Raw genomic sequence first — 123,478 nt, 5'->3', positions numbered from 1 at the left:
TTGAGACATGAAAGCATGAACAAGGCAGTTTAATTTCAGGGTTGTTCTGAGGTGGTATCTATCCACTAGTAAGAATGTAAATATAAACAAGTTTTTTTCTCACATGTGCCACCATCTCTCCTTTACTATAGTCTGTTAAGAGTTGACAGGCCCACCTATGGTCCCCAGAACCTCAACATTAAACAAATGTAAATCCCAAATATAAATCCCCTTAGAACCAGAAATTCTTAGTTATCATTTTGTGCCACATAGCCATTACTTGATTAGCAACTTTAACTCAACCCCTCATCCCACGTAAGACATTGCAAAGTTTTTTTGGTACATTAGGCAGTTAGCTAAAAAACCTGATACTCAAATAAATGTTGATGTTACTTCTTTTGCAAGTTTAAAAACGGCTCAACTAAAAAGGTCAACAATTATCTCATCTGTATGCAATACTGCAAAGATTCCTTTAAGTAGCACAAGAAGAAAACTGCAATATAAAAGACATCTTTATAGATTTGACAAATGCAACCATTTAAAAGAAACGTCACTCAGCAAAAACAGTGGTCTACAAATCTAAGCTCTTCAGAAAGGTTACCTATAAGTTCTAAAATGGCTTTCTATAAAGTGCAACATTTTCCATTAAATTGTTAAATTCTACAAGGGTTTTTCAAATAGAAGGATGAAGAAAAGTATCAGAAGGTGACAGTTTATAAGCACAAAACATAAATTCTATAAACTCACCTGGATTATGCTCTAATAAAAATACTGTTATCCACATCCAGATTTGAAGTTTGCACTAAATTATCAAATCAGATGAGAAAAAAACTTAAAAACCACTACTATTGTGTTACCATATATAATCTGCAAATCAAAAAGACTCACAAAATCCAACTTTAATTATCTTGTTTGCCCTAAAGGAAATTAAGAAATGTAATGTTAACCTTGTTCTGAATGTATTCCAGACTCAAGTCTCCCTACAGTAGGAAGCTCATTGCGGTCTATGTTACTGAAATGTAATTAGGGGGGCATGATGGTTCCAGAGAAAAATCATCAGTTTGGGAGGCAAATGCACTCCTTGCTACATGGATGACTTGGAAGCCTGTCATTTAACTGCTCTGATTCAGTTTCTTCCTCCTCTATTGTGCTGAGGACAATATCACCCAATCCGCAGCACAGATGTGAAAATTAACTTTTCTAACCTAAAGTGCAAATCATCTAACACTGTGGTAATGACACACTCATCCAAAGTCAAATTATTATTTTTGGATTATCGATCTCACTGGTCCCTAGCAATATCTGACAAAGTTGAGAACACTGGAATATACAAAGTAAAGCCCAACCTCACCACTAACACAAAAATACAGTTTAAGGCCCAAGATCTCTAATTATAAATCAATAGGTCTTAAAAAACTAAGACCCACTGAACCAAACAAATCTTATCTAGCTAAAATACTCATGAGGCCAGGTGCAATGGTGCACACCCGTAGTTCCGGCTACTTGGAAGGCAGGAGAACTGACCAGGCCAGGAGCTTGAGACCAGCCTGACAACATAGCAAGACCTTGCCTCTATAAAAATAAAAATTAAAAAAAAAAAAAAAAACCCCTCATGGGTCAAGAGTTCTAAGTTCAGTAGCTAATAACTATACATTGGGCCATTCCTATGGATGAAAATTTTCATTTTAAAATCTGAAAATGTTCAATGTGATGAGCTCCTACTGCTGCCACCTATAGAAAATGTTGCCCTAACATTATCATTTTCCAGCAGTGGAAATGTATACATCTCTGAGCTCTCATGTTTACATGCAATAATGTACATAATTGTACAAGGATTCTCAACAGTGCTGATCATGATGCTAATCCTATTTCTTAGGTCCAATACTATCATTCTAAACCTCACAATCATGCCAACTCTGATGACTGAAAGTACTGGGGAAGCCTTGTATTTTCTGAGATTGTGCAGTAATTCCCTGCAACAAATCACAAGCAGCATCAGCATAAATTGCTACCACCTCTCCACATTTACACACACATACACAACACACACATACATTTGGTACAGATAATAAAAAGTGAAATTACTAATTCCTTAGAGTAGACGTTACTGTAATTCTTGAAACAGATTTCCATTTCCTAGTTTATTTATCTGAGGCTGAGTTTCAAAAGAATGAGTCTTCATTCCAGTTCTTCTAATCCCACAGCTCCACCCACCCACAGGAATAGGGACTATCAGTATTCTCAGTGGAGTTGCTTCATATTTACACATTTGGTATCCTTAGACCCCACCCAATAAATGCCAGATGCATGTCTCTCCAATAAACCTTCCAAATTTCACACATTTCTAAATGTCCTCTAGGATGTGATAACGCCAAGCTGAGGACCGCTGCATCTAGTTAATGCCGTTAAGTCTCCAAGTAGGAAGAACTCGTTTTGAAATGTGTAATTTAGTATTCACCTGTGAAGGATAATTTCTAGGCTATCCATAATTTATTACCTTGAAGTTACCACAAAGTAATTTTTTTTTTCCAAACTAACTCAGACTAAACTTTTCTTTCCACCCACCACACGCTTAATATAAGCTACACAAGTATAAGTTGTATTTCTTCCTATTATCACTGATCTGGGCCAAAAGTGGTTACCAAAGTTACTTAAACTAACCCTACAAAAAACCCATGTGATTCAGTTACATTAAGTTTATGTAAAGGAGATGCTGCCAATTTTCAAATATTTGAGGAACTGGAACCAAACTGGTAATACCAACTTCAATGTGGTCTTAACCATCACAGCAAACCTAGAGTTTCTCAGTAACGCAAACCAAATATTCCTATGCTATCTTCGAACGACAGTCCTAAAGATGAATACTGTTAAGAAAATAAATACGCTGAATTTTACAACCTGGTTGCCCTTCAATTAGTAATGACAAATAATCAAACAAAATTTGTTTCACACGTGTAAACAAAACCTTCACCCATCTCACACACAGCACTCAACAAATAACACATATGTGAAACGAGTATTAGTCTATATTGCCAGATTAAATTTTCTTCCAGAAATATTTTAATAAAAATTGGCCATTTCCAAGTAACACCCACTGCATGCCCATCAATAAAAGAACCATAACAAAATAGAAAATTTACCATATGGCTATGATTTTAAGAAAAAAAATGCGGACACGAGCACATGAGCAAAGTCCAATATTAAAGTAACATTCCTTCTTACGGGCTATGATTAGGAATCTGATTAGATACCAGAATAAAAATACAAATGCTGAACTATTTAGGTCAAAGAACCTCTATAGAAGCATCTGTCTTCGAAGGCATTCCAGTTTGAGACTCAATTTTAGAATAAGGCATAACAAACACGTTAACAAAAGACATACACAAAGTGATGAAAGAGGGATTCTGTAATTCCCCACATACTCTGGACCTAATAAAACAAATCTAGATTTTTTTTTAATTATTTTTGTTTAAACAATTGCCAAGACTGAAATCAAAGATAAATAGAAGGCACAACAGTTTTGCTCTGGTTGTTATCTAAGTTTTGGGAATTTTTTTGCTTTTTGTTTTTTTACAAATACAAATTAAACATGAAAAAACTACTTTAAAAAACAACAGTTCAAGAAAAGCCTATCCGTTGCATTCTAGACATTTAAAACCTATTATCACAATTTAAATTTCAATGGTAAAAACAGGTTTTAGAATTGTTTTGTGATCCTTTATCAAAAGAAAATTTCTATTCCTTTTATTCAGTTTTTAAACATACCAGTGAGAATCAAAATTGTCAAATTTTCCAATGGCAATTTCTCCACACTAGAAGGTAGTCATGACTCTCAAAGAAGAAACAATTTGGGTTTTTCCTGCCTTCAAAATATTATCAAATCCTGTATTTCTTACAGGCTTTTGAAACACATAGAAAATAAGAAATATTCCAATGAAGGAAACATACCAAATGTCAGTAATACACAAGACATTCCTTTGGGGAAATGGCTGTTAAAAAAAAAATCCAGTCTGTATATGCAAAGTAAGCAAGGAAATTCAGTTTTTTTTTTCTTCTTTAAAAGTCCGTTATTCCTAAAATATCATTCCACAAAATTGGAAGTGAAAGACTAAAGGTCAGGAAAGGGAAGAGAGGGAAAGGGAGCACACACCATTAACACACAAAAAAAGTAAAATTATACAAACTTAAGCAGTTTATAACAGACTGGGGTCATACTCCAAGATACCAAAGGCTGGTCGAAGATTTCACCATTCTGTTGGAACTAGGGTTTGTATGACTGCGTGAAGATCCATGAAGATTCACTGCCGTGGCGCAAGCCCCCTTCCCACTCCAAATCCTGGTTTCTGCACCATGCCTCCACGGGGAGGGCCTCTCATTCCACCACCCAGCCCACCTCGAGGGCCTCCAGGTCCCCGAAGGCGATTATCTCGTCGGTCGCCTTCCCTGGCAGCTCGAGTCTTCTTCTCTTCGACATTCAGACGGACCTCACCTCTGAACATGATAGGCTGTAAGAATCAAGGTGACCAGACTTAAGAGTAGTGATGAGCTATCACTATCAAAGAAAGCTATAATAATGAACCAGCAGAGGCTGGGCAATGGCTCATGCCTGTAATCCCAGCACTTTGGGAGGCTGAGGCAAGTGGATCACGAGGTCAGGAGTTCAAGACCAGCCTGACCAACATGGTGAAATACCATCTCTACTAAAAAAATACAAAAATTAGCCAGGCATGATGGCACACGCCTGTAGTCCCAGCTACTCAGGAGGCTGAGGCAGGAGAATCACTTGAATCTGGGAGGCAGAGGTTGCAGTGAGCCAAGATCGCACCATTGCACTCCAGTCTGGGAAACAGAGCAAGACACCGTCTCAGAAAAAAAAAAGAACCAGCAGATTATAAATCAGCTAAATTCTCACAGTTCAGTTTTTTGTTTGTTTGTTTTTTTAATGCGACAGAGTTTCACTCGTCACCCAGACTGGAGTGTAATGGCACGATCTTGGCTCACCGCAACTTCTGCCTCCCAGGTTCAAGCGATTTTCCCTGCCCCAGCCTCCAGAGTAGCTGGGATTAGAGGCGCCCACCACCACACCTGGCTAATTTTTGTATTTTTAGTAGAGACAGGGCTTTGCCATGTTGGCTAGGCTGGTCTCAAACTCCTGACCTCAAGTGATCCGCCCGCCTCAGCCTCCCAAAGTGCTGGGATTACAACAGTTCAGTTTTTAACTGAGAACATACAATTTACCATTAACAAATACCTGGAAAGGTGATTAGGTAGGCAGGCCAGTTTTAAAAAGCCATTTTAAATAGCACAGCAGCACAAGTTAACTCTCATCGTACTTATTTTTTCTCATATAATTATGTAAATTGAATAAAGAATTGCCACCTTCTCCATAGATTTGGAGGCTTAGAATAAAACCTCATCACCGCCAATGCGAAAAGATGGTACTGTACATATTTATGCAAAGTACGTATATATTTAAAATAAAAACTTCATTAATCTGACATAAACTTTAACTTGTTCTTCACCTCCTGAGAAGTTTGGATAGTCTTGGGCTTCATTTGCTAACAGAGCCAAAGTTACCAAACATTTCAATATATTCAATTATGCTCTTCACCAGCAATATAATTTTCTAATTTCTTAAAATAAGCATCTAACAGTACTTACTATGTGTCAGGGAAGTGTTCTATTCAAATTTATTAACTCACTTAACCTTTACAACAACCCTCTGAAGGTAGATACTTACTTTAAGGACTAGCAAACTAAGGACTGGGGAGGTTAAGTAACTTGTCCCATGGGTCACAACACTAATGAGTGATGAAAGGAGAATGTAAATCAAGGCCTCCAAACTGGGAAAAATAAGCTTTGAACCACTAATGTACACTACAGTATGTCATACACCAGGGCAGTCAGTCTTACATAAGCTACTTCTGCTCACACAAAAAATTACTGAAGGAAGCATAGTAGACTTCTATCAATATCATGAAATGAAGGGTGGCCACTAGGCCTAACAATGTGCTGAATGATGGATTTATCTACAAAGCCTACTGGACATTTCTGAGTTCTTCAGTGGCTTTGGTGAGATGAACCACTGTTCTCTCATTTCTCAAACAGTATTTTGCAGGAGATGCTTCACAAAAATATGTGGTAAAATAATTTGAAAGATAATGTATATGTGCATACTCAGGTTGACATAATGTTAGGACCACAACACTAAACTATGCAGTATGGCCAGGTGCACTGGCTCACACCTATAATCCCAGCACTTTTAGGGAGGCCAAGGTCAGTGGATCACCTGAGGTCAGGAGTTCGAGACCAGCCTGGCCAACATGGGGAAACCCCGTGTCTACTAAAAATACAAAAAAATCAGCTGGGCATGGTGAGGGGCACCTGTAATCCCAGCTACTCAGGAGGCTGAGGCAGGAGAACTGCTTGAACCTGGGAGGTGGAGGTTGCAGTGAGCCGAGATCACACCATTGTACCCCAACCTGGGCAGCAGAGCGAGACTCTGTCTCAAACAAACAAAAAAACCCTTGCAGTATGCCCATTAGCATTCTAGAGAATATCACTGATCTGCAATATTTCTATTACATGGTTTAAAGTACACAATTTTAATCCACAGGGACAGAAAGCGGATTAGTGGCTGCAAGGGGTTGGGGAGACAGGTACAAGGAATGACTGCTTAGTGAGTAAAGAGCTTATGGCTTTTAGTAAAAAACTTTTGGAATTAAAGGTAATGGTTGCACAATATGTGTTCTAAATGCAATTAAGTTGTACATTTTTAAATGGTTAATAGTGTTATGTAAATTTCACCTCAATAAAAAAGTATAGCTTAGTAAATTAATATTATTTATACCCTTGTTCTTCTCCACTACTACAAAAAGCAGTTTTTTGCTAGGGGAGGGGAAGCTTTCTCTGGGGCTACCACAGTAAGATTTCCATTCTACAAATTCTTCTATTATTAGAATTTACAGGGTAAGAGTACTGTTAGTAAGGGTGGTTCCAAGTAGTCTGACTATATAATTTATCTTCCAAACCCAATTTATTGACTTATAGGAGAAGTTCTTAATAGTTAGTCTCTACAAAACAGCAGTACCCCAAAACAGCCCTGGGCAAACTGGCTCTTATCTAATAGTTAAAAGTAGGTTTGTATTTCACCTCCTGTACACCAAAAGCCAATACCAAGGAAAGGTAGTTACGTAAATCTCAGTGCACTGATAACTATTCATTTTCTCATTCTCACAATTCATGTTTTCAAAAACTAAGTTATTTAAACATAAGTTTCATTTTTCTAAACCCCCAGGCAGGTCTTTTAACAATAGTTGAAAATAATGGAATAAATTACCTGAATATGTTGGAATAAACTGCACTTTACATAAAGACCCAGCTGTAAAGATAAATATATTCTAAAGAACCAAAACCTTTAAAAAAAAAAAAAAAAAAAATCAAGATGAAAAGCTGCTTACCCTGTTGCTAAGGACCTTCTGAACAGGCTCAGAATCATCAAACACAACAAAACCAAAATTGGGTAATTTCCCACCACTGTTAATGCGCAACTCCACCACGTTCCCATAATCTGCAAGTGAAACAGATTCTCAGATAACTACTTAGACCATTCCCTTTAAACATTCCATGTACACAGTCCAATACAGTAGCCACTGGATGCATGTGACTACTGAGCACTTGAAATATAAATACAGCTGGTCTGAATTGAGATGTGCCTCTCATAAGTGTAAAATTATGGGAGGCACATTTGGATTTCAAAGATTTATTATGAAAAAGTGTAAAATATCTCTCACAATATTCTTACATGTTGAAATGACAATGCCTTAAGAGTTAAATGTTATTAAAATTATCCAGTTTCTTTTTACCTTTTTTTTTCTTTTTACCATGACTACTAAAAAATTTATAATTACGTATGTGGCTCATTTTCTATTTCTACTGTACAGTGCTAGAGAGACACTAGATGAATTTAGTGTTCAAAACTCAATAACCTACTTTGAAAGAAATCTTTAAGCTCTGATTTGTCCACTTCATGAGGCAGGTTGCCAATGAAGAGTTGGTGACTGTCAGGGTGTCTCACCATTCTTCGGGGTTCAATGTCACCTTGCTCACCAGCCTCACGGACTTAAAAGGAGACAAAAACATCAATTAAAGGTAAGAGAAAGAAGACATCTTTCAGTGACTGCTCACATTCAATAGTTTTCCCTCTACCGTAAAAACAGGCAATTCCATCAACCCTACAATATTTTTATTTTAAAGTATATAAATATCAACTGCCCTCCCAAAATAAGCTCTCACCTCAAAATCCCCCAAACGAGAAATCGCCCTTCTGAGCTCTTACTTGGTCTGGGTCCCCTTTGGGGAGGAATATTTATTCGCTGTTCTCGCACTCTTTGATCCCTTTGAGGTCTCTGTGGTGGAATCTGAGATTCAGGCTTAGACTCTGGACGGGGCTGAAAAATTTTAAGTTAACTTTTGTGTTAAAACAAAGCAGGCTTATCCTTTTTCTTAATGAAGTTTCTTAGCTAACAAGTTTTAAACTAGAAAATGGACAATTCCCTAACAAGAAAAATCATTAAAAACCACCTTATACCCTTCTCTTCTGTCTTATATATCAGTTTTGTTTCTACATTGATTTGGGTTGTTTTTTTTTTTTTTTTTTTTGAGCCAGAGTCTCACTGTGTTGCCCATGATGCAGTCCAGTGGCACAATCATGACTCACTGCAGCCTCAACCTCCTGAACTCAAGCAATCCTCCCACCTCAGCTTCCTAATTAACTAGGACTACAAATGCATGCCACAAGGCCCGGCTAATTTCTTATTTTTTGTAGAGACAGGGTCTCACTATGTTGCCTGAATTGGTTTCAAACTGGTAGGCTCCAGTGATCAGCTGGCTTCAGCCTCCTAAAGTGCTGGGATTGCAGGCATGAGCCACACTGCACCTGACCAGTTTTCACACTCTCTAAACCTCTGTTGAATCAAATTACCAAAATATAAGTACACTTGCCTAATGTACAAGTTTTATTAAGACCTTACCTGTGAAGCTGGTACTTTAACAACATGAGGTGGTATCCCAGTAACTGGAACAGCTCCACTGGGTGGAAGGTTCTTACTGGTCACAGATGCCCAAGAAAACGTCTAAGGGAGCAATACCAACATTACATAATTATACCATGTATCAAAACAATATAAAAGCTACTAACTCTTGATTTCCTGTACAAAACAAATGGTAACACATTCTCACAGGCAGGATGGAGTTTATACATATATTAAGATTCTTCTCTTCCAGCTATTCAAAATTTAGTATTGAAATTCCTTGGGACTGATGATCAGGCAAATCTGAGAGGCTTAGGTTCAAGAAACTACTCACTTTTTTTTTTTTTTTGGAATGCAGTGGCATGTACACAGCTCGCGGCAGCCTCCATCTCCTGTGCTCAAGTGATCCTCCCACCTGTTTCCCAAGCAGCTGAAACTACAGGCATGTGCCACCATATCCAGCTATTTTTTCTTTTTAGCAGAGATGAAGTCTCACTGTATTGACCAGGCTGGTCTTTAACTCCTGAACTCAAGCAATCCTCCTGGCCTCTGCCTCCCAAAGTGCTGGGATTAAATGCGTGAGCCACAACGCCTGGCCCAAGGAAAGCTACTTTCATTCAAATTTGTGAATCAAACAAAATTCCCTCTCCTCCAAAATCAGCTCAGCTCTTCCTGCTGTCATTCAATCCAATCCATGGTACAAACATTGACTCAATTATATCAACTGTAGAATCATCATGAACACCTTTCTCACACATTTAAAAATTGTCACAACCTGTTATTCTACCTAATTATTTCTTTTCCATTTCCACTGCCACAACTCTAATTCAAACCATCATCCTCTCTTACTAGGTTTACTATAATAACCAACTAAGTGGTCATCTGGTCCAGTCAAACTACTTTCCCACTTGCTTCTTATTGTTTTGTTCTTGTGACAAGGTCTTACTCTGTCTCCCAAGCTGGAATGCAGTGACATAATCACAGCTCACTGCAGCCTTGACTTCCCAGGCTAAGCAATCCTCCTCCCTCAGCCTCCCAAGCAGCTGGGATCACACATAGGCATCACCATGACCAGCTAATTTTTTCCACTTGCAAGCTAAAGTCATTTCAACATTGCTCTTTCCTACTCACCTATTAGCTGCCAGAGAGCAAGAACCCCTATCTGTTTTGCCAATACCTACACTTTGAACAATGCCTAACACACAGCAGGAATTTGAATTAATTGTTGAACAAACAAATGACATAACCCTGAGCCTATCAATACAGCACTAAAAATTATATTCCTTCTCAGAGTGCCAAATGTAAAGGTTTCATGAGTTCAGTTAACAACACCCTAATAAGACTCAGGAGGACAAACTGAAAACTTCCGAAATCAGGTATGCCAACTAGCAAAGAAATCTTACTTCAGCAGTTCATTCCTACTTCCACTATAAAGTTATCTTCAAAAAAATTTCATAGAAAAAGTATATTCTGCCATGTTGTTTTCCTTAAAAAGATGTTATAAATTTGTAGTAACAAGCATGTAATAATTTATAGTGTAAAAGCTTGAATATTAAAAAGATAAGGAATCACTGACACGGTGCTACAGTGGCACCTAAACTTTCTAGTCTAACAGGCATTCAAGTTACCTAGGGGAAGGGAGTGGTTTTTTTTGATGAAATAAACTAATACACATCTTACCTCTCTCTTATCAAAGGCATGGCTCAATATCTAAGAAATTTCCCTGAAATGAACCACCAATATGAAAATGTATCTACAAAAGTCAACCGAACAGCAATACAGAACAGAGATTTCTCTTTTTTAAAAAATAACTAGAAATAGAATAAAAATGAAGACATGTTTCATACCCTCAAGTCTTCCTGTACTGTCTGAGCTATGTCTGCAGGTGCTGGAGAAGAACTCTTCTGAGTATCCTCAGGAGCAGTTTCTTCTAATACTGGCTCAGGCTTTTCCTCTTGGATTTCAGATACAGGTTCTTGTTCTGGTTCTGGTTCAGGATCAGGCTCTGGTTCAGCAACAGGCTCCTCTAAATGTTCTTCCATGTCATTACTTTGATGGAAAAATTTGAGAAATATCATTCTGCCACCATTTATTTCGCAAAAAATTCCCCATCATTTATTAACCAGAAACCAGAACATAGAGTTAGCTCCCTCTATTCAAAAAAAAAAAAAAAAAAAGCTAAGAATTGTATATCTGAGTTTTTAAAAAGTAATTTTTAAAATGCCACTCAATAACTTCACTGGAATCCATTTGGGCAAATTCTGATAAGCAAATGAATCAGGACATCAAAATGAACCAAACCACTTTATGGCTGGAATCCCACAATCATTACAATTCATTTAGCATACAACATCAGAAAAACTCTCAAAATAGGCTGGGGGAGGGGGAAAAGAAAGTTGCCATTCAATGGGTACAGTCTGTTTGTAAGGTATATGAAGTTATCTTCAATAAGATTTGTAAGGTGAAAAGTCCTAGAGATCTGTCATACAACCGTATCTATACAGTTAACACTACTATACTTTATATTTAAAAATGGTTAAGATAAAAAAAAAGGTTAAGATGGCAAATTTTATGATATGTGGCTTTTAACACAAACACACAAAAACTTTCAAATACGTAAAGAATTTGGGGGAGAAAATATATTAGTTATGATTCAGAATACAATTCTTAAAATTCCACATAAATCAAACCAGGAATGCTGTTAAAACTGCAGAGGGGCTGGGCACACACCTGTAATCCTAGCACTTTGCGAGGCCAAGGTGGGCAGATCACCTGAGATTAGGAGTTCCAGACCAGCCTGGCTATGGCGAAACCTCATCTCTACAAAAATACAAAAATTAGCCAGGCATGCTGGTATGCGCCTGTAGTCTTAGCTACTCAGGAGGCTGAGGCAGGGGGATTGCTTGAACCCAGGAAGCAGAGGTTGCAGTCAGCCAAGATCATGCCACTGCACTCCAGCCTGGGTAAGAGAGCGAGACTGTCTCAAAAGAACAAAAACAAAACTGCAGATGTTTTGCCTCCTGAAAGTCTAATTCAGTAGGTTTGCAGTGGGACCATGAATCTTCATTTTCAACCAGCAATCCAAGTGAGTAACCTGATTAGTTCATCACACCTTGAAAAACACTTGAAAACACCCTTCAGGCACTGATATTAACATTCAGTGTCACATGGTAACAAGTAAATATGGATTTCTTTTGCTATCAAATACATTTCTGTTCCAATCACAAGGGGGGAAAAAACCCAAAGGTACAATGATGCACTTACAAAGGTAATGAAATTCTTTATTGCTACTTAACTCACATATTGGTATTTATATCAATTTATGCCCAATCTCTAATAGGTGTCTGTCCACTTCATATTCCGTCAAAGCATTTAATACCTCAATACATCCAACTCTTGATAAACAATATCCAAGTTTTCACTTAACACCAAGAAAAAATTGAACCAAAAAGAAACCGATATTATTTAAACTAAGCAATAGTAGATTGCCTTCACAGTACAATTTATTATTAACAATAAGCTACATATTTTTGTTTACTCAAAATTACCAGAAACAAAACCATTCTTCTAAGAAATTATTATTTTGAGGTAATTCTCAGAATATGTAAATGCCCTCCAACAAAGGGAAAGACTAGACAATGCAAGTTCTTATGCAGCCGCAGACATGTGAACAAAATTTTCTTACCTGACAACTGCCTGATCATAGAAAGTTCCAGAATCATCAGGTACCACCTCAGGTGTTTGCTGTCTTTCTTCAGGTTCCTCTACTTCTTCTTCAGATTCTAAGTGAGAAAAAGATATTTAAAGTAATTTGTACTTACTGAATTCACATATACATTCACTTTCACAATGTTCACAAAACAACAGTGAAGAAAAACACATATAAATAAAGTAGGGCAATTTGGTAAAAATCATGGCATTGACTTTAAGGACAGAACTAAGGCTTTTAAGGATAGACCTTTTTTTGGTTTGTTTTTTTTGTTTTTTTTTTTTTTTTGAGACGGAGTCTCGCTCTGTCGCCCAGGCTAGAGTGCAGTGGCGCAATCTCGGCTCACTGGAAGTTCCACCTCCCGGGTTCACACCATTCTCCTGCCTCAGTCTCCCAAGTAGCTAGGCGTCCGCCACCACGCCTGGCTAATTTTTTCTATTTTTAGTAGAGACAGGGTTTCACCATGTTAGCGAGGATGGTCTCGATCTCCTGACCTCGTGATCCGCCTGCCTTGGCCTCCCAAAGTGCTGGGATTACAGGCGTAAGCCACCACGCTCGGCCTTAAGGATAGACTTTAAGGCTACTGTAGTGTCTTGGTTTTTAAGAGCATGGAGCCTAATGCAGGCTTTCACATAACTGGCTACATTAGCCAAATTACATTAGGCAGTTATCTAATGCAGGCTCTACCACTTTACTAGCTAGGCAAATGACTGCTTATCTGTAAAACTATATTACAAATTAAATATACTCTCAGCCAAATAAACAACATGCAAATTCTATTATTTTGGAGAAAATTTTCCATGAGTCTCTGTGTCTACACATCTTCCATGCCTACCCTTTCTTCTAGACTGTCTTTCAAGAACATTTATAGAGCAAACAGCTTTGAAAGCGTATCTCCCCCCAGCACAAAGAGTAGGCATGTTTACTGCCTGTTGTAATAGATCTGTGTTCCCTAAACTCAGTGTCCCATGCCTTTAACACAACCCACTGCAGTAGAAGTATCATCTAGCCTTCTTCATGACATCCTGTTGGTAAATGTGGCAAAAATGCTACTACCGTTGCTGTGAGGTAACCTGTCTCCTTCTGACCTAAGAGTCTTTTATCTTCTACTAACATCCACGATATAAGCTAACCTGTTAGCAGCTTCAAGTAGGGTAAAACCTCAGATTCTTCATATGCCATGATAATTAGTTATTAATGAAGAACAGAGTGTAATGAAAACAGTAAAGAAACGCATGGTCTCTTAAGGGCAATCTGATGCCATTAAAAAAAATGTAGACAAGTAATTTAAAATATTTCACTACTTACCCTCCTGAGGCTCAGTGACAAACCCACCAAAGACCTCATCTTGGTATCTGAAGATATCATTGTGAACATAGAATTTATTTGCAACAGACCCCTGCAATGCCAACAGAAAGTTTTAATTTATTCAACAGACTTTTAGAAAGTCAAATCACTCCACACCATTGGTGACTGAGACAAGTCTGCTTCCATGAGACATCTGGCAATGTCTGGAGACATTTCAGTTTTTGTTGTTGTGGGGTTTTCAGACAGGGTCTTGCTGTCACCCAGGTGGGGGTGCAGTGGGCCATCACAGCTCACTGCAGCCTTGAAATCCCAGGCTCAAGGGATCTTCCTGCCTCAGCCTCCTAAGTAGCTAGGACTACAGTGGCGCGCCACCTTGAAAGGTTAATTTCTCTTTTTTCTTTTCTTTTTTGAGACAGGATCTTGTTAAACTGCCCTGATTGGTCTTTAATTCCTGGGCTCAAGTGGTCCTCCTGCCTCAGTCTCCCAAAGTTCTGAATTATGGGTATGAGCCAGCATGCCCTGCCGACATTTCAGTATTCACTACAGGGAATGCTACTGACAACTTATAAGGTTAGGGATGCTGCTAAATTCCTGCAATGCACAGGACAGGCTCCCACAACAAAGAATTAGTTGATCCAAAATGTCAACAGTGCCAAGACTGAAAATGCCCACTCGACAATAGCTGGTAACAAGACTACACTCACATATTTGCTCAAAACACTTTACCTCACCATAAGATAAATACGCAGAAACTGACAAAGTTCTAAGTATGTAAGATGCCACAGTTCACACCTCAAATCATTATAAGGCAATCATATTCTGGATGGGCGCAGTGGCTCATGCCTGTAATCCCAGCACTTTGGGAGGCCAAGGCGGGCAGATCACCTAAGGTCAGGAGTTCAAGACCACCCTGGCCAATATGGTGAAATCCCATCTCTACTAAAAATACAAAAATGAGATAGGCATAAAGGGCCACGCCTGTAGTCCCAGCTGCTAGGGAGGCTGAGGTGGGAGGATCACTTGAACCTGGGAGGTGGAGGGTGCAGTGAACCCAGACTGCACCTCTGCGCTCCAGCCTGGGCAACAGAGCGAGACCTTGTCTCAAAAAAAAAAAGGCAATCATAGTCCTAACTTCAGCAGGTATTCCCCCAAGTCTGTATCCAAAAATATTGATATAAACACTCGAGAGTAATGTAGCCTGAAAAAGATTGCTCGCACTAGGTATAAGACACACCTGAGTGCAGATCCAATTATATAATTTATGAGTTATTCAGTTCCTAAGGCTGTTACTCCTCTGTGAAAAGAGAGGTATCAGCTAGGCACAGTGGCTCGCTCAACTCCTGAAATCCCAACACTTTGGACGGCTGAGGTAGAACTGCTTAAGCCCAGGAGTTTGAGACTAGCCTGGGCAACATACTTTTTGTAGAGTGTGTCTCTACAAAAACAAAAACAAAAATTAGCCAGGAATGGTAGCCTGTGCTTGCGGTCCCTGCTACTTGGGAAGCTCAGGTGGGATTATCATTTCAGCCCAGGCAGTCAAGGTTGCAGTATGTCATGATCCTACCACTGCACTCCAGCCTGGCTAACACAGGGAGACTCTTATCTCAAAAAACAGAAAGGAAAGATATAAACGTATGCTTCAATACTCTGTGTACTAAATGAGACAGTTTACATAACAGTGTATTATACTAACGAGAAGTTAGATACTTCCTTTAAAAGAAAAAAAAAACTATAATTAAACCTATAATTGACAATCATACTCCATGTGATTCTTTGCATATTTAGAAGTCTACCACATCTTTACATTTTAATCTAAGCCTTCCTCTAAAAATTATGACAGTAATGGCTTCGTGTAATTTTGCACAGACAAAAAGTTATCTCATATTCAAAGGTTAAAAGATTTTAGGTGTTTTTAGGTTTGCTATCCTAAAAAGAAAATTTAAGATTAATGCTAGAAGAAACAATGATTTAATCAACAAGTTCATACTGTGCCATTTCTATATACATGCTTAAGCAGACTGGATTCCTAACCTTGTTCAGTCTAGACCAATCCGGAAGAAAACACAAATGCAATCATTCAACATAAACTTGTCATCCTTTCGTAAGTATAACTAAAAAGAACCAGGCCTCCTTGAAGGAACAGGTGATTCAAGAATAGGGGCTGGGCCAGGAACAGTGCAAGATGAACCTGAAACATCTTATGCCGTAAGTGTTCAAAAAAGATAAAAAGAGAATCTCCCATCCTTTATTTACAAATCAAAAGAGAAAAAATAAGGCTGTGCACAGTGGCTCACACCTGTAATCCCTGTACTTTGGGAAGCGGAGGCAGGTGGATCACTTGAGGTCAGGAGTTAGAGACCAGCCTGACAAACATGGTTTGTCATCTTCTACTAAAAATACCAAAATCAGTCAAGTGTGGTGGCACGCTCCTAGTCCCAGCTATTCGGGAGGCTGAGGCAGGAGAACAGCCTGAACCCAGGAGGCGGAGGTTGCAGTGAGCAGAGATGGAGCCACTGAACTCCAGCCTGGACGACAGAGTGAGACTCCGTCTCCAAAAAAAAGAGAGAGAGAGAGAGAAAACATATTTAACTTTACAGTGGCAAAACTTAACTAATCAAAATTCATATCACAACTTAATGACATAATGTGCCTCTCTAACGTGAGGCAATGAATGACACACATAAAGCATCCTACAAAAAAAAGTGATTATGCTCTTCAAAAATGTCAATGCAATAAAAAAAAAACCAAAAGATTAAGGAACAACTGCAGATTAGAAAAGACTAGAGACATGATAGCTAAATGCAATGTGCAATTATAGATTCCATGTTGGACAAGGAAAAAAAATAACTCTAAGACATTATTGGGATAATTTCCAAATTTTAAATATGGATTATAGAATAATTATACTGCATCAACATTTCCTGAATTTGATAACTGTACTATAGAATGGAAGAGAATTCTTTATTCTTAGGAAATGCCCACTGGAGTATTTTAGAGAAAGAATTACACACATGTGGGCAAGTGGTGACAGCTGCTCTAGGTAAGGTGTATAGGAGTTATTGTACCATTATTCCAAGTTTTCTGTAAGTCTGAAATTTCAAGTGTTATTAAAGATATGCACAACCGTTCATTGTTTTTTTTTTCCATGTTTCGATCATTACAAAATAATCATCCCTATACATACCTCAGGAGCAAGGACAAACGTTTGCATGAATCTCCTCAAAGCCTGGTTGTTGTTAGAGAGAAGCCCCATCACCTGGACTACCACACCATCATTTAGCGTGGCATGAGCATCAACATGGCGAATCTTGGTGTGGCAGTTGGTGAAATTTTGTGACATCACTTTCCTGTGGATTTCCTTAAAAAAAAAAAAAAAATCAACTGTGAATGCCTTAAAATTTAAATAACCTCCAACTAAAAAAAAACTTTCAACAAAACACAGGTAAAGAGAATGTACATATTTAAATTATAGGAAACGCAGACTGGATTTTGATGTTTCTTTGTATACCCTATTCCCAGTGACCACACTTGAGTTTTTTAAATAACTGTTCTGAATTAACACAAAGATGACCCCCATGCTAAAGCCAATTATCTTCCAACACACACAAGCTTTGTATCATGCAAAATTAACAAATCTGACATCACATAAATATTTCAACAAATATATTAATCAAATAGTAATAAAACACATCAACTTTTACTAAAAAGTTGAGAAATTTGATCCTCATCACCAAAACCTATTAAGTATGATCCACTTCAATTTTATGAGTTATTTTCTACCTGCTTAACAGCCTAAATAAGGCTTGAAATGCTTACTTTCTGTCCGTAGACTGCATCTGCTGGCTTTCCATTTGAATCCAATCCCCCATGGACATAAGAAGAGTTCTTTCCATAAAATCTGTAAAATGGGAAGATGATTTACTTGTCATCTTCAAGTATCTTAAGTTTTTTTTTTTTTTTTTCATGTTTGATACTGGCAAATTTCTTTTTTTGGAGATGGGGTCTCAATCTGTCACCCAGGCTGGATTGCAGTGATGCGATCATACCTCACTGCAGCTTCTATGTGCCACGGCCAAGTGATCCTCTAGCCTCAGCTTCCCAAAGTAGCTGGAACTACAGGCACATGCCACCATGCCTGGCTGATTATTTTTATTTAAGTAAAAATAAGGTCTCACTACGTTGCCCAGGCTGGTCTCGAACTCACAAACTCAAACAATCCTACCTGCCTTGGCTTCCCAAAGTGCTGGAATTATAGGCGTCAGTCACCGCGCCTGGCCCTGGCAGAAATGTGTTTTCTTTTTCATCTTTGTATGCAATCATCTCTCTATCCCCTACATGCCACTTGATCAACATCTGCTGAATGGGAATGGATTTGGTTCCAGGTTTCGGCGTAGGATGATACTGTTGGGAAGGATCTTGTAGTTGCATGTCAAGATGGCCACCAATACATAAGTTCCTATTTTCACTCAGGAAGAAAATATGCAGTAAGGCTGGAACAGCTATATTCTCCATAGACTTCAAGTGTCCTTTAATTAATGTATCTGAGAATAAATGTGAGCAGTTTCCCTTAAACACCTAGTTCATGCAAGTGGTTTTAAAAGCACTTTTTAATCATTTTTGCTGATGCAATTAAGAATGTCAAAGTCAATTCCTCATAGTTTTCACCCATCTATGTCCTTCTTTGATCCATTTTCATTAAAACAATATTCCATCAAGAAAGCAACACACCAAAATGCTCTAACCCAGGGACAACCACTATTAAGATTTGACATTTGTCTTCCATCTTCCAGGTAAACACCTTTTTTTTTTTTTTTTTTTTTTTTGAGACAGAGTCTCATGCTGTTGCTCATTCTGGAGTGCCGTGGCGCAGTCTCAGCTCACTGCAACCTCCGCCTTTTTTTGTATTTTTAGTACAGAGAGAGGGTTTCGCCATATTGGCCAGGCTGGTCTTGAACTCCTGACCTCAAGTGATCCACCCACCTCAGCCTCTCAGTCCACCTCAGCCTCTCAGCACACCTCAGCTTCTCAAAGTGCTGGGATTACAGGCATGAGCCACCATGCCTGGCCTATACTTCTTTCTTGTTGTCATGTTTTATGTCAGTTTTATTCTATGGGGTTGAAATAAATTAACCAAATATAAAAACACAAAAAAAGGCTGGACGCGATGGCTCACGCCTGTAATCCCAACACTTTGGGAGGCCAAGGTGGGCGGATCACCTGAAGTCAGAAGTTCGAGACCAGCCTGACCAACATAGGGAAACCCTGTCTCCACCAAAAATACAAAATTAGCCAGGCGTGGTGGCGCATGCCTGTAATCCCAGCTACTCGGGAGGCTAAGGCAGGAGTACCACTTAAACATGGGAGACACAGGTTGCGGTGAGCCAAGATAGCGCCATTGCACTCCAACCTGGGCAACAAGAACGAAACTCCATCTCGGGAAAAAAAAAAAAAAAAAAAGAGCCAGGCATGGTGGTGGTGTGCACCCGTAGTCCCAACTACTCAGGAGGCTGAGGCAGGAGGATCACTGGAACCCGGGAGGCAGAGGCTACAGTGAGCTGAGATCTCACCATGGCATTCCAGGCTGGGTGACAGAGCGAGACTCCACCAAAAAAAAAAAAAATATATACACACACACACACACACACACACACACACAAACTTAGCTGGGCATGGTAGTGCATGCCTGTAGTCCTAGCTATGTAGGAAACTGAGGCAAGAGGATCACTTGAGCCCAGGAGGTCAAGCTATGATCGCACCATTGCACTTCAGCCTGGGCAACAGAGTAAGACTGTCTCAAAAAAAAAAGAAAAAAGAAAAAAGAAAAGGAAGGAAGGGTAAAAACTGCTTAGAGACTTGTTCTACCACTTAACAGTCATGTGCATATGTACTAGCAAATTTTTAAACACTCTGAGTGTATCTGCAAAATGAAGTTAACTCTCTTACAATGCCTTACCCTTCACTAAAGATTTTTGTAATGATCAGGAGGAAATGAGAAAAAATGTTCTGGAAATTTTAAACCCTTAACAAAAAACCCAAGGGTGGTGGTTCACACCTGTAATCCCAGGATTTTGGAAGGCTGAAGCAAGCGAATTGCTTGAGTCCAGGAGTTCGAGATCAGCTTGGGCAAAATGGTAAAACCGTCTCTACAAAAAAAATTAGCTGAGTGTGGTGGATTGTACCTCAGTCCCAGCTACTCAGGAGGCTGAGGTGGGAGGACAGTCTGAGCCCAAGAGTTCAAGGCTGCAGTGAGCTGTGACCTTGCCACCTGCACTCCAGCCCAGGAGAGAGATGAGACTGACTCACTCTCACTCCCTCTCTCTCTCTCCCTCCCTCTCTCTCTCTCACACACACGACACACACACACTCTCACACACCTCACACACACACACGAGATACATTCCATTGTCAGAGCAATGTCAAAACCAGCATTGAAAACATTCGTAAATTTTATTTTATACCTGATAATCATGTGGTATCCAATATGTAAGCTGGTCAAGGTATAAGGGAAAAAATAGTTCTGGTCCAGCGAATACACATTTTGAAACTATGAAATTATTCTAACAAAGCCACATAAATAGACAGTTTTGTATAAAGTGACATTGTAAGAGAAAATAATAGAAGCAATCTATAGATCCATCACTAGGAGATTAAAGTACACCATATCTCCATAAAAAACTTTGTAGCCACTAAAATTAATGGGATACAAATATTACCCTGAAAACATGATTCCAGATTATCAAGTAAGAAAGTTAAGACAGTATATTAAAACATGTTTCTTTTTTGTTTGTTTGTTTGTTTTTTTTTGTTTTTTTTTTTTTGAGACGGAGTCTCGCTCTGTCGCCCAGGCTGGAGTGCAGTGGCCGGATCTCAGCTCACTGCAAGCTCCGCCTCCTGGGTTCACGCCATTCTCCTGCCTCAGCCTCCCGAGTAGCTGGGACTACAGGCGCCCGCCACCTCGCCCGGCTAGTTTTTTGTATTTTTTTTAGTAGAGACGGGGTTTCACCGTGTTAGTCAGGATGGTCTCGATCTCCTGACCTCGTGATCCGCCCGTCTCGGCCTCCCAAAGTGCTGGGATTACAGGCTTGAGCCACCGCGCCCGGCCACATGTTTCTATATATACAGAAAAACTGTTCCTGTGGTTTTACTGCTTTCATAATTTGTTTTAATTTTCAATAAGCATGCATCATTTTCTACTAAAGACACTGTAATTTTTTAAAGCACATCAACACAAAAGTATGGTATTACAGAAACAGTCACGGATTGTCTTCAATACATTCTTATTTTTTACATCCACCTCAGCTCCAGCAATCTTTATACTTTCTTAGCCAATAATGCATAACTATACCTTTACATTTCAACCGTTATTTTCCAATAATGTACAAGTTTGGGTAACTTAGTTTAACTTTTAAAAATTATTTTTTGGGGCTAGGAGCAGTGGCTCACGCCTGTAATCCCAGGACTTTCGGAGGCCGAGGCGGATCAATCACCTGAGGTTAGGAGTTCAAGACCAGCCTGGCCAACATGGTGAAACCCCATTGCTACTAACAAAAAAAAAAATACAAAAATTAGTCGGACATGGGTGTGGGCGCCTGCAGTCCCAGCTACTCAGGAGGCTGGGGCAGAAGAATCACTTAAACTAGGGAGGTGGAGGTTGCGGTCAGTCGAGATCGCACCACTGCACTCCAGTCTAGGCAACAGAGTGAGACTCTGTCTCAAAAAAAAAAAAAAAAATTGGGGGACATTTATATGCAAATAAGTATTATGCAACAACCCTACAAAGTATATGATGATGAGTGGGAGAATCTCAAAGATAAGTACCACATACTAAAAGACAGCATTAGATGATGCAGCAGAAAAATGTCTTACTTACCTATGCAGCATGTCTGGGGCCTGGTTCAGCAGTGTGTAATATTGTCTCACAAATTCCCGCCCGACCAGCAGGGGACTAGGCTTCTCCATCACCATTGCTTTGGTCAATTCAACCTGGGGGGAAAAGAGTCAAATATGTCCAAACCTGAAGGATCAAACACAGGGGAAAAGACCGAATCATTTAGCTGAAACCAACTCAGAGACAAGATCACTTCAGCAAGTCGTTTAAAACACTAACAAACATCATAAAAACAAACAGAACCCAGAGACCAGTTGAGATTTTATACAAAGGTATTGCAATCGTAAATACAAAAGGGGGAAATCATTATGAAAAATTCATCATTATCCCTAATATTCAATATATAAGAACCTCAAAGGTATGTATTTCCAACCTACATCCCACTATAATTTTCTTGTTTTGTTTTTGAGGCAGAGTCTCACTCTGTTGCCCAGGCTGGAGTGCAGTGGCATGATCTCAGCTCACCACAACCTCCACATCCCAGGGTCAAGCGATTCTCCTGCCTCGGCCTCCCGAGTAGCAGGGACTACAGGCGCACGCCACCATGCCCGGCTAATTTTTGTATTTTCCGTAGAGACAACGGGGTTTTAGTATGTTAGTCAGGCTGGTCTCAAACTCCTGACCTCATGATCTGCCCGCCTCGGCCTCCCAAAGTGCTGGGATTACAGATGTGAGCCACAGCACCCGGCAATTTTCTTAAGTTATTAAACCCAAATAACAGTGTTCCAGTTATAAAGTTATAAGCACATTCTTACTTGAGGCAATATTAGACTCAAAGGCAATAATCTTAAACAACACAGCTTTGACATCCAGAGACAAACGATCACATTTTCTGGCCCATCTAAATCAGATAAACTTTTAGAACAGCATCTTTTAAAAAGAAACTACAAAACTAAAAATTCTCAAATGCTTACTACTTCATTCTATAATGTAATAAAAAAAAATTTCAAAATAAAATGGGGAAGTTAGCAAACAAAAATGCTTACACTCAAAATAATTCCTACTGTATCAAAATTGTGATAATTTAAAGTTAACACCTTTGAGTGCCAAGAAAGGCACCTGTCCCATAAGAAGTCCAATTATTGTCAGCTCTTACCAAAAAACACTTTTTGAATTAAAACCCTGAAATGAGATCATTCCAGCTTTTCATTCATGGGAGAAGAGATAAAATTATCCCAAACTTAAACATAAAGGCAAACAGAGATAACGTACAGATTTAATTACCACAGAAAAGAAAAATTTTAGCTTTTTTTTTTTTAAACAGGGTAGACAAAATAGATTGATCCATTTCTAAACAAGCAATTTGTGAAGATATATTTACTCTCACCTAGTTCATCTTTGCATTATTCTTGAATATCTATTCCAATTAGTATTTGTTTCACCAATGCCTGTTATTGTCCCCAAAACTACAGCCACTAAGATCAATATGAAGGTTCCCAGTCATACTAGGAGTATTTCGCCTTCAGGCATGTGTATTGAGGATATCAGTAAGAAGAATCTGGATCCTAAGTCTTAGACTAATGTACTTTAAAAGTTAGCTGGCCACGGTGGCTCACGCCTGTAATCCCAGCACCTTGGGAGGCTGAGGCAGGCGGATCACTTTGTCATTAACTTAACATTTTAACAGTTTATATCATTCTGCAAACTAGGGTCTCAATTAGCATTTAATTTAATTGAGTTGAGACTGTCAACTTCAGAAACATGCAACATGTTAGTCAAACATGCAAACATGCAACAGCTGTTAGTCAAACCAAATTTTCAATACTCTCGTACTGAAGATTTGCCTCAAATACCCTTATAGTTTCCCATTTACACTGTAAACAGTTCCATTTGAGTGGCAGCTGGCTCCTAAAGTCACTCCTTTAATGTAAATAAATATATTATCTATTGATAATAAATATCCACCAAAGAGCTCAAGGGAAACAGCAGCAGTATTTTTTTTTAATTCCACATGACTAAATATGTATTTCCTTTTAGTAAAAAAATGAAACTATACTGCTTCACTGCTTTAAAAAAATATAAGTCCTAAATTAAAATAGTCAAAGGCTTCACAAACTCTACATTAGTCATGGTCAGATAAAACATACTGAATAAAGAATACAAACTTTTTCCCAAATATTAAGTTTTTTAAGAGCAGAGACCATTTCTTACCCAACCTTTTGGCCCCAAAACTTAATGTCTGACACATAATAGACACAATTTTTTTATTCAACCTTCTCATACAAAGAGGTTAGAATTTTATACTAGCAGAGCTTATTTCTGACCATCTAACTAACAAAACTGACTTACCAGATTTTCCAGCATTTAGATAACATAACACTGTTTCTTTTTTTTTTTTTTTTTTTTTTTTGAGACGGAGTCTCGCTCTGTCGCCCAGGCTGGAGTGCAGTGGCCTGATCTCAGCTTACTGCAAGCTCCGCCTCCCGGGTTCACGCCATTCTCCTGCCTCAGCCTCCCGAGTAGCTGGGACTACAGGCGCCCGCCACCTCGCCCGGCTAGTTTTTTTTGTAGTTTTAGTAGAGACGGGGTTTCACTGTGTTCACCAGGATGGTCTCCATCTCCTGACCTCGTGATCCACCCGTCTCGGCCTCCCAAAGTGCTGGGATTACAGGCTTGAGCCACCGCGCCCGGCCCAACACTGTTTCTTTAATTATTAAAAAATGTTTGAGATTAGTCTGGGCAACAACAAAGCAAGACCCTATCTCTGAAAAAATGAAGAAGAAAATATTAGTTAACTGTAGTGGCACATTCCTGTAAGTCTCAGCTACTCAGGTGGCTGGGGCAGGAGGAATGCTAGGGCCCAGAAGTTTGAGGCTGCAGTGAGCTATCATCATGCCACTGCACTTCGGCCTGGGTGCCAGAGCAAGACTCCATCTCAAAAAAATAAAGTATAAAAATAAACATAAATATAAGAACACTGGCCAGACACAGTGGCTCACGCCTGTAATTCCAGCACTTTCAGAGGCTGAGGTGAGCAGATCACAGAATCGAGAGATTGAGACCATCCTGGCCAACATGGTGAAGCACTATTTCTACTAAAAATACAAAAATTAGTCAACCGTGGTGGTATGCACCTATAATTCCAGCTATTCGGGTGGCTGAGGCAGGAAAACTGCTTGAACCCAGGAGGCGGAGGCTGCAGTGAGCCGAGATCACACTACTGCACTCCAACCTGGGCGACAGAGCATGACTCCGTATCAAAAAAAAAAAAGAATGTTTAGGTAAGTTCTTCACTGATCAAAGACCACACACTGAAAGTTTAGTGAATAATTTTGTTATTCTCCGTTAAAAAAAATCTGGGCTGGACTTAGTGGCTCACGCCTATAATCCCAGCACTATGGGAGGCCAACACAGACAGATCACTTGAGGCCAGGAGTTCGAGATGAGCCTGGCCAACATAGTGAAACCCTGTCTCTCCTAAAAATACAAAAATTAGCCAGGCATGGTGGCAAACTCAGGAGGCTGAAGCACAAGAATCACTTGAACCTGTGAGGCAGAGGTTGCAGTGAGCCAAGATCACACCACTGCACTCCAGCCTGGGTGACAGAGCAAGACTCCGCCTTTTAAAAAAATAAATAAATAAAATAAAATAAAATAAAATAAAAACCTGTTTCTTTGATCATTCACAGCAAAAAAAAAAAAAGAAGGAAAATGTAAATTTTGGCAATTTGAATCTATATAGTGTAATAAATCCTAAAAAATTGTAAACCATCTCTCTGAAATCTTCATCTTTTCTGGCCCAAAAATAAAATACAAGCTATGAGAAATGTGAACATAATACCTCTTGAGAAAGAATTCTCACTCTTGTTCATCAACTCTCAATTCTATCAAATCTAAAAATAATTAAGCAAATTTAAACAGATTAGTCACAGAAAGGCCGGGCGAGGTGGCTCACGCCTGTAACACCAGCACTTTGGGAGACCAAAGCAGGCAGATCACGAGGTCAGGAGTTCGAGACCAGCCTGACCAACATGGCAAAACCCTGCCTCCACTAAAATTACAAAAAAATTAGCCAAGCATGGTGGCGTGCGTCCATAATCTCAGCTACTTGGGAGGCTGAGGCAGGAGAATCACCTGAACCCAGCAGACGGAGGCTGCAGTGAGCCGAGATCACGCCACTACACTCCAGCCTGGGCAACAGAGCGAGACTCCATTAAAAAAAAAAAAAAGATTAGTCACAGAAAAGACAGTTTTGCCAGTGACTAATCTGCTGTTACAGACATTTTATGAAATCTATGAATTACCTCTAGGGGGGAATAATTTTTAAATAAAAATGTATCCATTATCAATGAAAACACATGCTAGTATCAGAAGGGGAAAAAAGAAAATATATGCTAAAAATGTCCAAGATTCTCCCTCATTTATAAATACTCTCAGCACATTAAGTCCTTTTCTACAGAGGTTTTGAAAATTTCTACAACTATGGACTTTGGCTGTTCCTAATGTAATGGCATACACCAATGCATGTTGAAATATAAATAATATTCTTAAGAATGATATACACTGATACCATTAAGATCTACAAAGATCATGACCTTGAGTTTACCAGTTCCAACTGAACCATCCAAATTTAAGACAAAGTTTAAGAGTTGTCAAAGGCTACCTTTAACATGAGTAAAATATGACAAAATAACTTTGAAATTGAGTGTTATTTTTAAATAGTGAATAAACATTTCAAAGACAACAAAAGGAAACCCCCAAAATTTATTTAACCAATTCTCACTAGGGAAAATTCTCCAACACCATTCACTTGCTGTGACCTTGAGCTAGTAACTTAATCTCTCTGCACCTCAATTCTAACGTCTGTAAAATTAAAATCAGAATTATAGCAATTAAGTGCCTGACAGTAAGCACGAAATGTTAGCTATTATTACTATCAGTATTAAAATTATTAACTATAATGAAGAAAACCATTTCTACATCCCACTCTCTTGTGTCACCTGGATGGGTATTTTCCTTATTCTCCTAGAGATTAAAATGGAAGAGTATTTCCTAAAGGAGTTAAAAAAAAAAATCCCAAGCATCTAACATAAAACTTTATCTACCTTTTGGGTGAACTACAGCTGATCCTTCAACAAGGTGAGAATTAGGGGCATGGAGAGCCCAGAATTGAAAATCTGTGTACGACCTGACTCCTCAAAATTTTAACTACTAATGGCACGTTGGTGACCAGAAGCCTTACCAATAACATAACGAGTCATTTAACTATTTGTAGGTTATATTATATACTGTATTCTTATAATGAAGCTAAAGAAAATAAGAAAATCATATGCAAAATACATTTACAGTACTGTATATGTTTATGCTGTCTGTTTAAAAGACAAATCACCTCTCTGAAATGGCAGGTAACCACAGCTGCAGACCTCAACCTATGGTACAAATCAAGCAATTTAATACTTCCTTGTAATGTCATAATTTTTCTGTTTCTTGGGAGTGCTTTCAGAATCATTAGTGATACGTCGTATGGGTCCCATGGTGTTATTCAAGGCTTTCAGTATTGTATTAAACATGATGAGATATACTCAACGAAAAGAAATCACTTTTTACTGCATTCAAATTTACCGGAGAAAAGAACTGCTCGCATAAAGATGATTAGCATCACACAGTGCTGTAAGCAAATTGCAGTATTTACAGGAGGTGGCTAGGGAAAAAAATTATAGTACAGTATATACTAAGGTTAATTTTATGCAGTTATAACTTAATACTGTATCTTTACATTTGTTGACATTTCTCTTGACTGCAAATGGTGCCCTGAATGGTCTCCAAGTGTTTGTGTGGGTTCATTTTGATACATTTTAACTCTGTAATAGATCTGTAATAGACTTGTGTATATTTATGGTAGTAAATAACAGCATCCACATATATTTTATGCATTCATGACAAACCTTTTTCTCAATTTTTTTTTATTATTTCTAGGCTATTCAGTTTGTGAGCTTTTTCAAATTGTTACAAATCTCCAAAAAACAATTTCCAAAATATTCATTGAAAAAAATCTGCTCAAGTGGACCTGAGCAGTTCATACCCATGTTTGTTCATGGTTCAACTGTACTACATGAACTTTCAAATTTTCCACTTGATCCCAAGTTTCCAGATTGCATAGTAACTTTAAAGAAACTCCCCATCAATAATTGTGCTGAAGTTAACATAAAAACGTTAAGGGTCTAAAGAACTATGAGCATTATCAGTCAGGCGCCATGGCTCACGCCTGTAATCCCATCACTTTGGGAGGCAGAGGCAGGCGATCACGAAGCCAGGAGATAGAGATCATCCTGGCTAACGCCCGTCTCTACTAAAAATACAAAAAAACTGGCTGGGCATGGTGGCGGGCACCTGTAGTACCAGCTACTCAGGAGGTTGAGGCGAGAGAATGGCGTGAACCTGGGAGGCGGAGCTTGCAGTGAGCCAAGACCGCGCCACTGCACTCCAGCCTGGGTTACAAAGAGCTGGGCAGGCAGGGGGAGAGGATTATCTATCTATGAGCATTATCTTCCAATTTTTAACAGACAGATGGGCAGGGAAACATGAAGGCAGACAATACTCCACCTGCATTTTTAATGGCAAAGCTCACTCTATCTATAAAGTAGCCAAATGCCTTCATAGCCCATTTTTAGTGCCAGTTTTATAAGAAAATATAATATATAATAAAAGATTAGTATCTAGAATGTATATAAAACTGCATACAAATCATTAAAAGAATAACCCAAGAGAAAAATAGGTAAATGAAATGGAGTTGCCAATTCTCAGGAAAGTACTAAATGGACAGCAAACAAAACAGAGTAAGTAACCAGGAAAATGCAATTAATAAATTCTCTCACTTCTCACAGGAGATACCTTACAAGACATGCGCCAAAGTATTAAAATCTCAGTCAACACCAAACATTGGCAACTAAGTAAAAAAAGAGCCTGCAGGACTGCTGAAGATGAAGTCTCAAATGGTACAACCACAGTGGAGAACAATTTTGCCGTTATTTAATAAAATCAAAAACACTCTGATGAAAATCTTGCAGTTCTCTTCTAGGTACGTATACAAAAGAAACTCACCCAAGACAAAACAAAGTCACACAAGACAAAAACAAGTAACTGTCACCTTATTTCTAAAGTACAACACTGGTAACAATCGACATGTCCATCAAATAAGGAATGGATATTAAGTTGTGGTTTACTGGCATTAGGGAAACCTCTATATCTAAGACAACCATATGAGAGCACTTTTAAGATTGAAAACAACTCCTATTAATTATGTCAGGTTAACTGAAGTGAATCAGGAGTGTCCCTGGCAAACTAAGACATATGTCACCCTATTTATGCCTGCCAGAAAGTGAGCACAGAACTCAAAAACATTATTAAAAAGAAAAATCAGTTCCCAAATATGTACTGTGTGATAACATTACATATATTTAAAAGTGTTTTTAGTATACGGAAATACCAGGTATCGTACACAGATACACAGGCTGGACATAAAAAGACAAATGGATCCATGAAACAGAATGGAGTTCACTAACATATCCACACGGACAACTGTATTTCAAAAATTGCAAAGACAACTCAGTGGAAAAAGTACACTCTTTTCAACAACTGGTATTGAAACAATTAGATATCATATGGAAAAAACAAAAACAAACACCAGAACCTCAATTCATGCCTCACACCACATACAAAATTTAACACAAAATGATTCAGTGTAATAAAAGTGAAACCCAAAACTAAATTTCTAGGGAAAACTTGCATGACACTAAGCAAAGATTTTAGACACACCAAAAGCAAATGAAGAAAGCAAAATGATCATGTAGACTGCCTCAAAATTAAAACCATCTGCTCTGCAAAGACCCCATTAAAAGAATGAAATGGCAAGCAGGCAAGCCACAAATTAGGAGTAAATATTTGCAAAGCATTTATCTGATTGATTGATTGATTGATTGATTTTAGAGGGACTCTTCCACTGTCACCCGGGCTGGAGTGCAGTGGTGCTCACCGTAACCTCCACCTCCCAGATTCAAGCAATTCTCATGCCTCAGCTTCTCAAGCAGCTGGGATTACAGGCACACACTACCACGCCCAACTAATTTTTGTATTTTTAGTAGAGATGAGGTTTCACCATGTTGCCCAGGCTGGTCTCGAACCCCTGGTCTCAAGAGATCCACCTGCCTCAGCCTCCCAAAGTGCTGGGATTACAGGTGTGAGCCACCACGCCCAACCCATATCTCTAATTTTTAAAAAACTCCTATCCAGAATATATAAAGTACTCTCATGACTGTAATCCCAGCACTTTGGGAGGCCAAGGCGGGCAGATCACCTGAAGTCAGCAGTTCGAGACTAGCCTGCCCAACATGGTGAAACCCCGTCTCTACTAAAAATACAAAACTTAGCCGGGTATGGTGGTGGATGCCTGTAATCCCAGCTAACTCAGGAGGCTGAGACAGAAGAATCACCTGAACCCAGGAGGCAGAGGATGCAGTGGGCAGAGATGGCACCATTGCACTCAAGCCCGAGCAACAAGAGCAAAAGTCTGTCTCAAAAAAAATTAGTTATTAAGTAACCAGTCCCATAAAATATGAGCAAAAGATTTAAAGATATTTCACCAAAGAAATTATATAAATGCCAAATGAAAAATGCTGATCACTAGCAATTACAGAAATGCAAATTAAAACCTGTGAGGTACCACTAAACACCTGTCACAATGACTAAAATTAAAAAGACTGACCATACACACTGTTAGCCAACATACTGGCAGAACCGGAACCCTCCAAACATCGCTGGCAGCAATGTAAAATGGTACAACCACTTTAGAAAACAGCGAGTTTCTTTAAAAGTTGGGCATACATCTACTACATGATCTAAACATTCCCCTATTAAGCATTTACCCAAGAGAAATAAAGGCATATACCCATACAAAGACTTGTACACAAAGTTCAGAAGCTTTATTCATAATAGTCAAAAAGCTGGAAATACAGCTTTTGTGTTTCAATGCCCACCAACAGGTAAACCAATAAATTGTGATATACCTACACAACAGACTAGCACTGAGCAATTAAAAAAAGAACATAAGGTATTTACACAAAAATTCTAAAAAATACAAAGTAATCTACAGTGATAGAAAGATCAAGGATTTCCTGCAGGGAGAAAGAAGGGTGGGAGCAACAAGCAAGAAAGAGGGAAAAGGAACATGAGAAAACTTTTGGGGGTAATGGATAGGTTCACAATCTTGATTGTGGTGATGGTTTCATGGGTATACGTTTTTTTAAGAGTCTGCTATGTCGCCCAGGCTGGAGTGCAGTGGCAAGACCATAGGTCACTGCAGCCTCAAACATCTGGGCTCAAGTAATCCTCTCTGCCGCCTCAGTCTTTCGAGAAGCTGTGATTACAAAAGGTGTCTGAAATTATCAGGCAGTACATTTTAAAAACATGCAGTTTATGTCAATTATACCTCAATAAAGCTATTTTTAAAAATTACCCCATCAATAAAACAGCCTGGAAAGATGTGAAGAAGATCCCTGGAAGGAAGGGAATGGAAACCCATGTAGAAAAAAAAGGAGTCTTAAAGGGCAATGCAAAATGTCAAATGTTAATTCTGAGTACAATAGTATTTAAGTGGTCTTTTTACTTTAATGAAGTTGTCAAAAACACCAAGGAAAACAGCAAGTGTTTGTGTGTACCACCTTGAGCATATATTAAATTTTTGTAAACTTTGTTTCAGGATTATGCTATGTATTCAAAAATTTGATATTTGGTTCTCTAAATCACAGGAATTTAGAAACAAAATATTTTCCCAGAACCAGAGTAATGTGAATACAGAAGCCAATGTCTGTGCTTAGAGTGAGAGAAGTATCAATATCACTGGGCCTACTGTCAATCTATTTTTCCAAACTCTTCGCATTTACCACCTGTCACCGTCCTTCAAAATTCTTCCTGACAGCTCCCTGGAGAAATGGTTAATTCTGGACCTGAGATAGGCAAAATACAAGATAAGCCTGAAATAACTGGTAATTAATGAAAGAAAAAACATGCTTTCAAAAAATAGAAAAGACAGGGAAGTGTCAAAAGGACAAAAGAGCCAAAAAAAAAAAAAGCTGGAACAACATGAACAACAAAATAATCTGTGGCCCGCACAATGGCTCACACCTGTAATCCCAGCACTTTAGAGGCCAAGACAAGAGGATTGTTTGAGCCCAAGAGTTCGAGACCAGCCTGGACGATATTTTATAAAAATATAAAATAAATAATCAAAAATAAGTAAATATCAGCAAGGATAATTGTGGATTACAACCCAAAGAATAAAATTAATACCGATGGTCTATAGTGATATAAATGAAAAAAAGAAAAAATATGAAGAATACACAAATCTTCCTTACAGGAAATTTATACTGTAGAAGGAATGAGGGAAATAAAAAAAAAAAATCACCATTAGAACTCAACAGTAATAATAGCAGTAATAATAATGGATCTTGTCTAAAATCCATTAAAATGGTAAAATTAATGAGGGGAACTTTATTTGCTTGGCTTCGAAGCATCTCCCCCAAAATACTAACAGTAGCTTCAATATATGTCCACAAATTCACATTCTCCTCCCTCTAGAAAGTAGAGCCTAATTCCCTTCTCTCCTTGAGAGTGAGCTGGACTTGGTGACTAGCATCTAAGGAATAGTATGTGAAGGGGAAAAAATACTAACCTGACAGATTAACCAAATCATCAGGTTAAATTCATTCAACCAGTTATATATTATGGACACCCAATATGTGATAAAAGTAATTTCTGTGGTATTCTTCCCCCAAAAATCCATAACTTCAGTCTAATCATAACATCAAATCCAAATGAGATCAAGTGTCATGGTCATGAAAGACAAGAGGCAAGACAAACTGACACAGATCAGGAGACTACATACAATGTGGCATCTTGAACTGGATCCTAGAACAGAAAAAGGACATTACTAGAAAAACTAAGGAAATCCAAATAAAGTCTTTCATTAACAGTATTTTATCTATGTCAATTTCTCAGTTCTGCTAAATGTACCTTGATTATGTAAGATGTTAACACTGGATAATGGGTATGTTAAGACCTCTCTATGACAACTCTTCCAGAAATCTTATTTTATCTCAAAAATACCATTTTCCTGAAAGAAAAAAAACTTCAGGAATCAGAATACTTAACAACTATCTTTTATCTCAGTGTATCCCTTTCCCACTCCGAAGTTAAAACCTACTCAGGTTCATAAAGAAAAACCTTCATTCTTTCTCATCAAGTGAAAATCTATGTTACAGTTAATACTAATGCTCATCGGCAAAATTCTTAAACCGATGATCAAGACAGGTGGATACACTCCAGGGAAATCTAGGCGACCTCAGAGTGCAGAAACAAGGGTGTACTTAAGGCACAGCCTATAGCTTTGCATAAACAGCATATGGGAGAAGCCTGCAAGAGCAGGTAGGTGTCACATTCATACATTCCAGATTCAAAATCCCTCTAAGTTTTTTAAATTAAGGAAATAAGCTGACTATAGTACCCTATTAGGTACCACATGCTTTTCAAAACAGTTTTGACAATTCGGTTTCAGAGCGTCAATTCACTTCTTAGTATAAGTATGGTAATACCACAGGTGTGAAAGCACTTTCAAAATACGCAAAGGGTTACACAAATACATAATGATGCTTTATATAGCCAATGAAGTTAATAGCCACCAAAGATTACACGCCGACAAAGTAGATGTGTATACCATCCAGGGAGCCAAATTTATCTCAATCATCTTTAATCTTTACTTTTTATTAAGTACCTAAGATACAACACACATACCAAAAACGTATTACATGACAGACTGGCCATCTGACAGAAGAGGGACTCTATCACAAAGTCGCCTGAAGACCTTATTTACTAAGCTACAGGCTGTGAGGGCAATTTTTTTGAAATTGCTTTCCACCTTGTAAGACAGAATATTAAGACACTATTCATGTGTTAAGACATTATTCATGTGGATGAATTATTCCTACTCTTAACCTTATCACCTGGTTTGCAATTTGGCCTTCCCAACTAAAGACAGACAGGATGTCCAAGAATACTCAAAAAAAAAAAAAAAAAAAAAAGTAAATAGCTGATTTCTGAGATGTAAAATTATAAACCTAGTTTGCCACCACATTGTGATCACCAACTACATGTAAGATAACAGTTGCTGAATCTAAATTTAACTCCAGGGCTTGGAAGGGCAGTACTGCACTACCAAAGGTTTTTCCCACTTGGTGTGGACAAATTACTGGGGGGGCGGACGAGGCTTCCTTTCTTTTTCTTTTTTTTTTTTTTTTTTTTGTGACCTACCTACTTCCACAATTATTCATTCTTCTTCCTAAAGTCAGTAATAGTTTTGTCCAAGGAAGCCAAAGCACAATATAATTAAACAAACAACATACAATGCCTATTTGAATTCTGAAACAAAAAAAAATCAATTTGCAAACTGTTAAAAGACCAAGTGGGTACTTTTATCAGACTGACAAAAATAAAAAATTGTAAAATTGGCTTTAGTCACAAATGTAAGCTTTATGTTAAATTTTGTCTTTTAACACTAACCCCATCAGTCCTAAGGACGATATAAAATTCACAAACTTTTACAAAAACTTAAAACTGCCTTCTGCCGTTCACTTTCTATGCAAAATACTAGAACGAGTGGGGAAAAAAAAGAAAAACCATAAGTTACAAAAGAAAAACTGCTCTAAGTAGGTCACAAACCAACATAACCAAAATCTCCTAATGTTCCCTGGTGGACTGTCAGCTGAGAACAGCAAACTGAGTTAAACAAAGAACTGTCTACTTTTCTACCTGTAAGAGGTACAAAAGCTAGACTTTTCTACCGGTAAGCAGCTCCAATGGTAGGGATGTAGGGCGGCCGTGCCAAGCCTTACATTACCACAATTTGCTTCAACTCACTAGTTCCTGATAAAGGAATGCACAAGTGATCAGCTGGAGCACCGGTCTGTGAAATAATCACGTAATTTGCATATTCCTGCCCAAGTGATAACCATTTGCCTGAGGCCAAGAACTGTATTTTTTTTTTAATATTTTAAGTAGAAACTAACAAAATTTTCCCTCAATAATGCGTAAGGTAATTTCATTCTATTTTGCCTCAAGCTGTAATAAAATTAGCTGGACTCAAGCTTTAACAGTTTAAATGCAGATCATTCTAGTGTTTTTCCATTTGACAACTTAAATTGCTCGTCTTTAAGTCTAAGTTAAAATGCTAATTCACAGACCGTAGCGACGCGGGAAGTCCGGACGCAGTAGCTGCCTGTAGCGGAGGCGAAAGGGAGGCTCAGCCCCGGCGGCGGCAATGGCGGAGAGGCCCGAGGACCTAAACCTGCCCAACGCCGTCATCACCAGGATCATCAAGGAGGCGCTCCCGGACGGTGTCAACATCTCCAAGGAGGCCCGGAGCGCCATCTCCCGCGCCGCCAGCGTCTTCGTGCTGTACGCCACATCCTGTGCCAACAATTTTGCTATGAAAGGAAAGCGCAAGACGCTGAATGCCAGTGATGTGCTCTCAGCCATGGAAGAGATGGAGTTTCAGCGGTTCGTTACCCCATTAAAGGAAGCTCTGGAAGCGTATAGGCGGGAGCAGAAAGGCAAGAAGGAGGCCTCAGAGCAAAAGAAGAAGGACAAAGACAAAAAAACAGACTCAGAAGAGCAAGACAAGAGCAGGGATGAGGACAATGACGAAGATGAAGAAAGGCTGGAAGAAGAAGAACAGAATGAAGAGGAAGAAGTAGACAATTGAATAGGGTGGGAGACTGTAGCAGCTTGGAAGGTACCACTTGAGATGAGACGTGCTACGTGTTTCTGTGAAGCTTTTCCATGCTGGGCAGAGTAGTCTCAGGCAAAAGTGCCTGAAAAGATCAGAATAAAAACTGACTAGAAATACCATCAAAACCAGCACTCACCAAACTGAAAGCATCTGAGTAGCAGAATCCTGTTTTCCTTCATCAATCTGAAGATTATGACTTTTTGACAAGAGGGATTCTGAGCGGCTAAATTAGTCAGTTGATCGCTTTTGGTTACTTAAATGTATGGTTAGATGGTTTTTGATCTGCAGTCTTCCCTATTCCCCCAAATAAGTAATAATAACTTCCATGCTGCCTGCTGTGTTCCAGATCACAGAAGCAGCCAGGGCTCAGGAAAAATTGGGGCTTTGCTTATGGTCGCCTATGTTTGATTGCACAGTCTTTGACAGTAGCTTACTAAGACTGCTCAGAATGAGTAAGCTTTAGGAAAGTACTAAAATGCTGTGGGAGAATAACAAAATCTGTCTCTTCACTTGACAGGAGCATTAACTGGGTTTTGTTTTTCATAGACCCGCTTGGCTCAAAACCTTTCTATATTGCCTGCAGATGATTGACCTGCTGGTGTACTGGTAATCTGATCACAGATACTCTTAAATCAGCAGTGTAGAATGGTATTAGTCAAGCAAGGGTGCTAGTGTCTTACTTTTACAGAAACAGATGGCATAGTGTCAGGTGTACCTTACTCTCTGCCACTATACAGCTTTAGGATTTGTCATCACCTCCTGGAAGGTGTAAAACCCCAGGCTTTCTCTTCTTGAAGTCCATCTCCCAGACTTGTGACTATAGCTTTTCATTCTTCAATTCATGAGTTCCGAACTTTATTTCCTGTAGGCACAGCTTTCTCCCTCTGTGCCTCCTGCTTCCTTTCCTCTGCCTCTCCTCTGTCCCCCATCCCACTTTCTCCTCTCCCTCCTTTTCTCACTTCTGTCAGTCTGGAAGCTTTGATTACCTGCTTAATACTCCAAAGTGTGAGTTTCTCTGATCTCTTGTTTCCTTAGTTCTAATCTCATGTTTTGTTTTGTTTTTAAGAAATGGGGTCTCTCTGTGGCCCAGGCTGGAGTGCAGTGGTATGATCATAGCTCATTGCATCCTTGAAATCCTGGACTCAAGTGATCCTCCCACCTGAGCCTTCTGAGTATCTGGAGCTACAGATGCTGCCACCAAGCCTGGCTAATTTTGTCTCATGTCTTCTAAAAATTATTTTGTGAAGCCCCTCTGAACCTTAAGGGAAATCTGATGGTGCTCAGGAATCTAACTGTCCCTAAACCATCCTCTTTAACTGCTTCTAAAATATCTCTGTTGGCCTTTCTTAGTTTTTTTCTGTTTCCATTCAGTGCTCCAAGCACTTTTTGTTTCTAAGTTGAGCGCTTGGGGTTTGACAGGTAGTGACGTAGTTTGACACTGTTAACTTGTTAAATACAGTGAAAAGTTTGTGAGTGAAGAATGCTGAGAAGATTGTAATGCTTTGTACAAATAAAAGTCTTGTTAAAAAAAAAAAAAAAAAAAAAAAAAAAAAAATGCTAATTCAATAGTTAACCAGTCCGTAAGGGCAGGTAACCGGAATTGCTACACCAGGAAAGTTCCAAGTAAATGTTACTTGGAACATTGTTACATTATAACGCATAACAGCTTCTCTAGAAAGAGTTTCTAGAACATGTTTATAGAAACGTTTATGTTTATAGAAGCGTTTCTATAACATAGGAAGATTTATTTCACTAAGCCAAGGAGTATGCTGGCTTTTAAATAACCTAAAATATGGTAACTCTACTAGAAAAATATAATCTCAAGTGTCTGAAGAAAAGCATCCTGTTTCTGCATATACACAGGAACCCAGCAGAGTAAATGCTAAATAAACGGAGTGTGTACACAAACTTTCATCCACTGATCTCGACTGTCACAGTTGTTTTTTCCAAGACATCTCCAACACCAGTAATTCGGCCAGGGTGACACGCGCCACAGAGATCAAATGTATATCGTAACTGGGCGCCATCCTTTCCATTCCAATTCCGTATTTTAACCCACAGATGCTAGTGAGATCTGAAACTCGTTGCTTTGCACCTCACTTCCTTCAACTATAAAGTTAATCTTCTCAAGGTCTTTCTCCAAAAGCCTCCTCCAATTAAAAAAAAAAAATAGAGAGAAAAAAAAAATCTACGTCTAAAACCGGAGCCTAACTTCCCGCTGGCGGGAATTTCCCATCACCAATCTGAGTTTCAAACCCGATGAGGAACACAGTCGATGTTCATTTGCACTTACTCATCGTTTTCCCTACTTTTTTCCAGAAGTTACTGTGGCGGCACATCTACCCACGGCCTGTACGAATACACGTAGAAAAGCAGCCCAAACCCTTTTCCTTTGTCACATTCCCACTACCAACCCTTGTCTCCCTGGAAGCCCAGAACTAGCCCAAGTACAAATGCCGCTGCAGCCTGCTCGGCAGGTGGCCTTTTGAGGCTGATGCTGTCCCGAGGGACAAGTGCTCTGGGGGCAAAGAATAAAACAGGCTTGGGAAGCGGGGGACTCGGAGTCAGAGGGCCCGGCGTCAGCAAATCCCCGCCCTTCCCGTGCGTGCCTGTGACCCCGCTCTCCAGACCCTTGCCTTGGGCCGCTACGGAAGGAGGACAGCCGTACCCACCTCGCCGGTTCACTGCGACAATCAAATCAAAGGCAGAAAAGCGGCTCCGCACAGTGCCGGGCACATAGCGAGAGCGTGGAAAGAACACTGGTTGTTACTATCACTCCGTGCACTCGCTGCTCCCTTTCCTCCCTGCAAAACTGAAGGCACTTCTGCGGCGCGCGGACCACAAGACTCTAGACTTTAGTGCTGCACCCACCCTTAAACGAAAGCTTCCCTCTGGTCCGAACCGACTGGATCTCTTGGCCAGGGGACGAAAAGACTCCGCAGGCGCGTGGCGGAGTGGGTGGCGGGCGGGAAACGCTGGGCGCAGAGCCCCTAGTCCTCGAGGCCGCCCTGGGGCCCGGGCGGCGGCCGCGACTCACTCCCGCCCCGCGTGGCCGTTGAACGCAGCACGCGCACGCGGCGGACACGGCCACGCGCCCCAGTCGGGAGGGGAGGGGGAGCGGGGAGCCGCCGCGCTCCCGTCCGTCCGCCGCGCGCGCCTGCGGCCGTTGGGGCTGGGGTGGGGGTGGGGGACGCGCCTGGCGCGGCCGCCGCGAGCGCCACTCAGACTTCTCCCTCTCACAATTGCCGCGGCTCAGCTTAGTCCTCTGGCTGCCCTGCCCCGCCCACACCCCTGCATACCTACCTGATTGAGCTGGAGAGGAACTAGCTCTGCTCCACAGCACCAAGGATAACAGAAACCCCTCACGCAACTGCGTCCGCACACACGCGTGCTCCGCCGCCGGTCTATATAGCTGCCACTCACCCTAACTTGTTGCGGCCAGGTCGGGCGACGGGATGACCAATCCCGACCGCGTCCTCCGGGCTCTTCGAACAGCAATTGGGCACTTACTGGGGATGAAGGCGTGGCTCTTGATTGGCTTTGACTCATGCCTATGAGACTGTGAGGATCTCGTTTCCCTAGTAACAGATCGGCACTAAGAGAGACCAATAACCGAAAAGTACAATAGAAAGGCGGGTGAGCAGTTCTTTGACTGATACCCAGAGTAGCCAATAAATATGCGGAGCTGCTCTTATTCGTTAACACGTCTTCCCCTGGGCGGAGATCCGTTTTCCATGCAGGAGCGGTTGCGCCACAAGGTGGGGCCCGTGTACTTTGGGGAAGTAAACCCCTAGCAACTAGGAGGCGGGCGCCCGAGAGGCCAAGACAGCCTGTGGCCAATCGCAATGCCGGAAGGAGTTGATAGACACGGAGGTTACGCTGCTCGGAAGAGACCGAGCCCCAGGGCGACCGTGCCCTCTGGGCGGTTGTGAGGTTATGCAGGCTGCGGCTTCTGCTCTCTTTCCTTTCTTTCTCTGACTTGCTGGGTCCCGGCTCTGAGGCGTGCACACCGCCTTTTCTGCACAGTTTGGTACCTGTGGGGAACTAAGTGGCAAAGTTTCCCGGGTGGTTTTGTTTTTATTACAACTTTTTTTTTTTTTACATACGACGGCCAAGGGCCTTGCTGCCCTCACCATTACTCAGCACTGCTGTGGGGCACGGGAAGGAAAGTCGCTCCTGCGCCGCCTGCGGGCTCCCGCCGGAAGGTAGCCAGTGGAAGCGCCTGGGAGCGCGCCCTTCCGCCAGGCGCTTCCGGGCGGGTGCTGCGAGGCGGCCGCGGGCGTGTGGCGAGGCTCCCTTTGTGGCGGCTGAGGCACGGTGGTCCGCGCGTGCTCCAGTGTAGTTTGGGCCCTCGCACCACGTCTCGAGCCGCGGCACTATTGTTCAGCCTCCAATTGCCGCGGATGGGGGCTTATTCTCGTCGCTACGCCTTTAAAGGGCAACTCATCCCCTCCTCCTGGCGTCTCAGGCACTGGCGGGGCTATAACTCATGGCTGGGCGGCCGTGCGTGGGTCGCCGTGGGCATTTTCTGTGGAAATAGCTTTGGTTCCCAGCCGTCAGGCACAGACACGACCCGGTTTGTTTTCGTTCGGGCATGTGACCAGGCGGGAGGGTCTCCCGCGGAGTGTCGCTGAAAATTTTGGAAATGAAGCACATGGAGCACCTATGTAGGGGTAGAGAGGCCGAGCTGAAAGGAGCACGGGCGCCGGCCTCAACCTGTGGGGAGCCGGGCCCGCTCGCCTGCCTGCGCCTGGCTAACCCGAGCCTGGAACTCGGGAAGCCCAGGAGCGAAGTGAAAGCCCCTTCTGGTCTTTCAGGGCTCCACTCCCGCAGCAGCCCAGCTCCGTCGGAGTCAGTGGAGCCCCAGGCCTGGGTCCGAGTTGAGCGAGACGCTGCCCTGGCTCGCGATTGCCCGGGCGCTCCCAAAACCAGGGAACAGTCCCCAGGAGAGAAGCCCCTGAAGTTTCCTGGAGCAGGGAATCTCCAAGATCCTGTTCTGCAAAGGAATCTGGACTTTATTCTGAGGGCCGTGGAGAACCCCTGCAAAGTTTTTTAAAAGGTGGACTAAGATTGGCATTTCACAACATGACTCTTCAAATTGAAACACTGGCCGGGCGCGGTGCCTCAAGCCTGTAATCCCAGCACTTTGGGAGGCCGAGACGGGCGGATCACGAGGTCAGGAGATCAAGACCATCCTGGTTAACACGGTGAAACCCCGTCTCTACTAAAAAATACAAAAAACTAGCCGGCCGAGGTGGCGGACGCCTGTAGTCCCAGCTACTCGGGAGGCGGAGGCAGGAGAATGGCGTGAACCCGGGAGGCGGAGCTTGCAGTGAGCTGAGATCCGGCCACTGCACTCCAGCCTGGGTGACAGCGCGAGACTCCGTCTCAAAAAAAAAAAAAATTGAAACACTAAGAAGATTGGCGAAACTTAACATTTACAGATTAGTAATTTCACCCAGGTGACCCGCGATGAGGGACATGGCTACCCTTCATTTTTGGAGGGAATTTTAAGTGATACAGATCTTTCTGCCAAGCAATTTTTTTTTTTTTTTTTTTTGAGATGGATTCTCACTCTGTCGCCCAGGCTGGAGTGCAATGATGTGGTCTCGGCTCTCTGCGACCTCCGCCTCCCGAGTTCAAGCGATTCTGCTGCCTCAGCCTCCCGAGTAGCTGGGATTAAGGGAGGAGACTACCCCTCATATCGTCTGATGCCCAATTTCTGCCTCCAAAGAAAGAAGTAAAAACTAAAAGGCAGAAAGAAATCCACAGGCAGCCAGCCCGGTGCAGCACCCTGAGCCTGGTAAAGATTGACCACTGACCTAATTGATTTTGTTATCTATAGATTACAGACATTGTATAGGAATACACTGTGAAAATCCCTATCTTGTTTTGTTCCCATTTAATTACCAGTGAATGCAGCCCCCAGTCACATACCCCCTGCTTGCTTAATCAATCACGACCCTCTCACGTGCACCCCCTTAGAGTTGTGAGCCCTTAAAAGGGACAGGAATTGCTCACTCCGAGAGCTTGGCTCTTGAGACAGAAGTCTTACTGATGCCCCTGGGCGAATAAACCCTTTCCTTTTTTAACTCGGTGTCTGAGGAGTTTTGTCTGCCGCTCGTCCTGTTACATTTCTCGGTTCCCTGACCGGGAAGCGAGGTGAATGGTGGATGGTCAAGGCAGCTCCTTAGGCGGCTTAAGCCTGCCCTGTGGAACATCCCTGCGGGGGGACTCCAACCAGCCGGAGAGCTGAGAGCGCTCCCGGGTAGGCATTTGCCCTGGTGGTACGCTTCGCCAGAGCAGTGTGTGGCAGGCTCCCGTGGAGGATCAACACAGTGGCTGAACACCAGAAAGGAACAGGCACTTGGAGTCTGGACATCTAAAATTTGGTGAGACTAGTCTTTGAAACTTGCCCACTCCCTTTGAGTGGAAGCGTGGCCTGATCACCCATGGCGTGCCTTTATTGGCACTTTGGTTTTGATTTTGATTTGGTTTGAGTTGCTTGACAGGACCGGTCTTGGGAACTTGTCCACTCTATTTGAGGGGAAGCGTGGGCTGATCACCCACGGTGTGCCTGTACCGGCACTTTGGTTTTTGTTTTTGAGTTGATATTTTGGTGTTCGTTTTGACCTGGCTTGGATTCCTGGATACTCTGATTTTGGTTTTTATTTTGGTTTGGTGTAAACTACAAAAGTGTGTGTGTGCCCTTTTTACCCGTTCTTTTGTGGTGTGCGTGTGGTGTTAGCATGGTGTTTTGTCTAGAGGAAACATGGGTAAGGCACAAAGTAAGCCCACTCCACTAGGAACTATGTTGAAAAATTTCAAAAAAAAAAAAAGGATTTAAGGGAGACTATAGAGTACTATGACACCAGGAACACTTAAAACTTTGTGTAAGATAGACTGGCCAGCATTAGAGGTAGGTTTGCCATTAGAAGGAAGCCTGGACAGGTCCCATGTTTCAAAGGTATAGCACAAGGTAACATGTAAGCCAGGGAACCCAGACCAGTTCTTGTACATAGACACTTGGTTACAGCTGGTTTTAGACCCCTGCCCCCAACGCACAGTGGTTGAGAGAACAGCAGCGTAAGCGGCTGGCAGAGGCAAGGAAAGACCAGCAGAGAGAGAGAAAGGAAAGAGTGGGAAAGAGGCAAAGACAGAGAGAGGAAGAGACAGACAAAGAGGGAGTCAAGGAGAGAGAGAGAGAGGGAGAGAGAAAGAGGCAAAAAGAGAGAGGAAGAGACAGAGGCAAAAGGAAAGTCAAAGAGAGAAAGAAGGAGAGAAGTAGTTAAGAAAAAAGAAAAAAAAAGTACCCTATTCCTTTAAAAGCCATCATACCAATTCTAATTTGGACAAAACAAGGTCTTATGAATAGCAAAGGATAATTAAAATCCCAAACTTACAAGGTTTTCAACAAAAGTAAAGTTTGCTAAAAGTTAACAATGTAACATGTATTATAGTAACTTATATTCTTGTGGCCTTAGACAGTCTAGTCCACAGACATAAAAAAAGGTTCACTTTGGAAAAGAATGGTTATCATCTTCGGGAAAAAAAGGGGAAAAAAGGGGGGGGGGGCGGAATTTATATAAAAGGAGTGTCTTATGGTAAATTCTTGTCCTGAAATAAATTAACTGGTTATTTAAAGAAATAAATGTTTGTAATAAGTCAGAAAGTTAAGGCATGTCGAAAAATTGCCTGTAAAAGTCGTGAAGGAGAAAAAAAAGTTATTTTAAAAAGTGTGTTAAAAAAGAATTTATGCAAAAAATGTTTTATAATTTAAAAGTAACTAGGCCTCCTGAATGTAAAACTATTGGGGAAAAAAAACAGTTTATGTGCAAGGTGTATAAGAAAAGCAAAATATACCTTTGGTAAAAGGATTATAAGGAGGCATAAGACTGTACATTTTTACCTACATTAAAAAGTTTAAAAAAAATTTTTTTTTTGTTTTGAAGGTTTAAGCAAGTTTGAAAACGTTAATTGTAAAGAACATTCTGTGTGTAAGCATATTAGCTAAAGTTAAAGAAGTATCATCCAGTTTTTCTGTGAACTGGACATTAAAGTAAAAGCATAACAGGTTTTTCTTAAAGCACCAACCTGTTCTTTAGGAAAAATTATAAAAGATTAAAAAGAGTCTATAAAATCTTACCTTATGGTCAAACATTAAAAATTAAATAAATATATCTACAAGGTTTTATTAAAATTAGGTTTAACATTAATGGCACACTAATATAAAGATAACCTTTAGCTTATCTGGTGTAAAAATCATACAAGAAGCATTGTTAAATGTAAAATGGTGTTTGGCTTTCTTTGGTTTAAAAACTAATAAAAATAGGTGCTAAAGGAAATTTCTCAGTAAAAAGGCACTAAGGACTATAAAGTCCACTCCCAAGGTCCCCACATTTAAAACAAAAGGTCAATTTCTCAAAAATTATATACTTGGTTTATCTTCCACTTTCCTTTCTTGCAAAAAAAACCCAAAAAAACAAAAAACTAAAAGTCTTTTAGCACATGTACCACCCCTAGAATTTCCAGTAAACCAGCACCAGCCTGAAGATCACATTCTCATCAAAAGGTGGAAAGAAGAAAAACTCGAGCCAGCCTGGGAAGGACCCTACCTTGTGCTGCTAACCACCAAGACTGCTGTTCGTACAGCAAAAAAAGGATGGACTCATCACACCCGAGTCAAGAAAGCGCCGCCCCCTCCAGAGTTGTGGGCCATAGTCCCAGGGGAAAACCCTACCAAACTAAAGCTAAGAAAAATTTAATTATTTTAGTGTATTCTATTACTCTTTCTTCTTTCCTCATTCTATTGCTGACCGTCTAGTTATTAATATAACCAAGTCAATTTCGCCACGAACTATTGCATTTAATGCTTGCCTTGTTATACCCTGCGAGGACTTGCCAAGTCAAAAACAGCTTTCTACTTCAGAAAAGTACTTCTGTCCCTCCTGACTCTCCCCAGACTAGGCATTAGTAAACTAGGACCATTTAATCTGAGGAGATTTTGATAAAGACCCCAGTGCCAACCATGAGTGTTGCCCCCTGATGTACAGCTTTCATGCCATAGTTGGTCCAACATTCTGTGGACCACTAAAGAGCAAGGATGGACTGCCCCGACTGGTTTTTGTAATTTCCCTAAAACCATACATTCATTTTACTAGAGGATCATAGAAGTTAAAGACTTAAACTTTAGCAATTAAGACAGGATACCAAGATGCAAATGCCTGGTTAAAATGGATCAAATATTCCATCTGCATGTTAAACAAAAGCAATTGTTATGCTTGTGCACATGGCAGGCCAGAGGCCCAGATTGTCCCCTTTCCACTAAGGTGGTCCTCCAGTCGACCAGGTGTGGGCTGCATGGTAGCTCTTTTCCAGGATTCTACAGCCTGGGGTAATAAGTCATGCCAAGCTCTCTCTCTGCTATATCTCAAAGTCCGGCACACAGCGTTTCAGCCCCTGAGGGCCATCCAACTTCCGTCTCCCAATATTAAGTTCACTTCGTGTCTCTCACGACAGGGAGGAAACAGCATTCCTTGGAGACCTGAAAGGATGCAGTGAGCTTAAGAATTTTCAAGAGCGGGGCCGGGCGCGGTGGCTCAAGCCTGTAATCCCAGCACTTTGGGAGGCCGAGACGGGTGGATCACGAGGTCAGGAGATCGAGACCATCCTGGCTAACACAGTGAAACCCCATCTCTACTAAAAAATACAAAAAAAACTAGCCGGGCAAGGTGGTGGGCGCCTGTAGTTCCCGCTACTCGGGAGGCTGAGGCGGGAGAATGGCGTGAACACGGGAGGCAGAGTTTGCAGTGAGCTGAGATCCGGCCACTGCACTCCAGCTTGGGCGACAGAGCCAGACTCCGTCTCAAAAAAAAAAAAAAAAAAAAAAAAGAATTTTCAAGAGCTTATCAATCAGTCAGCCCTTGTTCATCCCTGAGCAGATGTGTGGTGGTATTGTGGTGGACCTTTACTGGGCACTCTGCTGAATAACTGTAGTGGCACTGTGCTTTAGTCCAATTGGCTATCCCTTTCACCCTGGCATTTCATCAACCAGAAGAAAAAAATAATAATAAGACATCATAAAGCGAGGGAAGCCCCTTATGGGTCTTTCGACTCTCATGTCTATTTAGATGCAACTGGAGTCCCACGAGGAATACCAGATCAATTTAAAGCTTGAAATCAAATAGCTGCAGGATTTGAGTCAATATTTTAGTAGGTGACAGTTAATAAAAATGTAGATTAGATAAACTACATCTATTTACAACCAACAGCAATGAGCTTTTCATGAGTTAAAAGAAAAACTCATGTCGGCCCCAGCCCTGAGACTACCTGACCCGACAAAACTCTTTACACTCTGTGTGTCAGAAAGAGAAAAAATGGCAGTTGGAGTTTTAACCCAGACTGTGGGGTCCTGGCCAAGGCCAGTGGCCTATCTTTCAAAAACAACTAGACAAGGTTTCCAAAGGCTGGCCTAGCAGCAAAGGCCCTGTTAGCACAAGAAGCAGATAAACTAACCCTTAGGCAAAACCTGAATATAAAGACCTCCCTCCCATGCTGTGGTAACTTTAATAAACACCAAAGGACATCATTGGTTAACAAATGCTAGATTAACCAAGTACCAAAGCTTGCTATGTGAAAATTCCCACATAACCACTGAAGTTTGCAACACCCTAAACCCCGCCACCTTGCTCCCAGTATCAGAGAGCCCAGTTGAACATAACTGTGTAGAGGTGCTGGACTCAGTTTATTCTAGCAGGCCCAACCTCCGACACCATCCTTAAACATCAGTAGACTGTGAGCGGTATGTGGACGGGAGCAGCTTCGCCAACCCCTGCAAAGTGACTCTGAAGAAGACGACAAGCCCTGCTCCAGTCACACCCGGAAGCTGACTGGTCCATGCACGGCCGAAGCATGAGGAAACTCATCACAGGTCTCATTTTCCTTAAAATTTGGACTTGTACAGTAAGGACTTCAACTGACCTTCCTCAGACTGAGGGCTGTTCCCTGTGTATATACGTCAAGTCACTGAGGGTAGGACAAAAGGTTGCTATGGTCCTATTATTTTACGGTTATAAGTGTACTGGAACTCTAAAAAGAACTTGTTTGTATAATATTATTCTATACAAGGTATGTAACCCAGGAACTGACCAACCTGATGTGTGTTATGACCCATCTGAGCCTCCCATGACCACAGTTTTTAAAATAAGATTAAGAACTGAAGACTGGTAGGGGCTCATAAACGATATGAGTACAGTGTTAGCCAAAACAGGAAAAAAAAAAAAAAAGGGGGGGGTGCCCAAACAAGTCACCTGAAAATTTGATGCCTGTGCTGTCATTAATAGTAATAAGTTAGGAATAAGGTGTGGTTCTCTTAATTAGAAAAGAGGCTATATGGCAGAAAATAAGTACATCTGTCATAAATTAGGACTGTGTGGAAATAAATGTAAATACTGGTCTTGTGTCATTTAGGCCACTTGGATTAAAAAAAAAGATGAAAAGGATCCAGTCCACCTTCAGAAAGGAAAAAAATGACCCTTCCTGTACTAAGGGTCAATGTAACCCCTTAGAGCTAGTAATAACCAATCCCCTTGATCCTCACTGGAAAAAAAGAGGAGCGTGTGACCTTAGGAATTGATGGGGCCAGACAGGGTCCTCCAGTAAGTATCTTGGTTCAAGGAGAAGTTTACAAATGCTCTCCTGAGCCAGTGTTTCAAACTTTCTATGATGAACTAAATGTGCCAGTACCAGAAATTCCAGGAAAAACAAGAAATTTGTTTTTGCAATTAGCCAAGCATGTAGCACAGTCTCTCAATGTCGCTTCATGTTATGCATGTGGAGGAACTGTAATAAGAGATCAATGGCCATAGGAAGTCTGAGAATTACTACCTACAGACCCAGTTCCTGATGAATTCCCAGCTCAAAAGAATCACCCTGATAATTTCTGGGTCCTAAAATCCTCAATTATAGGACAATATTGCATAGCTAGAGAAGAAAAAGAATTAACTCACCCTGTAGGATGACTTAGTTGTCCAAGACAGAAACCGTATAATGGTACCACAAAAACAGTCACTTGGTGGAGTTAAAAATCACACAGAGAGAAGTCAATTTAGTAAATTCCCAAAGTTGCAAACCGTGTGGACCCACCCGGAGTCCCATCGGGACTGGATAGTCCCCACTGGATTGTACTGGGTATGTGGGCATAGAGCTCATGCCAAATTACCTGACCAGTGGGCAGGTAGTTGTGTTATTGGCACTATTAAACCATCTTTCTTCCTATTGCCCATAAAAACAGGTGAACTCCTGGGCTTCCCTGTCTAGCTTCCCACAAAAAGAGAAGCATAGCTATAAGAAATTGAAAAAAATAAATAAATAAATGGCCCCCTGAGAGAATCATACAATATTATAGGCCTGCTACTTAGGCACAAGATGGCTCGTGGGGATACTGGACCCGCATTTACATGATTAACTGAATCATACGGTTACAAGCTATCTTAAAAATAATCACTAATAAAACTGGCAGAACCTTGACTATTCTGGTCCAGCAAGAAACTCAGATGAGAAATGCTATCTATCAAAATAGATTAGCTCTCGACTACTTGCTAGCTGCTGAAGGAGAGATCTGTAGGAAATTTAACCTTACACATAGATAATCAAGGGCAAGTAGTTGAAAACATAGTTAGAGATATGACAAAACTGACACATGTGCCCATGCAAGTGTGGCATAGATTTGATCCTGAGGCCATGTTTAGAAAATGACTCCCAGCGCTAGGAGGATTTAAAACCCTTATAATAAGAGTTATAATAGTAATAGGAACCTACTTACTGCTCCCTTGTTTGCTACCTGTACTTCTTCGAATGATAAAAAGCTTCATCGCTACCTTAGTTCACTATAATGCACAAGTGTGCTATATGAATCACTATCAATCTGTCTTGCAAGAAGACATGGGTAGTGAAAATGAAAGTGAGAACTCCCACTAATAAAATGAATGAGAGTCTCAAAAGGGAGGATTAAGGGAAGAGACTACCCCTCATATCATCTTATGCCCAATTTCTGCCTCCAAAGAAAGAAGAAGTAAAAACCAAAAGGCAGAAATGAAATCCACAGGCAGACAGCCAGGCACTGCACCCTGGGCCTGGTAGTTAAAGATCGACCCCCTGACCTAATTGGTTCTGTTATCTATAGATTACAGACATTGTATAGGAATACACTGTGAAAATCCCTATCTTGTTTTGTTCCCATCTAATTACTGGTGCATGCAGCCCCTAGTCACATACCCCCTGCTAGCTCAATCACAACCCTCTCATGTGCACCCCCTTAGAGTTGTGAGCCCTTAAAAGGGACAGGAATTGCTCACTCGGGAAGCTCGGCTCTTGAGACAGAAGTCTTGCCAATGCCCTCAGCCAAATAAACCCCTTTTTTAACTTGGTGTCTGAGGAGTTTTGTCTGCTGCTCTTCTTGCTACAGGATTACAGGCACGCGCCACCCAGGCCCGGCTAATTTTTTTGTATTTTTAGTAGAGACGGGGTTTCACTATGTTGGCCAGGCTGGTCTTGAACTCCTGATCTCAGGTGATCCGCCTGCCTCGACCTTGCAAAGTGCTGAGATTAACAGGTGTGAGCCACCGTGCCCAGCAGCAATTTAAAGATCTAATAAAATTGTGTATATCCCCCAAAACAATAATGTCACTTCTTGGTTGATAGCCATGTTTGGTTACAAAGGCATGTGCCAAGATTTTCACTGCAGGTTTGTCAGCATTGCTGGAATATTTAAAACCCGAATGTTCATCATGTTAACTGATGTTAACATTAACTGTTAACATCAGTTAATGTTCATCAACTGATAAGATGCTTAACAGTGATATACACGTAATACAGAATGTTATGCAGCATGCCGGATGTGGTGGCTCACGCCTGTAATCCCAGCATTTTGGGAGGCCGAGGTGGGTGGATCACCTGAGGTCAGGAGTTTGCGCGACCAGCCTGAGCAACATGCGAAACCCCATCTCTACAAAAAAAATTCAAAAACTAGCCGGACGTGGTGGTACACGCCTGTGATCCCAGCACTTTGGGAAGCTGAGGTGGGAAAATCACTTGAGCTCAGAAGGCAGAGGTTGCAGCGAGTGGAGATCTGCACTCCAGCTTGGGCACCAAAGTAAGACTGTCTCAAAAAAAGGAAAACGAAAAGAATTTCTTCTTAAAAAAAAAATACTCTGCAAACGAAGAGTTACTAATAGTCATTGCAGAATTGTTTGTAGTAGAAAGAGGCAGAAAACAACCAAAATATCTGGCTGTATGATACTGGCTACAGTACTACAAAACAGTATACTTACAGTAGACTGTCATGCAGCCATACAGAAAATGGGGTAGATCTACTTGTATAATTACAGAGCAGTCATCAAGAGGTATCAGTAAATGAAGGAAGCAAAGTACAGAATAATGGGAAAAGTATGCTTGGGTTGGTATAATAAAGGAAGAGGGATAGCATGGGGTGATTATGTCCATTAAGACATACGTATTGCTTTAGTTATCTGCACTACACATTTGTTCCCATATGTTTTTGCTGTTATACATGCACAGGTTATGTCTGGAAGGAGTCACAAGAAAATGTTAATGAATATTAATGATTGCTAAGGGAGACGAACTTTGTCTAGGGCAGCAGAGAGTCTTAGTTTTCTCTGTGTACCCTATAGTACTGTGTGATTTTTTTTTTTTTTTTTTGAGACAGGGTCTCGCTCCATCATGCAGCAGGAGTTCAGTGGCACAATCATAGCTCACTGTGACCCCGAACTGCTGGGCTCCAGCAATTCTCTCGCTTCAGCCTCCCTAGTAGCTACAGGTATGCATCATTGTACATAGCTAATTTTTTTTGTAGAGACAGGGTCTCAGTTTGTTGCCCGGGTTGATCTCAAACTCCTGGCCTCAAGTAGTGCTCCTGCCTCAGCCTCCCAAAGTGCTGGGATTACAGGTGTGAGCCACCATGCCTGGCTGTGTGATTTTTTCAAAAAAAAAAAAAATGCCTGTATTATTATTTTAATTAGTATTAGGTGTAGATTTTAATAGTGATATGAGGAACTATAATACAGAAATTTTGATCTTTAAAACAAAAGGGATGTAATACATTAGCCGTTGTAGGTAGGTATATGAGAGGGGTGTTTTTGGCGGGGAGGTTCTTGTTTTTGAGACAAGGTCTCGCTCTGTCACCCAGGCTGAAGTGCACTAGCAAGATCACAGCTTACTTCAGTCTCAACCTCCTGGGTGCAAGTGATCCTCCTACCTCAGCTTCCCAAGTAGCCAGGACCACAGGTATGTATCACCAAGCCCAGCTAATTTTTTTAAATTTTTGTAGAGATAAGGTATCACTGTGTTGCCCAGACTGGTCTTAAACTCCTGGGCTCAAGCAATCCTCCCACCTCAACCTCCCAAAGTGCTGGGATTACAGGCGTGAGCCACTTCACCCAGCCTTACAAGAGGTTTTGAAAATGAGGCATCCACGTTTTAATTCACCTCCCCAAAAACTGCTAACCTCTTTGCCTTTTGCTCCTTACCATGCAAAGATCATACAAAGATCCAGGCCAGGTGTGTTGGCTCATGCCTGTAATCCCAGCAGTTTGGGAGGCTGATGCGGATGGATCACTTGAGGCCAGGAGTTTGAGACCAGCCTGCCCAACATGGTGAAACCCCACCTCTACTAAAAATACAAAAATTAGCCAGGTGCCTGTAATCACAGCTATTCGGGAGGCTGAGGCAGGAGAATCGCTGAAACCCGGGAGGCAGAGGTTGCAGTGAGCCAAGATCATGCCACTGCACTCCAGCCTGGGTGACAGAGCAAGACTCCGGATCAAAAAAATAAAAAAAAAAAAAAGATCATACAGAGATCCAAAGAGGCCCTCTACTGGCTTAGAAAGACATGCCTAATTGCATTCCTCCCTTCTTTGACATTGTATCTTGAAAAGTATCTCACCTCCTCAGACTCTGTGGAGCACTGACCATGGGCCAGGTAACTTGCTAATATTCTTTCCAAGAACGATCTCATTTAATATTCACGACATCCCTATTTCCTGTTTCTCAACTACGAAAACAGGCTCAGAGAGGTAAACAACTCGCCCTTGGTCACATAGCTAGGGCTAGAAGCTAGGACTCTGACTTCAAGTCCATATTCTTTTACCCACTGTCGATACTGCCCAGAGAAGGAAGATACAGTTATGAATACAGAAAACAGGCATAGTCTTCTCAGAAACCCCTGAAAGGCTGGGGCTTTTTCTTCAATATCTCAGGCATGACACCAGATAATGCTGCATAGACAAATTTCCAAGTGATTTGAGAGTTCTGGAGTCCATGGCAAATCCTGATCATCTGCAGCCAGAGCTCTTTGCAAAAGGTTCTTTGCTGCACACTCTGGTACCACATACTAAAAGTCCTCACCTCCTGTGGCTTAGAAGAGGAATAACTAACATAGCATTTATATCAAGCACCTATTATGTGACAGTCACAGTGCTAGTTACAGTTTTTCAAGACATCCTTACAAAAACTCTATGAAGTATCAACTCTTTTACAGATGTAGAAACTATGACTCGGAAAGGCTAAATGACTGGCCCATAGCTGGAAAGGGGCAGAGCTCAGAATCAGACTCAGGTTTATATCACTTGAAATTCAAAGCCCAATAAGGAAAAAAGAAACAAGAATAAAATATACATAAGACCTAATCGAAGGCCAGGCCCAGTGGCTCAGGCCTGTAATCCCAGCATTTTGGGAGGCTGAGTTGGACAGATCACTTGAGGCCAGGAGTTCGACACCAGCCTGTCCAACATGGTAAAACCCCGTCTCTACTAAAAATACAAAAAATAGCCGGATGCAGTGATGCATGCCTGTAATCCCAGCTACTCAGGAGGCTGAGGCAGGAGAATCGCTTGAACCCAAGGGGTGAAAGTTACAGTGAGCTGAGATTGTGCCACTGCACTCCAGCCTGGGTGACAGAGTGAATAAGACTCTGTCTTTAAAAAAAAACCACACAAACAAAAACAAAAACAAAAAAACTCATCTCATCTTCAAACGGCTCATTTCAACAGATAGGGATACCCCTGAGCTGAATATTTTGAGTGTTGTCTTATTGCTCACCACAGCACGATGAGCTACATCTAATTATTATCTTTATTTTACAAGAGAAGAGACAGGGTCAGAGAGATTAAATGCCTGAAACAGCGAGGAACTGAACACAGGTTTGTCTGGGTTGTCTCATTAAACACATCTTTAGAAACCTGAAGCCCCAGGGGTACAGAGAACAAAGGAGGAAGAGGACAGCATGGCAAATGTTCCCTGACCATTGGCTGCTATTTTGGGAGTCCATAAAGAGTGCTGGGGACTATGATGGCTTCTATAATGATCACTGTCCCCTCACATGGCAGAAGGGCAAAAAGGGCTTACAGTACTCCGTTCAACATCTTTTATAAATTCTCTAATCCCATCCATGAGGGTTCTTCCCCCATTACTTAATCACTTCCAAAAGGCCCCACTTCTTAATACTATCACATTGGCAGTTAGGTTTCAACATATGAATTTTGGCGGGACACTTTCAGATCAGTGCCATTCTATACGGTGACTCTCTCTCAAACCAGGTCCTTGAGCAAAAGCAATTTGCACAGAGCCACTCCTCCAACTTCAACCCACTCAGCCAGTTATGGGCGTATCACATGAGAAATAAATCTTTGTTGTTTTAAGCCATTGAGGTTTTGGGATTGTTTGTTACTACACTATTACTTGGCCTATCCTGCCAGTTATAGACATGTTTCCAGATCTTTCAGTTTTTCAGGAGATATTAAAAATCTAGGTTATGTGACTCAGTGTTCTTTTTTTAAAAACATTTACTAATAGTACAAAAACTTTTTGGTCTCACTTAAAAAATACAATGTAAATATTCTGAGGACTTTAGTTGAATAGGTTTCACCCTTTTTATTAATATTATTATTATTGAGATGGAGTCTCCCTTTGTTGCCCAGGCTTGAATGCAGTGGTGCGATCTCAGCTCACTGCAACCTCCACCTCCAGGGTTCAAGTGATTTTCCTGCCTCAGCCTCCCAAGTAGCTGGGATTACAGGTGCCCACCACAACTCCCAGCTAATTTTTGTACTTTTACTAGAGACGGGGTTTTGCCATGTTGGCCAGGCTGGTCTTGAACTCCTGACCTCAAGTGATCTGCCTGCCTCTGCCTCTCAAAGTCCTGGGATTACAGGTGTGAGCCACCCACCGCACCTGGCCATCACCCTTTTTAAAAACTTCTTTATGCCAGGTGCAGTGGCTCACGCCTGTAATCCCAACACTTAGGGAAGGCCAAGGCAGGAGGATTGCTTATGAGACCAACCTGGTCAACATGCCAAGACCCCCATCTCTACAAAAATACAAAAAAAAAAAAATTAGCTGGGTGTGGTGGCATGCACCTGTGGTCCCAGCTACTCAGGAGGCTGAGGTCGGGGGATCGCTTGAGCCCAGGAGGTCACAGCTGCAGTGTGCCATGTTCACGCTACCACACACCAGCCTAGGTGACAGAGCAAGACCCTGTCTCAAAAAATAAAAATTAAAAACTAGAATTTTTATTTTTAAAAATGCTTTTCCTAGGCTTGTAATAAGAAAGCAACTAATTTTACATGTCAGTCTAGAAGTAAATTTATTTTTATATTGAGACAGGGTCTTGCTCTGTCGCATAGACTATAGTGGCATGATCACGGCTCAGTGCAGCCTTGACCTCCTGGGCTCAAGTGATCCTCCCACCTCAGCCTCCCAAGTAGCTGGGACTACAGGCACACAACACCATGTCCAGCTAAATTTTAAATTTTTCGTGGAGATGGAGTCTCACCATGTTGCCGGGCTGGTCTTGAACCCCTGGACTCAAGCAATTCTCCTGCCTGGGACTCTCAAAGTGTTGGGATTACAGGCGTGAGCCACCATGCCCTATTTTTTTTTTTGAGACGGAGCCTCGCTCTGTCACCCAGGCTAGAGTGCAGTGGCCGGATCTCAGCTCACTGCAAGCTCCGCCTCCCGGGTTTACGCCATTCTCCCGCCTCAGCCTCCTGAGTAGCTGGGACTACAGGCGCCCGCCACCTCGCCCGGCTAGTTTTTTGGTTTTTTTTAGTAGAGACGGGGTTTCATTGTGTTAGCCAGGATGGTCTTGATCTCCTGACCTTGTGATCCGCCCGTCTCGGCCTCCCAAAGTGCTGGGATTACAGGCTTGAGCCACCGCGCCCGGCCCCTATTTTTTAATTGTGGTAAAACGTACAGAACATAAAATTCCTCTATAATTCAGTGGCATTAAGTATATTCACAATGTTGTACAAGCATACTCAGGGTTCTTAACTGTTGTCAACTAATCAAAAAATACTTTGAATACTTTAGGAACTGAATGAAATGTGTCTGTAGACCCAGTTCTGCCAGCATGCGGCTCTGCAGGACACCATGCTGCCTCTCCCAAGCCTGCAGTCCATGCTCCCTCAGCTTCCACTTCATAGCCCTTCTCTTCTCATGCATGACTTGGCTGCTCTGAGGGCCCTTTCAGCTCAGAATCTTTGGTCCTAGATAAAGGGGTTCCTTGATGGATAAAGCAGTGAGGCAAATAGTGTATACCTGCGTTATCATACAACAAACAGACACTTGGTTTCCTGCGGTGGGGAAAGCAGGGAGCAGACAAGCAGCTACAAAACCTTTCTTTGCAAAGAATTAAACTCCCCAGCATCTGTCAAAGAAAGAGTCATCCCAGGAGGCTGGGTCTAGAGGTAGATGATACCAGGAGGAACCCACCATCTATACATACCTACAGTGCGTACATTCCTATCCTCACAACAACACTGTCAGCCAGAAAGGGCAGGGATTCTATATGCCCATTTGCCAGGCTCATTGGCTTAGAGATGGCTCATTGCCTATAATCTCAGCACTTTGGGAGGCCAAGGTGGGCGGATCACAAGGTCTGGCCAACAAGGTCAGGCTGGTTCGAGACCAGCCTGGCCAACATGGTGAAACCTTGTCTCTACTAAAAATACAAAAATTAGCCGGGCAGGGTGGTGCACGCCTATCATCCCAGCTACTTGGGAGGCTGAAGCAGGAGAATTGCTTGAACCCAGGAGGCAGACGTTTCAGTGAGCAAAGATTGCGTCACTGCACTCCAGCCTGGGCGACAGAGCAAGACTCCATCTCGAAGAGGAAAAAAAAAAAAAAAGGCAAGAAAGAAAAGGATTGATATGTACTGTTAAGGAATAATCTTTTTTTTCTTTTTCTTTTCTTTTCTTTTTTTAAAATACAGGGTCACATTCTGTCACCCAGGCTGGAGTGCAGTGGTGTAATTATAGCTCAGTGCAGCCTTGACCTCCTAAGCTCAAGTGATGCTCCCACCTCAGTCTCCTGAGTAGCTGGGACCACAGGCATATGCCACCACACCTGGCTAATTTTTGTGTTTTTTGTAGAGCTGGGGTTTCACCATGTTGCTAGTCTGGTCTTAAACTCCTGGGGTTAAGTGATCCTCCCACCTGGGCCTCTTAAAGCAATGGGATTAGAAGTATGAGCCACTGCACCTGGCCCAGGAATAACCTCTAAGATATTTTATAAAGTGAGAAAAGCAGGGTGCAAAACTGCATATAGTATGCCTTTTGTTTAAGAAGGAGAGGTCAGGGTAGGAGGGAGACCTACTTTTCACTGTATGCTACTTTGTGTTATTTGAAAATTAAACAGTAGGCACATTGGGATTCCACCTGCAAATCCTACACTTATCCAAGGTAACTTCTAGTAACATTGGCTGTAGTTGATTTCAGGCTTATTTTTATGTAAATACACGGAATGTATGTATATCTTTATGCAGGAACTACAGTCTGGCATATTTTCTTCTCTTTAATAGGCCTTTATTTGCGATCTTTAACAGATCTTCATAAAGCTGTCTTCTCTTTAAATTGCTGTCTCTAGGCTTAGCCATACCCCCAACTCCTACCCCTAATTCTCTAAAACATGCCGTGGGTGGCTCGCCCTGTGCACTGTTGCCTTTGGGAAGGATTTCGTTCCCTCATGGCCACCCTCCACCTTCCCTCATGGCAATCTGGCTATCCCTAGCCCCAGTGTAAAGTTGCACCCAGGACTACCAAGATGCTAAGCCTTGCCTCTACAGGACCTAATGTGCCAGCACCCTCCTTCCCTCTCCTCCTCGCCCCCATCCCTTCCATCTTTAGGGAATTCCTGGCAGGTTGGGTAGGGGATGAATGGTTAAGGGGTATTTTGTGAGCAGGGGAAAACCCAGTGCCAGGGAGGCCAACCGAGGGCCTAGCAATTAGAGAATACTTATATATTTTGGTGCCTACCATGTGCCAAGCAATGTGCTTAGAAGTCTGCATACATTACACGTATTCCAACAATACCACAAAGTAGGTTTCCTGGAGGGAACCATGTGTCCTTGTTTGCCTGAAACAGTCATGGTGTTTGCCTGTTGTCCTGGCAAAATTATTAATAGCATCTCCTTTCTCTAGCAAAAGGTTTAGATAAAAAAAATTGTATAGTCACCTTAACTGTCCCCATCTTATACGTGAGGATATTGAGGCTTAGAGAGGTAAGTTCATCTGCCCAGGGTCACACGGCTGGTAAATGATAGAGCTGAGATTAAAACTCTAGTCAGTATGGCTCTGTTAGGGACTGAACTCTGACATGGACATGAATGGTGTTCCCCAAAATTCCTATGTTGATACCCTAACCCCCAATGCGACTGCATTTAGAGACAGAGCCTGTAATAGGGCGATAAAGGCTAACTGAGGTCCAGATTATTGCCTCCTCCCCAGGCCGCCTCTCTTCCACAACCACCCCCACCCCACTGCAGTCAGGGCCCTTCCTCCTCTGCCACGACAGCTCTGCTAACCCGGCACTATCACTGCTTGCGTCCTTCGCAGCCTCCTGCTACATCTTTTACACCGCTGCGTCCTCGTTGGCTGGCGCTCAATAGACATTGACTCGGTGAATAAATGAGTGAAACTGTCCTTTTAGGGATGGATGAATCTGTCCTATTCAAGGCGGTGCCCTTTTCTGGTATTCCCTAACACAAGCTTGACCCGAAGTAGGCGTTCTGAAAAAGGCCGACAGTCGATGGAGGCCAACGCAGCGCTCCTCTCACCTCCTCTCTCCGTCCAGGCCGGGTGACCATAAGCGCGGCCAGCGGAAAGGAGGCGGTGCGGCCGGCAGGGTTGAGGCCCGGAGGGGGCGGGGCCTCCCTCGCGACCTGGCCCGGAGAGGGTGGGGCTTCCGGGAAGGTGCCTCTAGCACGCACTCTCGGAAGCGCAGCCGAACCCGCCCTCCGAGCCCAGAGGCGCTGCTGCCACCGCCGCCCCGCTGCCGCTGCCTTAGTTATGCCGGTGAGTGGTTGCGCCGTGCCCGCCACGCACACTTGCAGTCCCCGGGTTCCTCCTTGGCTGCACAACAGCTTGACCGGATGCTTCTCTTGAAGGGCTCAGCTTACCCCACCCAGCCCCCAGCTTTTGCGACCCTTCAGAAAATGGGATCCGAAGGGAGTTTAATCTAGGAGCCAGGCTTCAAAACGTCGGAGCTGGAAGGCCTCCAGGGGCGACAAGCCCACACCTTTCCTGCGTACACGGAGAAACAGACCCAGAGAGGGGGCAGGGGGTCGCTCAGCAGGACGCGGGGAGTTGGTGGCCAGCGGGAACTGAGACGCCTACTCCCTGAGCCTTCCTCTTGGCTGCCCCGCCCGCTTAGCTGGCCTGAAGGAGGGCGGGAGGCTCTGGGCATGGGGATGGACCCGGTTATTCCCTCACGGACCGGGCAGGTTTTCAGAGGTTCATGATTTTTTCTAAATTTTCCTGCCACTATGGCTTACTTTTCAAATCAGCTCTGGGCGACTCTGAATGGAGACACTTTGTCAGCCTGAACCCATAAGCCCCAGAGAGGTTCAGGAACCCCCCTCAAAGTCACCAGTTGCTCAGTGGCAAGAGTCTGGGAAGTCAGTCTGAGCCTGCCTTTGCAGATCACTCAGTATATTGTTGCTCGTGGTCTCGTTTTTTATATAAAAAAGAATTGAGGGCTTTGACAGATAAAAATATAAAAAACCCAGTAACTTATTCCAGGTCGTGTTGAAGTTGGCAGAGCCAGGATTCAGCTCCTTATCCTTAGGCTCCCCATCTCTCCAGGCCTGACCACATCGGAGGTGCCTGGCAAAAGCAGTCATACCGGCTTGGGAAGATGCTCTGATCTCAGTTGCATCTTGGTTAGGGTCATGTGGTGTTTAGCATTTTCTTCGAGGTGCGTAATTCATGGCTCTGGGCCAGGTGGATATCAAGAGGTATCCCACAGATGCCATGTGTCTTAGCAGCCTGTCCTTTGGGAGCTGACAGGTGAGCCTGACGCCCCCTGGGCAGAGCCACTAACATCTCAGGTGTCATTTCCCTTGGACCTTGCCAGGTGCCTTGAGACAAATCCTCCAACAACAAAGTATGGATAAGGAATCTGACAGAATCAGCCCTACCAGTTGAGCAAGTCAGCCTGTGGCAATGGTAGAAGACAGTATTAATCTCCCTGGGACTTAGAGAGTGAAGGTCACCAGGATTTTTTGTGGGGGGTGGCAGTGAGGAAAAGTCCAGCTTGATCATCAGTGTATTCTGTATCTTCTGGGGATTTTGACAAAAGACCCTCTGGAGCAAATGATGGGAATGAGGAGGGCGCTTGGCACCATGTACCACAAGATGAGCAGCTGAAGGAAGGAGGGTGTTAGTCAAGGGACTGCCTTAAAACTGGAAAGGGAAGAAAAAAACATATATATATGTTAATATGTATATATACTGGGAGACAATGCGAGACTCCGTCTCAAAAAAAGAAAAAAAAATCGTCCCACTTACTTCGCCCAGGCTGATCTTGGCTCACTGCAAGCTCCGCCTCCCGGGTTCACGTCATGCTGCCTCAGCCTCCTGAGTAGCTGGGACTACAGGCACCAGCCACCACGCCCAGCTAATTTTTTTTTGTATTTTTGGTACTGACGGGTTTCACCATGTTAGCCAGGATGGTCTTGATCTCCTGACCTTGTGATCTGCCTGCCTCGGCCTCCCAAGGTGCTGGGATTACAGGCATGAGCCACTGTGCCCGGCCCCCACTTACTGACTTTTAAAACCTACTTTAAAATCTACCCATTTTATAAGTCTTTATGAAAGACCCCAGAGGCCTTGAGGAACCAGAACTACCCAGTTATGCATCCGGTGGTAGAGCCAATCTTGAGCTTCTCCTATAAAGAAGTGATTACTCTGTCCATGAAATAGTTTTTCCATCACCCTCAAATTTATTTTTGCCCCTCAGAGGTGGAGGAGGAGAGCACTGAACTGTAATGTTTATACCCAGCAGCTGATTTCTGACTTCTGACCTTTATACTGTAGGGGATGGGACCTACTCCCTATAATCAGCAACTGAAAGTTTCAGGTATTTGTTGACTTCAGGTCCTTGGGCAGCAAAAAACTGTGCTCCCTAAAAATGTATTTCTAGTTTCGGAGCTTCTGCTGAGAGTCACGGTTATGAGAGCTGGTGGTGTACTTTGCTATTCCAGAACGAGCAGGATTTCCCTGGAGCGAAGAAAGCCTAGGTTCATATTCCATACTCAGTAGGTATTTGCCACATGACTGCAGGCCACTTAGTGAACTCTTGGGAACTTCACTTTCCTCCTGAGTGAAATAAGATAAATAGCTTTCTTTCCAGGCTCAGTGAGGACTAGCTTAGATACTGTATAAAGACAATTTGACATATAATAGACAATCAGTAGATTTAGCTCTTAGGTTGATCTTGCAAACCCTTCCAAACTTTGGCTCAGTATATAAGTGCAAACCATTGATTAATCAATTTTCTGCTGGTTATCCTAGAGCAAGACTCAGCAAATTTTTTTTTACAAGGCCCAGATAGTAAACATTTTAGTCTTCACAAACCACAGGATCTCTGGTACAACTACTCAACCCTGCCATTCTAGTGCAAAAGTAAACAAGTGAGTTTGGCTATGGTTTTTTGTTTTTGATTCTTTTTTTTTTTTTTTTTTTGAGACAGAGTGTTGCTCTCTCGCCAGGCTGGAGTGCAGTGGCATGATCTCGGCTCACTGTAACCTCCGCCTCCCAGGTCAAGTGATTCTCCTGCCTCAGCCTCCTGAGTAGCTGAGATTACAGGCGCACGCCACCGCTACCAGCTAATTTTTGTATTTTTAGTAGAGACGGGGTTTCACCATGTTGGCCAGAATGGTCTCGATCTCTTGACCTCATGATCCTCCTGCCTCTGCCTCCCAAAGTGCTGGGATTACAGGCATGAGCCACCACACCTGGCCTCAGTTTGGCTATGTTTTAACAAAACCTTTTACCTTGTAAAACAGGTAGCTTGTATTGTGCCAATCCATGTTCTAGAGCATCATCATTTTTTTTTTTTTTTTGCAAAACATTTTTTTTTTGTTTTAAATTAAATGGAGCCATGATCTCACTGTATTGCCCAGGCTAGTCTCAAAATCCTGGGTTCAAGTGATCCTCCCATTTCAGCCTCCCAAAGTGTTGGGATTACAGGTGTAAGCCACTGCACCCAGCCTTTAGATTTTTATTTATTTATTTATTTTGAGACAGAGTCCTGCTCTGTTGCCCAGGCTGGAGTGCAGTGGCATGATCTTGGCTCACTGCAGCCTCCGCCTTCTGGGTTCCAGCTATTCTCCTGCCTCAGCCTCCCAAGTAGCTGGGATTACAGGCACCTGCCATTATGCCTGGCTAATTTTTTTCTATTTTTAGTAGAGAGACAGGTTTTACCATGTTGGCCTGACTGGTCTCGAACTCCTGACCTCAGGTGATCTGCCTGCCTCAGCCTCCCAAAGTGTTGAGATTATAGGCATGAGCCACATTGCCCTGCCTAAAAAATTTTTTAATAGAGGAGAGCATCATCTCAACTGTAATGTGGGCAGGAATGACTTGGGTGTCTTGTTAAAATGAGGATTCTGATTCCGGACTTCTGGGAAGGGACCTGAGATTGTGCATTTCTGGCAGGCTGTCAGGTGATGATCGTATTGTTCGGTTGAGGACCACATTTTAAACACAAGATTTTGTAATACCTACTACAAATCATTCTTTCCAGAATTTGTTATTGTTGCTGTCTTTGAATAGTCATGAAACGATGAAAAAATCAGAGATGTTTAGAAGAAAGACTGACCATTTTCTTTAAGGCAGACTTTGCAGATTTGGCCTTAATAAAAGTAGTAGTTTACTAGTCACAAAGGTCATACAGTCTACACTGGAAAATCGAGCTGCTTAACTCTTGGTCTTGGTTTCCTCTGTAGAGCACAATGACAATCCAGACTCAGAGGTGTTTAGAGACTTAGAAAGAGTTTGAGAAGCCACTTAGTCACTTTATTTTCAGGTTTGTAGTTTTGCCTCCCTGTCTCTCCCCAGTAGGTTAAAAATGGGGAGTGGCAGGGCCTGCTCCACATCCACAGAGCCAGTTGAGGCAGGTGTCTGGGAGCTGCACTTTACACAAGGTCCCCAGATTCTTCCTATGCATGCTGAAGTTGAAAAAAAACTGAGTTAGCTAATACCCTTTTGGTATAGATTAGGGAACTAGAGCCCTTCTGGAGCAGAGATTTTGCCTGTGATTTTCTAGCAAGATATATCGCTACACCCAGAATTCCAATTGAGGTAATAGACTTGAAATATTTTGAAGTGCTCCGTGAAAAATGTAGCCATTGATTTTTGAAGGGAAACAGGAGAGACAAATGGAAGAAATTAATAATAACCCAATAGCTAATTTTTTTTTTTTTTTTTTTTGAGACGGAGTCTCGTGCTGTCACCCAGGCTGGAGTGCAGTGGCCGGATCTCAGCTCACTGCAAGCTCCGCCTCCCGGGTTCACGCCATTCTCCTGCCTCAGCCTCCCGAGTAGCTGGGACTACAGGCGCCCGCCACCTCGGCCGGCTAGTTTTTTGTATTTTTTAGTAGAGACGGGGTTTCACCGTGTTAACCAGGATGGTCTCGATCTCCTGACCTTGTGATCCGCCCGTCTCGGCCTCCCAAAGTGCTGGGATTACAGGCTTGAGCCACCGCGCCCGGCCCAACCCAATAGCTAATTTTTTACCCAATGGAACCTAGTACTAGGCTCTAATTTCCTTAATGTATTAGTTATCTGTTTCTCCTTAGTAATTATCCCAAAACTTTGTAGTAAACAACAAATATATTTATAGTAATTCACACAGTTTCTGAGACTCAGGAATTTGGGAACAGCTTGGCCTAGTGGCTCCAGCTCAGAGGCTCTCATAAAGTTGGAGTGAGATGTTAGCTGGAGCTGCATTCATCTGAAGACTTGACTGGAGCTGCAGAATCCAGTTTCGAGATGGCTCACTCACATGCTTGTTAGCTTGAGGGTTGGGTCTCTCACTTTGTGGACCTCTCCTTATGGTTACTTGAATATCTTTATGATTTGGTAGCTGACTTCCTCTAGTGCAAGTGACCCCTGAAAGAGAGCAAGACAGAAGTCACAGTGTCTTTTATGACATTGTGATATCTTCAGAAGGCACATAACCTCACTTCAAGCCATATTCTATAAGACACACAGACTAACCCGAGACATTTGGAATGGGATTACTCAAGGGCATAAATACCAGAGGCAGAGATCATTGAGGCCATCTTGGATGCTGGCTACCACACTTAAAATCCTGTGTTCATCCCATTCACAAATCTAGAGAGGGACTCTTACCCCCAATGTTCAGATGTGGAAACTAAGGCACAGAGAAGTAACTTATTGATGATCATGCAATTAGTAGTGTCAGAACTGGTATCTGAAGCCAGATTTATCTAATTTGAGATTGTCTCATTTCCAGAGATTTTAAAATAAAGTATTGGTTTATGTAATCTTTGTGTGAAAGCAAAGGAAAAGACCCAGAAGTTCAAACCAGCCATGTCAATTATCCATTGACTCAAAAATATGTTTTAAGCACCTACTCTGTCCAGGCACTGTTCCAAGTATTAGGAATCCAGCAGTGAACTGAACAAAACTTTGTCTGTCTTCTGGGTGCTTACCTTCAGACCCTTGATCTGTTAGATATCCTGGAGACTGTAGAATGTAGAGCTTACATGAAGACTAGGAGCCGGGGATCCCTTCCTGCCTGGCCTCCAACCCACTGGGGAGCCCAGGCAATCCTTTCTCTTCCCTGGACCCAGATGCTGCCTCTGAGAATGCGGCCCTTGGATGAAAGCAGAATCACCTGGGATAATGACTAGACATAACAGATTCCCCAGCCCAGACCTGCTGACCAGAACCTGTAGTTTTTGCAAGCTGCAGGTGACTCTAGTGCAGAAAATAATTTTCTAGTTCATAAGTGGGCCCACCAGAACAGCATTGTTAGAAGTATGGGGGCCCATCCCTGTCAGAGTTATTGGTGGCCCTGAGACAAAGCTCATAGCTCAAGAATCAGTGCTTTGAAGGTAGGACTGGGAAAAAGCATTTTAAACTAGATCTCCAGGTGATTCTAATCACTGTGTGCCAGACACTGCTAAAGGATTTATGGGGATGATTCCATTGAATACCACCTATGAGGTAGAAACTCTTAGCTGCTCTATAGTTGAAGAGACTGGGGCTCAGAAACAGGCTCCTGATGAGTCTGATGCCAACCAGGTCCTACCCAGTCTCTCTGCCTTCTCTTTTGACCCTGAGTGGGCCTGTCTGCTGGCACTGTGTGTGGGTCACTCTGCAGGGCTCGGGTCATGCTCCCCCTTTGTTTCAGAAGCACGTGTTCTCTGTGGACATGACCTGTGGAAGCTGTGCTGAAGCTGTCTCTCGGGTCCTTGATAAGCTTGGAGGTGAGTGAGTGGCCCTCAGTTAGGGGTGGGATAGAGGAGACAGATGCACTTATACCATGTTCAGATGCATGCAGATGTTGCAGGAGAGGCTTTGGGTTAAGCTGATCATAACAGTAAAACTAAAATGTATTGAGTACTTAGCACGTACCAACTACTCTTGTTAGTTTCTTATGTGGATCACATCATTTAATCCTAACCACAGCCATTTCAGATAGCTTGTTTGACTAGCTCCATGTTAAACAGGAGACAGCTGAAATTCAGAGACGTTAACTTATCTGGGATCACATGGTCAGTAAATGGTGGAGCTGGGATTTAGCCAAATTAACTAGAACTGCCAGGACTAGCTCTGGAACCATGGCAGTACTAGTGAATATGTTGGTCATCTCCAGTGTATACTGCATGACACATCTGAGTGTCATTTTCTGTTAAAAAAAATTTTTTTTTTGAGACGGAGTTTTGCTCTTCTTGCTCAGCCTGGAGTGCAGTGGTGCGATCTTGGCTCATCGCAACCTCTGCCTCCTAGGTTCAAGCAATTCTCTTGCCAGAGTCTCCCGAGTAGCTGGGATTACAGGCATGCGCCACCATTCCCGGCTTATTTTGTATTTTTAGTATAGACGGGGTTTCTCCATATTGGTCGGCTGGTCTCGAACCCCTGACCTCAGGTGATCTGCCTGCCTCGGCCCCCCAGAGTGCTGGGATTACAGGTGTGAGCCACCCTGCCCAGCCTCTATTAAGATTTTTTAAATGGGGCTGGGCACGGTGGCTCACACCTGTGTTCCCAGCATTTTGGAAGGCTGAGGTGGGCGGATTGCCTGAGCTCAGGAGTTCTTGAGACCAGCCTGGGCGACATGGTAAAACCCTATTTCTACAAAACGTACCAAAAAAATTAGCCAGGCATGGTGGCACATGCCTGTACTCCCAGCTACTTTGGGGGGCTGAGGTGGGAAGATCGTTTGAGCCCAGGAGGTTGAGGCTGCAGTGAGCCTAGATCATGCCACTGCACTGCAGTGGAGGCAACAGAGCAACACCCTGTCTCAAAAAAAATAAATAAATAAGAAAAAAAAAGAAAGATTTTTAAAAAGTAACAATTTGAAAAAATTTTGTCTTTTTCTATTTCTTTGCTTCAAAAAATTTTTTTAAGTAATTTTGAATCGCTCACATGCAGGGTTTTTTGTTTGTTTGTTTTGTTTTTTGAGATGGAGTCTCACTCTGTCGCTCAGGCTGGAGTGCAGTGGCACATGATCTCAGCTCGCTGCAACCTCTGCCTCCTGGGTTCAAGCAATTTCTGGCAAATTTTTTGTATTTTTCATAAAGATGGGGTTTCACCATGTTGGCCAGGCTGGTCTTGAACGCCTGACCTCAAGTAATCTGCCCACTTTGGCCTCCCAACGTGATAGGGTTACAGGCATGAGCCACTGCACCTGGCCACACGTAGATATCCTTAAAGCACCTCTTTTCAACAATCAGTCTCATCCAGCCTTGTCATTTCACAGCTGGGGAAACTGAGGCCCAGAGAGGGCTGGGATCTGGTCCTGGGACTGAATGAGGTAATAACTGAGTTGTGATCAGAGTTTTGGCAATGCCAGTCAGCCTTCTAAGACTTTTTCTTTTCTTGTTCCCCTACATGAACTGTCACACAATCTTCTAAAATTTTCTGTTTTAAAACCCTAAATAATAATGACATTAAGTTTTCAAATGGCTTCCACATGGACGTGATCTCATTAGCAGTCCTCTGAGCTGTACTTTTCATCTTTGGAATGAGGATGTTGATGCCAGTACCCAGGAGGTTAAGTGACTTGCCCAGAGTCCCGCAGCAAGTCAGTGGCTGACCTCTGGCCCTGTAAACCGGAATCTTAATCTGAGAGAAACTGAAACAGTGGAAAGAACCTGGCTGCTGACTTTCCATATGACTGTGGGCCCTTGTTTCTCAGGCCTGGGTTTCCCCAGCTGTGGTATAGGAATGTATATCTTGTGTATCTGTATCAACTTCTACTGTTGATGCTTTTTTTTTTTTTTTTTTTGAGATGGGGTTTCCCTGTTTTGCCCAGGCTGGAGTGAAGTGGCATGATCTCTGCTCACTACAACCTGCTTCACGTGCCCTCCACTGGATTCAAGTGATTCTCCTGCCTTAGCCTCCCGAGTAGCTGGGATTATAGGTGCCTGCCACCGTGCCTGGCTAATTTTTTTTTTTTTTTTCCCTGAGATGGAGTTTCACTCTTGTTGCCCAGGCCAGAATGCAATGTCGTGATCTCAGCTCACCGCAACCTCCGCCTCCCGGGTTCCAGCAGTTCTCCTGCCTCAGTCTCCCGAGTAGCTGGGATTACAGGCGCGGGCCACCACACCCAGCTAATTTTGTATTTTTAGTAGAGACGGGGTTTCTCCATGTTGGACAGACTGGTCTCAAACTCCTGACCTCAGGTGATCCTCTCTCCTTGGCCCCCCAGAATGCTGGGATTACAGGCATGAGCCACTGCGCCCGGCCTGTTGACGCTTTAAAAATGAAACTGCACAGGAGCCCCTCAAATAAAGCAGCAGGCTCTGGATGAAGTGGGAACGGGCCTAATTTTGTTTGACAGCTCAAGGACACCTACCCACCCCAGGAACTTCATCCAGGCCAGAGTGTAGTGGCGCGACCTCAGCTCACTGCAGCCTCAACCTCCCAGGCTCAAGTGATCCTCCCACCTCAGCCTTCTGAATAGCTGGGACTACAGGATCACACCGGGCTATTTTTTTTTTTTTTTTTGTAGAGACAAGATCTCACTTTGTTGCCCAGGCTGGGAAACCATATGATTTTTGGTTTTGTTTTTGGTTTTGGTTTTGGTTTTTTTGAGACGGAGTCTTGCTCTGTCACCCAGGCTGGACTGTCGCCCAGGCTGGAGTGCAGTGGCCGAATCTCAGCTCACTACAAGCTCCGCCTCCTGAGTTTATGCCATTCTCCTGCCTCAGCCTCCCGAGTAGCTGGGACTACAGGCGCCTGCCACCTCGCCCGGCTAGTTTTTTGTATTTTTTAGTAGAGGCGGGGTTTCACCGTGTTAGCCAGGATGCTCTCGATCTCCTGACCTCGTGATCTGCCCGTCTGGGCCTCCCAATGTGCTGGGATTACAGGCTTGAGCCACCGCGCCCAGCCTGTTTTTGTTTTTGAGAAGGAGTCTCACTCTGTCTCCCAGGCTGGAGTGCAGTGGTGTGATCTCGGCTCTCTGCAACCTCTGCCTCCCAGGTTCAAGCACTTCTCCTGCCCCAGCCTCCCAAGTAGTTGGGATTACAGGCACATGCCACCACACTGAGCTAATTTTTATATTTTTATATATTTTATTAAAATATAAAATTATTTGTTTATATTTTTTATATATGGAGTTTCACTATGTTAGCCAGGCTGGTCTCGAACTCCTGACCTCAAGTGATCCACTCGCCTCAGCCTCCCAAAGTGCTGGGATTACAGGCATGAGCCACCACGCCCAGCCAACCATATGATTTTTAAGGCCCCTTGCTGGAGGATCTGCCTTTGAGCTTCGGCAGGTTTCTCCCCATCTTTTCCTACTGTCCCTGCTTGGATGGCCTCTTGAGAAAGTCAGGAGGGTTTTTTGAGTTGCTTAGGGCCCTAAAAGAAGAGTGCGAGGGCTGAGGAATCACAGATTAATAGCATTCTTGAGCTGGAAAGACCACAGGAGCTGGCCAGCCCTGAATCCTTCATGTACAGATGAGGTAACTGAGGCCTATGAGAAACAGGACCCCACCCCTGCCATCCATGGTCACCCAGCAAGTCAATGGTGAGGCCAGGCCTAGAACCTCTCAAGACTTTTCCTTTCTTTCTGTGTGCTCTTTTGTCAGAGTAAAACTCTGGGTCCTCTCATGTGCTGCTGGGGAGCTATAAATTGGCATAGTCATTTAGGAGGGCAATTTTGCAATGTCTATTAAACATTCAAAATGTGTCAAACATCTGTCGCCCCACAATTTCCATTCTGTGAATTCACTGTATAAAAATATTTTTATAAGTTTTTTTAAGACAAGTTCAAATATGTTTGCTATAACATTGTGATAGTGGTGAAAAATTAGAAGCATCCTCAATGACCTTTAACATGGATTAATTAAGTGGATGTGTGGTACGTTCACACTATGGAAGATTGTAGCTTTTAAAAAAAGAATAGGGCCAGGCACTGTGGCTCACGCCTGTAATCCTAACACTTTGGGAGACTGAGGCAGGTGGATCACCTGAAGTCAGGAATTCAAGACCAACCTGGCCAACATGGCAAGACCCCATCTCTACTAAAAATACAAAAATTAGCCAGGCATGGTGGCTTATGCCTGTAATCCCAGCTACTCAGGAGGCTGAGGCAGAAGAATCGCTTGAACCCAGGAGGCAGAGGCTACAGTGAGCTGAGATCACATCACTGCACTCCAGCCTGGGAGACAGAGCAAGACTCTGTCTCAAAAAAAAAAAAAAAAAAAAAAAAAAAAAAGGGCTGGGTGCAGTGGCTCACACCTGTAGTCCTAGCACTTTGGGAAGCCAAGGCAGGCAGATCGCTTGAGCCCAGAAATTCAAGACCAGCCTGGGCAATATGCAAAAGCCTGTCTCTACATAAAATACAAAACTTAACCAGGCATGGTGGCATGTGCCTGCAGTCACAGCAACATGGGAGGCTGAGATGGGAGGATCACCTGAGCCTGGGTGTTCAAGGATACAGTGATTTGTGATTGTGCCACTGCACTCCAGCCTGGATAACACAATGAGACCGTGTCTCTAAATAAATAAATAAATAAAAGTAATAAATAAAGAAAAAAGTAAAATATTAGCAAGACCTGTTTATGTAGTGTGATGCCATTTGGAGAAATTATTTTTCATTTGTCTATCTGGGACAAAGTCTGGATAGAAGCCGGACTGTTCACAGTGATCTCAAGGGGTAGGATCAATAGGGGGCCTTACTGCTTCTACTTTTATTTAGAAATGTTTGCTTTTTTGGAAAAAAAAAATGTCTATATTACCTTTGCAATTAAAAAAAAAAAAAAACGTGGCTGGGCGCAGTGCCTCATGCCTGTAATCCCAGCACTTTGGGAGGCCAACGCGGGCAGATCACTTGAGATTAGGAGTTTGAGACCAACCTGGCCAACATGACAAAACCCTGTCTCTACTAAAAATACAAAAATTAGCCAGATGTGGTGGCGTATGGCTGTAATCCCAGCTATTCTGGAGGCTGAGGCATGAGAATCACTTGAACCCCGGAGGTGGAGGTTGCAGTGAGCTGAGATTGTGCCACTGCACTCCAGCCTGGGCAACAGAGTGAGTCTCTGTCTCAAAAAGCCCTAGTATAGAGCAGGGATCAGCACACTACAGCCCATGGACCAAATCCTGCTCACAGCCTATTTTTGTATGTTCAAGAATAGAGTTATAAAAAAATACGCAGAATATACAACAGAGTCCATATGTGGCCCACAGTGCCTACAACATTTACTTTCTGGCCCATTACAGAAGAAGTTCGCCAATCCCTGCTCTACAGGAAAGGGCAAGGGTGGTTGTGAGTAGTAATTTAGAGCCTGAACTCTTTCTTGCTATATAACTGGGAGGGTCTGTGCTTCCTTTCCCCATACCCCATTTCCTCTTCCTGCAGGAGTTAAGTATGACATTGACCTGCCCAACAAGAAGATCGGCATTGAATCTGAGCACAGCGTGGACACTCTGCTTGCAACCCTGAAGAAAACAGGAAAGACTGTTTCCTACCTTGGCCTCGAGTAGTAGGCACCTGGTCCCCACAGCCCACAGGATGGACCAAAGTGGGCAGGTGGGTAAGGCCCCCTCACTTGCTGAACAAACCTGCTGCTCACACCTCTCATCAGAGCTAACACCTTGGCCTTTGAGAGCTTGAGTGGAGCAGAAGAGCCCCCTGGGTTCTTTTCAATCCACTGTCTACCTTCTTTGAAGTGGTTACAAATATTTTATTATTGTCTAATGCAAATCACAAGTTCAGGGAATTCTTACAGCCCCTGTGAGTGGACAGAGCACTGTAAAGTCTCCCAGAGTCCTCTTTCGGACTTGGGGGTTGCAGTTCATGGATAGCAGGGTTTAAGTTTACAGTCTATGACCCTAAGCAGTGCATTTTGGCTCCTTTGTTTGTTCGTTTGTTTGAGACGGTGTTTCACTATGTGGCCCAGGCTGGAGGGTAGTAACTCTTCATAGGTGTGATCATAGTGCACTATAGCCTTTAACTCCGGGGCTCAAGTGATCCTCCTGCCTCAGCCTTCTAAGTAGCTGGAGCTGTAGGCACATATCACCACACATGGCTCTGGCTTTGATAAACTGACTGTCTCATCAGAGTTGACACTTATGCCTTGGGCCTTATTCTCCTGTGCCCTGACCAAGTGAGTTAATACAGACTGTGCCGCCCTCTCTACTTGAAACTGTTAGCTTCCTGAGCATGCCCTCTGTCCAGACTGGTACAAAAACAATAGCATGTTTGAGCTAGATGTTCCCTTCACTTTTATGTAATCCAGTGAGGCAGTAAGGGGCACTGTGCCACCAGTCTTCACTCTGGAACCAGGCAGACCTTACTCATTGATCCAGCCAGTCTCAGCAGGGCACTTCTGGCTGCCATTGCCCATGTAGCACATTTGACTCGTGAATTACAATGATCACCACATCTCTGATGTGGTTTGGTGCCCTGACTGTGACTGAGAAAAATGAGGCCAAGAGAGGGGAAGCGATTCAACCAAAGTCCCACCCAGGTGAGTGGCAGAGGCAGGAAGAAAGTCAGATATCCTGAATCGGGGTTCTGTAACTGTTACTGGTGGCATTGTCCCTGTGAATGGGCCCACGGAGACCCCGCAGACAGAGGCCAGCCACAACTGACTGGTAGGTCCTCTTCGAGGATAGCCTCCTTCCCAAAGGCGTACATTTGGAACCTGAGCCATGGCAGTGTTCTGTGTATGTGGTAACATCACATGCAAGTCACAAGATGTCAGATGCATCTGTTTTCGTCATGCACTTTCCATCCATAGATAGAATGCATATTCAGGAATGAGCCCAGGATGAATAACGAGGAATCTGGGATTCTGATTCCAACTCTGTCCTCATTTCACACTGACTTTGGGGACTTTTTACATTACAGAGATTTGGTCTTCCCATCGGTAAAATGGGGCTAACACCTCCAACCTGCTTTCCTGCCTTGTGGGGATTGGTGTGCAATCTCTCCACATATGAAGGCTTATCCTCTAGGGAAGTAAAACATCAGCTGTTTCCAGCATGTTGAAGAACAGTGTTTCTTACATCATTCCTCTACCCCTAGGGTTTCGTAGGGAGGGTGAGTGGATGGGGCTCTGCACCTTCCATAGCTCCCAAACAGCCCTGTGTCATATTGGGCTTCCTGTAAGATTGTATTTTATGAAAATGCTCTGTAACAAGAAGGAATGGAGGGAGAGAAGAAAAAAAAAAACTCTTCCTGAACTAGCTATATACATGGGGGAGCCCTAATGCACACATCTTGGATTAGAAACTCCAGGCCTCGGCATATGAATTTTTTTAACTAAAAAAGTAATATCTGTTGGATGTAAACCATGTGTAGCTTAATGTGTTTTTCTCATAGAAAACATGTTTTCTCATGTTATTTTATTGAGATGAAATTCACAAGACATAATAATTAACTATTTTAACCCATTTATGCTGAATATTGCAAAGTTTTTTATGTGAAAAATCAAACCTTGGTGATGACCTTGAGCAGTAGGATATAAATAACTCCCACAAGCTTAGCATTCCAATAATGGAACACTAGGCATAAATGGGCTAAAGTCTATCATTTAGTGGCATTTGTTGCATTCACAATGTATGACCACCACCTCTCTCTGGTTTCAAAACTTTTTCATCATGTCAGAAACACACCCTATATCCATTAAGAAGTCACTCCCCACTACCCATTTCTCCATCCCCTGGCAGCCACTAATTTGCTTTCTACTACTACTCTGGATTTGCCTACCCTGGACAGATCATATAAAAGGCATTACATTATATGTGACCTTTTTGTGTCTGCCTTTTTCCATGTAGCATAATGTTTTCAAGATTCATTCAGGTCATATCATGTATCTGTAAATCATTCCTTCCTATGGCTTAGTAATTTTCATGGCACTTTTTATTTATTTTAGATTTTTTATGATAGGAAGTTTCAAACACATGTAAGTAGAGTGATAGAATGAATCCCCAAGTACCCGTCACCCAGATCCAACAATTAGTGTTTATTTCACCAAGGCCTGTTATTTTTTGATAAAAGCACTCTGTGACAAGAAGGAATGAAGGGAGAGAAGGAAAAAAACTCTTCCGGAGCTATCTATATCCATGTGGGGGAGCCCTAATGCACACATCTTGAATTAGAAACTCCACTGTCCTCATTGTTTCATCTGGGTAATGAAACACCCAGATTATTTTGAAGCAAATTCTAGACATCATGCCCACTCCCTCCTGCCCAGATTGTTTTGAAGCAACTTCTAGACATCATACAATCTTATCTGTACATATTTCAGTAACCATGTATTGTATGGAAAGGCTCCTGGAAATTCAGATGCACAGTACTCAGTAAGAATCACCTAAATAAGCCAGCTTTAGTCCACGTGCTCAGGCAACATGTCTTTGAAGTCTGCTCTAAGAGGTTCCTCAGTGACCCACTTGAAGCCAGGCTTGGGAACCTCAAAGATAGAGTGTTTATTGGTTTTGAAGTCACCTTAATCATCTGACTCTTGGCAGATTTATTTGCTCATGCTTTTGTTCATTGCCTTTCCAACATAAACTGTAACAGGACAGGGAGTGCTGTTGACTGAGTATCCTGGCAGCCCTGGAAATTCCCCACAAGAGGGCTTTGGCAGTGATTGGCTTAGCAAGGTTAATGCGTTCCAGCCAACCTGAGTATAACAGGTTCATGGGAGTATAACAGACTTCATGGGAGCAGTGTGCAGGGCTGGACATTGGGGTTCTAGTCCTGCCCCTGCATCTGCACCCTAGGTTTTCCCCTCACCCCTGCCTCTTTGTGCATTTATTGCCTTTGCAATATCGCTATGTCCACAGCAGATGGCGCCTTTGTTCCACCTAACTTTCCGTCTTTCCTAGGATGCTGATCCTCCTCCCCTGGCTTCCAGACAGACCTGGGACTTGGCAGTCATGCTGGGCAATGGTGTTCCTGTGGAGACCCTCAGTTGTCCTATTCCTTCCTAGCTTCCCCGCAATAAAATCAAGCTGCTTTTGTTGGAGATGTTGTCTTGCCTAGTCTTGGTGTTGCTTGCTCACATGTAGGTGGTTACGCTTACTCGGGTTGGAGTTTTGAGAGTTCCCACCTGGAAGTCAGACACCCTGTAGATTCTGATTCTTTGCTGTGTGATCTTTAGCAAATCACTTCCCCTCTCTGGGCCTCATTTTTTCCTCACCTATAAAGTAAAGGCATTGACCCAGAACAGTGATCCCCTTTCTTTTCACCGGTTTCGTAGATTTCATATTTTGAAAAACTTTTGTCTATCAGGTGAATTGCACAAAAGGTTATCAAATGTTAAGGCAAGTGGAATAGTGGGAAGAGGCTGTGGAGACAAACTGCCTGGGATAGAGTTCAAGCTCCAGTACCTCCCAGCTGGGCCACTTAACCTCTCAGTGTCCACAGACATAAAATGTGATGATAGCATCTACTGCAAATGGTGGTTGTGGGGATTAAATGAAGTGATACGTATAAATCAATTAGAGCAGTGATTGCTGGTTAAAAATCACTCAGAAAATATTAGTGATTCATTTTTGGCTTTTTGTTTGTTTTGAGATGGGATTTCTCTCTGTCATCCAGGCTGGAGTGCAGTGGTGCAATCAGGGCTTACTGCAGCTTTGACCTCCCGGGCTCAAGCAATACTCCCACTCTTGCCTCCCAAGTAGCTGGGACTACAGGCACATGTCATCATGCCCAGTTCACCTTTTTTTTTTTTTTTAGTTTTTTTCTAGAAATGGGGTCTTGCTATGTTGCCCAGGTTGATCTTGAACTCCTGAGCTCAAGCAATCCTCCTGCCTTGGCCTCCCAAAGTGCCTTGAACTCCTGCCCTCAGGTGATACACCCGCCTCAGCCTCCCGTAGTGCTAGGATTATGGGTATGAACCACTGCACCTGGCTGCCACTCATTTTTAAAATATTTCATTAGTCAAAAATCTGTCACAATGGCAATTTGAATTCCAGTCAGGCTGAGTCAGGTTGAAACTAGTCAGGTTGGAGTGCAGTGGCATGATCATAGCTCCCTGTAACCTCTAACTTCTGGGGTCAAGCAATCCTCCTGCTACAGCCTCCTGAGTAGATCTTATATACTCTTAAAAATTATTGAGGATCTTGGCCAGGTGCAGTGGCTCACACCTGTAATCCTAGCACTTTGGGAGACTGAGGCGGGTGGATCACTTCAGGTCAAGAGTTTGGGACCGGCCTGGCCAATATGGTGAAACCCCGTCTCTACTAAAAATACAAAAATTAGTCGGGCGTGGTGGCACATGCCTGTAATCCCATGTACTCTGGAGGCTGAGGCAGGAGAATCGCTTGAACCCAGGGGGCGGAGGTTGCAGTGAACTGATATTGCATCACTTCACTCTAGCCTGGGCGAAAGAGCGAAACTCCGTCTCAAAAAAAAAAAAAATTAAAAATTTATCAAACAGTTTTGGTTATGTGGGTTATACTACATTAGAAATTACAACAGGAATTTTTAAAACAAAAATACCCAGGCACACATCCCATTAGCCATTGGGACTAGATGAAGTCACTGCATTCATTTAGACTCTGGAAAACTTTACTGTACAATTGTTAAGGAGGAAAAGGCATCTTACAGAAGCTTTTAAATTTAACCTCATGTGCCTTCTGAAAGGCTCTTGTGGGTCACATGTTGAGAATCACCACTTTAACCATTTATTGGGCACTTACTGGGGACCCAGGTCGGCTGGAGACTGGAATAAGACCTGGCTCTGCACTTGACCAGCTCAGACATGGGACCAGCCACCTCATCTATCTCATGGGCAGTTTCCTCATCTGCGCAATGCATAATGCCTGCACCTCGGGGAATTTAGTAGCCAGAAATAACATTTTATTTCAACTCTAAACTGATTGCAAGCATAATTTCCATCCCATTATGAAAGTACTAAACAAATCTCAGGGCCATTTCTGCCTTTGTGGCCCCTCGAGTTCAGGGACTCCTTCCCAGCCCACAAGGTAAATGTGTTTCTTGACCACCAGATGGCAGTGTCTCCTGGACTTGACCATCCACAAAGAAGTTTAAGACAGTTTCTTTTTAAAGAACAGTTTCTCTGGGCTCTGAGAGAACAAACTTGATTTTTTCCATTTTTAGTTGCCCTGGAGGTCTGGTGCAGACCGGCTGGCCCATTGGGAACGGCCAAGAGTTGAGACACTGGTGCTTCTTAGAGTGAGTGCTTCTCAGAGGGGTTCATTTCCTTTGAGTTCTCTCTACACCACTCCCAGCTGAAATCCAAGTTTCTAGCTGAGGCACTTGGCTCTGTTCTTCCAAGGCCACAGAGGCATTAGGGAAGCTCCCACGCCTGCCAGCAGCCCAGCTGGCTGTCCACGGAATGAATGAATCACACAGCGGAGCTCAGGCTTCTGCAGGAGTGGGGATGGGGAGCAGATGTGTCCACATATTTCTCTGGGGCTTCCCCGAGCACTTGGCCCTAGCCCACCCTTCTAGGCTTTCTCACTCCTCACTGCAGCCAGCCAGCCCGCTTCTCAGGTGGCTTGCTTTTGTTCATGCTGCCCCCTGTAAGTAGAATGATCTCTACTAGCCTCCCTTGTCCCCATATACAAATTCCTTTCCCTCCCTTACATACCACAGCCTCCATGAAACCTCTCCACAGCTGGAAGTAATTTATGTCTCCTCTTGGCCCTCAAAGCATTTATCTCACAAACTTCGGTGTTGTGGCAAAGCTTTCTGTCCACGTATCTTTCCTGGCCTCGAGGATCAGCCCAAGCATCTGTTCCCTCTGTACCCAGAGCAAGCACTTAGGGAATATTTGATGAGTCATGGCTACCATTTGGGGGATGCCTATTTAGTGTGTCATGCCCTTGCATTGATCTCATCCCATCCTTACCTAGATTCCATAAGAGAGCGAGCTAAGGCAGACCCTCACACGTGGTAGGTGCTCAGTAGGTGTTGGCCCAGGTAATTTGACGGAGGAAGAGATTGTCTCTTCTAATCCTTCTAGCAGGTTTCTATTTTTGTCAAAGATCCCTGGTTGTGAGTACAGCCTCCCCTAGGGTGTTCCCAGTAACCAACCCTTGTTTCTGGGCTTGATGGGGTGAAGCTCCCACCAACTTTGCTTTGTTGACCTACCCATTTGCCTGGTGACCAGAGCCTTGGCTTGTCCAGTACCCACGTTACCATGACTGGAGAGAAACTACCCTGGCCCTCAGTATGGGGTGAAGCCTGGGGGCTGTATTTGGGGGAGGCTCCCTTCCTCACATAGGTGTGAGCCACAGGGGGAGCTCTGACCTGGCCTGGCTCCCCATCAGCATGCTGAGTGAGCTTGAGCAAGTCTTTTGAATTTTGAAGTGGTGTGTGTGTGTGTGTGTGTGTGTGTGTCGTTTTTCTTTTTCTGAGACAGGATCTCTGTTACTCAGGCTGGAGTGCAGTGGCACACTCTCCGCTCACTGCAACCTCCATCTCCCAGGCTCAAGCAATCCTCCCACCTTAGCCTCCCAAGTAACTGGGACCACAGGCACACACCACCATGCCCAACTAATTTTTACATATATATATTTTTTAGAGACAAGGTTTCACCATGTTGCCAGGCTGGTCTCGAACTCCTGGGCTCAAGCAATCTGCCCGCCTCAGCCTCCCAAAGTGTTGGGATTACAGGCATGAGCCACCACACCCAGCTGAAGTTTTTTTTAACTGCTTTTTTGAGGTATAATTTCATTCAATAAACTGCACATATTTAAAGTGTAAACTTTTTTTGCTATCTCCTACCTAAGGAATAAAGTGTATAATTAAGATACATATATATCTAACACATACACATACATACACACACACTCATGAAACCATCACCACAATCAAGATAGTGACCATATTAATCACCTAAAAAGTTTCCTGGCACCTCTTGGTAATCCCTCCCACCCTCTCCTTGCCCCCAAGTAACCACTGATCTGCTTACTGTCACTATTGATTAGTTTGCATTTTCTAGAGTTATATAAATGCAATCACACAGTATGCTCTCATTTTTGTCTAGCTTCTTCATTCAGCATAATTATTTTGAAATGTTATCTTTTTATCACTGAGTAGTAGGTATTCCACTGAATGAATATACCAGAAGGTGTGATTCATTCCTCTGTTGAAGGACATTTGTTTCCAGTTTTTTTTAACTGCTTTTGTGCTATCAAGGTTTCCAAGGGTCCTACAGGGCACAAGGGAAAGTCTCAGTGAGCTGGCCTCTTCCAACCTAACACACCCAAACTCAAACCAGAGCAGCTCAACTCATAATTTTATTTGTATCTTTTAATTAATTAATTAATTTATTTTTTTTTTTTTTTGAGATGGAGTCTCGCTGTGTCACCCAGGCTGGAGTGCAGTGGCCGGATCTCAGCTCACTGCAAGCTCCGCTTCCTGGGTTTATGCTATTCTCCTGTCTCAGCCTCCTGAGTAGCTGGGACTACAGGTGCCCGCCACCTCGCCCGGCTAGTTTTTTGTATTTTTAGTAGAGACGGGGTTTCACCGCGTTAGCCAGGATGGTCTCGATCTCCTGACCTCGTGATCCGCCCGTCTCGGCCTCCCAAAGTGCTAGGATTACAGGCTTGAGCCACCGCGCCCGGCAATTTATTGTTTAGAGATGGAGCCTTGCTGTGTGGCCCAGGCTGGAATGCAGCAGTACAATTACGGCTCACTGCAGCCTTGAACTCCTGGGTTCAAGTCATCATCCTATGTTGGCCTCCCAAAGTGCTGGGATTATAGACATGAGCCACTGTGCCTGCCCCAACTCACAATTTTATCTACTGGGCTTCCGCCTACAGCCCCAGTGGTACTAAGCCATGTTCTGGACTTCAGCAGATCCGGCTTTAAATTTCTTCACCACTTAAAAACTGTGTGACCTTGGGAAAGCTCCTGATTCTTTTGTGCAACTCAGTTTCCTATTCTGGAAAACGGGGGTCATAACTACTCTGACCATTGTGAGAATTAAAGATCTTCATGTGCCTCATTCTTGATAATGGCATTCCACACATAAAACTTTATGTCTGGCCAAAAAGTTTCACAATTATACGACTTGAAGTTTGAAAACTGAAGTCTGAAAAATTTCAGATCTAGATTATTTCACCTTCGGCAGATTATGAAAAGTAAAATGGAACCTCAAGATTGTGCCGTGTGGGAGGTGAATGGTTGTTCAGGTCACCGCCCTCTCCATGACATTCGCCTTTAATTAGTGCCAGTCTCTAAAAGACTCAAGTCTGTAATTTCTTGGGAGTGTCCATCGGAGCTTCTTTTAGATTTCCATGGCTTTGAGGGCTGTGGCCGCTTAGTTTAAGAAGACAAGTTTTCTAATCTTCTTCCTCAGAGAAGGAAAGTCTTCATGTCCCTAGGTGAATCTCATGACTACTGACTAGGGCCTTGCAATAAAATCAAAGCCTCTAAAAATAAGGATGTTACCTTCCATTGGTCTGTTTATCATGGGCTCCAAGGATCTTAATCCTTTTAGAATCGTAAATCCCTTGATGCCTAGAAGTAAGCTGTATCTTGGATAAGAATGCTGGCTCTGCAGATAAACAGACTGTTTACCAGATGTGTAAGCTCAAGCAAATAGCTTAACTGTCCAGGACAAATGAGCTGGGCACGGTGGTAAGTGCCTCTAGTCTCAGCTGCTTGGGAGGCTGAGGCAGGAGGATCACTTGAGCCCAGGAGGTCATAGCTGCAGTGAACTACGATCACGCCACTGCATTCCAGCCTGTGTGACAGAGCAAGACACCATCTCTGAAAAATAAATACATAGAACTGTCCAGGACCTCGGTTTTCACACCTGTAAGGTGAGAGTAATACCTTCTTAGGGTGAAGTGAGAGGACACGTGTACATAGAAGGAGCTCAGTTTTGCTGTTGTTATTATCATTGTAGGATCTTAGGAACAGATGTCCACATGCCCTCCTTCTGATGGGTGGTCCATGAGCCTTCCTTCACCTGCACGGCAGCCCTGCCCCTGAAAGGGAGCACTGTGAGCTGCTGGCTCTGCTCTGGACAGCTCTGCCAGGGGAAGTTCTGATGTGGAACCCACCCTTATCTATATCCCTGGCAGTTCTCTGGACTGGAACTGGGTTTGTCTTGATATGTGGGGCATCAGCCTAGCCCTTCCCTGTGGTCATTCCTCAGAAGCAGGTCTTTCCTTTGTCCTCCCTACTACTCCCTTTCTGCTCCACCTCCCAAGGCAGATCCCAAATTCCCTCCTCAGCCATTCCTTGGAGAAAGAGTTTTGAATGAGCATGACCGCCTGGTCACTAGTCCCTTTGTTGATGCCTTTTTGAGAGTAGAAGCTGAGAAAACATGGAAAAGCCAAACCATTCTGGGCCTCCGCTGATCCTCTCCCAGCTCACAGGGTTCCTGACTCCTAAGGAGAGAGCTTACTGGGGGAAGTTACTGACGGATGGCTGGAGGTGAAAGGTTAAGGCTGGGAGCACAGCCTGGAATCACACAGAAGGAACCCAGGTGGGCTACTCCCTCTGTTCTTATCTGGGGAATGTGGCTCTGGATGGTACCTACATTGGAAATAATGCATATAAAGCACCCAGCATGGTAGGGGCTCATCGAAGCCTGGCTTCTCTGTTGTGTTTTTGTTTTGAGACAGGGTCCCACCCTGTCACCCAGGCTGGAGTGCAATGGTGTGATCATGGCTCACTCATTACATGCTTGACCTCCTGGGCTCAAGTGATCTTCCTATCTCAACCTCGCAAATAGCTGGGACCATAGGTGCATGCCATCACACCTAGCTAATTTTAAAATTTGTTTATAGATATGGAGTCTTACTTATGTTATCTAGGCTGGTCTCAGACTCCTGGGCTCAAGCAATCCTCCCACCTCAGCTTCTCAAAGTGCTAGGATTACAGGCGTCAGCCACCGCACCTGGCCTGGCTTCTCCATTTTACACCTTTGAAAACGTGTCCCTGGATCTTACAACTTTGTAAAAGGACTGAGCCTGCTAGGTCAGCCTACTTCCAACATCAAGCCTGGCCCCTACGCTTTCCTCAGACCCCTTCCAGAGTCCAATTTGGTGACAACCCTCACTGAAGCACTGGTTTGTGGGTATATGACTTCTTTTTTTACCAAAACAGAAGCTGTGCTTCTCCCTGTGTTCCTAGTAATTAGAGAGGCCACTAAAGCTGTTGAGATGGCAAGGAGGGCTGGAGGTGGAAGGTTAAGGCTAGAAGCACAGCCCAGAGTCTCCAAAAGCTCAAATTCACCACACCCCACCACCCACCACCCTGAGAGCTGAGAAATCCCCCTACTGCCATCTCAAGCCTCTGCCTCTGCCTCAGACCAAACCTCCAGAGATGTCAGGGGCCTTGGATATTCTAAAGTGTTAGAACTGTAAAGTCCTTTTGAAATCAAAAGTCCTACTGCCTCATTTTTTGTTGTTATTAATGCGAATACCTACTATGATATTACAGGATAACTGTAAAAAACTAAAATAATTTTATTTATGTGACACCCTCCCCCATAGTCTCCATATGACAAAGAAAATTCTCTCTTACAGTTTGGAGTATATCCTTTTTAGGCTTCTGTAAATATATACAATATAAGTAAAGCTAAATGGTGATATATGGTAGTGTTTCATATAACTCAGGTTCCAGAGTTAGACTAACACCATATTTTATTGACAAGTTATGTAAACCATCTAGCCCATTGTTTCCCTAACAGTAAATTGAGGATAATAGCATTGACCTCATAGGGTGGTTCTCAGAATTAAATGAGATAATCCACAGAAATCATTTTGCACAGAGGGTGGCATGCTATAAGCACTCAATAAGTGCTAACTAACCATTTTATTAGTATTGATGGTTTATTGCCTGCTTCTTTCACTAACCGAATAGTTAATGGACGCATTTTCATATCAAGTTTTATTTTCATTTCAGAGCAACATTGATCTCCTTTTCTTAACAAAATAACTTTTAATAATTTTTTTTTTTTGGTAGCGATAAGGGGTCTCTCACCATGTTGCCCAGGCCAGTCTTGAGCTCCTGGGCTCAGGCAATCCTCCCACTGTGTCCTCCCAAAGTGCTGAGATTACAGGTGTGAGCCACTGCACCCAGCAAATTTTATTTTGGAATAATTTTAGATTTATAGAAAACTTGGAAAGATAGTACAGAGAGTTTCCATATATCCTTCACTTAGCTTCCTCTGATGTTAATGTCTTACATAACTATGACACATTTGTCAAAACTAAGATCTAATTGGTACATTGGTACCAAAGCTCCTTGGCACATTGTTTTTTGAGATGGAGTCTCACTCTGTTGCCCAGGCTGGGGTGCAGTACAGTGATCATGGCTCACTGCAACCTCTGCCTCCCAGGTTCAAGCAATTCTCCTGCCTCAGCCTGCCTGGCTAATTTTTTTTTTTTTTTTTTTTTTTTTTGAGACTGGGTCTTGCTTTGTCTCCAGGCTGGAGTGCAGTGGCGCCATCTCGGCTCACTGCAACCTCTGCCCCCCGGGTTCAGGCTATTCTCCTGCCTCAGCCTCCCGAGTAGATGGGATTATAGGCACGCACCACCATGCTCGGCTAATTTGTGTATTTTTAGTAGAGACAAGGTTTCACCATGTTGGTCAGGATGGTCTTGGTCTCCTGACCTCGTGATCCGCTCACTTCGGCCTCCCAAAGTGCTGGGATTACAGGCGTGAGCCACTGCGCCCGACCTAATTTTTGAATTTTTAGTAGAGATGGGGCTTTGCCATGTTTGCCAGGCTTGTCTCAAACTCCTGACCTCAGGTGATCCACCCATCTCGGCCTCCCAAAGTGCTGGGATGACAGGTATGAGCCACTGTTTGGCTGGTACAGTGTTAACTGGACTCCAGATGTTATTTGGATTTCACCAGCTTTCTCATAAGTGCTCTCTTTCTGGACACAGATCCAATCCAGTGTACCACATTGCCCTTAGTCATCAGGTCTCCTTCATCTCTGATCTTTAAGAGTTTAGCAATCATTTCTTGTTTTTCATGACTTTAATGGTTGTGAAGACTATTGGCCAAGTATGATATAGCCTGTCCCTCTCATTTGGTTTGTCTGGGATTTTTCTCATGATTAAACTGCGGTTGGGGGAAGAATATACACAGAGGTAAAGTCTCCATCTTATTTCATTATCTCAGGGGGTACATAGATATTGACATGATCTATTACTGATGATGTTAGGGTTCCTGGCAAACTCCTGGCCGTGAGGTTCCTGGAAAACTCTCAAAGATCAGAGAAGATTAAGAAGACCTGATGACTAAACCTGATGTGGTACACTGGATTGGATCTGTGTCCAGAAAGTTACGATTTTGACCTTCTCATTCTCTATTCTCAGGAAGTAAGTCCAGCCACATTCAAGGTTGCATATGGAAATAAACTCCACTCCCTGAAGGGACAAATATGTTGTCTGGAATTCTAAGATTTGTCCCTTCTTGCCCATTTAAGTGACTGGAAAGTATTTACTGGCTAAAAAAAATACTGATTTTCATGGCTGGAAAGCATTCCACTGTGCGAATGCACCTTAATTTGTTTAGCTAAGTTATACAGAGTGGTGCATGCATATAGTTCACCGGCACTACACGTCAGTTCCAACCTCTTTCCTGTGTGCTTTCCCACATGTGAGGCTGGAAGGCCAAGCCCCACGTGAACCTAACTTCCTGGTAGTTACGTTTCTCATTGAAAATTAGGTTTCATTGGCTGGGTGCGGTGACTGACGCCTGTAATCCTAGCACTTTGGGAGGCCAAGGAGGGTGGATTGCTTGAGTTCAGGAGTTCGAGACCAGCCTGGGCAACATGGTGAAACCCATCTCTACTAAAATACGAAAAATTAGCCAGGCATGGGGGCATGAGCCTGTAATCCCAGCTACTTGGGAGGCTGAGACAGGAGAATCACTTGAACCCAGGAGACGGAGGTTGCAGCGAGCCAAGATCGTGCCACTGCACTCCAGCCTGGCATGCAGAGCGGAACTCCATCTCAAAAAAAAAAAAAAAAAAAAATTAGGTTTCATTGATTAGGTTCACTCCTGCTCCATTCGGAAGGTGGAAATCAGGAAGAGCCATTGTCCCACAGATTTTGGCTATTCCCGCCCAGCATGGAGACATTGGGTTATTTGGCAGCAGTGTTCCTGTGTCTAGTCACTAGTTTCATAGGTGTTGAGAGGCACTGGTGGCTGTGGCTTCCTGACCCCTTGGATCATAGCCATGGCAGTACACACTTGAACTTCATAGTCCAGCAGCCACCCTCTGCTTCCCTGCCCTCCTGATGGGGCAATGTGGCTGCCCCTCTGGTAGCCAGTTCACCTGCACTGTTCTGAGAGTCATAATGCTGGAAGCTCAGCCTCAGCCCCTTCCTCCAGCCCTTCCAATCCTTTTGTAAGCACCTGATGAAGTCCCTTTCTGAGCTCGGGTGGTGGCTGTGCCCCACAACTGAACTCAGATGGATAGAATGATCTATTAATACGTTGTTTCCAGAACTTATTAAAGTGTATATTGTCTGGTATCAGGTAACTCAGTATTTCCTAGGAATAAAATCCTACAAGTGGAACTGTTAGAGTCCTTTCACTGTGCATATGGCTAAAGTGAAGCAACAAAGAAGTGCAGGTACTTGTCTGAGTTCACATAGGGAAATGGGAGCAGCTTGGGGTGCTCTTTCCATTAATTCAGGCTGCTTTGTCATGGTCATTAAACACCCCGGGCCTGGAGTTTTTCAGGTGAAAAGGAGCAACTCACATCTATTCAAATAACTTGTGACAGAGACTGCCAATTTTCTATTCAAAAGTCTTTTGGCCAGGCACAGTGGCTCATGCCTGTAATCCTAGCACTTTGGGAAGCTGAGGTGGGCAGATCACCTGAGGTTGGGAGTTCGAGACCAGCCTGACCAACATGGAGAAACCCCGTCTCTACTAAAAATACAAAATTAGCTGGGTGTGGTGGTGCATGCCTATAATCCCCGCTACTTGGGAGGTGAGGCAGGAGAATTGCTTGAACCTGGGAGGCGGAAGTTGTGGTGAACCGTGATCGCGCCATTGCACTCCAGCCTGGGCAACAAGAGCGAGACTCCATCTCAAAAAAAAAAAAGCCTTTCATCCCCTTTTCCTTAGTAATAGAACCTAATTTATGGCTGGGCACGTTGCAACCTAAAATAAAGATGACATTCCCTAGGTTCCTTTGCCGCTAAGTGTGACATATAACTAAGTTCTGGCTAATTGAGATGCAAAGAAATTCCAGAAAGACTCCTTAAAATGAGCTGATGCAATTAGAAGGCCCTCACCATTCTTTATTCTTCCTCCTGCCTGAAAGAAGGATGTAATCTAGTAGCCATATCGGGCCATGATGTCACTTTCCTTAGCGCTTGAAGCCATGAGCTAAGGATAGTACCTGGGTCTCCAGAGATTATTATTATTATTATTAATTTATTATTTTTTAGAGGTGGGGGTCTCACTCTGTTGTCCAGGCCAAAGTGCAGTGCCTCAAACTCTTGGGCTCAAGCGATCCTCCTGCCTCAGCCTTTAGAGTAGCTGAGACTACAGGCATGCACCATGGCGCTTAGCTAGAAGATGATGGATTCTATACATGAGCCTTAAACTGTCTATTTCCAGACTTTGTTTCTATGTGAGAATGAAATAACCTTCATTTTTGTTACAGCTACTGTTATTTTGAGCTTACTGGTATATACATACAGCTGAACCTAACACTAACTGATACATAAGCTTGTGTTCCCTGATTTCTTCTGCCCACCCACCATATGCTTGCTTTCATTTGCCCATAATACCAAGATACGCAGGCCTAAAGTCAAGACTGGGATCTGCAGCAGTTGCTCTCACAAGGTCCTGTTTTTTTTTTTGGGGTGTGTGTGTGTGTGTGTGTGTGTGTGTGTGTGTGTGTGCAATCTTGAGCCACTTTAACCCTCTGGGTCTCAGTTTCCACAACTTTAAAAGGAAGGGGTTAGGCTGGACATGATGGCTGATACCTGTAATCCCAACACTTGGGAGGCCAAGGCAAAGGATTGCTTGAGGCCAGGAGTTCAAGATCAGCCTGGGCAACATAGTGGGACCCCCCCAACGCTAAAAAAATTTTTTAAATTAGCCAGGTGGTGGCACTTGCCTGTAGTCCTAGCTACTCAGGAGGCTGAGGTGAGAGGATTTCTTGAACCCAGGAGATTGAGGCTGCGGGAAGCTATGATCGCACCACTGCACTCAGCCTGGATGACAGGGTGAGATCTTTTCTTAATAATAATAACAATAATAATAATAATAATAAAACAAATAAAAGGAAAGGGTTGGTCTACGTCAAAGATTGGCACACAACAGCCTGCAGGCCAAATCGAGCCACCATCTGTTTTTGTAAATAAAGTTTTATTAAAATACAGTCATACTCATTTATGTATTATCTATGGCTGCTTCCACACTGTAACAGCTGAGTTGGAGAATGGCAACGAAGACCATATGGCCCACTTAGCCTAGAATGTTTACTATTTTGCCCTTTTCAGAAGAAAATTGTCTATCCATTGTTGTGGGAAGTCAGGGAGCCTGAACGGAGAGATTGGCTGAAGCCACAGCAGAAGAACATAAATTATGAAGATTTAATGGATATTTATCAGTTCCCAAAATTAATACTTTTATAATTTCTTATGCCTGTCTTTACTGCAATCTCTGAACATAAGTTTTGAAGATTTCATGGACATTTATCACTTCCCCAATCAATACTCTTATAATGTCTTATGCCTGTCTTTAATCTCTTAATCCTGTCATCTTCGTAAGCTGAGAATGTACGTCACCTCAGGACCCTGTGATGATTGCGTTAACTGTACAAATTGTTTGTAAAACATGTGTGTTTGAACAATATGAAATCAGTGCACCCTGAAAATGAACAGAATAACAGTGATTTTCAGGGAACAAGGGAGATAACCATAAGGTCTGACTGCCTGCAGGGTCGGGCAGAATAGAGCCATATTTTTCTTCTCACAGAAAGCCTACAGACGGATGTGCGAGTAGAAGAAATATCGCTGAATTCTTTCCCCAGCAAGGAATATTAATAATTAATAGCCCTGGGGAAGGAATGCATTCCTAGGGGGAGGTCTATGAACAGCTGCTCTGGGAGTGTCTGTCTTATGCGGTTGAGATAAGGACTGAAATATGCTCTGGTCTCCTGCAGTGCCCTTAGGCTTCCTAGGATTGGGAAATTCCAGCCTGGTGAATTCTAGTCAGACCGGTTGTCTGCTGTCAAACCCTGTTTCCTGTTAAGATGTTTATCAAGACAATGTGTGCACAGCGGGACACGGACCCTCATCAATAATTCTAATTTTGCCCTTGCCTTGTGATCTTTTATTGCCCTTTGAAGCACGTGATCCTTGTGACCTACTCCTTGTTTGTACATCCCCTCCCCTTCTAAAATCTCTAATAAAAACTTGCTGGTTTTGCGGCTCGGGGTCGCCATCACAGTCCTACCAATATGTGATAGCACCCCCAGAGGCCCAGCTGTAAAATTTCTCTCTTTGTACTCTTTTTATTTCTCAGACTGGCCGACCCTTAGAGAAAATAGAAAAAACCTACGTTGAAATATTGGGGGCTGGTTCCCCCAATAATCCATGGTCTAGATCAGTGATTTCAAACTGTTCTACAGAGACCTAAGGTTCTGTGAACGTACCTCAGGGAAAAGGGAGGAACTGAGAGTGGGGCTCCAACCCCTGGCATCTTCCTACCAAGACTACACCTCTTATTTGTCAAAGTTAACTAGTTGAGGCCAGGCATGGTGGCCCACGCCTGTAATCCCAGCACTTTGGGAGGCCAAGGTGGCGGATCACCTGAGGTCAAGAGTTCAAGACCAGCCTGGCCAACATGATGAAACCCCGTCTCTACTAAAAATACAAAAATTAGCCAGATGTGGTGGCATGCGCCTGTAATCCCAGCTACTCCAGAGGCTGAGACAGTAGAATAACTTGAACCCGGGAGGGCAGAGGATGCAGTGAGCCAAGATCGCACCACTGCACTCTGGCCTGGGCAACAAAGAGTGAAACTCCATCTCAAAAAAAAAAAAAAAAAAGAAATTACCTAGCTGCATTTTATTTAAACATGTTATTATGGAAGTTTCCAAAAATATCTGAAAGTAAAGTGAATAATATCATGAACCCCATACACTCATCTCCCAGCTTTAAGAACTACCAACTCATAGCTGGTTTTAGTGCATCTTCCACTGCCTGCCTCCATCCCCCACAGGGTTATTCTGAAACAAACACCAGCATCATTTCATTTTATTATTGTATTTCTTTTTTCTTTTCTTTTCTTTTTTTTTTTTGAGACGGAGTCTCGCTCTGTTGCTCAGACTGGAGTCCAGTGGTGTGATCTTGGCTCACTGCAACCTCTGCCTCCCAGGTTCAAGCAATTCTCCTGCCTCAACCTCCTGAGTAGCTGGGGCTACTGGTGTGCACCACCACACCTGGCTAATTTTTGTATTATTGTATTTCTTCTAAGAGATAGGATTAAAAAAAACAAAAAAACTATTCATCATGACACCTAAAAGTTAATACAAATCTCTTAATATCATAAAATATCCAGTGTTCAAATTTCCTCTATTGTTATTTATTTATTCTTTTCTTAAGCCCTTGGTTTGTTCAAATCAGGATGCAAACAAAGTCCATACATTGCATTTGGTTGATGTTTCTTAAGTCTTTTAGTCTGTAGCAACCCTACTCCTGCGCTTTTTTGTTTTTCTCCTTGCAAATTATCTGTTGAGGAAGTTGGGTCTTCTGTGCAGGAGGGTCTTCTGTAATTCTAGATTTTACTGAGTGCACCCCATAGTGCAATGTGTTCCTCAGTCCCCTGAAGTTCCTGTAAAATGGTGGTTAGGTTTATGCTTCATCAGAACCACCTTTGAGTTTTGCTGACAATCTTTCATAGATGGTGCTGTGAAATCCTTTTATATCACATCAGGCAGCACACAACATCTGCTTGTCTTTCTGTGTGTAATATCAAGATGGATGGATGGATTCAGATGTTGTCAGCCTAGTCCATCCATTATAAACTCCCCGTCAGCTTTCAACTCATGGTTTTAGCAGACATTGATGATTATTGTTGCACCCATTATTTTTTTAATCACAAAAGTCATACATGTAGGCCGAGCATGGTGGCTCACACCTTTAATCCCAGCACTTTGGGAGGCTGAGATGGGTGGATCACTTGAGGCCAGGAGTTCGAGACCAGCCTGGTCAACATGGTGAAACCCCATCTCTACTAAAAATACAAATATTAGCTGGGTGTAGTGGCACATGCCTGTAATCCCAGCTACTCGAGAGGCTGAGGCACAAGAATCTCTTGAACCTGAGAGGGAGAGGCTGCAGTGAGCCAAGACTGTGCCATTGCACTTCAGCCTTTGTGACACAGCAAGTCTCTGTCTCAAAAAAAAAAAAAAAAAAGGCATACATATAAAATTGTAAAAAAAAAAAAAAAAAAAAAAACTAAATATCCATCCAAAGGAGACTGAAAAGATAAAAGCAGTAATTATATCACACTATATTTATACATCAGGCAATATAGCAGTCAGAATCTAAAATCTAAATATATCATTTAGGGGAGGCATACATATGTGTTAAAAGTACAAAAATATGTATAGGAATGATAAACTCCAAATGTAAGGTATTGTTTACTTCTTTTTGTATGGGAGAATGAGGAATAGGACTGGGTTTCAATTATACATATAATTCAATTATATATATATACACAATTCAATTATATATATATATATATATACACACACACACATTTTGTTTATTAACAGAGAGAGGTCTGTCTGAACTATTTATTGCAAAATGTTAAGATTTGTCAAAGGCAGGAGGTATTAACTTTGTTCTCTCTATAGTTTCTTTGTATGTTTAAAATATTTTATAATTTTTTTAAAAAGGACTTGATATATAAACATGGAAAATATTGCTAACTCAAAAGGATGCATAATAAAAAATACATTCTGTTCATCTCAGACCCGTGGTCCTCGTCCTCAGAGACACTGATTATTACCCATTTCATATGCATCTTTTGGGAATTGTCTATGCAAATGAAAGACTTAATACCCAAAAGAGCTGCTTCTCTCAGAAGAACCACTTTAAAACATTTTTTATTTTTTGGGACTTGCTCCATTGCCTAGGTGCGGTGATATGATCATAGCTCACTGCAGCCTCAAACTCCTGGGCTCAAGTGATCCTCCCATCTCAGCCTTGTGTGTATATGGGACTACAGGTACATACCATGCCGAGCTAATTCAGAAAAACCATGAGCCATCTTTACACACATGGACATCTGACTGCACCCACCCATGTGGGAGGCAGCCTATAAACTGAGGCCTTCCATTTGGAGAGTCCACTTTGTGAGCTTTTATTTTGGAGACTCACTGGAAACCAGTCTTTGTTTTCCCTGTCAGTGGACCTGAAGCTATCTGGTTAGTCTTGTCTTTTCTTGTTTAAGATGGAGTCTCGCTCTGTCACTCAGGCTGGAGTGCAGTGGTGCGATCTCGGCTCACTGCAATCTCCACCTCCTGGGTTCAAGCCTCCCAAACAGCTGGGATTACAGGTGCCTGCCATCATGCTTGGCTAATTTTTGTATTTTTTTATTTTTATTTTTATTTTTTAGTAGAGATGGGGTTTCACCATGTTAGCCAGACTGGTCTCAAACTCCTGACCTCAGGTGATCTGCCCACCTCGGCCTCTCAAAGTACTGGGATTACAAGCATGAGCCACCACGTCCGGCCTGGTTAGTCTTTTCTGATTGGTGATCTCATAGGCCTCGTCTGTTAAACTAGTGTCGGCTTTGGGGAGTGGCTGCTTATCTCTTCAAGTTTCCTCTCCAGAAGGAAGGGTTACTGGGATCAATTTTCATATGCCAAACAATCTGTATTTAAGTCAGACCACCCCAAACATATCCTCAAAGTTTGGTGAAAATCAGCCCAGCCATTTTCTTATGATGGAGTACGTAAATAGACAAGTCATAAACTTCATTTTATTATATGGACAAATCCCCCCTGCTCCCCTGCTCTGACCTTTGGGGGTGGGGGAAAAAGAGAGAAAATAACTTAAGAAATGAGAGTATACTCAGTTCACTGTTCTGTACTTGCCTTTTCCCCCTGCTTTTTACTGCACCTTGAGATAGTTTCATGTTTCATATCAGTTCATATGGTTTTGCCCTTGTATTTAAAGTACAAATACCGGCCGGATGTGGTGGCTCACACCCATAATCCCAGCACTTTGGGAGGCCGAGGCAGGTGGATCATGAGGTCAGGAGTTCGAGACCATCCTGGCCAACACGGTGAAACCCCATGTCAACTAAAAATACAAAAATTAGCCGGGCGTGGCGGCGGGCGCCTGTAATCCCAGCTACTCAGGAGGCTGAGGCAGGAGAATCGCTTGAACCCGGGAGGCAGAGGTTGCAGTGAGTCGATATCGCACCATCGCACTCCAGCCTGGGCAACAGAGTGAGACTCTGTCTCAAAAATAAATAAATAAATAAAAATAAATAAATAAAGTACAAATACTGGTTCAGTTTTATTTGTGAATATATTGGCTTATTAACATGGGCTAAAATTAGTAATAATAATCTACCTATTCTTTCTAAAGTAACGTGTTGACTTCTGTTAAGTATAGGGTGACCAACTCATTCCTTTGCCTGGAATTTTCTGTTTTAGTACTTAAAGTCCTATATCCCAGGAAACCCTTCAGTTCTAAGCAAACTGGGATATTTGCTCACCATATTTAAGTTCCAAATAAACATTAGACAAGTTTGAACAGGAGGTGGTAAATTTTAACAAAACAAGTAGTAATCTCGGTCTTTGCCCTAAAATGGAACTGTTAACCAAATACTGTCCATATAAAGTAAAGATTTTCTCAGAACTTGTGCTATTATTGTTGGGAGGTGCCTCATGCTTTTAGGTGGCAGAATAGTATTCCATTGTATGACTTCACCATAATCTTATTAAATCTGTTCCTTACTGATGGACTTTTCGTGTCTTTCCAGTGTTGTGCTACAATAAACAAGTCTGACATAAATGTCTTTATTCATCTGTTCTGTAAACTGGCAAATTCTGCGTAACAATTTGTTTTGAAAATAAGGTCTTCCTGCTAAAAACAAAACTCAAAAAGCCACAGGATTAAAGAGTCTTTCATCTTGGGCCTTCTGTGAGTCTCCTTTTCTTCAGGTGACTGACTGGGCTTCGTATGGGTGTAAAATGGGTTGGGAGCCAAGGCCCTGGGAAGAAAGCCCAGGCAAAGAGGAGAGGCTTCCTGGGGTGTATGGGGGAGAAAAACAGTCCACTGCTGTGGTTCCCAGCATGGAGGGGTTGTTTATCAAGGTGCTGGAAGAGGAGTTGGCCAGACTTTGAGAGGTCCAGTGTTGGCCAGGAGCAGTACTAAGAGACTGGAACCATTCAGCTGTGTTCTAAAAGGAGGAGGGAAAGGAAGGAAAAACAAGTCAAGACACACACTGGGTGGCTGCCGGCTGGCCAGGGCTCTTGGTACAATAAGTCTGGTGCCAGGCAGTGGGGCTCAGCCAGCTCTCCCTGGGGAACCCACCCCAGACGGGTTTAGATCATTTCTGCAGTGGCTTCTTGGGGCTATTAGAAATGGATTTTTACAGAAACGGAGATAATGCAGTACTTTTCCAGAGGGATGGCTACCTGGGCCAGAAGGGTGATTTTCCAGCCATGTTGTCTATCCTGTGTGTATGAATACATCCTTTATCCATCAAAGAGGTGGCAGTATCATTTGCCAAACTGTTTCGTGCAGAATGCTATTAGTGAAACATGAGGTCCCAAAGCCAAAAATGTTTGAAAAATGCCAGGCCCATCAAAATCAAGCAAAATAGTTTACCATGGAAATTTGTAGATCCTTCAACATACTAATACTGTACTTGAGACTTTTCAAGAAGGAGATAAAGTATGCACCTGTTTCCCAAATTTTTAGTCCTGGAACACCTTTTTCTCCCCCACAGAACACATAGTCACATCTTTGCTAATGTTGTCTGCTAATTCTAACCTATAGGAAAAGGAAAAAGCCAATAGGCCTGACCCAAAAACCTCCAAGAATCAGAGGCAAAGAAGGCTATGGAATCTGGCCAGTGAGCCATCTTGGACACTGCCATGTCCTCACAAAAGCATGATGCACATCTGTCATAATATAAAATAATTGACTTTTGGCCAGGCGCGGTGGCTCACACCTGTTATCCCAGCACTTTGGGAGGCCGAGGCTGGTGAATCACTTGAGGTCAGGAGTTTGAGACCAGCCTAGCCAGTATGGCCAAACCCCATCTCTACTAAAAATACAAAAAAATTAGCTGGGCATGGTGGCGGGCGTCAATAGTCCCAGCTACTCAGAGGCTAAGGTGGGAGAATGGCTTGAACCTGGGAGGTGGAGGTTGCAGTGAGCCGAGATTGTGCCATTGCACTCCAGCCTGGGCAATAGAGCGAGACTCTGTCTTAAAAATAAATAAATAATTGGCTTTCATGAGCAGGAAGGATTCTCCAGAAATTGAGTTAGAAGCAGCTACATGCTGGTCAGAACAGTCTAGCAAAGACGGCAAAGAGAGCTGGGGCTTGCCTGCATCTCTGCATTTCACACCTCTGCTCGAGACTCAGCATCACCCTTGGCCCCAGTGATCTCCAAGGGCCCCTGTGTGTCAGGTTCAGTGCACACAGTACCTATGGGGGAGATGCCCTGGTGCTGGGTTCTGAGGAGGCCTGCGAAGATCACTTCATTCAATCAGCATCCCCACTGTGTCACTCTGTATCTGATCGCATCTTTGCCGACGTGTTTGTGTTAAAATGCAAAGCCATCTGGGAAGAACCATTGTCAGAGTCCTTGGTAGCATCTTTCCCCTGAGATTTGGGTGGAAAGAGGCAGGTTTTGTGTTTGTTGAAGATAAAATGTCCTGTACTAGAGACTGTATTTGCAAGTCTTTCCCATCCTTGAGTCATTGCACAAAGCTGGTACCTTGTATCTAGGATTGCTTCCCTGGAAATGGATTGGAAAATAAAATGTTAAAAAGTCAGAGAGAACATGAGTTCTAGTACACTCTAACTCTTATTTGCTGGTTGACATTAGAAAGTCCTTTTGCATATATGCATACATATATACATACATCAAAACATCATGTTGTACACCATAAATATGTACAGTTTTTATTTGTCAGTTTTAAAACAAGAAAGTTCTTTCCCCTCTCTGACTTCATGTTCTTCCTCTGTGAAATGAAGGGGTCAGACTATTTCAGTTATTGGCCAACTTTTTTATTAGAAGAAGCCTTCTGTCAAGCAAAGTCTTAAGGAGCATCTCAAATAAAACAGATAAAAGTAGTCTCTGACCAAAATGTTTTTAAGGAAATGTTGTGTCATTACTGTATAACAGGATATGTTTACTATACAAATTGGGACAGAGATTGCTTTTAGAAGCAAGGAGGTAGTTGTGATTGGGACAGGGCACACAGAGGGCTTGTGGGGTGGCTGCAAAATGTTATTTTTTGACCTTAGTGGTTTCCTTGACCTGAGTGGTTTTCCTTAGGGTTATTCAGTAAGCTATTTTTATGTTTATATTATGAATGCATTATAAAATCAATTACTGAGAACACCAATGTGTCAATTAGATTTAGCTGCAAAAGGCAGAAAACCCCAAATAGAAGTGGCCTCAATAAGACAGAATTGTATGTCTCTTTTATGTAAATGAAATCTGGAGGTGAGCAGGCCAGGGCGCTCACTGTAAGAAAGTGAGTCAGCAAGTGACTCAGTGATCATCAGGACCAAGCCTCCTTCTCTCTGTCAATTCAAAGTCCAAGATGACTGATTGAGTTCCACCATCATGTCCATATTAGAGCTAGTCAGAAGAGGAATGAGAAGAGCATCCCATTCACTTGAAGAAAACTCCCAGAAGTCACACTCACAACCTTTGCTTACATCCCACTGACTAAAGCTTAATTGCATTGCCTTACCTATCTGTAAGGAAGGCTAGGAGATGTAGTTTAATCAGGGCAGTATGGCTCCACTCAAGTATAGTTTCTACAACAAAGGAAGAGGGGACCACTAGCAGAATCTGCCACAATGTATAAATGAATTTTGGTCTCTGATGTGTTCACATCTGACAGACGACTGATTTAGGTGTCTTTGTTGTTTTTCAGCCACGATTTTAAATGCAGTTTCTGGTATACAAAATAAGGTGAATATTAATAGTTTGTGGAACTGCAGAAGTACAGAAAGTGACTTAAAAACCCCTAACTAGAAACTCCCTAAGAGCTTTTCCAGCTTTGACATTCCAGAATTCTGTGGAAGTCCTGCCCACATATATGAGCTTACAGAGGGTTTTCTCTCTGGAGACTGGCAGGGTGTTCTTGTTACCCTCAGGACTGAGAACTGTGCTCATTGTTTAGGTTAGCACAGCCCGAGCCAAGTATCATGAAAAGTGCTCTGTCATTCAGCAGTCTTCCCCCTTGGGCTGGGAGTTCCCCAGAGGTGGTATAGTTTACTGAGGCACTGAAAACTCAGGCATCCATGCAGTAACAGCTTCTTAGAGGGGAGTGGCTCAGACTTTCCCTCCACGGGGATTTCAGAGATTGTCATAGTAGAAGAGTCTACCCTTGATTCAACCTTTTTCATTTTTCAGAGGAGGAAGCATGGATCCAGAGAGGCTGAGAGATTTAATTGATGTGACCAGCAACTTGTAGCAGGAACAAGTACTAACTTGTTCTGATACTTTCTTTTTTGTCATTTTACAGATGAAACTGCAACCTTGGGCCGGGCGCGGTGGCTCAAGCCTGTAATCCCAGCACTTTGGGAGGCCGAGACGGGCGGATCACGAGGTCGGGAGATCGAGACCATCCTGGCTAACACGGTGAAACCCCGTCTCTACTAAAAAAATACAAAAAACTAGCCGGGCGACGTGGCGGGCGCCTGTAGTCCCAGCTACTCGGGAGGCTGAGGCAGGAGAATGGCGTAAACCCGGGAGGCGGAGCTTGCAGTGAGCTGAGATCCGGCCACTGCACTCTAGCCTGGGCAGCAGAGTGAGACTCCGTCTCAAAAAAAAAAAAAAAAAAAAAAAAGAAACTGCAACCTGGAAGGGTAGCTTGCCCAGAGCCACACTGTTACTCAGAATGGATCAGAATTTGAATGCAGACAATGCACTGCAGAGACTACACTTTAGCCTCTATGCTAAGAACCACTGCCTCCCACTGTGTGAGGACAGACTTTACTATGGGAGCAGGAACACTTCATCACACCACTTAGATGTCACATCCCTTCAGATCACCCTTTGCTCCAATTCTGTACTCCTTCGTCAACCTCTCGATGTCTAATTCACACCTTGGCATAGGGAATAATATGCCTCTAGGTGTAGCAACAAACTTTCTGCTCGTGCAAAAGTTCGTGCTCCAGATGAGGGGGATGGGACATGTTGGTATTTTCCAGGAGCATCTGTCTTTCTTTGTGCAGCAATCCCCCAACACTGCAAACTGATCAGATGGAGTTCAAAACCTGCAAAGGTTATCACCCTAGGTAGTGGGGACCACAACCTGTGGAGTCCTAATTAGGGAAAAGGAGTCAGGCTGGTGGGAGCAGGAGAAAGAAGAAAGAAAAGCAGGTAAACTATACGTCTGCCTTTCTTCATGGTCCAGGACACACAATCCTCCTGTGCAAATAACTCAGTCTTCCTGTGCCCAACTATCACCAGACACCTCAGCTGATAGAATAATGTACATTAGCTCACTGCAACCTTGGCGTTATCTGTACTGTACAAAGCCCTCTTCAGCACACAGCACAAGCACCACCCTAAAAAATCCCCAGCAAGACTTTGTCTCCTTGCAGTCAGCTCCTTTCTTGCTAACTTGCCCATTGCACCCTTGCAACATACTTTCATACTTCCTCTAACAAATCTGCTTTGCTGACCTACAACTGTCTTGGTAAATTCTTTTTACCACCTGCATAGCACCGGCCCCAGATAGTCACTACCTGAGACACAACTTCCCTGAAAAGCAGTGCCATCTGCGGGAGCTGCCCAAGCAACTTACAAGTCTCCATTTACTGCAACTTTCTAGGTTGTGCATGGTGGCACAACAGCAGCAGGGCCTTCCTGACTGCTATCACTTACTTTTTCAGAGGGTAGGCAGAGGGGCTGGGAAAACCATCCATTGGGCCTCATGGACAACAGGAAAGTCTCAGGATGAGAGGCACGTTGGAGAATCACTGGAGCAACTCTAGCAGTTCAGCTAACTGAATCCTCTTCAGGATTCTCCTTGTCCTCCAGCACAGAAGGGTTTTAATCCAGCCAGAGGTGGAGGGAGGGTGGGATGAGCTAATGGGGCTGAGAGGAGACTTGTATCTTAGAAGACACTCCAGAAGGACCTAGAAACAGAGGGTGTTGTTTTTGTCCTTATCCCAACAACTCTTCTGAGAGGATAGTTGGGGCTGGAGGATCTGTGCAGCCTGTTTAGAGGGCAGAGAAGTTGGAACAGTGTGAGGGAACCGGTAGAGCTGACCTCCTGCCTCTGTGAAGAACATGACCCTGGGGAATCCCAAAGCTTCACATGGCCCAGTCTGTGAAGAGCCACATTGAAGAAAACAAAGTGTTACAGTTACAAATCATTTAAAAGTGCTACAATCTTCATTTTTATATCTCTAAGAGTATTAAAAGGGATATAATTAAAAATTCATAGAAAACTCTGTTTCAGGCTGGGCATAGTGGTTCATGCCTATAATCCCAGCACTTTGGGAGGCCAAGGCAGGAGGACTGCTTGAGCCCAGGAGTTAGAGACCAGCCTGGGCAACAGGCTCTATTTTAAAAAATTTAAAAATTAGCTGGCATGGTGGTGCACACCTATAGTCCCAGCTACTAGGGGGAGCTGAGGTGGAAGAATCACTTGACCCTGGGAGGTTGAGGCTGCAGCGAGCCATGTTCATGCCACTGCACTTCAGCCTGGGCAACAGAACAAGACCCCTGTCTCAAAAACAAAACAAAAATCTCCGTTTTGACCAGACACTGGTTCATGCCCGTAATCTCAGCACTTTGGGAGGCCAAGGCAGGAGGATGGCTTGTGCCCAGGAGTTCAAAACGAGCCCTGGCAAGATAGTGAGACCCTGTCTCTAGAAAAAATTTAAAAATTAGCTGAGCGTGGTGACATGTGCCTGTAGTCCCACCTACTTGGGAGGCTGAGGCAGGACCATCACATAAGCTCAGGAGTTCAAAGTTACAGTGAGCTATGATTGTGCCACTGCATTCCAGCCTGGGTGATAGGGCAAGACTCTGTCTCAAAAAACAAAAAGGCTGAAATCTTACTGACTCCAGAGTTTGCTCATGCTCACACTGATCCTTAATCTTTCCCCCACTTGCCTCCCTGGCCCTCTCCAGGAAAGAGAAAGAGTCTTGAAGAGGCCCAGCCCCCAGAAGAATGTAGTTCTTCACATGCCTCAAAAGAGTAAGGGCCAACTACACTTTGCTGAAAGTTGGAGGAGCTTCCCCTACATAGCTTGGCTATAGAGTCATCAAAATTATTTTTGTGACCCAGACAGCAGCCCCAGACACTGCATCAGCTCCGTTCTGAAGCCAGAAGAAACTTTCTGCTCCCCATAAGGCTCCTCTTCACCCCCATTACATTCCTTTCCTCTCTCCACCTCCTGCTTTGATGTTCCCCCGCAGCCACACGTAAGGAATATCATCTTCTTTCTCTTAAAGGGACAATTATTGTTCACCTTCTCTCACAGATGTGAGACATTTACCTGTTGAGTAAACAGGATGTCTTCTCCGAGTCAAAAATGGATTTTTTCTGTTGAAAGTGATAAAAAACCCAACCCAAACCAGTATAAGCAAAAAGGGGAGTTATTGGCTCATGGAAAGGAAAATTCCAGGAACAGGGCTGTATATCACATACGACTACACTCTGCTGTGTGTCAGAGAAACCTGATTCCAGCAGCTTTTATCCCATTTTGCAAGCAATCTGGCCATCTGAGGATGATGCTGGGTCCATGCCATCACCAGGCTGCAGTTAGCCTTTCCTTGTGGATTCCATTCTCCGTGGCTCCACTTTGTCTCACATATGCCATCCAAGAAGGAAGAAGAGGGACAAAAAGCAAAGTCTCCCTCTTTCACAAGCTTCCCCAGAAGCTCCATGCACTGATTTCTGCTTATAAGTTCACTGGTGAGAAGCATGTCCCATGGCATCTCTGCACTGCAAAGGAATCTAGAAAGATTAGTATTTTGAGGTGGACACAGAGCTCCATAAGAAGAATTGAGGGTCTGTTGATTAGGCAGAAGAGGAGAACGGATGCTGAACAGACAAATAACAGTGTCTGCCCCAGGTTAGCTTAGGGACTTGAACCAGTGTTCCATGAGTATCTTTCTGTGTCTCTGTCTCTGTCTTTGTCTTTCTTTCAATCTCTCTCTCTCTCTTTGTCTCTCTTTCTCTGTCTCTCTTTGTCTGTCTGCCCTTTTCTGTCTGGCTCTGTTTCTCTGTCTCTTTCTCTCTCTCTTTTTCTGTTTCTCTGTTGTCTCTGTTTCTGTCTGTCTGTCTGTCTCTCTCTCCACTCTACTGTCTTTCCTGTTGGCTTCATGTTCATGCAGCCCCCCACTGTGGTCTCAGGGAGGCTCCTGCTACTCAGGATCTCACGTGCATTTCTAGTCAAGCCAAGGAGAAGGCCAGATTCTCTGTTGCGGCCCTATATCCCACCTCATGTCCGTCCCTGAAAGAGTTACTGTGGCCCTGGGAAAGGCATGGCGTAGCCTAGTCACATGCCCTTTCTCTAAGTGGGGCTAAGAGTGTAGGAGAGGGTATTGCCCAAGAGGAAAATCAAGGCATAGTTCCCGAGAAGGGGAAATGGATGCTGGTGGCCCCAAATCAAACCCAATAAATCATAAACATCTGCTACAGAATCTTAGACATCATCCTATTAAGAGACGTTTAAATCGCTGAAAGTGTGTCAGAGCTTCCCTAAACATTTGATTAAAATAAGTTTTTTTGTTTTGTTTTGTTTTTTGAGACACAGTTTCACTCTTATTGCCCAGGCTGGAATGCAATGGCACGATCTTGGCCCAATGCAACCTCCGCCTCCCCGGGTTCCAGCAATTCTCGTGCCTCAGCCTCCCAAGTAGCTGGGATTACAGGCGCCTGCCATCATGCCCAGCTAATTTTTTTGTATTTTTAGTAGAGACGGGGTTTCACCATGTTGGCCAGGCAGGTCTTGAACACCCAACCTCAGGTGATCCACCCGCCTCGGCCTCCCGAAGTGCGGGGATTACAGGTGTGAGCCACCATGCCCAGACTTGTTTTTGTTTTGAGACGGAGTCTCACTCTGTCGCCCAGGCTGAAATGCAGTGGCGCGATCTCAGCTCACTACAACCTCCACCTCCCAGGTTCAAGTGTTTCTCCTGCCTCAGTTTCCCAAGTGGCTGGGGCTACAGGCATGCACCACCATGCCTGGCTAATTTTTGTATTTTTAGTAGACACAGGGTTTCACTGTGTTGGCCAGGATGGTCTCGATCTCCTGACCTCGTGATTCTCCCGCCTTGGCCTCCTAAAGTGCTGGGATTACAAATGTGAGCCACTGCGCCTGGCCTTATTCTCTGTTTAATTGCCAATGCATTAAATATTGACAGATAAAAACTACTAAATAAAAGTTTATCGGAATTAATAATAATTTTTAAGGAAATAAAGGGACCCTGAGACCAAAAGTTTAAGAACTACTGTTTTAGATATGAGGTTTGCTTGGAAATTTTAAATAAGGAGAAACAGACACACTTATAAATGTTACATATCAAATTTTAACATACTTGGCTAGACAAGGTGGCTCATGCCTGTAATCTCAGCATTTTGGGAGGCCAAGGTGGGAGGATTGCTTCATGCCAGAAGTTCAAGACCAGTCTCGTCAAAACAGTGGGAGCCTGTCTCCAAAAAAATAAAAAATAGTAGGTGTGGTGACACAAGCCCGTAGTCCCAGCTACTCAGGAGGGTGAAGCAAGAGGATCGCTTGAGCTCAGAGGTTTGAGGCTGCAGTGAGCTATGATCACCACTGCACTCCAGCGTGGGCAACAGAGAGAGACTCTTAAAAAAAAAAAAGTATCTGAAAGCTTCATCAGTTTAGCTTTTCTGTCAGTCAGGTTCAGCAGTAAGTGACAGAAAACAAAACAGCAACGTCTTCAACAATACAGAAATTTGTTTTGGCCTCACACAAATAAAATTTGGATGCAAATAATCAAGGGCTGAGATTGTGGTTCTGGGTTCATGGGAGACCTAGACTGATTATATTTTGTGACTTTGCCACATTCAACATGAGGTTTAAACCTCATGTTCCAAATGGCTATTCAAACTCCAACCATCTCAGTTGCATTCTGTCAGCAGGACATTTCCCAAAAATTGCATATAACACTACAGCTTATATTCTTTTGGCCAGACTTAGTTAAATGACCACACCTAACTGCAAAGCAGATTGGGGAACGCTATTTTAAAATTATGTTTTTCATGCACCCAATTAAAAATCAGGATTTCTATTGCTGGGAAAGAAACGTGTATAAAATATGAGAGGTTAGGGGTCAACGACTCTGTCATCTTTGTGCTATCAGGTTAACACATGTTTGTGCAGATCTTGGAATAAACTTTTTCTTTTATTCTGTTTAAATGCAAAACATGCTGTGTTGCAAGGTGAGCTATTTGTAAACAGTGACCATTTACAACTGCATATCTATAAGTTGGTGTTTTGTCAGTATCATCTAAGAAAATAATTCTTGTGCAATAAATCAGCTGCCGAGGCTGATTCAATCTATAATTGTCATCCAAACTCTGGTTTCAATTCAAGTTTTTGTGATCATTCTTCTTATTGACTTGTTTTAAATATATATATAAAATCATGTGTTTTTGGCCAGGTGCAGTGGCTCACATCTATAATCTAAGCATGTTGGGATGCCAAGGTGGGAGGATCACTTGAGGCGAGGAGTTTGAGACCAGGCTGGCCAACATGGCAAAACCCCATCTCTACTAAAAAATACAAAAATTAGCCAGGTATGGTAGCACACCCCTGTAATCCCAGCTACTCGAGAGGCTGAGGCAGGAGAATCACTTGAACCTGGGAGGCAGAGGTTGCAGTGAGCAGAGATCACACCACTACACTCTAGTCTGGGTGACAGAGTGAGACTTTGCCTCAAAAACAAAAACAAAAACAAAAAACTAGAAAAGCAAGAGCCAACCAAATCCAAAATTAGTAGAAGAAGAGAAATAATAAAGATCAGAACATAAGTAAATAAAATTGAAATGAAGAAAACAATACAAACGAACAAAAAAACAAAAAGTTGGCTTTTCGAAAAGATAAACGAAATTGATAAACCTTCAACCAGACTAAGAAAAGAAAAGAGAAGACCCAAATAAATAAAATCAAAGATGAAAAAGGTTATATTACAACTATTACTGCAGAAATTCAAAGGATCATTAGTGGTTACTATGAACAACAATTCACCAATAAATTGGAAAATCTAGAAGAAATGGATAAATTCATAGACACATACAACTTACCAAGATTGAAACATGAAGAAATCCAAAACCTGAATAGACCAATAACAAGTAATGAGATCAAAGCCATAATAAAATGTCTCCCAACAAAGAAAAGCCCAAGATCTGAAGACTTCACTGCTGAATTCTACCAACCATTTAAAGAACTAATAACAATCCTACTCAAACTATTCCAAAAAATAGGGGAGGAGGGAATACTTCCAAACTCATTCTGAGGCCAGCATGATCCTGAGAGCAAAATCAGACAAAGACATAGCAAAAAAGAAAAGTAGGGCCCAATATTCCTGATGAATATTAATGCAAAAACCCTCAACAAAATACTAGCAAACTAAATTCAACAACACATTAAAAAGATCATTCATTATGACCAAATGAGATTTATCCCAGGAATGCAAGGATGGTTCAACATATGCAAATCAATCAATGTGATACATTATATCAACAAAATGAAGGGCAAAAACAATATAATCATTTTATAAATTTCAACATTTCTTTGTGATGAACACCCTCAAAAAATTGGGCATAGAAGGAACAAACCTCAAAATAACAAAAACCATATTTGATAGATCCACAACTAATATACTGAATGGGGAAAAACTGAAAGCTTTTTCTGTAAGATTTGGAACACGACAAGGATGCCCACTGTCACTACTGTTATTCAACATAGTACCAGAAGTCCTAGCTAGACCAATCGGACAAAAGAAAGAAAGGGTATCCAAATTGGAAAGGAAGAAGTCAAATTATCCTTGTTTGCAGATGACATGATCTTGTATTTGGAAAAACATAAAGACTCCACAAAAAACTATTAAAACTGATAAATTCAATAAAGATGCAGGACACAAAATCAGCACACAAAAGTCAACAGCATTTCTATATGCCAGCAGTGAACAATCTGAAAAGAAATCAATACAGTAATCCCATTTACAGTAGCTACAAATAAAATAAGATACCTAGGAATTAACCAATAAAGTGAAAAATCTCTACAATGGAAACTATAAAACACTGATCCAAGAAATTGAAGAGGACACCAAAATAATTGAAAGATATTCCATGTTCGTGCATTAGGAGAATCAATATTGTTAAGATGTTCATACTATGCAAAGCAATCTAGAGATTTAATGCAATTCCTATCAAAATACCAATGACATTCTTCACAGAAATAGAAAAAAAAATCCTAAAACTTATATGGAACTACAAAAGACCCAGAATAGCCAAAGCTATCTTAAGAAAAAGAACAAAACTGGAGCTCTACAGTATAATTATAATTATAGCTCTATAGTATACTTCAAACTGACTTTAAATTATACTATAGAGCTATAGTTACCAAAATGGCATGGTAATGGCATCAAAACAGACACATAGACCAATGGAATAAAACAGAGAATCCAGAAATAAATCCATACATCTACAGTAAATTCATTTTCAACAAAGGTACCAAAAACATACATTGGGGAAAGGACAGTCTCTTCAATAAATGGTGCTGGGAAAACTGGATATCCATATGCAGCAAAATGAAACTAGACCTCTATCTCCCACATTACACAAAATTCAAATCAAAATAGATTAAACACTTAAATTTAAGACCTCAAACTATGAAACTACTACAAGAAAATATTGGGGAAACTCTCCAGGTCATTGGAGTAGGCAAAGATTTCTTGAGTAATACTCAACAAGCACAGGCAACCAAAGCAAAAATGGACAAACGGGATACCATCAAAATTAAAACACTTCTGCACAGCAAAGGAAACAATCAACAGAGTGAAGAGAAAACCCACAGAATAGGGTAAAACACTTGCAAACTACCCATCTGACAAGGGATTAATAACCGGAATATATATGGAGCTCAAACAACCCTATAGGAAAAAAATCTAACAATATGATTTAAAAATGTGTAAAACAGGCTGGGTGCGGTGGCTCACGCCTGTAATTCCAGCACTTTGGGAGGCCAAGGCGTGCAAATCACGAGGTCAGGAGTTTGAGACCAGCTTGATCAACATGGTGAAACCCCCGTCTCTACCAAAAATACAAAAAAATTAGCTGGGTGTGGTGGCAGGTGCCTTTAATCACAGCTACTCAGGAGGCTGAGGCAGGAGAATCGCTTGAACATGGGAGGTGGAGGTTGTGGTGAGCCAAGATCCTGCCACTGCACTCCAGCCTGGGCGACAGGGTGAGACTCCGTCTCAAAAAAGCAAAAAATAAAAAATAAAAATATAAAAGATCTGAATAGCCATTTCTCAAAAGATGACATACAAATGGCAAACAGGTACATGAAAAGGTGCTCAGCGTCATTGCTCATCAGAGAAATGCAAATCAAAACTACAATGAGATATCATCTCACCCCAGTTAAAATGACTTTCATCCAAAAGACAAACAATAGTAAATGCTGGTGAGGATGTGGAGAAAAGAGAACCCTCATGTACTGTTGAAGGAAACGTAAATTAATACAACCACTATGGAGAACAGTTTGGAGGTGCCTCAAAAAATGAAAACTAGAGCTACTATAAGGTCCAGCAATCCTACTCCTAGGTATATACCCAAAAGAGAGGACGTTAGTATATGGAAGAGATATCTGCACTCCCATGTTTACTGCAACACTATTCACAATAGGCAAGATTTGGAAGCAACCTAAGTGTCCATCAACAGACATGTGGATATTAAAAAATGTGGTATATATACACAATGGAGTACTATTCATCTATAACCAAGAATGAGATCCTGTCATTTGCAGCAACACAGATGGAACTGAAGGTCATTATGTTACGTGAAACAAGTGAAGCATAGGAAGACAAACTTTGTATGTTATCACTTATTTGTGGGAGCTAAAAATTAAAACAGTTGAACTCACTGAGATAGAGAAGGATGGTTACCAGAAGCTGGGAAGGGTAGTGAGGGAATTAGGGGGAAGTGGAGATGGTGAATGGGTTGAAAAAAAAGAAGTCAGAAAGAATGAATAAAATGTAATATCTGCTGGCACAACTGGTGACTATAGTAAAAAATAGTGTCATTGTACGTTTGAAAATGGCTAAAAGAGTATAATTGGATTGTTTGCAACACAAAGGATAAATGTTTAAGGTGATGGATACTCCAGGTACCCTGATGTGATTATTATGTATTGCGTACCTATATCAAAATATTTCATGTAACCCATAAATATATACACCTAATATGTACCCACAAAAGTTAACTATTAAACCTCTCCTTTCTACTATTTTGCTATCCTGGTGATCTTTTGGATGGCAATATAAACATATATACACTTACATACATTTTAAGTAAATTTTAAAACACATAAAATATTTTAGAAAGCATATAAACATAACAAAATAAATCTAAATTGATAAAATATGACTACCTTTAAAAATGGGAGTCTGTATAATTTCATTTGGAATTGGGGAACTATTATTAAAGAGTTTGATAGCTGTGATCCTCTTCAGGTCTCAGACTAATAGATGTGTTTTGTTTGGATGTCACTTTATTGTTAAACATTCTGAATTTGAATGTCTGTAGACAGGGCTGCTACTCTTCAGCTTACCACAGGCTCTACTTTACCCTTTTTTTTCCTTTCCCTTTTATTGATATATAATAATTTCCATATTTGTGAGGTACCTGTGGGTGTTTGTTACATGCAAAGAATGTGTAATGATCAACTCAGGGTAACTGGGGTCTCATCACCTTGTGTGTTTATCATTTTTATGTGTTGGTATTATTTCAAGTCCTTTCTTCTAGTTGCTTTGAAATATACATAATATTGTTGCCAAGTATAGTCAACCCAGCCTGCTATCAAACATTATAACTTGTCTCTTCCATCTAACTCTGTTTGTACCCAGAACCAACCTCAATTTATCCCCCACCCCCCGCCACCCCCACTCTTCCCAGTCTCTGGTATCTATCTTCTCCATCCTCTTGTGTTAAACTAGGTTACATTACCAAATCTTAATGAAGTGGCATCATTTTTCTGGGGTAAACACCTGAGGTTCAGCGTCTCACGCCAAGGAAATTGAGTACATGGACACACACAAGAAGCAGGTTTAGGAGCTGAGATGTAATAGGCAAAAGTAAGAGAAAGAAGAATAGCTCTCTCTCCTGTGAAGGAGAGAGGTGCCCCAGTGGAACTTTAGCTGCGCGGAGTGCACCAGATTTTATAGACTGGCTTAAGGAGGCAGTGCCTGATTTACATATTGCCCACAGATTGGTTGGATTCACCAGGAAGCTGTCCACCCGACCTTAATCTTGCTTATTATGCAAATGAGTTTGCCACTTGGTGAGCACCATGTTGTTTGCTCCTTACTGCATGCGTGGTTGGCAAGGAAAAGGAAAGATGGAGTTGTCATTTTGAACATGCCTAGTCCCCAGATAGACCTTTCCTGCTGACACAACTGCTGGCATTCACTCGCGCAAGCTTCTAGCTTGTCTTTGTATGTCTGCAGCTCGATTTTATAGGCTGCTCTCTATTAGAAAAGAAAATGATTTGGGGGACTGCTTTTCATTAAAAGGGTGAGAGCGTGAGGAGGACTTCCATACCCTCGCTATCTGCCTAAAATAATTTATTCTTAACTCCTATATCATTAACATCTGCCTAATCCCTGGAGACACCTGAAATTTCTATCAAATTATACAGAGAGAAAAAAACTTGTCTAAAGCCCAAAAAGTATTCGTTAACTTGAAAAAAAATCAAGGTGGCTATGTGCTCTTATAGAGAATAATCTCTAAAGTGAGAATCAAGTACAGGCTGATCATGGTGGAAGTTGAGATCAGATGTTGGAGAGTCTTAGAGGTGAGCTGATAATTCTGGCTTTGACCACATGGGGAATGGGAAACCACTGAATGTTGAATTGTAAAGGATTTAGAATTGTTGGGGAGGTTCTAGGAAGTGCCTCCTTAAAACCAAAGGTAAAATAATTTGTTCTAGATGAGATTAGGAGAACTAGGGCAGGTTGAAACAAGGCAGATAAGTATGCCCTATGGTTAGCATTAATGGAGAGAAGCACTGCGTGTGTCTGCCAAGGGAATTTGGGAAAGTCTTCAAGGAAAACTATGGGTTAGATACATTCTAGCATGTTAACTGTGTTTTGTTGTTGTTGTTGTTGTTTGTTTTTTTAGTGGTCATTAGTATTCCAAAGAACATTCATAAGCAAGAATTTAACTGGTTTCTTGGGAGCCCCAAGCAAGCCCCAAGCATGGGCCATTCAACCCAGAGAATGACTCATAGGCCACAAGCTAAATGACCAGGGCCAAGGTTGGGTTTGCTGGGTTCCATGGGGAGGATAAAAGCAGGAGCCACAGAGAATCAACAGGAAGGTCACACTCCAGGATGCTTGGGCAAGTCAGGAAGTTGCTTAATTGGGTTGAGTGGACAAGAGGTAATAAAATCACTGGTATTTATTGAGGCTTTTTTATGTGCCAGGCATTGTGCTAAACCTTTCATAGGAATTTCTCTTCTTGAATCTTCTCGCTACTGTATAAGTATAGGCACCATTGTGCCCATTCTAAGAAGGAGAAAACTGGGATAGAGAAGTTAAAACCATTTGTTCTTTGAACTGGTTCCTGTTGATGGGATGAATTGAAAAGTATAATTGGATTTTTAATGTTCTCTCTCCTCAGAGGAAATGAGGAAGTTTGGTGTCTTTATTCTAGTATGCACTTTCAGTGAGATAATGAGATAAGAAAGGTAATGTGCTGGTGCCTTTTGTCCCTTGGCATCCATTGATCCTTCCTCCAGTAACAGCACCTGGGTTTCCCTCTGCAGGACCACTCCTCCCATGCTCAGGGCCTGTGTGTGTCTCGAATGACTCTACCCCCAGCTTCAGGGATAAGAATGTCCTGCAGCCTGGACAGTTCGTGCACTGCATTCTGTGTCCCAGGGAGGCAACAGCTGTTCCTCCCAGCTGTTCTAAAACACAGATGGCCTGTGGAGGAAGAGTCAGGACATTTAAATAGGCACGAGATCTGGGAGAAAACAGCTCCTCATTTTTTCCAAAATGTGCTACTAGGCCAGTATCTATTTTTCTGAATAGCTAACGTTCTCTTAGAAATGGTACATTTACTGTAATCCCAGCACTTTGGGAAGCCGAGGTGGGTGGATCACTTGAGGTCAGGAGTTCAAGACCATCCTGGCCAACGTGGTGAAACCCCGTCTCTACTAAAAATACAAAAATTAGCTGGGTGTGGTGGCACATGCCTGTAGTCCCAGCTACTTGGGAGGCTGAGGCAGGAGAATAGCTTGAACCTGGGAAGTGAAGGTTGCAGTGAGCCAAGATTGCGCCACTGCACTCTAGCCTGGCAACAGAGTGAGATTCGGTCTCAAAAATAAATAAATAAATAAATAAATAAATAAATAAATAAATAAAAAGAAATGGTACATTTATATCTAGACCATAAGCTCTGTGCAGGCAGGGAGCATGTCCAGCTGCATCCCAGCACCCAGCACAGTAAATGGTAGGTGTTTCATAAACGATTGTTGGATAATTGAATGAGTCAAACACTTATTCATTATTTACTGAATCACAGCTTGAGAGGGAGGGACCTAGACGTCTTTTAGCCTAACTACTCCCGCTTTACAGAAGAAGGAACCAGGGCGAGGTGACTCCTATCGAGATCATAACTGAGTGAGAATTAAATTCCATGTCTCCCCTCCCCAATCCCTGGGTTGACTTTACGATACCAGGCTTCCTAAGGTAGAATGCTTAGCATGTTTTTGTTGTGAAGATTATTTCAGCATTAAATAACACTGAATTCACATAGCAAGCAAATTGTTTCCTTTTAAAGTCTTTTTCTTTTCACAGTCACAGATTGAACTCCTTGTTCTACTCTTTCCACACTTCTCACTACTGCACTTGACTAGTCTTTTTTTTTTTTTTTTGAGACAGAGTCTCTCTCTGTCGCCTAGGCTGGAGTGCAGTGGCACGATCTCGGCTCACGGCAACCTCCACCTCCCAGGTTCAAGCGATTCTCTGCCACAGCCTCCCAAGTAGCTGGGATTACAGGCGCCCACCACCACGCCCAGCTAATTTTTGTATTTTCAGTAGAGACGGGGTTTCACCATCTTGGTCAGGCTGGTCTTGAACTCCTGACCTTGTGATCCACCTCCCTCGGCCTTTAGGATTACAGGCGTGAGCCACTGCGCCTGGCCAAGTCTTCTTTTTTTTTAGACAAGGTCTTACTCTGTCACCTAGGCTGGAGTGCAGTGAATGGCTCGTCACAGCCTCCAACTCCTGAGCTTAAGGGATTCTCCTACCAGAGCCTCCACAGTAGCTGGGACTACAAGCGTGCACCACCAGACTTGGCTAATTTTATTATTTTTTTGCAGAGACAGGGTCTCACTGTATTGCCCAGGCTGGTCTTGAACTCCTGATATCAAGCAATCCTCCTGTCTTGGCCTCCCAAAGTGCTAGGATGAGAGGGGTGAGCCACCATGCCTGGCCTGCACTTGCACTTGACTAGTCAAAAAAAAAAAGAAGAAGAAAGAATAAAGTCTTTTCCAAGGCTTCTGAGCATAATGAGGAGGAAGTCTTAGTTTGGAGCTAATATGTTGCTAACACCTTTCTAGCACTTGCTAATCTTTCCTAGAGTCCTCACAACTAACAGAATTAATTAATTTATTTTATTTTATTATTATATTTTGAGATGGAGTCTCTTTCTCTCACCCAGGCTGGAGTGTGGTGGGTGTGATCTCAGCTCACTGCAGCCTCCACCTCTCAGGTTCCAGGGATTCTCCTATCTCAGCCTCCCAAGTAGCTGGGATTACAGTTGCCTGCCACCACGCCCAGCTAATTTTTTGTATTTTTAGTAGAGACAGGGTTTTGCCATGTTGGCCAGGCATGTCTTAAACTCCTGACCTCAAGTGATCCGCCTGCCTCAAGCCTCCCAAAGTGCTAGGGTTACAGGCATAAGCCACCATGGCTGGCCCTAATAGCATTAATTTAATTTGATGTTGTTATATTGTTTTATGAATATTTTCCAGCACACGCCAAAGAGAATAATATAATTAAGCTTCCATGTACCATCAGCTAGCTTGAATTACTATCAACCTTCTCTCAGTTTATTTTACATACCCACCCCCATCACATACTTTTTCCCAGGAGTAATTCAAAACAATATATATAATATCATATATTATATCATGATACCCATAAAAATTTCAGTATCTGTAAGTTAACAGATAAGGTCTTTCTTTTCAACGTAGCCACACCTCCCTCATCTCATCTAACTAAATTAAAGTAATTCCTTAATTAGCCATCTGCGGTGGTGCACACCTGTAGTCCTAGCCATGGAAGACTGAGACAGGAGGATTGCTTGAGCCCAGGAGTTTGAGGTCAGCCTGGGCAATATTACAAGGCAAGGTCTCTAAAAGAAAAAATAGGAGAAAAAAGTAATTCCCTAATATCATTCAATACTCAGTCTGTGTTCAAATTTTCAGTTTTCTGAAAAATGCTTATTTAATTAGTTGCTTTGAATCAGGCTACAAAGAAGCTCATGCTTTACACTTTATTCTTTTTTTTTTTTTTTTTTTTTTAATTTGAGACAGAGTTTCACTCTTGTTGCCCAGGCTGGAGTGCAATGACACGATCTCGGCTCACTGCGACCTCTGCCTCCCGGGTTCAAGGGATTCTCCTGCCTCAGCCTCCCGAGTAGCTGGGATTACAGGCACCAGCCACCACACCCAGCTAATTTTTGTATTTTTTAGTAGAGGCAGGATTTCATCATGTTGGTCAGGATGGTCTCGAACTCCTGACCTCAGGTGATCCACCCGCCTTGGCCTCCCAAAGTGCTGGGATTACAGGCTTCAGCCACCGTGCCTGGCCTACACTTTATTCTTGTGGCTCATTTTATCTATTAGAGTTCCTCCCTTCACTCCCCACCTTTTGTCATGGCATTCATTTATTGAATAAATCATGTTATTTGTCTTGCAAAATTTATCATACTTTGGTTTGGCTGATTTCATTCTTCTGTTTTTAGACACATTTCTCTATTCCTTTGTATTTCCCATAAACTGGTAGTTACACTCAGTTTAATTTCTTTTGCCATAAGTACTTACTAGGTCATGGTATACACATTTTATTACATCACAAAATGAAGAACAAGATTTCTCTTTGTCCCACTCTTAGTGATGTTAAGATTATTGAATTCGGATGTGTGGACGATCTGGCTATGATATGTGTCACCTCATTGACCGCCAGGGTTGATTTGGCTGCTCTGGCTGGCTAGGCGGGTGTCCCCGTCCTTCCTCACCGCTCCATGCATGTCCCCGCTGAAGCAGAGTGCTAGGTCTGAGAGGATGACCATCCCAGACAGAGCAGGACCGGTCTTCAGTCAAGGGTGTACAAAACAGCTGCACTCCTCTGCTAGAACCTCCAAACAAGCTATCAAGATTATTGAACTGGTTCAAGTACTGTTGTCCTGGCCCATCCATTACATGGTTCCTCATCAACCTCTCATTCATTAATCATTACTTTGACCCATTACTATTAGGGGCTGCAAAATGTTGATCTTCAATTTCTAACAATGCTTTCTCAATGTTTTAAGGAAGAACTTCCCCTTGAGAAAGAAAAGTAGCTCAGAGCTGTCCCAAGAATGTGAAGTATGCAAAATTTATCAGGCTCTGAGAGACATAAGTATGAGACAGTCTTGATATCCACCCCCTTCTACTCCCCTTTTCCAGGGACAATTGTTTAAAGGCATTTTTTTCTTTCTTTCCTTCACCAAAGCTTCCAGACTAGTTGATAAATTACCTAAACTGTTACCATAAGTTGCACTATGTGACCTTCACCCATTAGCTTTATGTTCCTGGAATTTGTGGTGCAAAAGAACATTGTATAGCCAATCAATAGCTTATGTTATTTTAATGTAAATTTAATTATATAAAACACTTAATAGTTCCAAAGTTAAAACCATATAACAAAGTAATCAAAGAACTCTTGCTTTTGATCAACAACATTTTCCCTCTCCCTAAGGTAACCATCTCTATTAATTTTTAGTTTTACCTTTCAATTGCTTCTTTTTGGGTATGTGAGCAAATGCACATGTACATGTTTCTATTTTTCTCTCCCTTGCAGTCTAAACATTGCTCTGCATTTTGGTTTTTATGGTTTGTTCACTTTTTACTAATATGCTCTGAAGCTCATTCTATAGCATTATGTAAAAATTATTCATCCCTTTTTACATTTGGTCAGAATTTAATAGCATAATTGCATTATCACTATCAATTACTTTCTCTTTATGACAACTATATCAGCCAGATTCCTGGCAGAAAACAGATGGCACTTTCAAAATGGGTAATCTGAGAATTTCATCAAGGGACTATTTATAAAGATGTAGGCCCCGTGTATGTAAATCACAAGGACAGTGCAGTCCTCTAGGGACAGCTGCAGCAAGGTGCCTGAGGGGTAAGGGAGAGTGGGTACTAGAACCAGAGAGAGGGCCAAGGAACAGGAGCTCAGCCCTTGGGTTGAAGAACACAGCTAGTCTGCTGTGATCCTCTAGTGAAGGGGGTGGGGAAAGAAAGCTTCTAACTTCGCTCTTGTTTCTCCCTCTTCCCAATCTCCTACTAACGCTCCCCACTAGCCAATCCCAGATGGAAACAGAGGCCATGGGAGCTCCTGGGTGTGGGCCATAAGGTCAGCCCCTCTGCCCTAGAGCAGATGAGGAGGGGCAGAGAGTGGATCTGAGAGGATAAGGTGGACACACCTGGCAAATTATACTCTTTTTTCAGTATTGTGATGTAAAGTTTTAAGTTAAATTTATTTAGATTTTTTTTTAAAGTTGAAATAAAGTAAATAATTCTGTAGGTGTTATGAGGATATGGCAACAAAGGTGAAGATGGTACCCGATGACTGAAGTCTCAGAAGTCCTGCTCTGGACCACTACTCCTTGTGTTTTAGATATTGGCTTCCCCTCCCTCCTGCCTCCTCCCTGGCTGCCTTTCCCGTGGCCCTCTGAGAGCCTCTGAGAAACATTAGGGAAATGATATATATATATATATATATATATTTTTTTTTTTTTTTTTTTTTTTTGAGACGGAGTCTCGCTCCGTCGCCCAGGCTGGAGTGCAGTGGCCGGATCTCAGCTCACTGCAAGCTCCGCCTCCCGGGTTTACGCCATTCTCCTGCCTCAGCCTCCCTAGCAGCTGGGACTACAGGCGCCCACCACCTCGCCCGGCTAGTTTTTTGTGTTTTTAGTAGAGACGGGGGTTTCACAGTGTTAGCCAGGATAGTCTCGATTTCCTGACCTCCTGATCCGCCCGTCTCGGCCTCCCAAAGTGCTGGGATTACAGGCTTGAGCCACAGCGCCCGGCCGGAAATGATATTTTTAATTGGAAAGCACAGGAGAGGCCCAGAAGAGTCCCTGGGTGAAGAGGTTGGCGAGCCTCTGAAATGGATCTATACACTCCTGGGCATCCCACAGCACTGGGCCCCACCCAGACCCACTCCCGTGGCTGCCCTCCCATGAGCACGAGGTGGCTTTCTTGTTTTTTGGCCAGCTAAGCAGCTGAGGGAAGCTGGATGCTGCCTGTCTTTGGGGCCAAAACTCTGGGCTGGAAACTGAAAAGGACCTTAAGGGGTAGAAAGTCCCAGGCCTGGATTCAGTCCAAGCTGCACTTGGCCCTCATAAGCCAGTCATAGCCTGAGGGGCTAAGAATGATCTCAGAGAGCCAAGCGCAGTGGCTCATGCCTGTAATCCCAGCACTTTGGGATGCTGAGGCGGGTGGATCACGAGGTCAGGAGTTCAAGATCAGCCTGGTCAACATGGTGAAACCCTGTCTCCACTAAAAATACAACAACAACAACAACAAAAAAGTTAGCTGAGCATGGTGGTGCTCGCCTGTAGTCCTCGCTACTTGGGAGGCTGAGGCAGGAGAATCGCTTGAACCCAGGAGGTGGAGGTTTTGGTGAGCCAAGATCGTGCCACTGGACTCCAGCCTGGGTGACAGAGCGAGACTCTGTCTGAGAGAAAAAAAAAGAAATTGTCTTGTGTGTTTATTTATGGGCCTATTTTCTTATTGCCTTCTCCCCAGAATGTAAGTGCCATGAAAGCAGGGACCTAGTCTGTCTTTGCCACCACTGTAGCCCTTGTGCCTCACACAATGCCTACATTTGTTTCACAGTGATGATGTTTCCATTATCAAGAACTCATCATATGAATTTTATATTTGTTTTACCATGATTTTAAAAATCAGCCTTAATAGTTACAAAACTTAGAAAGTTTAAGAAAAAACGTCACAGTTAATTTTCAAGAATTTTACTTACTCTCAAAGCGCGCTTGGATTAACAGATAACAGCTGGTGTACCTGTCCTTGCTTTTCTTGATGTTTTCTCTCTCTAGTGATTTTGCTTCTTTCACAGTCTCTCTTTGCCTTTCCCTCTATGCCTATTTTAAAAATGTAAAATGGGCTGAGTATGGTGGTTCACGCCTGTAATCCCAGCACTTTGGGGGACGGAGATGGGAGGATTGCTCGAGCCCAGGAGTTCAAGAGCAGCCTACGCAACATAGTGAGACCCCCTCCCCCGCATCTCTATAAAAGTAAAAAAATAGCTGGGCCTAGTGGCGTGCACCTGTAGTCCCAGCTACACTGGAGACTGAGGCAGGAGGATCACTTCAGCCTGGGAAGTCAAGGCTGCAGTGAGCCATGATCACACACCACAGATCTCTAGCCTGGGCGACAGAGTGAGACACTGTCTCAAAAAGATAAAAATTAAAATAAAAGTATAAAATAACACATGATCATATTCTCATAAGAAATTAAAGTGCCTGCACAGTGGCCTGTAATCCCAGCACTTTGGGAGGTTGCAGCAAGAGGATCACTTGAGCCCAGGAGTTCAAGACCAGCCTGAGCAACATAGAGAGACTCTGTCTCTAATTTAAAAAAAAAAAAGAAAAAAGAAAAGAAAAGAGGCCGGGCGCGGTGGCTCAAGCCTGTAATCCCAGCACTTTGGGAGGCCGAGACGGGCGGATCACGAGGTCAGGAGATCGAGACCATCCTGGTTAACACGGTGAAACCCCGTCTCTACTAAAAAATACAAAAAACTAGCCGGCCGAGGTGGCGGACGCCTGTAGTCCCAGCTACTCGGGAGGCGGAGGCAGGAGAATGGCGTGAACCCGGGAGGCGGAGCTTGCAGTGAGCTGAGATCCGGCCACTGCACTCCAGCCTGGGTGACAGCGCGAGACTCCGTCTCAAAAAAAAAAAAAAAAAAGAAAAAGAAAAGAAAAGAAAGAAATTCAAGATAGAAGTATAAATAAATAAATAAATATAAAAGTCCCTCCCCTTCACCTCCATTTTCACTCCAATGTATCCCTTCCCCAGAGGCTAACATTACTTCTGGTGTTTTGTGCGTGCATGGCTGACCTTGATCTCTGCTGCTAGCCTTTTTTCTCTCTGACTCTGTGCATGAATTCACAGGGTCTCAGTCCCTCTAACCTTTGTTTCTTCTGTTTGTCTGTGTATCTCTTTCTCTGGCCTCTCTCAGTGTTCCTATGTCTCTTTCCCTTTCTGTCTCTGCCTCTGCCTCTCGCTCTCTCTCTTTCTTCATCTCTGTCTCATTCTATATCTGCCTCTCTTATCAGAATACAGTTTTTAATAGTTAAAAACATGACTCTCATAAAAAATGAATAAAAATGAATTAAAAATGAGCACATGTTAATGATTTATTTAACCCATTAATGAGGGAATAAGCAGGATGGTAAAGCTGGTTCAAAGAGAATTCCAAAAGAGATTATACAGCTACTGCATTGAAAGAATGCTGGAAAAGGACTGCTGGGTAATATACAAAACTGGTTAATGCCCTACAAGGCAATTGCACTGTCAGCTCTGGGGTTCTTTTTTTTTTTTTTTTTTTTTTTTAATGGACAGAAAGCTGCAAGTTAGCATGTAACTTCAAAGTCAGAGCCCTCATCAATAGTAAGTAGCAAGCCAAATCAAGATATATCCCCTAGAGAAGATGATCCCTGGATGGACTTGTCAGACCGTGTTCCAGTCTAACATTGAGAGGACATACAGTCGCCCTTTTGCTTTGTTGCTAAGTTGCAGGTAAGTTTTCTTCACATTTGTTTCTGTGTCTCTCTCATCTCTGTTTCTCTGTCTCCCACCTCTGTCTCTCTCTCTCTCTTTTTTTTTTTTTTTTTTGAGACAGAGTCACTCCGTTGCCAGACTGGAGTACAGTGGCGTGGTCTCGGTTCACTCTGGCCCTCAGGTTAAAGTGATTCTCATGCCTTAGCCTCCCAAGTAGCTGGGATTACAGGCACGTGCCACCACGCCCAGCTAAGTTTTGTATTTTTAGTAGAGACGGGGTTTTGACATGTTGGCCTGGCTTGTCTCAAACTCCTGACCTCAGGTGATCCACCCACCTTGGCCTCCCCAAGTTCTAGGATTACAGGCATGAGCCACCATGCTTGGCCTCTGTCTCTCTCTTGATCATGGCAGACTCTCAGTGTCTGTCTCTCCCTTCCACTGTCTGATTCCGTCTGTCTTCCTTTGTCTCCTTTCTCTGTCTTGATTTAACAAACTTATGTTAATCACCTTCCCTTAGGGGTTGATCCTGAGCCAGGACCTGCACCAGGAGCTACAGGGAGAGGACAGAGCTGAATCCAACATGCCCTTGACACTCTGTTTCTTTGCAGAATTGAAAGGAAATCAAATGGAAGTTCTGAGTGCTGGGAGGAGAGGAGCTGAGGGTGTGGGGACGTGGCAGGGAAAGGGAGGGCCAGCAAGCTGCAGTGGGCTGGAGTGAGCTCCCAGCTTCGGCTGACTGGGCGGAGATGATTTCACACCACAAAAATGTCTGAATCAGGAAAATAACCTAACTTGGGATGGGGCTGGGAAGCGAGCCGTTCAGTGGGAGACGGGGGAGCTGGAGAGCTCAGCATTGGACCAGATGGGGTGGCTGGCTCTGATTTGTCCTGACCCTTGGGTCTCCCTCATTGTTCTGCGATCTTAGGAAAGGAACAATTCTTCTCCCATGGTGCAAGTGAGAGGGCAGAGTCCAGCCTCCAGAGAGACAGCAAGATAGACTTAGGGATGCAGCCCTGAAGAATCATGAAGTCTCTGCCAGCAAACTCAGGGATTTGAGTAAGGAATTCAAGGGAGGAAGAGAAGCAGGAGACAGAAAGAGGACAAAAACACTGAATTTAATGGTCAAAAGGCCTTTAAGTTACATGGCCTAGTGAGTTTCAAGCATTTTATTAGCTGCAGAATCCTTGTTTACAATTAACATAGCAAAACAACAGCTGCCTCTAAGAGGATCTGAACCCCATCATCTTGGTTCTCATCACCCACTGCCTGGAAACCATAATTTAACCCAATAGCCTCATTTTACAAGTGAGCAAAATGGCTGGGCACAGTGGCTCATGTCTGTAATCCAAGCACTTTCAGAGGCTGGGGCAGGTAGATCACTTGAGTTCAGGAGTTCGAGACCAGTCTGGCCAACATGGTGAAAACCCGTCTCTACTACAAATACAAAAATTAATGGGGTGTGGTGGCGGGTGCCTGTAATCCCAGCTACCCAGCAAGCTGAGACAGGAGACTCGCTTGAACCCGGGAGGCAGAGGTTGCAGTGAGCCAAGATCACACCATTGCACTCCAGCCAGGGCAATCAAGTGAGACTCCATCTCAAGAAAAAAAAAAAAAATGAGCAAAGTAAGGGCCACAACGAGAAAAGGATTTGCCCATATCATTTAATGATTGGGTGAGGAGCCCAGGTCTCTCAAATTCTTGTCCAGTGCTCATTTTGTTTATTTATTTATTTTTGAGACAGGATCTTGCTCTGTTGCCCAGGCTAGAGTACAGTGGCATGATCTCAGCTCACTGCAACCTCCACCTCCCAGGTTCAAGTGATTCTCACGCCTCAGCCTCTTGAGTAGCTGGGATTACAGGCATGCATCACCACATCTGCACTAATTTTGTATTTTTCCTAGAGACGGGATTTCACCATGTTGGGCAGGCTGGTCTTGAACTCCTGACCTCAGGTGATCCCTCTGCCTTGGCCTCCCAAAGTGCTGGGATTACAGGTGTGAGCCACTGCGCCTGGTAGTTTTGTTTTCTGTTTTTTTTTTTTTCAAATAGGGTTTCACTTTGTTGCCCAGGCTAGAGTGCAGTGGCAGGATCACAGCTCACTGTAGCCTTGACCTCCCTGGGCTCAAGTGATCCTGCCACCTCATCCTCTTGACTAGCTGGGATCTCAGGCACACGCCATATCAGGCTAATTTTTGTATTTTTTGTACAGCCAGGCCTCCCCGTGTTGCCCAAGCTGGTCTTGAACTCCTGGGCTCAAGTAATCTGCCTGCTTTGGCCTCCCAAAGTGCTGGGATTACAGGCGTGAGCACCTGGCCTCTGGTTTTTTCTTTCAGGGAGATGCCAGGCTAATAGATGGAGTCTCTTCCTCCAGCTTCTGGGTGGACATAGGGACATAGGGACTACCAGCTGCCTGCCTGCCCAGAGTGACCAGACTGAAAGCTTCCAGCAAGCAGGCTCGAGTCTTCCGTGGCTTCTGCTTGGATCTTAGAACTCTCCCCCTTCCCACAGAGCCCTGGAGAGCTTACGATGCACTGGGTCTTTGGATAGATCACCCCTTCTCTCTAGGGTTCATTTTTTTCTCACCTGGAGAGCCAGTGGGCTGAAAATAAATCAGTGCATTCCAAAGTTTTTTTTAAATTACTGAAACCACTTTTGAAAATTAAATCTTACAAGACTATACTTTCAGGGATTATTTCTATAGTTCGTTACTACAAAAGTTTCTCTGAAATGTAAATTAAAATTTTATTAAAAATTAAAAAATAAAAACAAAGTACAAATAAAAATTTAAAAAGAAATGAAATTTTAGACAAAAGCCCAATACTTCAAACAGACAAAAGCAGTTCTGCTCTGGTTGAAGCAAGGACGGGCGAGGGGTCTGAAGATCTGCCTCCTTGGCCTTCCTTCTGTCCTCTTAAGGCTGCTGCATGGAACTCCCAGAGCTCCACAGAATGCAGTCGGAAACGGACATGGGAAATCTCGAAGAATCATGACAAGAAGCTCCTGTCTGAGGAAAGGTACAGGAGCCAGGAGTGGGGAGAGATGACATGAAGCCGCAGTGCTGGATCAGCCTCAGATGACAGTGAGGGCCGCCTTGTCTCAGGCAGTGGAGGAGAAGAGACAGGGGTCAGGGAAGAGGATGGGGCTGAGCTGCTTAGTCCAGATCGCCCTTCCTCGTCATCCATCTGCCCCAGCCCAGAGACCCCAGAGGATGGAGCCTTCAGGCTGCCTCTCGGGCTGGCTGAGTCATGCAGCATAGGCTGCCACGTCTCTGGGCTGGCGGGGCGGTCGTTATTCCTGGCCTCACAGCAGCTAAACTGAAGAAAGGTTTGGTTTGTGGGCCACGTCAAGGAATGTGTAAGAGCTGCCACGTTGTCAGGGCTGGGTTATTGGGCTTTTTCCCTCCTTCAGAGAAGATTTCCTGGCGTGTGGGGTTTCAGAAGAAAATTGATGCCTGTGTGTGAGTGTTCCCTGGACCTGGACCAGCAGCGGCAATATTACAGACACGGGGGTTGGGGAAGACTGAGCCAATCTGCTGCCGAGCTCCTCCAACCCTCCCCAGAGCAGCAGGGAGCCCTGCACCCTCAAAGTAATGGATACAGAGCCCTGGAAAAAGGCTGAGGGGCTATGAAACCAATAATACAAATCTTTAACCTTTGGAGAGTGATTGGCCACATCAACAGCCAAAGGTGTTTTCTCAGTGTGGTTTAATAAAAAGAGCAATAGGTCAAAGAGTTAGTTAGCTTGAGTCAAGTCCCAGCTCTGCTATTTATTGGCCGAGAGACCCAGGCCAAGTCACTTTACCTTTCTGAACCTTAGTTTCTTCTTCAAACGAGGGTGTTGGAGCAAATAAACATTCCCCAAAGAGTTTGTTAGGAAACAAAGTTCTGTAGAATGCATTAAACACTCATGAAGAAGAGGACTCTGTGATAGCTTTAACAGAGTTCAACAGGTTTCTTTTCAGCGGGCATTTTCAGAGCTTTTAAGGTTTCAAGCTGCCTCAGGAATATCTGCAAGGAAGGTAGTGAGTGCTGCATTTCGCAAACGCACTTCAACCCAGGGTCCCCCTATCTTTCTGGAGTATGTTATAGAACTAATATTTTGTAAAACACACTTTGGAAAATTTAAATTAGATAATCTACTTATAAGATAGCTGACATTTATGAAGTGCTTCAGACATGCAGCAGTGGGCCAAATGCATTACATATATGATCTCATTTAATCCTCACAAGCACCTCACAAGAACTTTACACTTGAGGAAGCTGAGGCTAGAGGTTAATAACATGCCTCAAGTCTTACAGAGTTGAATAACTTTGACCCAGGACCCAAACCCAGAGATCTGACTCAAAAACTAGGCCTCCTAAGCATCCTCTTATATTTACTGACTCCCTAAAATCTCTGTTCACTTGAATCTTACACTGACTTTGTACCCAGGAGGGTGAAATGTTTTAATCGTGCTCATTTTACAGATAAAAACACTCAGGTTTGGAAAGGAAAAGAGAACTGCTTAAAGTCAGAGTATAAGCAGGGCCTCAGGACACAGGCCCTACTAAGGGAAGAACCCAAATCAGAATTCAAATGAGTGCTTCTTTCTCCTTGGGTGATGCGATGGTTTGAACATGTACCCCTAAAAGCATGTGTTGAAAACTTAATCCTCAATGCAACAGTGTTGGGAGGTGGGGCCTATCGGGGATGCTTAGTTCATGAGGGCTCTGCCCTTATGAGTTGATTAACATCAATTAGGGTTTGAGGTTGCAAGTTCTATCTCTTGCTCTCTTTCTCGCTCTCTCTTTGCCCTTCCACCATGGCATGATACAGCATGAAGACCTTTGCCAGATGCTAGCCCCTCAATCTTGGACTTCCCAGCTCCAGAATCATGAGCCATTAAATTTCTGTTTATTATAAATCAGCCAGTTCCAGGTATTCTGTTATAACAACATGAAAACAGACTAAGACCAGTGGGTTTGTGTCAACATGAGAAGGTGCAGCCAACACATTGTTAACATTTGTCACCTCAGTGGAGAGGGAGGCTCTGTGAGAAGGGGGTGCCTTGGCAAACTCTCACCGGGACCCTGGGTGGAGGCAGTGGGTGCAGTGGAAAGAGTCTTGACTGAGTGTTAAGAGTTTGGGAGCTTTCATTTCACCCCCACCATGGCCAACTATGTCACTTTGGGCAAGTCTGTCTGTCTGCTCAAGCCCAAAATGGGCTTAGTGAATCCTGACTTTTCTACTTTGTAGACTAAATATGCCACTCAATAAGATTGGGTGATAAAAGTCCTTTGTGGGCCGGACTTGGTGGCTCATGCCTATAATCCCAGCACTTTGGGAGGCTGAGGCAGGCAGATCACTAAGTCAGGAGTTCGAGACCAGCCTGGTCTACAAGGTGAAACTCTGTCTCTACTAAAAGATACAAAAAATTAGCTGGACGTGGTGACATATACCTGTAATCCTAGCTACTCAGGAGGCTGAGGCAGGAGAATTGCTTGAACCCAGGAGGCAGAGGATGCAGTGAGCCAAGATTGTGCGACTATACTCCAGCCTGGGCGACAGAGCGAGACTCCGTCTCAAAAAAAAAAAAAAAAAAAAAGTCCTTCGTGAGCTACAAAGCGCTAAAGGAGAAACCTTCAACTTCTCAGTGGGTGTGTTGTAAGTGGGGAGGGTGCTGAGGTTAAATTTCATCTTCCTCTGTTTGGCCTTGGCCTGGTTGGTGGATGCTCTGCTTGGGGGACCCAGGGCCAGATGACAATGGGTTCTTTGTGCCCTTCAGACAATGGAAAGGCCTGCCTGGGGAAAGATACAGTAACAAGGCAACAGGCTGAGTCAGCCTCCAATGTGCTTGAACCTTCTTAGCTTGGCAGCCTTGACATTCAGCCAGCCACACAAAGAGTACATTTGAGAGTTCTGATACATAATCCTCATCCCAAAGAGGTCAGCCTGCCCAGTCCCTGCCTCTGGAGATTTGGATCAGGCCAGAGTTGGCTTCAGCCTGGGAGACAGAGGCCCCAGGCCTAGCTGTCCACACTGTAACCTTGGGCTCTTTAAACCTCAATGTTCCCAGCCACACATGGAAAATCTGGGATTGAATAGGGCTAAAGGGCCCTATCAGTTCTAAGCTTTGAAAAAATAGGAGAGATCCAATCTGAGCTCGAAGGATGAATGGGTTTGTGTTTGGGGCCAGTGGGGGAAGGGAGGCAGCCATGGCCAGAAGGGCAGAATGGGCAGTGGAGTGCATGGGGAAGCCATGGAGAGAGAGCTCTGGAGTGGAGCTACCTGTGTGCATTCCTGGCCTCTCCACCATGGGACCTTGACCAAGTGATTTAGTTCTCAGAACTTTTCTTTATTCATCCTTAAAATGGGAACGGTAATTGTACTCACCTATGGTAGACAAAATAATGTCCCTTCCAAAGATGGACATGCCCTAATCCTCAGAACCCATAAACAGGCTATCTTACTTGGCAAAGGGGGCTTTGCAGATTGATTTAAGGATTTAAAGGTGGGAAGATTATCTTAGATTATTTAGGTGGGCCCAATGTAATGACAAGGGTTCTTCAAAGATGAAGGCCAGAGGGTCAAAGTCAGGATAAGATGTCAAGGCAGAAGCAGAGCTGGAGTGATGTGCTTAGAAGACAGAGTGAGGGTTCAAAAGCCAAGGAATGAAGGTGGCCTCGAGCAGCTGAAAAAGGTAAGAAAACAGGCAGGGCGCGGTGGCTCACGCCTGTAATCCCAGCACTTTGGGAGGCCGAGGCGGGCAGATCACCTGAGGTCAGGAGCTTGAGACTAGCCTGACCAACATGGAGAAACCCCGTCTCTACTGAAAGTACAAAATTAGCCAGATGTGGTGGCGCATGCCTATAATCTCAGCTACTCGTGAGGCTGAGGTAGGAGAATCGCTTGAACCTGGGAGGTGGAGGTGGTGGTGAGGCAAGATCGCACCATTGCACTCCAGCCAGGGCAACAAGAGTGAAACTCTGCCTCAAAAAACAAAACAAAACAACAACAAAAAGGTAAGAAAACAGATTCTTTCATTAACAGATTAATCCTTCCTCTGGAAGGAACATAGCCCAATGACACCTTGATTTGAGGACTTCTGACCTCCAAAACTATAAGATAAGAAGTGTGTGTTGTTTTTAAGTCACCAAGTTTGTGGTAATTTACTATAGTAATGATAGAAAACAAATATTCTGCATAAGTGTTGTGTTAAATGAGATAATGGACATAGTTTGGCCCACCGTCTGCTCTGTGATATTGAATATGATTGTCTCTCTTCTCAGTTTAGTAACAATTGCTCCAATGAA

The 123,478-nt window shown here is 43.0% G+C and overlaps 3 protein-coding genes and 1 pseudogene across 11 annotated transcripts; 3 read left to right on the top strand and 1 right to left on the bottom strand.

Annotated features, from left to right (window-relative positions):
• Positions 1-3,011: 3,011 nt before the first annotated feature.
• Positions 3,012-39,108, bottom strand: G3BP1 (G3BP stress granule assembly factor 1). 4 transcript variants are annotated; one of them, NM_001261742.1, is given in 12 exon segments: positions 3,012-4,484; positions 7,440-7,549; positions 7,972-8,100; positions 8,318-8,429; positions 9,012-9,113; positions 10,859-11,060; positions 12,697-12,793; positions 14,029-14,119; positions 17,213-17,386; positions 17,845-17,926; positions 21,899-22,042; positions 38,997-39,108. In NM_001261742.1, coding segments are annotated over 11 exon segments (1,401 nt in total). In that variant the 5' UTR covers positions 21,994-22,042; positions 38,997-39,108; the 3' UTR covers positions 3,012-4,277.
• On the top strand, positions 35,141-37,225 carry LOC705074 (DNA polymerase epsilon 3, accessory subunit; the record flags this gene model as incomplete). The annotated part of the gene is given in 1 exon segment (NM_001257857.1): positions 35,141-37,225. A coding segment is annotated over 1 exon segment (444 nt). The 3' UTR covers positions 35,667-37,225.
• Positions 39,109-57,970: 18,862 nt separating the features above from the next.
• On the top strand, positions 57,971-87,172 carry ATOX1 (antioxidant 1 copper chaperone). Of its 6 annotated transcripts, none has more exons than XR_013394964.1 (4): positions 57,971-58,057; positions 64,430-64,502; positions 70,106-70,280; positions 73,582-73,721. XR_013394964.1 is itself a non-coding variant. In XM_077937364.1 (4 exons), exons 1-3 carry the CDS (start codon positions 58,052-58,054, stop codon positions 70,228-70,230), a joined length of 204 nt encoding a protein of 67 aa, XP_077793490.1. In that variant the 5' UTR covers positions 57,971-58,051; the 3' UTR covers positions 70,231-70,276; positions 86,838-87,172. The 6 variants fall into 6 exon arrangements, 4 of the variants coding, with proteins under 4 accessions (XP_077793490.1, XP_077793489.1, XP_014996756.2 ...); XR_013394963.1 differs by having other exon boundaries at positions 64,427-64,502; XM_077937364.1 differs by lacking the exon at positions 73,582-73,721 and adding an exon at positions 86,838-87,172 and having other exon boundaries at positions 70,106-70,276.
• Positions 87,173-118,856: 31,684 nt separating this feature from the next.
• On the top strand, positions 118,857-118,928 carry LOC114679213 (small nucleolar RNA U3; annotated as a pseudogene).
• Positions 118,929-123,478: the final 4,550 nt, after the last annotated feature.

Source organism: Macaca mulatta, chromosome 6 (assembly GCF_049350105.2).
Source record: "Macaca mulatta isolate MMU2019108-1 chromosome 6, T2T-MMU8v2.0, whole genome shotgun sequence".
In the NCBI taxonomy this organism is placed as follows: domain Eukaryota; kingdom Metazoa; phylum Chordata; class Mammalia; order Primates; family Cercopithecidae; genus Macaca; species Macaca mulatta.
This window is presented reverse-complemented; position numbering and strand designations above follow the sequence as displayed.

What these genes read in the sequence shown, in the direction of transcription:
- G3BP1 (XM_015141264.3), bottom strand. Translation starts at nt 21,993, where the DNA reads ATGGTGATGGAGAAGCCTAGTCCCCTGCTGGTCGGGCGGGAATTTGTG. An exon ending in GCCCCAGACATGCTGCATAG is followed by an intron (nt 17,927 to 21,898) that starts GTAAGTAAGACA and finishes CCCATTTTACAG; the next exon opens with ATTTTATGGAAAGAACTCTT. An exon ending in CGTTTGTCCTTGCTCCTGAG is followed by an intron (nt 14,120 to 17,212) that starts GTATGTATAGGG and finishes TTGGCATTGCAG; the next exon opens with GGGTCTGTTGCAAATAAATT.
- ATOX1 (XM_077937363.1), top strand. An exon ending in GGTCCTTGATAAGCTTGGAG is followed by an intron (nt 64,503 to 70,105) that starts GTGAGTGAGTGG and finishes CTCTTCCTGCAG; the next exon opens with GAGTTAAGTATGACATTGAC.